The sequence below is a fragment of the Prionailurus viverrinus genome, chromosome C1, assembly GCF_022837055.1.
Source record: "Prionailurus viverrinus isolate Anna chromosome C1, UM_Priviv_1.0, whole genome shotgun sequence".
Taxonomy (NCBI): Eukaryota; Metazoa; Chordata; class Mammalia; order Carnivora; family Felidae; genus Prionailurus; species Prionailurus viverrinus.
The window spans coordinates 193,258,990-193,368,600 of NC_062568.1; the positions used below are offsets into that span (position 1 = coordinate 193,258,990).

Sequence of the window (109,611 nt, forward strand, 5' to 3'; positions counted from 1 at the left end):
ACCTACACTCCCAATGGGGTTGGGGGGCGGGATGAAATGAGGGCCGCAGTGTGGGTTGCCCAAGACGGCATCCATTACGGAGGAATGCAGATGAGTTTTCTAACTCTTCCGTGGAGCTCCCAGCTCCCAAGAAGGTACAGTGGGTAAGAAACTCTTCTTGGGTGTGTTTTAGTTTCTGCAAAGGTCCAACATATTTCCTCGGAAGAAAAAGCCCAGCTGCCAGTTTGTAAATGCTCCTGTAGCACCTCCTGGTTCTCCTTTAAGGTCCTGATCATACTTATAATTTAAGTAATTAGTTGTACTGATTTCCTGATCGGTCTCTCCCACTAGACAATAAATCCCCAAAGGGCAGGAACCAGTCCTGTCTTGTCCACTGTTCTGTGTCCAGTGAATGTACCCAGTAGATGCACATTATGTTAGATGAAATCCGGCCCTCTGCAGCGGGACACCAGGAGAGTTGCTCAAGATGCGAATTTCTCAGCTCTCCCTCCAAACACCGGTCCTCTCAGAGGTTCCAAGGCACAAAAAGTTCGAGAACCACTTCATTCCCCTTGTCCCAGGGCTCTGGTGAATGTTTGCAACCTGCTGGAGGAGACTCACCCGGATCCCGTCTCTACCTACTCTCTCAGTCTTCCAAAGCCAAACAACGAGTCAAGCCATTGGCAACCGTGGACAAACTCCAACCTGGGTAGATGTGCCCAGGTCCTGGATTGCAGGATGTAGAAGTCTAAAACAGATTCATTAGATCCAATCTGGAGCCCAGCGTTTTCAATTGCACATGCAAATTAACTTGAGGATTTAAAAAAATTTTTTTTAATGTTTATTTATTTTGAGTTTTCAATTGCACATGCAAATTAACTTGAGTAGGATTTATTTATTTTTATTTTTTTTTCAACGTTTATTTATTTTTGGGACAGAGACAGAGCATGAACGGGCGAGGGGCAGAGAGAGAGGGAGACACAGAATCGGAAACAGGCTCCAGGCTCTGAGCCATCAGCCCAGAGCCCGACGCGGGGCTCGAACTCACGGACCGTGAGATCGTGACCTGGCTGAAGTCGGACGCTTAACCGACTGCGCCACCCAGGCGCCCCAAGTAGGATTTAAAAAAATTTTTTTTAATGTTTATTTATTTATTTTGAGAGAGAGAGAGAATGGGGGGTAGGGGCAGAGAGAGAAGGAAAGAATCCCAAGCAGGCTCCATGCTGTCAGCACAGAGCCCAACGTGGAGCTTGAGCCCATGAACCATGAAATCATGACCTGAGCAGAAACCAAGAGTTGGACACTTAGCCAACTGAGCCACCCAGGTGCTCCAACTTGAGTAGGGTTTCTCAAAATGCAGATTGAGGGCCTCGGAAGTTTGGGGACAGAGCAATGATCTGGAATCAAAGTGACAACGGTTCAAATCCTAAGTTGGGTGATGTTGGGCAGATATCTAAATACTGAATGGCTCACTAGGGCTGGTTGCCAGGCACCTGAACTGTGCTAGGTATTTTGCATGCATTGTCTGATCCACACCACCCTCCTGTGCCCATAAGGTATTGAGAATTGAATTTGCTTGTGGTTGAGATAGATATTAAATATGAAAGTTGGAACCTGGGTGTAACTGTTGGGTTGGTGTTTCATAGACTCTGACTTGAGGTTCCTTTTCCACATCTGTAAAATGGGAACACCACTCCTTGCTCACAGGGTTGTGAAGCTTGAGATAGTAAATTTGAAAACATTTGACAAAAGTCATTCAATAATGCTACCTGAGAAAGAACTGAAAACGTTTTGCCTGTTTTTAGGGCAGAGAAAACTTGAGGCCCAATGAAATTAATCAACTCTCCCCCAACCTGGGGATGATAAGTGACCAAGTCAAGACCAGAATCCAAGTTTCGTATTCCACATCTGATTTGTTCTCTCACTACCCTCCTAGATGACTTAGAAGGAAGGACAAGTATATAGAATGCCACAAAAATGAAGAGGGTCAAGGGAAAATGAAACACGGAATTAATCAGGAGAGGCTTCTTGGAGGACACCGAGTTTTCATTTTATGACAGCAGTGTTTAGAGGAAGTGGGAGGCCAACAGAAGAGGTGTTAGTTCTTAGTCATGATGTGCTCTCCCTGATAAGCTTACTAGAGTTCCTGGTGCCCAGAGAAGCTAAGAAGCGCGACCAAGATCACACAGCGACTAAACGGCCCTGGCACAATGTGGAGGTCACATCTAACTAACATCTGTTTCTGTCTCCTTGGTGCTGAAGTGAGGAGAAGCAGATAAACATACGGTTGGGCAGGGGACAAGGGGTCCCCAGAGATGCTCACACAACCTCCCTCTTGCTACAGTGGGGAGACCCAGAGTGGGAAAAGCAGCAAGGTGAAATGCTGAGGCCTTAGGGTCAACCAGACTCTGGCTGGAATCCTAGATCCACTATGGACTACCTATGTGGTAGGTACACTTTACCTCTGGGTCTAAATTTTCTCGCAGATTCAGAAAAATGGCCTCCAAGTCCAGGCCAGGGTTAGTGAGAAAAATAACATGGCCATTATTATTCCACAATGCCAGGCCAGCCACAGATGGGAGGCAGGGCTGGGCACCCAAGGGACAGAACAGACTTTTAATGCCAACCACCCCCAACCCTGCAGTCACTGGGCACAAGTGCCGGGCAGCGTAGGGACGAGCAGGTCAGTCCCATGATGCAATCACAGCTCCCTGCTTATGCTGAGATGAACCATGACCCTTGGAAATAGAAAAACAGCCCATTAACAAGAAGTACAAAACAAAACCTCGGTGAACTTTTATTTCTCAGCATACAGAACTGGTAGCAAAGCCAAAGATTTCTGCATTTGAACGCTAGATACCCCTCCCGACCCACCCAGGGGACATTTACAGAGTCATGACGTCCCTTCTAGAAGCCGAACCCCAATGCTGGGGCCTCTTCCCTCCTGCTCAGCTTCATTGCACAGAGGGCCTGAGGCCTGAAGGGGGTGCCAGCCGCTTCCCCATGCCTGCACGGGTATGAAATGTGGCACGCTGAACGGGCTCCTCTTCTGTCCCTCTTCAGAGAGGAGGGTCAGAAGCAGCAGCATCATGACCCTTGCCTTTCTTCAGTCACCAAACTGGTCAGAGAGCAGGCACATCGTGCCAGAAGAAAGGCAAGGGACGTCATAATTCACAGCTTATTTGCTACAGAAAGTGCCTGGGATCGGTCCTTGGCTGCTTCTGCCTCCGAGCAATCCACTTAAATCGAGGAGGGGACAGAAACTGGGATGGGGGGTGGGGTGGGAGGGAGGTGTCCTTGGAAGGTGGCCAGGAGAGACTGACTGCCAGGGCGGGGCGTCCCTAGAGGCCTTTGAGATTCTGCAAGATTTGCAGTTCGCTGCTGGCAGGTTGGCCTGAGAAGCCCAGAGGAGACTCAGACATCACATACAGTCTCAGCCTTCAGTCTGCGACTGTAAAAACGGAGGTCAAAGATGTTTGGCAACATAGCCCTGGTCACCTGACCAGTTTGGGCAGGACCCAAACAAGACCCTAGGGTCTCCTGACTCTCCCCCTGAGCCCATTCCTCCTAAGCTACCTAGGAAGGCTCACTCGTTGGGAAATGTCTGTGGCACAGCCGTGGGAGATAGGAGGGTGGGGTGCTGGCCTCTGTAGGGCAGGTACAGTCCCGGGCAGAACAGATTTCTCCTTGTCCTTCTCCTCAGGCATTGACTGTGGCTAGAGAAGTGAGGCCCCCAAGAACCTCACCCATAAAGAACCAAAAATACAGAAAATTTATAATACTCCCTCCTCTTCAGAAGTCAGAGGGAGCCACAGACACCCCAAGCTCTCTAGAGACAATCTACTTTTTTGACGTGCTTGATCTCTCTTCTGGGGCCTCACACCATCAGGCATGGGAAAAAAAGAGTCAGAGGGTGAAGGAAGTCAAAGGTGCTAAACTAGGATCAGGGCAACTAGGGAACAGGGGGCCTTCAGGCTGCCCAACAGAACAGGCTTCTGGGGAGCCGAACACACAGACCAGCTGTGACACTGACTTTCACATTGATGGGTGAATGGCAGGTGGGAGGTAATGAACTCTGGGAGTGAGGGAGGAGGAGGAGGAGAAAGGGCACAACTGCCTGGAGTGTCAGTCCCTGCAGGTGTCTGCCCCTCTCCTTCAGGGGCAGGCAGGGACTTCCCAGTCCAGGAAGGCCACAGTACTTGTGATGCCTGCGGCTCAGCCTGCTGGCAGGAGAGTCTGAGCTCAGCTCATTTCCTTCCGGTGCCCTCCGCCTCTGGGGTCAGGGGCAGGAAGAGGGGCATGGTCCCTTGCGATCTGCTAGTCCTCCTCTTCCAGCTCCCGAGGGCAGAGCTGAGATCTCTGCAGAGATCTCTGCTGAGGTCAATGCAATGATCCTGTCCGTTCTGGTGAGAAAAAAGGAGGGTACGGCTCAGGGGCTACAAGTCACACACAAGCCCACCTCCGGAGTAGGGGAGGGGGGGCTGGGACAGAAAAGGATCGGGGTCTGTCTCCAGAAAGAGAAGTCCTTGCAGGGAGGAGGATGCCCCCAGGGTCAGCTGCTCCGGGCCCAGATCCTGCTCGCAGTCAGGTCATGTAGCGGGTGATGGCACGGAGGGCGTAGAGAAGGGCAGCCTGCATGCGGGCCTCCAGGAGCAGCAAGTTCACGTGGACCTGGGGCACAGACAAGGGCTTGTTGGCAACTGGTGTCACTCCTCTCCATCCCCATCCCCCCAGACTGCCACTTCCCCTGACCAGTCACCACTCACCTCATCCATCTCTCCCATAAAGATGCCCTGACCTTTCTGAAGGCTCGGAGCAGTTGGGGACAACGACTGCTGAAGAATTTCTAGCACATTTATCCTTATCCCCACTGATCTCTCTATCCTCCAAAGCTAAAAACAAGCGCCACCCCCGGGCATTCACTTTCTCGTTTCATCCCCCCCCCCCCCCCCCCCGCCAGCGACCTTGAAATGTGGGCACATTTGCTCTCACTGTAAAGAGAACAAGCTCAGAGGGGCAAAGTGACTTGCCCAAGGTCACAATGCTGAGTGACAATGTTAGGATTTGAACCTAGGTCCTCCTGGCTGCCACTGAGGACCCCGTGAAGCACGTTCCCATTTTATAGGTGAGTAAATGTGAAAATCACACACTATAGTAGGACTTGAACCCAGGTGTCCCAACTGGCAGAAGACTCCATCTGGGATACCTCGTTGGGTGCTGACTCCCCCTTCCCCCGTGGGCTGTACCTTCTCTGAATGGCGGAAGTGCCTCCAGAAGAGGTTGTACATTCTTCGGGTGGTCTTCTCTGGGTAGCAGGCCACCGTCTTGATATAGACCTTGAGGTTCCGTTCCAGGAGCTGGTTCACCTCCCCGTAGTCATAGTCATCATATCTGGATGGAAAGACCCCAACAGCATCACCCATCCTCTGCTCCCAGAAGTTGACTCTTGTCCCCTAACCCCACCCTTCAGAAGGAGGAACAGCGTGTGGCAAGAAAAGGCAGAATGCAGGAAGCGGGTAGAAGTTTGGTTCCTCTTAGAAAAGTAGCTGATGTCCCACATCTCAGGCCACTGCTAGACTGGCAGGGGACCACTCCAAAGATTGCAGAGAATTAGCCATGAGCTGCATGAACATGTGCTCACGGAATCCTCAAAACTACTATATATGCTGTCTACCGAACTATTACATATAATACGCCAGATTCATCAGCCCCATTTTACAGCTGAAATGGAGATTCAGGCAAGTGAAGTCACTTGTCCTGGGAATGGAATTCAAACCCATCTCTGCCTGGCTCCAAGGTCACTATAGTAAAGGCCATGGAAGAAGGGGCAGGAGGCCTGTACAAATATTTTCCCTGGAGAAGGAAGAGGCAAAGCGAAAAAGAAATGGTATTCTTTTTTACAGATGGGCAAACTAAGCCTGGAGAAGCCAATCAACGTGTTCAAAGAGCAAGTTGGTGACCTGTCTAGAAGCCACTTTGTCACTCCCTAGTCCAGGGAGCCAGTTAGTCATCACAGACTGGTGTGGATGGGGAAGACTGGTTGAGAACCGGAGGACAGACTCAGTAGACAAAGGTATAGGAGCAAGGACCCTGTTGGAGAATGGGGGAGCCCGGATGTGGGAGCTGGACAGGAATTAGTCTGTGCCACACTCAAAGATGTCTGTCTCGGGGCGCCTGGGTGGCTCAGTCGGTTAAGCGGCCGACTTCGGCTCAGGTCATGATCTCACTGTCCGTGAGTTCGAGCCCTGCATCGGGCTCTGTGCTGACAGCTCAGAGCCTGAAGCCTGTTTCGGATTCTGTGTCTCCCTCTCTCTCTGACCCTCCCCTGTTCATGCTCTCTCTCTGTCTCAAAAATAAATAAATGTTAAAAAAAAAAAATTAAAAAAAAAAGATGTCTGTCTCTCCTCTACCTCCCCTGAACTGGAAGTCTGTCAATGACCGGCAAGAGGATGCCCATGTAAGTACAACTCAATCCACTCAATCAAATATGATTTAAACTAGCAACATGCATTTTCTACAGGGAACACGTGCCTTTTTAAAAATTTGGGGATTTTTTTTTTTTGTTGATGTGATGCTTGGAATACACCATTAAATGAGAAAAGCAAGATCGTGTGTTCACTAAAATATGCACACATTTGATTGAGTAAAATCAGTGAAGTGAGTAGGAAGAAAATCTTATGTTTGTAGAATGATATGTTTTGGTTATTTGTGGGTGGGAAGACAGAAAAGAAATACTTGACAATAATAAGAGCAGGTGGGATCGTGGATGATCTTTATTTTCTCCTTTTTGTTATCTCTGTTTTTTTTTTTTTTTTAAATGTTTATTTATTTTTGAGACAGAGAGAGACAGAGCATGAACGGGGGAGGGTCAGAGAGAGGGAGACACAGAATCCGAAACAGGCTCCAGGCTCTGAGCTGTCAGCACAGAGCCCGACGCGGGGCTCGAACTCACGGACCATGAGATCACGACCTGAGCCGAAGTCGGGCGCTTAACCGACTGAGCCACCCAGGCGCCCCTGTTATCTCTGTTTCCTAAATTTACTCTAAATCCAGTTGTTTCTCCTTACAAACATCAAACACATATTTGAAAAAATATAATAACCATTATAATTCCAATTACACAAAAGCAACTATATTAGAAAGAAGAAAAACAATGGAGAAAGAATGTCACAGGATGTGAATGTGGGTTGTGGAGTAGTTGAATTTGGGGAAATTGGTTTTTTTCCCTCAATTCTTTGAATTTCCCACAATGTTATCAGAGTGAGATTAAAAAAAAAAAATTGGGGGCACCTGGGTGGCTCAGTCAGTTAAGCGTCAGACTTCAGCTCAAGTCATGATCTTGTGATTTGTGGGTTTGAGCCCCCATGGGGCTCTTTCTTGTCTGCCTCTTTCTCTGCCCCTCCCCTGCTCACTCTCTCAAAAATAAATACACATTAAAAAAAAATTGATCTGTGTACATCCTTGACAGGTAATTTCATACCTACGGCTCACCCGCAAGGACTTAGGTATAAGGCTAGTCAGTGCACGTGGTGTTTGCAATAGTGAAAAACTGTAACCTATCTACACATCCAACAATAGGGAAATGATTGAATTATGCTACATCCATAACAAAATACCATGCAGTGGTGAAAAAGCATAAATAAAAGACCCATTCATACTGACAAGGAAGGCAGTTAACAATAAATTACTGAGTGAAAAAATATCAAGCATGATTCTATCAATTAAAAAAAAAAAAATCTACTTTTAATCAGAGGGGCGCCTGAGTGGCTCAGTCAGTTAGGCATCTGACTGTGGATTTTGGCTCAGGTCATGATCTCACAGTTCGTGAGTCTGAGCCCCACATTGGGCTCTATACTGACAGCGCAGAGCCTACTTGGAATTCTCTCCCTCTCCCTCTCTCTGCCCCTCCGGTGCTCTCTCTCTCTTTCTCTCTCCCCCAAAATAAATAAACTTAAAATTTTTTTCTTAATCAGAAAATACTTAGGTAACAAGATGAAATGTAATTAATCACATACGATGCAGAGACAACCATTATTAATTCACATTTTAGTGTATAACCTTCCACACACTTCCCATGCATGCACATATTTTTAGTAAAAAAAAAAAAAAAAAAAAAAGAGGGGGCACAAAAAGATTCTGGTTGGTAACCAGCTTTCTCTTTTCTCAATACATTTTGAATAATTTCCCATAGCAATATAAAGAGGTCATTATAATTTGTAATACCTGCAGACTTTTTCACTGGGTGGATATAACGTTATTTAGAGTCCCACACTGATGGGCATTTATGTTGTCCTTATTTATTGCTAAGAGAAGAACTCCTACTTGGAATGGAAATACACACAGTCTCTCTCTATATCTCCATAGTTATCTCTAGGAGGTGGGATTAAAGAGTTTTGTTTATAAGGTTCAAACAGTGAGCATACTATCTTTTATAATCAGCAATGAAATAAATTTGTGTTGAAAAAATAGTATAGGCAGGAAGAAGGGAAAAGAAACAAAGAGAAAAGGAAACAGCTGTGAGCTCAGATTGAGGACTTGTAGTGCACATAGGCCTGGATGAGGGAATATATTGCTCACCTGATACCAAAGACACAGTGGATGTAATTCCAGATGGCCCTCCGGAGCATGGAGGTGTCTACTCCACTGTGCATGGCAATGGTGTTGTAGGTGAGGCTATAAGCTGCCTGGAACTTCTCATCCAACAGCTGCCCACCCTCAGGGTAGAGCCGTTGGATCAGTGAATAGCCATGGTCTTCCCAGGTATAATCCTGAGAAACATGGTAAGGGGTCAGTGAGTAGAATCTTTGGGGCCCAAGACTGGCCATAGGGGCCCCATTCGCTGGAGCACAACTTCACTCTCTATAATGTCTCCTTCCCACCCCACAAATCTAACCTGCTGCTTGGTCTGGGCCTAAGAAGCCAAGGAAGATGCACCTTGGTGATGACCTTCTCCCTAGAATCAGGATCCCCTGAGCTTAGGGCACAGACATGTCCTGTCATGATCTAGGGTCTCCCATTTCCCTCATCAAATCTTGAAGGAGCAGGTGCCCGACTCTCTAAGCACTCACACCATCTACCCCTTGCTTATTTGTAAATCCAGAGCAATGCCAAGAATAGTGTGGAGAGCCTACCTGGGCACGGAAGGTGGGGGGTGCCTGAGCCCCTCGCCGGGTGAAGTCCTCATATCCAAAAGTGGGGTCCTCCACAAAGCACAGCATGTCTGGGTGTGGAGAGGGCTCCAGGATGTCAGCTAAGTACATCAGAAAGAGGTCAAAGTGAGGCCCAGGCACGGAGTACAGGGGCATCTACTGATTCATCAGTAGGTGGCCGGTGAATGCAGAGTGGAGGGCCAGAGAAAGCCCCTCGCTACGGCAGGAGGTGAGTCAGGCCCAGGGACCTGGGGGATAAGGCCCCCAGTAAGAATACTAGCGATCCTAACAATAGTAGTCATTTGTGGAGCCACCCACTCTGTGCTAAGAGCTTTGCTTCTGTTGTCCCATTTACCCTACAAACCAATCCTTCACATGGGAGGAGACTGAGGCCCTGAGACAGGAAGTGACTTCTCAGTGGTCACACTGCCGGAAGGGCTGACAGGTCACGATTCAAATCCAGGTCTGACCCTAAAGTCCACTCTCAGAACCTCTTAGAAGGAGTGGTTGAGATGTGGCCTCCAAACACAAGAGGTGCTATGCAGAGTTGCCTACTCCCCAGGAGAGATGGTGTCAGAAGGGGGCAGCCCCTGGGGCCTGGAGGCCTATGGTCCTCTACCTGAGGGAGCCACCAGAAGGCTCTCTGACTTCTCCAGCTCAAAGCGGCTCTCCATCTCCTCCTGGGATGCTCCCTCATCCCGTAACAGGCTCTCCTGCAGCTGCCTCATGCGCTCCATCAACGCTTCCACGTCTCGGGCAGCCTCGAAGCCCTGGAGGAGGGACCCAGTGGTGACCATTTACTCCCCGGCCCCAGGAAACTCCACACCCCTTTCCCACAAGCCAGGCCTTCCTGAGTGATGGCGAAGGCCTCCCGCGGCGGCTGCGGTGCTGGGCGGCTCGCATGCTCTGTGCTTCCCAAAGTGAAGTTTAAGAAGCTACAGGACAGACATGTCTTCTCTGAGCATCAACTGCCCTCACAGGAAAGGGATGGTTAAAGTATCTGTAATTTTATATTAAAACACACAAGGCCCCCTTCTAAATAAGAAGCAAGCTTTGTGTTTGTAAAGTGCTAACACCCGGGAGGCTTTAAGTCTGTGAGGCTGCATGCTGAGAGACCCCACACGGTTGTTTCATTTAATCCTCACAACTGCCATGAAGTAGAGATATTTAGCCCCATGTCACAGATGAGAAAATGGGAGTTTCAAAGTCAACTAACTTTTCTGAGGCCTCTCGGTGTGAGATAGGGAAGTGGTGGCTTCCATCCAAGGACCGGAGGCCATGACAGCTTCCTCTCCCAGCAAGACCCAGCCGCACGACTTACCCCAGAGTTGTTCATTGGGTCCCTGCTGGGGGGGCTGCTCTGCTCACTGGGAGGTGAAGGTGCCTGGGGGGCAGGGCTGCCCTCTGGGTCCCCCTCAGGGAGGATGCCGCAGCCAAACACAAAGGAGGCCAGCGAGTGGCAGTGGGTGAGCAGGACCAGGGCCTGGATGAGCTCCGCCAGAGACCAGCTGTGCTCGCCCGTCTTCAGCAAGGCCTGGAGAGGAAAGGAGGCCAGACTCGCTCAGTGCCTGACCCCGGGCTGACTGCCTGACATGTCCCGGCCCAGCCCCCGTGCTCCCTCCGGGACCTGCCTCTCTGCCCACCGCACCTGGATGTGCTCCTTGGTGATGAGCCACGGCCGGTGTGCCAGCAACTTGTTGATCTCGCTGAGCTTGCGCAGCTTCTCGGGGGCATGATGGAGACCGAGCAGCCACTCAGGGTCACCACCAGTCTGCAGAAACTCAGCCATGTGGGACCCCACCAGGTAGGAACACTGGTGGCGGGCGGCAGCCTATGGAGGGGGTGGACAGAACCTGGCTTGTGGATGGAGACATCACAGGCCTCACTGTTGCCTGAGAGGCGGGAAACTTAGGTTCTAACCATAGTTCCACTAGTTTGCTGTCCTACCTTAGGCAGGTCACCTGACTCCTTCGTGCCTCAGTTTGCTAGTTCGTAAAGCAGGCACTAAAAATGCCTCTCTTCGGGGCACCTGGGTGGCTTAGTTGGTTGAGCATCCAACTTTGGCTCAGGTCACGATCTCATGGCCTGTGGGCTCGAGCCCTGCACTGTTGGTGTGGAACCTACTTAGGATTCTCGCTCTCTCCTCTGTCTCTCAGACCCTGCCCCAGTCGTGCTTTCTCTCTCTTTCAAAATAAATGAATAAAAAAAAAAATTAAAAAATAAATAAAAATGCCAGTCTTCAAAATCCAAAATTTTGTGGATAATCAGATAAAACTAGGGCTTTCCTCTGCTCAGGGCTGCCTCTCTCCTGTCCCATGAAATGAGTTCAGGAAGCACCCAGCAAAGAAATCAAAAGACCAAGTCCCCCCACGTGGCCACCCGTACAAGAGTTGGGCTCAGACAGGCTCACCATGATGGCAATGTAGTGGCGCCACGAGCTGGCCAGGGGCCCATCTGTGTGCAGCAGGAGGTAGTGTAGACGCCAAAAGCTGCTAAGGTAGTCAGGGTGCAGGCCCATCACCACCGCCAGGTTGTCCACTCGCCCCAAGGACATCAATGCCTCCAGCCTCAGATGTTGCTCCAGGCTCTCTGCTCCCTCCCGAAGGACCTGCCAAGCAAAGGTGACCAGAGGGTGGGTTCCCCTCCTGCCCTCAACACCGAAGAGACCCAACACATTCACTGTGTTGGGACTGAGAAAACTAAAAATGACCACCATGTCCAAAAAAAGGAACACAGGGGAGGAAGAGATAATTCACTAAGTGATTTCCTTTCTCAAGGTTACAGATCTAGTAAATGACAGAACGTGGACTGAAGTCCAGATTAGCAACAAAACCTATTTCTTTTCTCATCATAAAGAAGGACTGGTTATTGGGGCACCTGGCTGGCTCAGTCGGGGGGAGAGTGCAGCTCTTGGGGTTGGGGTTCAAGCCCCACATAGAGTGTAGAGATGACTTACGTAAATAAAACTTAAAAAAATGAAAGAGGACTGGTTATTTACAGATGAAAAAATAAAATACAAGAACAATACTTGAGTTTAAAATTCTGGGCTAGACATAAATAATCAGCAGGTGGCTGTTTGCTTTCCATTTACAAAGGGTGGAGAGGGAAGGGGGGGGGTGGTTAGATATTTGCCAACTTAGGAAAGCAAAGAGGACGACGAAAGAAAACATTTGTTTTGTCCACTGAAGACCAAAGAAATAGGAGGAAACTTATTTTCACATTTTGCTGTGCAAGCGTTTGGAGGATTACCCCACTGCCACCAGCAGCCCCACACCAGAATGTCAGCTACAAGATGGCAAGGATTTTTGTCTGTCTTGGCCTCTGCTGTACCCTCAGCACCTACAACAGTGCCTGACATTTAGTCATTCAATAGATACCTGTTAAAAAAATGAATGAATGAGGAGCACCTGGGTGGTTCAGTCAGTTAAGTGTCCAACTCTTGGTTTCGGCTCAGGTCATAATCTCAGGGTTTGTGAATTTGAGACCCTCGTCTGGCCCTGCACTGGCAGTGTGGATGGAGCCTGCTTGGATCCTCTCTCTGCTCCCCACCTGCTCGTGCACATGCTCTCTTTCTCAATATAAATAAATCGGCTTTTAAAAATAAAAAAAATTAATGAGCGATCTGACTCCGTGGATTAAAGAAGTCTCTGTTGTAGTAAGTGAAAAAAAATAAGGAACGTGACAATAACCTTGCCCCCACACCAAAGGATGTAAAGTATGACCTTGGTTCTATATGGGAAAAAAAAAAAAAAAAAAGGCCCAGAAAACGGTGATAAATGGTTAAGTAACAGTGATTATCTTTTTGGGAGATGGGATTACGGAGACCAAAGCTTTCTGAAACATAAAAAGGCTTTCTGTAAGGAACAAGATAATACTTTTGAAGTTGAAAAAAAAGTAATATATGTGTAGTCAAGGAAGAGCAGTTAGCATAGACAGTTCTAGCTTCTTAAGGCAAAAAGTCCTTTTCCTGGGAATCAAAAGTTTATTACCTAGCAGTGTCATTATCACTTTATCTCTTTGAGCCTGTTTCTTCCTAGCAACATGGGGTTGTGATATGCATGCTCCATAGAGTTCTTTGTGGGTTAAATGAGTCAGGAACCTGAAAGGGTAGTTTCAAAGCTGCTATTTCAAGAGCCTGGCAAAGATACCCCCCTACCCCCCACCCCCACACACAAGGTCCCATGTCCGTTCTTCCCAGGGATCAAGAATTCCCAACCCCTTCCAAACTTACCTCCTCCACTGGGATGAAGGCGCTGGGCCCTCGGGGACCTCGCCGAGTCCGACTTCCCCTCTGCTCCTAGAAGGAAATACATCATGGCTGTTGGAGGTAAAAGAGAGGACTAGGAGCATAGTTCACTCTCCATCTTTTTCTTCCTACCCAAGAAGCCACACTGAGCTTTTCAAACCACCCTTTTGGTGCACCCTACACAGAGGACTCAGGTGGGAGATGCACACCTGTTGGCAGGTGGAGAAAGGGTAAGCAAAAAAGAGGGCTCGCCCCACAGGGTGACTTCTTCAGGAACTGGGCAGGGACCCAGGAGCCCCAGTATTGGCTGGGAGGTGCGTGGGGAATGGAGATATATAGCCACCATGGTGCACATCTCTAGGAGGCCACCTTTTTAGCAGCCTTGGAGATTCCATACAAGAAACCCCCTCATTTGCATCCTGAAGCCGGATCACCAAGTACCTTAGATTCCCTATGATGCAGACTCAGTTATTCTCAAATGCTCCCTTCTCATCCTTCCCACCATCACCACTTCATAGACTACAACCATCTCTTGTCTGGATCACCACCCACAGCCTCACGGATGGTCTCCCTGCCTCTGTGGCCCTGCCCTCTCCTACCCATCCTCTACCAAATTAACAAAGGGAACGAATAAAGAAAACATCTTCCCTGAACTATACCTCTGGAACTAGGAGCACATTGAACGAGTCCACGACATGGTGGTTTCCAGGAGGGCGAACCTTCCGCAGCCAAAGGAAATTTTCCTAAGTGCAAATCTCATCAGTTGGCTTAAAACCCTGACTCCAGCTCCCATTAGCCTTCCAGATAAATTAGTGGTTTAGGTCCCCTGCTCTCCCACTGGTCACTCCTTTTGCACAACCAAGAGTCTTCCAGGTCTGGGAACCTTCTGATGACCCTTATCTGTGACCCCACCATTCCTAGTGCTTTTGGTTCTGAAACCATTGTCTTCTAATTGTCTGATTCAGGTCTCCCTGATACCAGATCACATTCTGCGGAAGGCAGGGCCAGGTCATTCATACTAATCTGTGAAGGAAGAAAACAGAGAAAGCAGAGAGGCATGGAGGGAATCCAGGCAGGGCATAGAAAGCTGACGGTAGCAGCTATTCTGACCTCATGTACTGGAGACTCTTTAGAAACCATAGGAGTCATATACTCACTAAATCTGCTCCTAGTCTGAGAGGTGGGGTTCAGAGAGGATGTTTTATTTACTCATTTGTTTTGATAACTGGGAGGGAGGCTCTTCTCGGTACCGGCCTTGGAAACAGTTTACCCAAACCAGAGTCATGCCCTCACTGGACAGAGAGGGCGTCCCCCTAACTCCCCCTCCTCATTGGAAACCGGACTTAATATCAATCCCCAGGTGTCCAGGGCCTAAAGATTATAATTGAAACTTCCTCCTCAGATGGTCAAAAGCCTCTTGAAGCAGAACTCTGGGGCTCTGAAAGCCCACACAGAAAGAACAGTGGGATCTGGAAGTCCCAGGTCGGAGTACCAGTTCTGTTACTAACTTGCTGTGTGACTCTGAGAAGGTGACTTAGACTCTCTGGGCCTTAATCTTGGACAAAAAAGGTAGTTGGGCTAATGTCTCGGGGCCCTTTCAGCCCACACTTCTGGGAGATACCAGGCGAGGCTGGTCCAAGTCCAGTACAGAAAATCACCACAATCTCCAAGTACTCACTTTTAATCTCCCTCCTCCCTCACCAAAGGAAAAAAGCCTAACAGCTCGGTCTAGGAGATAAGGACTGCTGACTCCACAATCTGGGCCTCCCCCTCAGGGGACCAGAGGGCAGATAGAAAACCATAGGTGGGGGGACCTGGAGGGCTTCCCCCCAGCCTCCCCTGGGGAGGAACAGCCTTAGGAACCCTTTCTCTCTCTAAAATCTGCCCCAGGAGCTGTCAAGGGAAGGAACTGATACCTTTAGGTGATAGGTCTGGACCCACCAATATTTTCATTCCTAATTATGATGATGGTGACACCATGATGATAATTATAGAGTACAGTTAAACGATAGGGGCTCTTGACCCAAACTGCCTGGGATCATATGACAACTCCACCACCTATTATCTATCTGCTAGCAGTGTGAGCCTCAGTTTCCTCACCAAATAATGGAGATAATAGTACCCACTTTCACTGGGTAGTCGTGAGGATTTAATGAGACAATACCTCTACAGCCCTTACCCCTTACCTCAGTAAGTACCTCTATGGCACTAAGCACTTAATAAAAGTCAGCTACCGTTAATCCCATTGTAATTTCAAGCAAGGGCTTCTCAACCCAAGCAGTATAAAATCCCGTTTAAAAAGATGCCAATGTCAAGGTCCCACCTCCGATTCTAATTTAATTGGGTGGGGCCCAGCATAATTTACAGCTGGGGTGGAAGGCCATTGGTTCACACCATTTATTGATCATTTTCTCAAGTATAAGGCACTGTGCTAAATGCTTTCCAGGTGGAATCAGAGTTAATCTGTTCACTCGACAAATATTTCTGATGACTACAATGCAGGCAACAAGAGAACAGGGGTGAAAAGACAGTCTCAGCCTTCACAGAATTCATGATCTAAAGGAGAATGACAAACAGTGAACAGGCTTTCAAATCGCAGATTATACAAAGTAAATGAAAAAGATCAATGAGGGAGTGTATGATGGGGTGGGAGTATGCAATATATTAGTTTAAGGAGACAGGGAGAGCTACTGAAGAGGGAACCTTTGAGTTGCTATCTAAATATCAAATATCTAAATGAGTTGATGAGAAGGCAGCAGGGCCCATAAAGATCTAGGGGATCAGCATTCCATCCAAAGGGAACAGAAAATACAAAGTCCTGAAGGCAAGCCCAAGTAGATTCCAGTCCAGAGCTCCAATACCCTGAAAGTTTCTCTGACCTTGACACCCAGAACTTCAGGGGAAGCAGACAGGGCAGGGTCCTCCTGCCAAGAGATGATGCCTCCAAATCAGCCCTCCCCTATTTCCTGGGGTAGGAAATCAATAAGGATGGTAGTAACACCACTGATTTTACCATCAGCTAAGCGTTTTACGTGCATTTAGGGTAGGATCTACTACTACTCTGAGGGTTCGCATTTTACAGACACGGAAACAGGCTCAGAGAGGTCAAGTCAGGGTTTGCACCCGGGGTTCACCAGAAGCTTCTCCTCCCTGCCCACATTCCGAGGGATCCACTTTTCCCAGTCACAGCACCTGTCACACTGTGTTGTTTCTTACTTTGAGGGCACACACTAGATCCGGCTCCCTGTTACCCCAGTGACACTGAAGTCCCTCTGGGTGGCCCCTGAACAGGCAGGCAAATTGTGAAGAGGATCACCCCGCCCAGCTCAATGGCTGGCTCCTAATTTAAGCACTCACTAAATGTTAATTTTTATAGTAGCTCAGGCATTTGCACACAGGTACTATATAATCTTCATCAGTTTTGGGGGTGGAGGTCTCTACGTTGCCCACAAAGAAAGATCAAGGTTCCAAAGGTTAAGCACCGGCTGACGAGTGGCCAGCCTAGGATGTGTGCTCAGTTCACTTTGGCTTCTAAGGGTTCTGTCCATCACCCACATCAGCCTCTTGGAGTAGGCCCAGCCTTATTCTTGGTCTTCTATCCAGAGCCTGCAACCCCCAGGACTCAGCTACAGATACCTATGAAGTCACTCTACCAGCTGGGAAGGGAAGAGATTCGCCCCCAACAACACCCCATGGGCAGCTGCCTGCAGAACTCGGATCCTTGTCTGGATTTACACATGGGAGGGAGACCAAGAGCTCAAGCAGCTTCTTGCCTCCAGCCTTGGAAGGAGGCTGGTGTGAGTGGCGCCATGGGCTGGGCACTAGGCTAAGTGCTTTATACATCTGATCTGGCTGATTTCTCACCACTACCCTGAGGGAAATAGGTCTTATTATTCCTTCTTCAGAGACAGCTCATTGAGGCTCTTTCTGAGTCCTGTTCCAGACGGGCTCAGATCTGGCTTCAAAGCATGCACAGCTCTCAAGTGTCAGCGGAGCCAACAAGGGGCAAAGAGTTACAAGTGCTTCTCAGGTGCTAAGAACAGTGCTAGGGATGTGACCTACAGAGTGTCTCTAGTCCAGCAAAGTTGACACACAAAACGCCCGATTACAGGACTGTTACATTATGGATAGCATTAAAGCTCCAACAACAGAGAAGCAGGCCTGAAGGAGGGCATGCAGAAGGGACTTATGGGGGGTGGGGGGAGGGAAAGCTTCCCAGAGGAAGTGATGTTTGAGGAAGTGATTCTAGAGCCCAAGAGGGTTCTGAAAACACACTACCAGTCCTAGAGTGAAGTCCTAGAGTCTGTAGACCTTGACCCCTTTAGGTTAAGGGCATGTGGTGAAAAGATGAGCGTCGAGGGGACTGTACATGTGGGTCTTCCCTTGGGCCCAGGGCACCAGGCTCTGTAAGTCCAGCCGCCCTGCTGTCTTCTAAGGATTCTGCTTAAAGTAGACATCTTCCCAAGGTCTTCTTTTCTTGAGAGAGAGAAAAAAAGTGTGTGTGGAAAGGGTTCAGATATCAACATCTTTCTCCTGCTGCTGACAGTGGCTTCCATCTAAAGGCCACTCCCTCAGAGCCTGCCCAGACCACCCGAGGCACTCTCTTCTCCCCAGGCCACTTCCCAGGCACTCAGAGAGGGATGGGCCGGCTCTCACCTCAGGCAGGAGGGACAGGTTCAGGCACCCCATTGTGACACACTCTGGGGAAAGGGAAATGACCACATTCTAACAATACCAAGCATATCTGACTCAGTTCCAGGCACTGTGCTTCAGCCTTTGCTTGTATTCTGTCATTTCTCCCAACAATCCTCAGTGATACTATCAAATTTCCATGGGAAGAAGTTGCAGATCAGAGTTGTGATCACTTGGCTATGGTCACACAGCCAGCAATGGGAACGCCGGGACTGGAACCCAGCACCCCGCTAGTGGCTAGATGCTCTCAATAATAACAAGAAATCCAGCTCCCACCCTCCAAGAAAGAAATGGACCGAGGGTAAAGTAACTCGGCCAAAGCCACTCACAGCAGAGAAGGGACAGGCATGCGTTTCATTCCTGCACATTGGGGCTCCTAAACTCTGGTGGGGAAGGATAAACAAGCCCACAGAAAACCCAGGACGCAAACCATCCACTGCTGGAGGTGGGACCCCTAGAAACCATGCTGCTCAGAGAAGGGCAACGATTTCTCCAGGGTCACACAGGACTGGCACTTGTCAAGACTCCCAGCCCCAGCAATACACTTGCACCACACTCCAGGCCTGGAAATAAAACCAAGCAAAACTATGTAGTGGCAAGCACACTAGGGAATCCTAGAGGCGCCCAGGCCAAAGAATGAGCTACTTGGTGGCGGCGAGTGAAGGGAAGTCTCTCTGTAGCCCTTCCTGGACCTCAATTTCCTCATCCTGGAAAATGGGGCTACAGTGTAGCTCATATTTTGCTAGTTTAGTCCTGAGGACTCGGAGAAAAGGCAAAACCTGGAGACCAGAATCTAGTAGGGGTTTAAGAAATGATTAGATGTCCATTGTCGTCGGGGGTGGTGGTGATGGGTGTGGGGAGGGAGCAGGGGGTGTGTCAGGTTAGGCCCAGGCTATTCCTAGCTTCGCCGCAAAGAGTCCCGGCCAAGCAAACTTCTGGGACCCGAGACCAGTCAGCAGGGCGCAGGCTAATCGCCGCCCGCCTTCGGGAGCCGCGTCCAGGGTTTCTCCCCTTCTCCCCCAGCTTTGGCCGCCGCCGCCGCGTACCCGGCAGCTGGCCAAGGCCCTGGAGCGCCCGCTCTCCCCCGCTTCCTATCGGGGGTGCAGGTGTGGACGGGGGACGAGGTCGACCTCCGTTGGCAAGTCCCAGGTGCCCCAATCCCCGCACTGGGAGACTGGCACTGGGACGTATCCTAGAAAGAGTCCTCCGCCCGTCAGCCCCAGCCCAGAGGAAGGGAATCTGCGGAAGGGGGCGGGGAGGAGGAGTGGTCGGTCGAGCCGCGGCGGCCGGGATTTGCCTGGACTTGAAGATTCTCCGGTCGAGAGCCCAAACCCGAGATAACCTCGAGAAGGCTCCCCTCTCATTGGCCAGGAGTCCTAGGGAGCCAGGGAAGGTTCCACAACCCGGGGGGGAGGGAGCGGAGGGGGCCGAGACTGCCAGTTGATGCAACCCCATTCGTAGGTTACGCGCCTCCACTCCCCCTCCCCGAGCCGGGGCGGGGGGAAGGGGGCAAGCACAGACTCAGCCCGGGACAGCCCGAAGCCCCGCCGCGGCTCAAGGGAAGAGTGGCGTCGCTCGAGCGCTGCTTACCTCTCCGGCCCCGGGGCCGCCGCCGCCGCCGCCGCCCGGGGAGAATGGCAGGTAGCCCTTCAGCTGCGCGCCGCACTCGGAGTCTGCAACGATCATGCTGTGTGCCAGGATCCGGCCACGGCTCGCCGGCGACCGGTGCACCCAAGGGGGTTTTGTACAGACGCACGCAGGAAGCCGGGACTGGGGGCCGCTGGGGAGGTTCTAGAGCCCCGGGATGTCTCTCGGGGTTCCAGAACGCTCCGAAAGCCCAGAATCAGGGAACAGCCGCTGCTCCGCTGGACTCTCGCCCCGGCCGGCTTCAGGAGCGGTGAATGGCCTCAGGAACCTGGGATTGGCAGCGGCCCAGGGGTTTTTACGGCCCGGAGTACCTCGGAAGTCCGCAGTGGCCACGGCTGCTCGCCAGCCCAGCGCTCCTCAGCATCCCCGCCGCGGAACTGCCAACGCTCGCCGGGCTCTGACACCAGCAGCGCCGCTCAGCCTGCTGCGGTCCTCGGGGGAGGGCGGGGACACAAAAGCCCGCGCCGCGGCCAATCAGATGCCTGTTTCCCGGGGAGGCGGGGACGACACCTCCCCTTGGAGCCGACTGCTCGGCCAATCGGCACCGGGAAGCGCCGGGGAACTCTGGGAGCTGTAGTCAACCCGGGATGAATGCTGCAAACTTTCGCAAAAGGGTTTAATCAGATCGTTGGCAATTTCAGACGAGAGTGACTGCCAAGAGAGTCATTAGAGCTGTGTGATGAAACGGGACTTCACCGGGCTGGGCCGGAGAGTCGGGTGTGAAGTCCCTCCCAAGTATGTTCCTTAGTTTTTCAGTTCCTGCAGGGACTGGTTACGGTTAGGAGAGGTGGTGCTAATTACAGAGCCAAACCCCAAATCTTTGGAGATTAGAACAGAGCCCTGTCCCCCTGGCCTCCGGGAGAGCTCCACCGTAAAATGTACCAGGCACGGGAATGCATCGTATTTGTGGGGTCCCTGGAAAAGCCTTCATTCATTGAAAGGTCCTTGGTAACCTCATGTCTAACCTCAGTCCCTATTGCTGCAGTTTCCTCTCTTCTGCTTCCTCGGGGCCTCCAGTCCTGTCTTCCATTCCGGCCACTCCCTTTCTAGAAACTTTGAGGTAAGGTGTTCTACTGGGTCTCTTCTCACATCTCTCTCTCTGGCCACTCCTTCTCTGACTCCTCTTTTTCCTTCCACCCCCTGGAACGTGGGTGTTCCCCGGTTTCTGTTTTTATCCCTCCTCTCTCCAGACACACTCTTTCTGATCTCATCCATTTCCTGGACTGCAATGCTCCATTTGGGAATAAGTTGCTTCTACCAGCACTTCAGCACCTCAAAGGTGAATTCATCTCCTGTTCCTTCCCACAGCCTCTTCCTTGACAGTTTTTCTTTAGAACTCCATTTTTTGTTTCCATCTTGAAGTCATTGTTTATTCTGGATAGAGAATCCTGGCAGGAGCAGGAGCGAGGGTGGACTAAATGACCTCCAAGGTCCCCTCTGAGACCTTATGAGAGTAGGCTTACCACTCCAAGGATGACTCTCTAATTTGGTCTCCTGCCTCCAGCCTCTTGGAATAAGGAAATGAATTTCACCCTCTGCTGAGCAACCAAGGAGGCACTTGGACCGGGGCTCTATTATAACACTTACCCCACTCTACCTTGTATTGTAATTTTCTGTGTACGTGTCTTTTTATTAATGTTTATTTATTTATTTTTGAGACAGAGAAAGAGAGAGAGGGACAGGCAGAGATAGAGGAAAAGAGAGAATCCCAAGCAGGCTCCACGCTGTCAGTGAAGAGCCCCATGAAGGACTCCAACTCACGAACCCTGAGATCATGATCTGAGCTGAAATCTAGAGATGGAGGTTTAAGGACTGAGCCACCCAGGCACCACTACATGCATGTCTTATCTGACCTTTTTGATTATAAACTCTTTGAGGGCAGGGCCCATGTCTTGAAATCTTTGTCTCTGCCTTGTGCCACCTGTCCTGCCAATAATATGCCCTTGGTGACTGAATCTTTCTTTGAATTGAATTCCCCTGTAAATTCCCATATGTCAGATTCAGTTTCATTTTTATTTTTTTAATGTTTGTTTGTTTATGTATTTTGAGAGAGAGAGAGAGAGAGAGAGAGAGAGGCAGAGAGAGAGGGAGAGAAAGAATCCCAAGCAGGCTTCACGCTCAGCTTGCGGAGCCCAATGCAGGGTTCGATCTCACAAACCATGAGATCATGACCTGCCCCAAATCAAGAGTCCTGCACTCAACCAACTGAGCCACCCAGGTGCCCCTCAGCTTTCATTTTTAAATTCTACTCTGTAGTTCGTGTCAGTGTTTAGATCAAAAAATGTTACTGGTATGTCATCAACTAAGAATAAAGGTCAAACCTCTAGACTGACAGTATCTGCCAAGATCTGCCTCATTCTACCTTTCCAGTCTTATCACCTACCACATCCATATTTCTTGTTTGGCCTTCAAACCTTTCTTCCAGTGGTTCTGTCTGCAAATCTCTGCCCACTGAAATCCTACCCAACATGCAATGCTTTCATGTGTGTTTGTGGCCTGAATGAAGCCTTCAAAAATGCCACTTCCTACAGAAAGGGTTGCTTTTTCAGCTCAGCTGAAAATAATCTCTTCCACTCCTCCACTCCTCAACACATTGTTTCTACCTCTTTATACCACTGATCTTTATTTATTTAAAAAAAATTTTTTTTTCAACGTTTATTTATTTTTGGGACAGAGAGAGACAGAGCATGAACGGGGGAGGGGCAGAGAGAGAGGGAGACACAGAATCGGAAACAGGCTCTGAGCCATCAGCCCAGAGCCTGACGCGGGGCTCAAACTCCAGGACCGCGAGATTGTGGCCTGGCTGAAGTCGGACACTTAACCGACTGCGCCACCCAGGCGCCCCTACACCACTGATCTTTAAATGTGATACAGCCTTGTTATCATCTCTGCTTATCTTACCCATTCCTTTCAGCTAACAATGGAATATGTGATTGATCACTTCTGCAAAGTGAGGAAACTTGAGCTCAGAAGGTAAAATTTCATGTCATGGTCATACAGTATCTTCTTTTGACTGCACCAGGCTGTCGAAGAGCTCCTTTGAGGCAGTGTCTAATTGCCTTTGTATCCCCCACCAACATGTAGTAGGTCCTCAGCAAACATTTTTGAATCAATAAATATGAGTTACCCTCCTGTAAAATAATCCCTTAGGATCTTCAAGGAAACGACTAAATTATTCGCAAGGCTTCACTGGCAAAGTTAGTAATTTTGTGAAAAGAAAAAGCAAAAGATACAAATATTCTCAATTTGATGAGCTTTTGTGACTCAGTCTCTGAGGAAGGAAAGCTGAGGAGAGACACAGCTACTGCCATTTACTGAGCTCAAACAATAGTCCAGGATACGTCTATTATTTCATGTAACTCTGACTACAACCTGGTGAGGTATGGATTATGCCCCCATTTGGCAGATGAGGTAACTGAGGCTCAAGAGGTTTGTTGGCCAAGATAGCTTAGTAATGTGTTGAGTAAGGATTTCAAACCCAGGGAGGAATGACTCCAAAGCAGAAACTACATACACCATGGATGAGAGAAGGGCATGAATTGTAAGAAGCAGTCTGGCATAAGGAAGTAATGCGTAGAGTAGAATTATAATATATTAATTGGGAGTGAGGAATATAATTGTCAAGTGGCCTGTAATTGGTGGGCCAGCACATCCCTCTTTATAGGACAGCCTCCGTGAAAAGCCAAGTTGTCATTTGAAGGTGGCTAGGGCAGTTGAAGTCTAAGCAAAAGAAACCAGTGAAAGATGAATTGTTGAACCAGCTCCACTCAGATCAAACCTGCTGGTCAGGGCTCCCACTTCTTCCCTCTCTCTTTTATTTAGTAAATATTTATTAACCATTTAGTGTGTACCAAGCACTATCCTGGGCTCTGAAAAATCCAGCAGTGAAGCCTCTTGCCCAGCACGGCATGGCCTGGTGACACAGGCTGGGCTTATTCCTCCCCACCCCCACACCTTGTATTTTCGGTTCGGTAAAGATCTCCACCTCCTGTTGCCATACTCACTCGACTCTTGCATCAGCTATGTTGAGGCCACTGATTGGCCAAAGCTTTTTTTATTCTTCAATCACATTCCAGCCCTGAAGATACATCTAGATTGGATTTGAAATGTTTTTGAGGTTTCTTTAGCTTCAGACCCTCTCACAGATTTTAACCCTAATGGGATTCTCTTCTGTTCTGTATTCATTCTTTCTGAATTAATTTTCTCATCCCAAATTCTGGAATCACTCTGCTATAACAACCTTGTACCCTGACCATTATCTGGGGCTGTGATTTATCACCCCAGAGGTACTTTTCTGTGCTCTTTTTATTATTTTCATGCACACCCCCTCCCAGCTCAGAATACAATTCCTGCCTTGGGGGAGCTTTTAGGGAAGAAACCTAACTCTAACCGATTTGATAAAACCAAAAGCAGACCCACCCTCCAAGGCTTATTCACACATTCGTCCATTTAATTACTCATTAAGCAGGCATTGTGCTAGGTGCCCGGGAAGAACCTTCTGGCTCACAGGTCGTGAGCTGCCAAGCCTTACAGCAAAATTGAAGTTGTGCCCTGGAGTTGTGCTTTAGGGGCAGGACAACCATAGACTCTAAGAAACAAAGCCAACTATCTCCTAAGACCACTGCCCAGGAGTCAGGCACCTGGATGCTAGCTTTTAGCCATGTGACCCAAAGTGATTTTTTTTTTTTTTTTTTTTTTAGCTTTTAGGATTTGTTTCTTTATCTGTAAAACAAAGGAACTGAAATGAGCTCTAAACCTTCAGAGCCGCCGTATAGGGATTTGGGCAAGGCGTATAGTTCAGTTTCGTCAATTGTATACTGCGGACAGAAACGTCCAGGTTTCAAAAGCCTCACCCCTCTTAGTAAATAAAATACAAAAACTGACCAGCTGGGTTCTTTTGGATAATTCATTAAGAATTTCAGTTTGGTTTTGTCGGCTGAGCGAGCCCTCAGCGCCCCCTGCAGGCAAGACTCTGCTACAGTTCAGAAAGGACGGAGGGAAGAAAGGGTGGATTGAGGGCCACCTCTGAACCATTTTGAGTTTACAGGATTGTCCAGTCCCATGTCACCGCCTGAAGGTCCCGAAAAGAGTCCAGGCAACAGCTAAAGATTGTGTGGTTGCTGAGGATTCTCCGATGCCAGCATGGACCATACTCCCCAAGACCTCCCTACCTGAATGTACTTCCCCCTGTTTTGGCTTACTCTTTCATCTTACAGACAGGAAGCCTGCGGGCCCACAGAAAGTTGGTCACAGAGCAGAGACTAGGACCTTAGTTCAGGCCCCCACTGCAGGGTCACTTGCATCATTGTAGGCTGCCCTGGGCGCCTCACATTTCCAGGAAAACAACTGGCTTTTCTCTGTTCTCTTCCCCCTCCCTCTTTCCACTCCTAGAAGCTCTACACATCCCATTGTCCATTTTCAGTCACCCCGAGGCCTGTGCTTGGAGTAATGTTTCCAGCATCTTGCCACCATCCCGTCCCATCTCTTCCTACTGAAAGAGTCTGTACCCATTCCCTCCCCAAAATCAGTTGGACGTGGACTCAGGATATCGGAGTTCAAGTTTCCAGTTCTAACCCTTTCCAGCTGTGTGAACCTAGGCAAGTCACGTCATTTCTCTGAAACTCAGTTTCCTGCTGTGTAAAATGGGGCAATCAAGTTTACCTCCACAGGGGCTGCTGTGGGGACGTGAGCTAATGCATACAAATTCCTTAACAAGGCTTGATGCGGACCAAGCACTCAACAAACTGTAATTATTATTTATTTTGTTACTGTTCTTATTTTAATATATCTGACTCAGTGACTGACAGATAGTGGGTGTTCAAGAAAGGTGGTTTAACCATTAACATTTAGAATTTTGGAGCACGGAGACTGGCACTTAGCAGGAAGTGAATAAATGTGGTTAGTATCATTGCTTTTTTGACCCAAAGGCACCCAAGACGGTTACAGTCCTAATGTCTCACCCTAGAAAAAGCTACAGCACTTCTTTTCACTCAGCAACAGGCTCCTCTTTCGTAAACCGCGGCAGCCAATGAGCAGGAAGATGGGCGCGGTTATATGGCAGCCAATACCAGCTGCGCAACTGCGCACTGGTTAGGCCCAGGCGGGTTTCCAGGCTGGTTTAGGAAATCAAGCCCGGAGGCGGTTTGTGGGGCGGGGAGTAGCTCCAAATTTCCTGACTCTACCTATCAACCGAGCTCTGATTGGTGCAGGCCCTGCCTGCCCGCCCCTCCCTCCGCCTGGCTCCGCCTTCGCGGAAGGGGGCGGGGACTACTCTGTTGGCTTTCCGTTTCTTTTCCTTTTCTTCTTTTTAATGAACATTTGATTTTGGTTTATGTGTTTCCCGTCCAAGTTATAAATGACATATATTATTGGAGAAAATTTAGAAAATACAGGGAAGTACAAAGGTAAAAAAGAAATAACACGAAATGATATCTATCCCATTTTGTGTTTTCTACTGTTTTTCAGGCTTTCTGCCCTAAGCTGGTATTCCTCCTGTTAGGTGTTCTGTTGTTGCAAAAGTGTCAAAGTGGAAGCGCTCAAAATACCCATCAAAGGCGATTGGTTAAAGTAAGAAACAGATTCACCCACACAATGGAACATCTTGCTGCAAAGAAACGGAGGCAGCTCTGTGTGAAATGAAAAGGTGTGCAGGTTTTAATGTTAAAACAAAAAACAAGTTGCAAATGATATATATAGAATAAGCTCATAGATATCACATGATTACACAGAGGCAACAACTGTCTGGAAAGATAAACAGTTTGAAACAAACTGTTAGCATCCAGTTACCTCTGGCGTGGAGGCAGGATAGAGAAATTATAAGATTCTTTATACAGTTCTTTAAATTTTTTTTAATAATGACAAGATGTATTATGTTTGTAACTAAAAAAAAAAATCCCGTAGAGAGCGGAGGTGCGACTGGTGGCTCTGTTGGTTAAGCATCTGACTCTTGATTTCCTCTCAGGTCATGATCTCATGGTTCATGAGTTCGAGTCCTACATCAGCTCTGCACTGACTGTGGACTCTGCTTGGCATTCTTTTTCCGTGTCTCTTTCCCGCTTCGCCACTCGTGTGCTCACTCTCTCTCTCAAAATAAATAAACATTAAAAAAAATAAAAATTAGGAGATTTAAAAATAATTTTAAAATTTCAGAATAAAAATAAAAAGTAAGAGATTTTATGTAAAATCTCCCAATTTGTGAATTATCTTCGAAAACATGTAAGATGTGTTAACACTGGGCCTGCATTCCTGGTGCTATCAGCAGGTCTAAGTAGCTGGGCATGTCTCTTCCAGTTCTCAGTTTCCATAATAATAACACATAGACCACTTGACTCACATAAGAGGTCTAGCCTCTGTAGGAACCTGCCTTTGAAACCTCTGGACAAGGTCAAGATTCTTTAACATGGTATTCAAAGCCCTATGATGGTTCTGTGCCTTCCCTTTCACCTTCACTTGCTTCTATTCTTGTTCACTCTTGCTCAAACACACCCTTGCTCAAGGTCAAAGTGTAAGGTAGTGGCAGAGTGGGAATTAGAGCCAGGGTTTCTCGTCTTACTCTCCAGGCTCTTGTAACTACCTCATTTAGTTCTGTGCCCATTAACTTTGGGTGTTTGGTTTTTTTAATAAGACCAGGCCAAAGTGAGCCCATTTTTATAAAACCAAATGGAATGTAAGAAACAACAACAACAACAACAACAAATGCTATGTTCAGAGGTGGAAATTTTGCTACCAGATGTGCAATATCACCGGTTTCTCACTCCCCTCACTTAATCTGCTCCAGCTGTACAGCTACTTTGCTTTGACCATGGTTTTTTTTTTTTTTTTTTACATTTATTTATTTTTGAGAAACAGAGTGAGACAAAGCGTGAACGGTGGAGGGGCAGAGAGAGAAGAAGACACAGAATCTGAAGCAGGCTCCAGGCTCTGAGCAAGAGGTCAGCACAGAGTCTGATGCGGGGCTCGAACCCACGAACTGTGAGATCATGACCTGAGCCAAAGTTGGACATTCAACCGACTGAGCCACCCAGGGGTCCCTGCTTTGACCATGTTAAGCCACTATTGTCTCAAAGCCTTTGCCTTTGCTGTTAGACTTCAGCTTTGCTCTGTATCTTCATAGCTTATTTTTTTCATAAATTATTTATTTTTTTAAACATTTTTTAAATGTTTATTTTTGAGAGAGAGAGAGAGGGAGAGAATGAGTGGGGGAGGAGCAGAGAGAGAGGGAGACAGATGATCAGGAGCAGGCTCTGTGCTGACAGGAGAGAGCCTGATGCGGGGCTTGAACCCATGAACTGTGAGATCATGACCTGAGCCAAAGTCAGATGCTCAACCAACTGAGCCACCCAGGCACCCCTATTTATTTTTTTAAGTAATCTCCATGCCCAGTATGGGGCTTGAAATCATTGTGAGGTCAAGAGTTGCAGGCTCTACCAACTAAGCCAGCCAGGTGCCCCTGTTTTTATATTCTTCTTTAGTCCTATCTCTTATCAGGTCACAGGTGACTCCATAAGGTGACAAACTTATCTGATCGCACTATATAAAATAATTAAATTTCAGCCATTTTATATCCCTTTACCCTGCTTTACTTTTCTTCCACTTAACATATGAACTTGTTTAACTTTTGCCTTTCTTACATTATGGCAACTCCATGAAGGCGGACCTTGTCTGGTTTTCTGTTGTATTTTGGCACCTAGCACAGTGCCTGGAACATAGTAAACATTCAGTAAATAATTTGTATACTCCTAGAAGAATCTTACTGTTTCACAGAGCAGGTGATTTTCAATTCATTACATCCGTCTCCCAAGAACTAAATAACTTTTGTTTTTTGGGTGACAGATGTGGAGAATGGAATGAGAAACTTGGAGGCATCAACCAGAGGAACATTTCCGAAATCAGAAAAATGATGGTGGGGCACATGGGTGGCTCAGTCAGTTGAGCGTCCAACTCTTGATTTTGGCTCAGGTCATGATCCCAAGCTGTGGGATTGAGCCCTGTGTTGAGCTCCACCCTGAGGATGGAGCCTGCTTGAGATTCTCTCTCTCACCCTTTCTCTCTCTCTCTCCCTCTGCCCCTCTCCCTTGCTTGTGCTCTCTCTCTCTCTAAAAAAGAAAAAAAGAGGAGTGCCTGGGTGGCTCAGTCGGTTAAGCGTCTGACTTTGGCTCAGGTCATGATCTTGTGGTTCATGAGTTCAAGCCCTGCATCGGGCTCTGTGCTGACAGCTCAGAGCCGGGAGCCTGCTTTGGATTCTGTATCTCCCTCTCTCTGCCCCTCCCCACTCACTCTCTGTCTCTGTCTCTCTCTCAAAAATAAACATTAAAAAAAGAAAACTGTTGACAATGCCAGAATCTTCTGGAGGAAGATACACTAGGCATAAGAGCATAGTGATTAAGTTGACAAAGAAACATTCAGAGTAGATTTCATCAGGGTCTTTGAGTTAATGACTGAAGCAGACAACTCTTGAGATATCTGCCTGGCTCGCAATTCCACCTATGGCAACTATCCCATACACACAACAGTGGGCCATAATCATACTCTCCTGGCCTTGGCCTTTTAGACTAAATGGGATTGTCTGACTCAAGCTGGGTCTGAGTGTTTTCCAAGAATTGGAAATTTGCAAAGTAGACTCTTGTTAGATCTGAGTCATAGCCCAGATCAATAGCTGTGTTAAAATGCAGATTACTGGGGGCGCCCAGGTGGCTCAGTTGGTTAAGCGTCTCTTGGTTTTGGCTCAGGTCATGATCCTCACGTTTCATGAGTTTGAGCCCTGACAGCACGGAGCCTGCTTGGGATTCTCTCTCTCCCTCTCTCTCTCTCTGCCCCTCCCCTGTTCATGTGCTTGCTCTCTCTCAAAATAAATAAATAAACTTTGAAAAAAAATATGCAGATTACTGGACCTTTCCTCAATATTCTAATTCATGATGTCTAGGGTAGAAGTTAGAATTTTTCCATTTTTTAAAAAAGTTTATTTATTTTGAGAGAGAGAGAGAGAGCATGAGCAGGGGAGGGACAGAGAGAGGGGGAGAGAGAGAGTCCCAGGCAGGCTCCTCCACACTGTTAGCACAGAGCGCGATGGGGGGCTTGAACTCACAAATCATGAAATCACAACCTGAGCCACCAAGATACCCCAGAATTATCCATTTTTAAAAAGCATCTCAATGATCAAAAATGGTAGAGTTGGGAGCAAGAGGAATTGTTCTGTCCACTGAAACAGCCACTAAGCTGGCAGAGATGGTCAGAATAAACTTTTTTGGAATGCTGGAATCTAACAAGCCATATACAATAATCAGGGGACTGCTTACCAAAGAAAGAGGCTGTTTAAATTTCAGTGTTTAAAGAAATCTTTGGGGCACCTTCGTGGCTCAGTTTGTTAAGTGTCCAACTCTTGATTTTGGCTCAGGTCGCGTTCTCACAGTTTGTGAGATTGAGCCCTATGTTGGGCTCTGCATTGGCAACATAGAGCCTACTTGGGATTCTCTCTTCCCCTCTTGATGCCCCTCCTCCCCTCAAAATAAATAAATAAACATTAAAAAAAAAAAAGAAATCTTGGGGCACCTGGATGGCTTAGTTAAGCGTCTGACTTTGGCTCAGGTCATGATCTCATGGTTCATGGGTTTAAGCCCCACATCAGGCTCTCTACTGTCAGCACAGAGCCTGCTTCAGATCCTCTGTCCCCACCTCTCTCTGCCCCTTCCCCTCCTCTCAAAAATAAATAAACATTTAAAAAGTAAAAGAAAGAGAAATCTTTGTTAGGTCACTGGCTGATTGCTGAGATAACGGAATAGATATGTCAGGGACCACCATGACAAGGAATGCAGTTATTGCAAAGACAGCTTGGAGAAGTCACCAAACAAGCAGAGCACTACAGGCCGCACAGGCAATTATAGCTTAGCAAGGGAGGTGTGATGGTTAATTTTAGGTTTCAACTTGTCCGGGTGGCTGGACATTTGGTGAAACATTATTCTGGATGTGTCTGTGAAGGTGTTTCTGGATAAGATTAATATTGAATAGGTAGAGCAGTATTGTTGAGGGCCTGAATAAAACAAAATAGTTGATCTTCCCACAAATAAGAGGGCATTTTCTCCTGCCTAGGTGCCTTGAGCTGGAATAGCAGTTTTTCCTGCCTTTGGACTTGGACTGAAACTATACCATCTCGGGTCTCCAGCTTGCGACTGCAGACACTGGGGCTTGCCAGCCTCCATAATTGATCCTATTGGTTCTGTTCCTTTGGAGAACCCTGACTGATACAGATTTTGGTACTGAGAGTGGTTCTAGAAGAACAGAAATGTAAGGAGGAGTTTCAGAATTGATTCTGGGGGCTCTGGAATTGGCTCTTCTACTCTTATTAGACTTAAAAGACACTAATGGCTCTATTTCTGGTAGTAAAGATAGCACTGATAGTCTATGGTATGATCTGGCAATAAAGATATTAAAAATGCCAGTATCAGGTACTTTTTAAAATATTTTATGTTATTTTTTTTAAGTTCATTTATTTATTTTGAGAGAGGGAGAGAGTGTGTGCATGCATGCAAACAGGAGAGAGGCAGAGAGAGAAGGAGACAGAGAATCCCAAGCAGGCTCTACACTGACAGCATGGAGCCCAACGTGGGGATCGAACTCAAACTGTGAGATCATGACCTGAGCCCAAATCAAGAGTTGGACACTTAACTGACTGAACCACCCAGGCACCCCAAGATTTTAAGTATTCTCTACACTCAACACGGGGCTTGAACCCACAACCCTGAGATCAAGAGCTGTGTGCTCCAGCCAGGTGCTCTCACCATCAGATATTCTTAATAAACTACTTGTAAGAAGCAATGATCTAGTGACAGTATGTATGATACTTTTGGACATTCTTGTCAAACTAAGAAATGTAGTGAGCTTGGCTAATTGCTGCTGCTTCTTCTTCTTCTTCTTCTTCTTCTTCTTCTTCTTCGGCTAATTGCTTCTAATGTCACTTTCCCTACAATGTGGGGTAAGAAAAGGATGAACATGGGGATACAAATGAACACATTCCCTGTTATCTGGTATGGAGCTATGGAGCTGGCAAATGCTTTTCTCTTCATACCTGTCGATAAGGACCACAAGAAACAGTTTGCTTTCAGCTGGTGTGGTGGCTAATTTAATGGGTCAATTGGACTGGACCATAGGGCACCCAGATATTTGGCTAAATGTTATTTCCAGGTGAGTCTGTAAGGGTGTTTCTAGAGGAGATTAGCTTTTACTCCGTAGACTGAGTCAAGCAGATTGCCCTTCCCCATGTGGATGGACACCATCTAATCCACTGAGGTCCCAAATAAAACAAAAAGGCAGAGGAAAGGAGAATTTTTTCTCATTGTCCTGACTACTTGAGGTGGGACACAGGTCTTCTGCCCTTGCACTAAAACTTACTCTGTTGGTTTTCTTGATTCTCAGGTCTTTGATCTTGGACGAGAATATACCACTGGCTTTTTCTGGGTCTCCAGTTTGCAGATGGCAGATCATGGGACTTCTCAGCCACCATAATCTCTGAATCACTTCTATATAGCCTATACATGCTGTCGGTCCTGTTTCTCTGGAGAATCCTGAGGCCAGCAATATACCCTCACTGTTCTGCCTCAGGAATATATCCATTCTTCAACTCTATGTCAAAATTTGGTTCACAGGACAATTGATCACTGTCTTAGCCCATTGAGGCTGCTGTAACAAAGTACCATAACTGGGTGGCTTATAAAAAACAGAAATTTATTTCTCACAGTTCTGGGGGCTAGAAGTCCAAGATCAGATTGCCAGCATGAGTAGGTTCTGATGAGATCCCTCTTCTGGGTTGCTGACTGGCAGACTTCTCATAATATCCTCACATGGCAGAGAGTGAAAGATCCGGTCACTTTTTTTTTTTTTTTTTAAATAGGCTTCATGCCCAGTGCAGAGCCCAATGTGGGGCTTGAGCTCACATCTGGGGTCACTTTTATAAGGGCACCAATCCCATTCATGAGGGCTCCATCCTCATGACCTAATCATGTCCCAAAGGCCCCACCACCTAATACCATCACATTAGGGAGTCTGATTTCAACATATGAATTTTGGGGGACACAGACATTCAGACCATTACGATCACCTTTCCCTTCCACAAGACATCACCCTGGTCCATGACATTGATGACATCGTGCTAATGGGCCCTAGTGAGCAAGAAGTAGCAACTACTCTAGACTTATTGGTAAGACATCTGTGTGTCAGAGGGTGGAAAATAATTCTGACAAAAATTCTGGGGCCTTCTATCTTTGTGAAATCTCTAGGGATCCAATGATGTGTGGCATGTTGTGCTATCCCTTCTAAGATGAAGGATAAGTTGTTTCATCTGTCCCCTCCTACGATGAGGAAAGAGGCGTAACACCTAGTGGAACTCTGATGGAGTTTGGAGGCAACACTCCTCATTTGAGTGTATTACTCCAACCCATTTATTGAAAAACCTGAAAAGCTGCTACTTATGTGTGGGGATAAGAGCAAGAGAGAAGGCCAGGCTGCCATGCAGGCTGCTCTGCCACTTGGGTCATATTCGATGGGCAGATTGGGCAGATTCGATTGGGCAGATTCGATGGTGCCCGGGCCAGTGGCATATGGGAGGCTGTTTGGAGTCTTGTCAAAGTGTCCTGACCAGTGTCATTCCTCCAGCATTCTGCACACACTCCCATTAGAACACTTCTCATATTGTTTAACCACTTGTTTTTCCCAACAGGCTGTGGGTTCCATAAAGACAGGAGCTTTGGGGTGTCTGCCTGGCTCAGTCAGCACAACATGTGGCACTTGATCTCCAGGTCAGTGAATTGAGTGCTATGTTGGGCGTACAGCTTATCAAAAAAAAAAAAAAAAAAAAAAAAAAAAAAAGACAGGAGCTGTGATTATTTTGTAGCTGTGTACCCCATGTATGCCAAGTGTCCACCATGTAGCAGATGCTAAATATAATTTTTAATGAATACATTTTTCAAAGGGGTACTTGTTTTTTAATGTTTTATTTTTGAGAGGAAGAGAGAGAGAGAGAGAGAGAGAGAGAGAGAGAGAGAGTGTGAGCACGGGAGGGGCGGAGAGGGAGACACAGAATCTGAAGCAGGCTCCAGGCTCCGAGCTGTCAGCACAGAGCCTGAGACAGGGCTTGAACTCAGAACCCATGAGATCATGACCTGAGCTGAAGTTGGATGTTCAACTGACTGAGCCACCCAGACACTCCTGAATACACTTTTTAAAATCTGAAAATGGCATATGTAGAATATACAGCAATGCACATTCAAGAATAGTGGAATGACCCAGGGTCCTCTTTGTGGGAATTAGTTAAAAGGTGACTCTTTCAGAATAGATGCCACCTGTAACCGAGAGGACACTGCTTGGTGAGCAGGGTGTGGGCTGAATTTTAGTCTTCCTTGGTCCCTTCAGTTAGGTGTCCTTATCCAGTGAACAATCTGCCCAACCATACCACCAGATCTGCAGGATCCTTTATACCAGTGGTTCTTAACTGTGGCCACATATTGGAAAAAAGGGGAATTTTGAAAATATCCAAGCTCACACCCCCATCTCAGATATTTGGATTTAATTGGTTCTGAGACTTTGACTTAATTTTAAAGCTCTCAGGTATTTCAATGTGCTGCCCAGGTTGGGAATTACAACTTTAGACTTACTGATGTGAAAATCTCAAACTAGACTCTATTGCAAACGTGTGTTTGTGTCATATAGGCACGCACTGACATACTGATGGGATTCAAGATACAGCCCAAATGTTAATGTCAATGCCAACGCCAACCACTGGCACTTCTACATTTACTTCCAGGAGCCTTCACCTTAACCAACCATTCCCACATATCCAGGCACTCCCCCAACCTGTCCCACACTGAGGGGGTAACTAACTTAACAGGCAGTTGAACCACCACACTGGGACTACAGCTTAAGTTCATGGGAGCAGGTGCTCTGAAGGAAAGTCCTTGCTCAGCAGAAACCTGGCTGTGTGGCTTGGAGAAACTTCACGATTCCCTGCTTTGGTTACTTTGCTTATAAAAGTAAACTAATGGCATGGGTCTATTTCCCAGAAATATCACAAGATTTAATGAACAAATAATTGTGAAGTGCTCATAAATATAAACTGTTGTGCTATTGTTAAAGAACTTCATTGTACAAAATTCCATAGAAATCTCAAAAAGAAAAAAAGGCACTGACACAGATGGTGAGGAAGCTGCTTCGATAGATCTGCTCCTGCAGTTCTGAGTTTCTCTGGTCCCTGCCTTTCCTGAGTTTCGTTTGTTTAAGGTTTGTTGTGATTCTGAGACAATAGCCCCTGTTCTTTAAAAAAAAAAAAATCACTCTTTTTTTTTCTCCTCCTTAAGCCAGCTTGTGTTGGTTTTCTGTTACTTGTAAACAAAAGTGATTTTATTCCAGGGAGTGCTATGCTCTAAAAATGTCAACATGTTTTGTACAAGAATAATTTTAACATATCTTTATTTTTATCCTGAAACAGGATTCATATGAAGATCTGTATTTGATATATGTAGTTATACTTAGTAATCTGCCTTTATAAAAATGTCCTATGCCCAAGAATGCCAGCAAATATCATGAGAAGCTACTTGTACAGTGGCCCTCAAACTTCAGTGCACATTACAATCACTTGGGAAGCTTGTTGAACAGATTTTTAGGTCCTACCCTCAGTGTAGCAGGTCTGTGAAGGGGCCTGAGAACTTGCATTTCTTATAAGCTCTCAGGTGATGCTGATGCTGGCCTGCAAGCACTTTAAGAACCCCTGCTGGAGTATTTTCCAAATTCTAAGAAACATCTGGGGTACTTCTGGGGAATCTTATGACCTGTGCTACATGTCTATGGTTACTGGTTCATATCATATAAATTATCTGAGGATTTTAACAAAGATATATTTAATTTTTTTAACATTTATTTATTTTTGAGAGAGAGAGAGAGAGAGAGAGAGAGACAGGGTACAAGCAGGGGAGGGGCAGAGAGAGAGGGAGACACAAAATCTGAAGCAGGCTCCAGGCTCTGAGCTGTCAGCACAGAGCCTGATGTGGGGCTCGAACTCGTCAGAGGTGAGATCATGACCGGAGCTGAAGTCGGCCACTTAACCGACTGCGCCACCCAGGCGCCCCAACAAATATATATTTAAACAAATATATTTAAGCTTTCTAAGTTAGTGGTGGAACGTGGAAAAGCTGTGCCTATGAAGCAGTAAACCAGCACCTCTGTTTGCTTGTTTGCTTTGCCCATAGTTCAACCGCTCCAAACCCACACACTAAGGACCCTGAATCTGTCCACCCCCAGCGAAGCGAGACATTCTGGCTGGGTCCCCCCGATTTGGGCCGATTTCGCGCCTCCAAACAACCTTGGCATGATGTCTTATCTTAAGCAACCGCCTTATGCAGTCAACGGACTGAGTCTGATCACTTTGGGCATGTTCTTGCTGCGCCCCTCGGTGAGCTACCCGGGTATGGCTTACGAATCGAAGAGCTAAGTGCCGCCAACAGCAGCAGCAGCAGCAGCAGCAGCAGCAGCAGCAACAGAATGGAGATCAAAACAAAGTGACACCTGCAAAAAAGAAGACCTCTCCAGCTCGGGAGGTAAGTTCAGAGAGTGGAATGAGTGGCCAGTTTGCTCTCCCCTCTAGCACCTCAGTCCCGGCCATTTCCAGCAGCAGTGCTCCCGTGTCTATCTGGAGCCCAGCTTCCATCTCCCCACTGTCAGATCCCTTGTCCACTTCCTCTTCCTGCATGCAGAGGTCCTGTCCCATGACCTATACTCAGGCTTTGGGTTATAGTCAAGGATATGCTGGCTCAGCTTCCTACTTTGGGGACATGGACTGTGGATCTTATTTGACCCCTATATACATCACCAGCTTCCTGGACCAGGGGCCACACTCAACCCCTGGTACCAATGCGGTCAACAGCCATCTCAATCAGTCCCCAGCTTCTCTTTCCACCCAGGAATATGGAGCTTCAAGCTTGGATTTTAACTCAACCACTGATTGTTTGGATCATAAGGACCAAACTGCCTCCTGGAAGCTTAACTTCAATGCTGACTGCTTGGAATATAAAGATCAGACATCCCCGTGGAAATACCAGGTTTTGTAAAGATCCGTAGAACCTTTTTGTGGGCGATTTTTAAATATGCTGGGCTGGACATTCCAGGTTTAGCCAGGCATTGGTTAAAAGAGTTAGATAGGATGATGCTCAGACTCATCTTCTAATCAATGTTCAGGGAGGCCTAGAAGGAAAAATGAAGGGCCTTAGAGGGGCCACCAGCAACCAGCAACCTGAAATGGACAAACCAGTCTACTTAAGATCCTGTCATAGTTTTAGGTCATTTGTTTTCCTGATTTGCAAAGTGACCAAAAGCATTCTAGCCATGTGCAACCAAACACCACCAAAAATAAACAAAACTAAATTGTGAGGGAAAGGAGGGAAGGACATAGCCTTCTTAAGCAGAGGGGTTCCAATGTTTTAGCCAATCCGTGGTTGAATCTTAGGAATGAAGTGTCTCAAGCTCACTCACGTTTCATGACCAATTGGTAGTTGGCACTGAAAAACTTTTCAGGGCTGTGTGAATTGTGCGACTGATTGTCCCAGATGCACTACTTTGTTTTAAAAATAATGTTCATAAGGAGTCAATATGTAGTTTAGGAGACAGTGTGTGTCTTATATAAATGGTGCATCTGTGGTTTTTAATCTGTACTAAACTTCAAAACTGGGATCTCCTGTTATTGTATGCAACCTTGAACTCCACCTCTACAGATGTTCCTCTGTGATTAAGTAGGTTATAATTATAAGCAAATTCAGAGCAATTGAGTACTTACCTAAAAAGATTGCCTTTGGCTGGAGGTGAGCTGCACTGAAACTTTACAACAAAATATCTCTGGACAAGGAGAGTGAGAGAAGAGAAACAGGACATTAATTCATCTGTAATTTACTGCTGGTAAGTCTAGCAGTATGGAGACATTGGTCAATTGCTCTGACCCTGATGAATTTATAGACTGTGATCATTGTCATTTATGCTTGCAGATGTTAACTGGAAAAGTTATATATGCATAAACTTTTTCTTCCTGGATTTGGCAGATATATATAATTACGTTAAAATGGTTCTAGCACAAAAAAAATAAATGTATTCAAAATGTATTTTTTAAATGTATTTTAAACAATATTTATCTTACTTTTTTATAGCATGATAGAAAAATTAACCAAAGATATGTCGCAACAAAAAGACCATGAGTTACCATTTTCATATAGTTCAGGTACTTTTAAATTAAGCTGCTCCAAAAATTATTCATTTTATCTTTCTAAGAATTCGAGCTTGCTTTTCATCTTCACTTCAAAGTTTCAACTTTTTGCTTGTTTTATCCAATCATTAGAGTGACTTTAATTTAAAATAGAAATAAATGTGGAGGCACCTGGGTGGCTCATTTGGTTAAGCATCTGACTCTTAATTTTAGCTCAGGTGATGATCTCACGGTTTTGTGGGTTCGATCCCCATGTTGGGCTCTGAGCTGATGGCGCGGAGCCTGCTTGGGATTCTCTGTCTCCCTCTCTCTCAAAAATAAATAAAAATAAATGTCAAGAGCAGATGGTACACTCACTAAGTGAGTGTAGATGGAACATCACTCCCAATAAGGCAATTATTGATCAGAAGTCACAAAAGCACTATCATCTATGAACTTAGGGGATTTCATAAGCCTGGGCTGGGGGAGAGGGTCATAAAGTGCAAAATGGAAGATGTTACTTTTTCCTCAACTAATTTTTTTTTAACTTTTCAAATTTTGTAGTGTTGTAAAGTTAAAAAAAAAAAGCATGTGACTTATGATCATTTTTTGCACTGCATCTTTGAGGTAATTTTATTGCTGGCCAATTGAATCTCAGCATTCACATCTCAGGAGTGTCTATAAACTTGTCACCAGCAGTAGCAATGGACATGCGTTTTGGAAACAGACATCTAGTGACTTTTCTTCAAGGGCAGGGTCAAGGACTAGTCCAAACTTACCATTCAATGGCTTAAAGCCTTTTTTTGTAATAGAGTCTTGCAACAAAAGACTCATCACAATTCTGGGGCAAATGATCTATTAAACTCGCGAATTGGAAAGGTGTTGATATTGGCTCCAAATGTTATTCTTCTGGCCTGGAAGAGTCGCACCACTCGTTTGTATAATAATTTAAACAAGACTTACAGTCAAATCTGAATCAAGAGCCCACTCAGCAAAGCAAAATATAACCTAAGAAATAATTCTGCTTCTCTGCTATTAACTTGGAAACCTCAACTCCACAATACTGAGCGACTGTAGGCAAAACATAATTTCTAATTCCAGTTATTTCAATTTGTACAAGGCTAATTAGAACAAGAGGTAACTAGCTCATATGAAGAGTTCTCTAATTTTTATTTTTTTTTGAGAGACAGTGCAAGTGAGTGAGGGGCAGAGAGGGGGAGGGAGGAAGGGAAAGAGAGAGAAGTGGGGCTCACCTGAAGCGGGGCTTGAACTCACCTGATGCAGGACTCGAACTCACATGAGATCATGACCTGAGCTGAAGTCAGATGCTTAACCAACCGACCCACTCAGGTGCCTTTTAATTTTTATTTTTAGTAAGCTCTACACCCAACATGGGGGTTGAACTTATGACCCTGAGATCAAGAATAGCACATTCTACCGACTGAGCCAGCGAGGTACCCCTTTCAAATCATTTTATAAATGCAAAATGGACTGATGGTGCCTTGAATGATATCCTATCATTCCTGTTTTCCAGGCTGCTCTTAACCTCAGGTCTTGGATTAGGGTTTGCTTCTCAAGAGGCTTTCTCTGAACACCTCTGACTAGTACCAGAAAGGAAGAGGGAATTTCCTTGTGTCACAGCCCCCTGCCCCATAAATTGCATAGCACTTATCACACTGTGCTCTTTGAGTTCCCTATTGCAGGTACCCTGTCTGATTCATTTTAGCAGTCCAGTAGTATGTCCCTCTTACCCCTTTCCAGACAGTGGAAGAAGGCATTTGACACAATTCACTGATGATAATTTATTATAATCTGTTGGCAGCACACAGATATTTAATAAAACCAGGACTATGTTTACATAGAAGTGAGCAACAATACATAGCCATTCTATGGGAACTGTGTGCATTTAATCATCTTCCTCCTCATCACGTTTGAGATGTTTAATCTTCTTCTTGTGCCGCTCAATTTCTTTCTGCAGACGCTCAATCTCCTTTATATGATGACTGATCTCATCTTCATGGTGTTTCTTCAAGGCTGCTAGTTGTTCTCTAGTGCGTGCTCTACAAGGACACAGTGGCTGTGTTTAATCCCAATCCTTCATCCCGCAGAGATCTCTAAGCATAACCCACAATACCTAAGGCAAAGAACAGCAGTCCCAATCCCATGGGAGTCTGGCTGGTCACCCTCTTCTATCCTAAACCCCACCAGTGATAGAATACTCCATCTCGGGATATATCCATCTTTAGGAGATGACCAAATGATTCCATTATCCTGGTGCCAGTGCCTGAAATTCCATCGTTTGTGAGTTATTCCTTTCAGATTTCTCTTTAACTGATTTAACTGATTTAACTGATTTGGAGATTTCTAAAACTCCAGAGTGGTGTGACATTAAGTCCCCAACACCTTACGACAGGAACCACCCAGAGACCAGAATCCCTTTTTTGTGGAAAAAAAGAGCAAAAGGAGGGATGTATGGACAAAGGGGTATTGTTAAAGGACAAATACCCATGTCTTATCTCAATTTATCTAGGGGGCTTTCTTTGCATAGGGAAACGCATGGCTCACTGAAAAGGCCAAAATGAAGGGTAAAGAAAAAAAAGTATTGGCAGCTCAATTTAGGTCTCAAGAAGGGACATTCAAATGTTGCTTTGGCTACATTTGGGCCTCGGTTTTTCTTCACGTAAAATGTGGAGGCCCAATTAGATGGTCCCTAAGGGCTTTGCCTTGGCTCTCTGGTTTGGCATGGTGATAATTTTTTTTTTTTAACATTTATTCATTTATGAGACACAGAGAGCACAAGCAGGGTAAGGAGAGAGAGAGAGAGAGGGAGATACAGAATTGAAGCAGGCTCCAAGCTCCGAGCTGTCAGCACAGAGCCCAACGCGGGGCTTAAACTTACAAGCCGTGAGATCATGACCTGAGCTGAAGTGGGACGCTTAACCGACTGAGCCACCCAGGTGCCCCGGTGATAATTTTTTTCTAAGTTTATTTATTTTCAGAAAGAGAAAGAGATAGGATCCCAAGCAGGCTCCACACTGTCAGTGCGCAGCCGGATGCCAGGCTTGAACCCACAAACTGGGGGATCATGACCTGAGCCAAAAACCAAGAGTCTGATGCTTACTTAACTGAGCCACCAAGTGCTCCAATGGTGATAATTCTTAAGAGTGAGTAAGAAAGGGCAGAAGTGAAAAGATAGACCAAAGGACAAACAGAAGATTAGTTCCAAGCTGCTCCCCACTGGGGGTAGAAGTCAGAAAAGGATAACTAAGGGGTGGGAAAGACTTGCTAGGTTCAGCCTGTTCTCCACTCTTATGCAGGAGAGAAATCTATCCAGCCCAGACGCTGGGCTGGGCTGGGCTGGGCTAGGCTAGGCAGGGCAAAAGTCTCCAAGAAGTGCGGGAGGAGGATTCCAACCAAAAGCAGCTGCCACCAGCTCCTGTGACCCACTCACTCTGGCCGAAATGGAGACGCATGAGGGTCTAGAAATGGCTGAGGGTCTGAAGAGTCAGGGAGTTCATCCATGTGGAGGAGAAAAATGAATTTAGAGGGGTTAAGGAGTGGGTGAGGACCACGGAAAGCAGGCTCAGAAGGTCTGCAAATATTGGGCAGTGGGATCTAGACACTCTTGGAAGAATCTGGAAGCCACTTCGCACGGCCAGGGGAGAATTCCCTGGGTGGGCATGGTAAATGATTCAGGAAGAGTTGAGCCACGGTTTGAGAATTCTGGAGACACGAGGATGGAAATGGCATTAGGCCCCCAAAAGGGCCTCTGGACTATTTGGCAGGGGAGCGCCCTATATATAAGTGGCGACAGTCGTGACCTCAAGTGTGAGGGGTAACTAAGTACAGGTCCTGCGAGTTCCATTGGGGGATGGGCGCCCCTAGGGCGCCAGGGAGGGAAGGGTAGGGGGACTGGAAGTTTAAGTAGGATCCGAAGGCCCTGAGAGATCTCGGACTGGATTCGGGGTTCCGTGGGCCTCACCGGAAGTATCGTTCCTCTTCAGCTTGTTCTCTCTTTCCGAAGGCCCCACCGGCCTCCCGGATCGAACCCGCGCGGGAGTCCTCTGACTGCGGAGAGAGACGAGAACATCGGTAAAGGTGCGAAGAGATGGGATCCGCGCTCAGGGATGGGACAACGGATACTCCTGCCAGCGTACCCGTTCGGAGCTGAAGCCTCGGGCCTGCAAGGCCCTAACGCCCCACACGCCTAGCCGCACTCGCGCAGCAAAAGCCGTGACAGCCATTGTTGTCAGAACCGCACCTCTCCAAGTCCCTGGCGGCGCAGACTCTCAGCAGGCGCTAACGACGCTGGGAGCCACGCAGCCAATCTTTTCCATGGAGAGGCGGGACTTACCTAGGAGTAGCAAATAATGAGGTGGAGGGGGAGGGGTTCCTGCAGTTCGCGGCGAATCCTGAGCGAGAGGCGGGCCTATTCTTAGCCAATCTCTGGCAAGGGCTTTGGGGCCAAAGGACAAGAATAATAATGGAGGAGGAACTCAGTCAGAAGTCGGATTTTGAGCTCTTGGACCTATCAGACTGAATTGTGGCATCCACCCCATACCGCGATTCCAATCCTGAAGTTATTAAACACACAAAGAAAGCCTTCCCTTTCCTGGGCTACTAGCATCAAAAAGATGGCTAATGTAGGGGTTGGGGGGCTATGTCCAGGATGCTCCGACTTAGGGTTGTGGGGAAAAAATTTTTATAAGTATATGTATATGTGTGTATATATATATGTAGTCTCTTAAGAGATGCCAGTGTTCTTTTCTTGTATTGACATTTCACTCAAGTTGCAGCTTAAATGTCACCTTCTCAGAAACCTTCCCTGACCTCATTAGTCATTTTATTACAGCTCTGTTTTGTTCTTTCTCTCTCTGTCTTTGCACTTGTCATCATTTAAAGTTATCAGGGCCTGATCAAGTAGGCACTGAATTTAATATTTGTAAAATGCATTAATATGCAATCAAATAGGCTTGATAGCTGGACTTTTGGTAATGTGAAGTAATGAAGTGGAAAAGACCATAAGTAGGAGTCTAGGGAAGACTTTGCCTTGACCTTCCTAAAGCCATCTAACAAGTGTGAACAAGACCGTAGTAGTTATAGCCTTTTCCTAAGTCATTTTCTCTCTCTGAGTTCAGTTTTTTTCCTCCTTTTAGAGGAGAGGGTTGGGCCAAATTATCTTGTTCGTAATTATAAAAATACCTTCATTACTTTCCCTGAAGTTGTGGAACTGTTTTATTGATCATCTTTTGGTTGGAGAAATACCAACCCTGGTTTGTATGACTTAAATGAGAGGAAATAACCTGCAGGGCACATTTTCAAATGTTGATAGCATAAAACTTGGAAAAACACAAAAGCAGAAGGATAGAAATAATAATCACTTATAAGATCACTATGTAGTGGTAATAATTTGCTGTGTTTCTAGATGATATTTAAGTGCCATTCTAGTTTCAGAAATTCTGTTTCTAGTTCTCCGATACTGTTGTTTCTTGATTATGTCCTAGGCTGGGCATCCAATGGAGGGTCTTACTGAACTTGTGCAAAGGATAGTCTAGGTACTATGATGGCTGTAATTTAAAAAAAAAAAAGGAAAATAACAAGTGTTGGTGAGGATGTGGAGGAAGGGTAATGCTTGTACATTGCTGGTGGGTTCAGCCACTGGGGGAAATAGCTTGGCAGTTGCTCAAAAAGTTAAATACAGAATTACCATAAGACTCAGCAATTTCATTTCTGGGTGTGTACCCTCCCCCGTTGAAACTGAAAACTAGTATTCAAATACATGTACACACATATTCGTAGAAGCACCATTTCAGTATAGCTAGGAGATGGAAACAATCCAAATGTTTATCCCTTGATGAGTGAAAATAAATTGGTATATTTACACAGCAGAGTATCATTCAGCCATAAAAAGTAATGAAATAGTGATTCATGCTATACCTTGGATGAATCTTGGGAACACTATGCTAAGTGAAGAAGGCAGATACAAAAGGTCACACATTGTATGATTGCATTTATATAAGATGTCCAGGATAGGTAAATCCATAGAGTCAGAACACTGACTGGTTGATGTAAGGGGTTGAATAGAAAAGGGAATGGGGAGGAACTGCTTTATAGGTGCTAAGTATCCTTCTGGGGTGATGAAAGTGTTTTGGGAGTAGATAGAGGTTGGTGGTTGCACAACACTGTGAGTGTAAAGAGGCACTGAACTGTTCATTTTGATTATATGTTATGTGTATCTCACCTCAATTAAAAAGAGTCTATTTAGGTTAGAGGTTTCTGTCTTGGGAGCCAGCCCTTTAAGAGTCACAAGGAAGGGGGCGGAGCTAGGGAGGCGGGCCTGTAAGAATCACAGAAGGCTGCGCCTGCGCGGGAGAGTCACGTGGTTGCTGGGCCGGGGAAATGGCGGCTCCAGGAGAGAGCGGGGCTTCGGCTGGCGGAGGGAGCACTGAGGAAGCATTTATGACCTTCTACAGTGAGGTGAACACCGAGTGAGGAGTAGTGGCACCGGGGCGACCCCACTCGGTCCTACTTTCCCAGCGGGCAAAGGCAGTGGTCTTCCTGGCCTGGACCGTTGGGCGGTTCCTCCTGTCTGGCCTTCGGGCAGGCAGGGGGGCTGGGGGTGTGTGTGCGCATCTCTGCCTTGTAGCTGCTGAGGGAATCCCTTGGGCATCGAAAAAGGGGCCAGGGTCCGACGTCTGCGGGTAGACGACGATTGAGGCCAACGAAGTGCCTGGGCGCGTGCAGAGGGCCCCAAGTCCGCGGAGTCCGAGGCTGACAGGGGCTGGCAGAGTCCGGCCTTCTTGGGGGCGACTTAACTTTGCTGGGCCTCATTTTTATTCTGAACGGAAGCACTGTCTACCCTTAGTCCTCTGTAATGAGTTGTATTACTGGTTATTTCTGCCATTCGTGGGCGCCAGGCACTATGCATCATGCCAGGGAGGCATTATCTTTGTTTTACAGATGACAAACCTGAGGTTTAGGGAAGCGAAATAATTTGTTCTGGGTCTTACAGCAGATATCAGCTTGGTATCATGTTAGGATTGGGGGTCAGTTTGGTGTGAGCCTCACTTATTGTCGCATTTCCAGCACGTACGTCATAGTAATTGCTTGGTAAATATTTGTTGAATAAATGAATGAATAAATGAAAAGCATGCCATTTGGAGTCAGAGGACCTTGGATTGGATTTTTGCAAGGCAGTTGGACTGTGTTTTAATTCTTTCAAAACATTGATTTTGCAGATCTTAGGTTTTTACCTCTGTAAAGCCAGAGTTAATATTAAAACAAGAGTTTTTATGAACGCTAAAGGAGTTAAGATATAAGAAAAGGTGTCATAACATATAAAGCAGAAAGAAGCATCTTTCTAAGAGTTAAAGCTGAATGGCATGGATTTGAGGAATGGAGTTGCTCCTGTCTAGGCTGTGAGCTGCTCAGAGTTCAGCACCATGTCACATTCATCTTTTATCGTTGGTATTTGTAACAGTGCTTGTTACATAGTAGATTCTCCACAGTATTAAATTTGAAAACGGAATTAGCATATCCTTTATAGTCTGTCCTTTTGAAATGCCTAATTCACATGAAAATGTTGATATGCTGGTACCAAAGTTTATTGACCTCTAATGACTACTCATCAGTTACACTGGAAATTGTTTCACTTACCATCTCTTAGTTAGAAATAAAAATAAACTAAAAACAATTCTGGCTTCTCTGAATTGAACGAGGGAAAGTACATAAAGGAGGACCCTTCAGTCATCATTCAACCAGTGTTTCTTGAGCACCTGACACGTACAAATGTACTGTTTAGGTGCTGGAGGTATGGTAGTGAACAATAGAAAAATCCTGTCTTAGAGCTTGCATCCTATAGAGAAAGATAAGCAATAAACAAACACGTAAAATATAGTGTCAGGTAGTGATACGTGCTACGAGGAAACATAAGTCTAGGAAAGAAGATGGGGTGAGGAGTGACATGCTATTTTCAAGAAAGTGAAGAGGAAAGATACTGAGAAGGAATGGCTTTTTATGCTACCGAAATTATTTCCAAACTCCTTTTGGCCATCAGGAATAAAGATGGTATATAACATATAAACATAACATGATTCATTTCAACTAGCATTCCAATTCTGACAGTGGTACCAAGGATGTTTTTCTGGCACTACCTAGTGCCTGTTCTCCTTGGTGGTGTTTTGGGTCCGGGATTTTTCTAACTCTATTCGCGTGATAGGTAGGCAGAATTACTTGTCCCTCCCATATACTTTTTTAATGCTGTTTTTAGTGTATAGTATATTTCAGTGTAATTGTATTTTTCTTAAATAAAAAATTGTAAATTAAGTATGAACAAAACTAGTACATCTTCTGTCATAAAGTGGAAGCTCTTTGAAGGTGGTGGCTGTGACTTATTTATGTTTATTTGTGATTCTTATCTTGGAGTCAGACTGTTGGAGTTAAAATTCTAGTTTACAAGTTGGGTAGCCAGGAACAGATCAGTTAACCTCTCTAAGTCTCAGTTTTCCTATCTGTAAAATGGGAATAGTAGTAGTATCTACTGTATAGGATGGTTGAGAGGAATCAATATATGTAAAGTTTTTACATTGTTAGAATTCAGTGAATGATACCTGTTGTAATTATTCTTCAAATGTTCACATGTAGACAGATTTTGCTCAACATGTCAGTAGCTTGTTAAAATGACAATTCAGAGTTTATTATTGAACTTTAGTAATGAAGTTTTTATCTCCCTTCATTTTAGGTCAAACAAATAGAGAAGAGAGATTCAGTTCTAACATCCAAAAATCAGATTGAAAGATTGACCCGTCCTGGTTCCTCCTACTTCAATTTGAACCCGTTTGAGGTGAGCTGTTTGATGTTGCTATGGCCTTGTGATGGGAGCTTTTCATAGCTGCAGGCAGACTTACATCAGAACATACACCTTTGTCTTATAGTTGGAACTGAGATTGGCTGGTTTTATTGTGAGCAAAGCATGAGAAGGCAGCATGTTAGGAAAAATGAGATGGTCTGTGACCTGTCAAATATTCTCCATCTTTTACCAACCCTAACATACAGGGCTTTATTTTCAGATGTGAAGGGCTAGCTACCCTTGATAAACTTAGGATCTTTGATTTAGTTTGCTTGTTACAACTTTTCTTTTGTACTGCAGTAAAAAATATTGAAAGCCCAGGGTGCCTGGGTGGCTCACTTGGTTAAGCATCTGACTCACTTGGTTTTGGCTCAGGTTATGATCTCATGGTTCCTGAGTTTGAGCCCCATGTTGGCCTGCTTGGTATTCTCTGTCTCCCTGTCTCTGCCCTTCCCATTCTCTCTCTCTCTCTCTCTCTCTCTTCCAAAAATAAGTAAACTTAAAAAAATATATCAAATATCCAACAACCAAAAAATGACCACAGGGTTATGGACAAGCAAATATACTTTCTGGGTCTCCTTTGTTTTATAATTTTAAACTTTTCCTAAATATGAAAGTAAATCATATTTCTTACAAAGATTTGAAATATAATAAAAGCAAGAATAATCAAGTATAATCCCACCTAAGAGAAATAGCTCCATCTTAATTGTTTATACTTGAACTGTTTTAAAAGTTCTGTTTTGCAACAAGGAGGATAATGTACTTCATGCTATTTTATTTTTTAAAATTTTTTAATGTTTATTTTTGAGAGAGAGAGAGTGTGTGCAAGTGGTGGGGAGGGGCAGAGAGAAAGGGAGACACAGAATCCAAAGCAGGCTCCAGGCTCTGAGCTGTCAGCACAAAGCCTGACACGGGGCTCGAACTCATGAACTGGAGATCGTGACCTGAGCCAAAGTCGGATGCTTAACCGACTGAGCCACCCACGCACCCCTACTTCATGCTATTTTAAATGCTGTACTGTGCAGCAACGTGGACAGAACTGGATTATATTATGCTAAGTGAAATAAGTCTATCAGAGAAAGACAAATGTCATATGATTTCCCTCATATGTGGAATTTAAGAAACAAAACAGTTGAACAATGGGAAACAAAAAAAGATAAAAACAGAGGGGCAGGCAGGCCATAAGAGACCCAAATATGGAAAACAAACTGAGGGTTGCTGGAGGGGTAGGGAGGATGGGCTAAATGGGTGATGGGCGTTAAGGAGGGCACTTGGGATGAGTACTGGGTATTATGTGTAAGTGATGAATCACTAAATTGTACTCCTGAAGTCATTATTACACTATATGTTAACTAAATTAGATTGAAATAAATAAAATAAGTGCTATATTTTTATACAAAATATGTGTATACATTTTTTTTTTTAATTTTAATGTTTATTTCTTGAGAGAGACAGAGACAGAGACAGAGCATCAACAGGGGTGGGGCAGAGAGAGAGGGAGACATAGAATCCGAAGCAGGCTCCAGGCTCTGAGCTGTCAGTACAGAGCCCAACGTGGGGCTCGAACCCATGGATCATGAGATCACAACCTCAGCCGGAGTCAGACACTTAACCGACTGAGCCACTCAGGTGTCCCTGTGTATACATTTTTTAAAAAGAAACTTCTACTGTTTTTTTAAAGTTTATTTATTTTTGAGGGTGGAATGGGCAGAGAGAAGGGGACAGGATCTGAAGTGGGCTCTGTGCTGACAGCAGACAGCCCAACTCAGGGCTCGAAGTCACTAACTGAGATCGTGACCTGAGCCGAAGTCGGATGCTTAACTGACTGAGCCACACAGGCACCCTGGTGTACACATTTTTAAATTTTTTTTTTCAACGTTTATTTATTTTTGGGACAGAGAGAGACAGAGCATGAACGGGGGAGGGGCAGAGAGAGAGGGAGACACAGAATCGGAAACAGGCTCCAGGCTCTGAGCCATCAGCCCAGAGCCTGACGCGGGGCTGGAACTCGCGGACCGCGAGATCGTGACCTGGCTGAAGTCGGACGCCTAACCGACTGCGCCACCCAGGCGCCCCTGGTGTACACATTTTTAAAAGTCTTCACAGTTTTTATTTAAAGAATTCCTTTACTGGGATGTTTGGGTGGCTCAGTTAGTTGAGCATCTAACTCTTGATTTCAGCTCAGTTCGTAATCTCAGGATCGTGCGTCAAGCCCCGCGTCGGGCCCCATACTGAGTGTGGAGCCTGCTTAGGATTCTGTCTCTCTCCCCCTGGTGCCCCTTTCCCCTGCTCATATTCTCTGTCTCTGAAAATTAAAAAAAATTATTTAATAATTCCTGTATTTTTCTTTATTATAGGATATTTAAACTAGTTTCTAGTTATTCACAATTATAAATAACTTTGACATGAATGACATGAATATTGTTACATCTTATAAAAATAACACTTATTGAGCACTTGTAAACTTTTTTTGTTCCTACTTTTTTTTTTTTTTTATTGTGGTAAAATATACATAACATCTAATTAACCATTTAACAGTTTTTAGGTGTACATTTCAGGGGCAGTAAGTACATTCAGTGTTGTGCACCCATCATTGTCATCTCTAGAACTTTTTCATCATTCTAGACAGAAACTCCAAACCCATTAAACAATAACTCCCTATTCCTCCTACTCCCAGTCTCTGGTGATTTCTATTCTATTTTCTATCTATCAATTTGCCTATTCTGAGTGCCTCATATAGGTCGAATTGTATAGTATTTGTACTTTTGTGTCTGACTTATTTCATTTAGCATAATGCTTTCAAGGCTCGTCCATTGCTTCTGTTTTTTTGAAGAGTAACAAAAAAATTTTTTTAAGTTTATTGATTTGAGAGAGAGGGTGTGCGTGTGTGCAGAGTGTGTGGGGAGGGGCAGAGAGAGAGGGAGAGAGAGAATCCCAAGCAAGTTCGTCACTGTCAGTGCAGAGTCTGACTTGGGGCTTAATCTCATGAACCGTGAGCTCATGACGTGGACTGAAATCAAGAGTCAGATGCTTAACTGACTGAGCCACCTAGGTGCTCCTGAAGAGTAATTTTTAAAGAATTGTTTCATTTTATTTATCTTTTTTTTTAATGTTTATTTTTGAGGGGGGGGGGGTGGAGAGAGGAAGGGAGGGGCAGAGAGAGAAGCAGAGGATCCAAAGTGGGCTTCGTACTGACAACAGAGACCCTGATGTAGGACTCAAACTCAGGAACCACGAGATCATGAGCTGAGCCAGATGAAGTTGGATGCTTAAGGACTAAGCCACCCAGGCACCCCAAGAACTGTTTCATTTTAAAACAATTTCAGATTGGTAGAAAGGTTACAAGTACATTATGAAGACTTTCTTGGACTGTTTGATACCAAGTTGTTAGTATGATGTTCCTTTGCTCTAGAATACTTCAGTGTGTTTTTCCTACAAATGACACTTTCCTACTGAAGCACAATATAACCATCAAAATCAAGAAAGAAACATTGGTACACTGTTACCATGTAGTTCTCAGACCCCATTCAAATTTGCCAGTTGTCTCAATAATGTCCTCTACAGCAAAAGGATCCAGTCAAGAATCAACTGTTATATTTAGTTGTTGTGTCTGTTTAGTCTTTAGTCTGGAACAGTTTCTCAGCCTTTCCTTGACTTTGACGACCTTACCATTTCTGAAGATTACGGGCCAGTTATTTATTAAAAAAAATTTTTTTTAAATGTTTATTCTTTTTTGAAAGACAGAGACAGAGCACAAGCAGGGGTTGGGCGGAGAAAGAGGGGGACACAGAATCTGAAGCAGGCTCCAGGCTCTGAGCTGTTGGGGCTTGAACCCACGATCTGTGAGATCATGACCTGAGCCGAAGTTGGACGCTTAATTGACTGAGCCACCCAGGCGTACCCAGGCCAGTTATATTGTAGCATCTCTCTCAATTTGAGGTTGTTTGATATTTCTTCAGTTGGATTCAGTTTATGCAATGTTGGAATGCAGGAATATCACAGAAGTGATACTGTATTCTTCTCTTGGCAACTTATAAAGTACATGATATTTCCAATATCCCAGGTTTATCCCATTTCTAATGATGTTAACTTGATCACTTGGAGAGGTGCCTGCTGTGTTCATAAGTTACTTTTTTTCCCTTTTGTAATTAGTAAGTATTTTATGGGGAGGCACTTTGAGACAGTGTAAATATTCTCTTATCAAAGTTTCAGTTTATTCATTTATTAGTCAGTATAGACTTAGGGTTTCCTATTTTATCCAGTGTGTTGTATTTTGGTATTATTTATTTTGTTGCTCAAGTTGTCCCAAATTGGGCCAGTAGGTTATCTTTCAAGCAAGGTCCTGTCTTTCGATATGTTTTCATCATTCTTTGATTACTAGACACTCTTGTAACTTTTCCTGACCCAGCCTAAAGTCATTTCAGTGAGGAGCTCCGATTCCTTTTAGTGAAGAATGGTATTTAGAGATAAAGATTTGGGTGCTAGGTGTACTCATTGCTGTTGGGAATGTCACTACTCCAGACCCTATTGGTAGATAGGGCTAAGAAGTGAGTATATGTGTATGCATGCATATGTGTGTTTGCATGTGTACATACATGTATTTACATCCAATTTCAATCCAACACTACAGGGTTTATTCTAGTTTTTTTTTTCTTTTTTCTTTACATGTTTGTAGTTCCCTTCTCTCATAGTGAGAAATCAGGCTCCCACTATTTTAAATATGTGTATATTTACTTAATCGATCGTCCTGTTTACATCTGATCTCCCAGCTGCCATTCCTCACCGTACCTGAGCTTAAAACTCCCATGCCAGGTTACCCTTCCAGGTGGGTGCATTCCTCACCCACCTCTGGCTCCCTGGGACCTCTCTTCATCCCTTTTGGACTCCAGCATCCTCCCCATCAAACAGGCACGTTTCTACCCTGCTCTGGCTTTGACCCTTACGTCGGGCTACCTTCCTCTGAAAACATCCTCCTCATCTTACTTGGGCTCTAATTCCATTCCATCCACCCCCCCACCCCCCTCCCCCCACCCTTGCATGGAGGCTCTCTTCACCCTGATCAGGCTCCAACTTCTGTGCTTGTCATACTTCCATCCAAGTGCTGTCTACATTCTTTTTTTTTTTTTTTTTTTTTTCAACGTTTTATTTTATTTTTGGGACAGAGAGAGACAGAGCATGAACGGGCGAGGGGCAGAGAGAGAGGGAGACACAGAATCGGAAACAGGCTCCAGGCTCTGAGCCATCAGCCCAGAGCCCGACGTGGGGCTCGAACTCATGGACCTCGAGATCGTGACCTGGCTGAAGTCGGACGCTTAACCGACTGCACCACCCAGGCGCCCCAGTGCTGTCTACATTCTGCTTGGGTTCTGACACCTCTTGTTGGACTGCCTTCCTATGTTGGATGCCCTCCTACATGGGCGCCCACCTCACCAAGTACAAGTTTCCCATGCTAGGCCATCCCTTTGTGGAGATATTTTTGTTTGGGCTCCTATACTCTGTGCCAAGCCACTTCCCTTGTAGACACTTTTCTTACCTTGCCCACTCTCAAATACCCCAGTTACATTCTATTTCCTTTTTTTTAAAGAAATTTTTTAAATGTTTATTTATTTTTGAGAGAGAGGGTATGCATGTTTGCAGGGTAGGGGCAGAGAAAGAGGGAGACAGAGGATCCAAAGCAGGTTCTGTACTGACAGCAGAAAGCCTGACGTGGGGCTTAAACTCACATACTGTGAGATCATGACCTGAGCCGGAGTCAGAAGCTTAACCAACTGAACCACCCAGGCGCCCCGCAACTCTGCTTTCATGTGGATGCTTTCCTTAGCCCTCTTGGGCTCTGATACCCTGCACTTGGCTACCCTCCCATGTTCACAGTCTTACCCTGCTTAGGTTTTAACACCCTATGCCTGGCTGCCTGCCCACTGAGATGCCCTTCTCAACCCACTTTGTACCTCCATGTCAGGGTACCTTTCTATGTGGATGCTCTTCTCACCCCATTTGTGTTCCACCATGGTGTGACTGGCCACTGTTTCCTGTGTGGTCCCCACCATCTTCATCCCAGATGGGCTCTGACCCTGCACTGGGCTATCTTGATGTCCTACCCAGGATAGGTGTCTACTTTGCCTGGCTCCACTTAATGTGTTTGGATTGTATTGCTCAGAAAGGGAAGGGTAAGACAGAAAACTTAAAGAGTACTTTTGAGGGGCATCTGGTTGGGTCAGTTGGAAGAGCATGTGACCCTTGGTCTTGGGATCATGAGTTAAGGGACTTGAACTCATGACCCTAAGATCAAAAGTCGCATGCTCTTCCGATTGAGCCAGCCAGGAGCCCCTGATTGTTTTTCCCCAAGAGTATTCTTGATACAATTTGGGGGAGGAAATGGAGAAGATAATTTTTTTTTTTTCAACGTTTTTTTATTTATTTTTGGGACAGAGAGAGACAGAGCATGAACGGGGTAGGGGCAGAGAGAGAGGGAGACACAGAATCAGAAACAGGCCCCAGGCTCTGAGCCGTCAGCCCAGAGCCTGACGCGGGGCTCGAACTCACGGACCGCGAGATCGTGACCTGGCTGAAGTCGGACGCTTAACCGACTGTGCCACCCAGGCGCCCCAGAAGATAATTTTTTTGAGAAGGATAAAGAATTTGATGATATGTTCTTTGTATTTAACCATACTTTTTTTTTTTTTTTAATGTTTACTTATCTTTGAGAGAGGGAGACACAGAATCTGAAGCAGGCTCTAGGCTCTAAGCTGTCAGCACAGAGCCAGACATGGGGCTCGAACCCATGAGCCTGGAGATCATGATCTGACAGCTGAAGTCAGACGCTCAACTGACTAACCCACCCAGGCACCCCTCTATTTAACCATACTTTTAAATTGTGCAGAGTACCATGAAAAGGGGACATGTGATCATATAACTTACCATTTATTTGTTAGGGTAATTTGTGTTTCCTGTGGTTATCTGATTGAAAAGAAATGACAGATTGTTGGGACTACTATGAAGGCTAGAATTTTAACACCCTACTAGTTAATGTGGTTCTGGAAGTCACTGCCCTGTAGTTCCTGTCCTGACTATATAAAGTATGTTTGAGGGGCTCTGGTGGCTCAGTTGGGTAAGCGTCTGACTTTAGCTCAGGTCATGATCTTGTGGTTCATGGGTTCGAGCCCTGTGTTGGGGCGTGGAACCTGCTTGAGATTTCTCTCTCTCTCTCTCTCTCTCTCTCTCTCTCTCTCTCTCTCTCTGTCAAAATAAACTAAAAAAAAATGTTGGAGTATATGTACACATTATGCATACGTATATATGTGTATATACGATATACACACTCACAATTGACCGTTAAACAATGCAGGGATTAGTCAGTCATACAAACCCTCATGCAGTTAAAAATCTGTGTATGACTTTGACTCACCCCCAAATTTAACTACTAATAAACTACTATTGACTAGAAGCCTTACTGAGACCAAACCATCAATTAACACGTTTGTATATGTATTACATACTGTATTTTTACAGTAAAGTAAGCTAGAAAATATTAAAAAGTCATAAGAGAAAATACATTTCTAGTAGTATACTATATTTATTGAAAAAAAATTCATATGTAAGTTGACCCGTGCAGTTCAAACCTGTGTTCAAGAGTTGACAGTGTGTGTGAATGTATGTGTGAATATATTTACACAAAGATACGGTGAGGTTGACACTTGGGAAGATGAGAGATTGTGTTTGAATGGGCAGGACTCGATGACCATCCATTAGAACTTTTGTCTTTTCTATTTTCTACAGATGTGGTGGCCACTATATAGGGTGGGTGTTATTGTCATTGTCTCCTTATGAAGTTGCTTTTTGAACCTTGAGTCAGAATTAGGTGTTCCTGGTGATATAGGAAATGAGTGACTTTTGTTTTTCACGTAGCAGCTATTGAGACATCTAAATGAATCTGAGTTTTCTACAGAGGTAAGCAGGAGAGGGAGAGAGAGAATCCCAAGCAGACTTCGCACTCAGTGCAGAGTTGGATGTGGGGCTCAATCTAACAAACTGCCAGATTATGATTTGAGCTGAAATCAAGAGACTGAGCCACCCAGGGATCCCTGGTCTTTTTCTAGTAAGGAGAGTAATGCAGGAATAGCTGTCATCCCAGGTGTCAACTGAAATGTGAGTGGTCTGCCTAGACACCATCTCACTGAGTAGCAGGTAGAAAAGGGAGGAGTAAGACTGGGAATCTGAGGGACCTTATTATGGGAATCTTTATCCAGGGCGCATTTTTCTTTTCTCTTCCTGCCCTCTCTCTAGCTCCCTATTTGGCCATGCGTCTAACCTTCAGCTATTATGCAAGGATCTTACGCATTCTGCAATTACTCTTCAGTTGAAGGCCCTTCTCTACTTCTTCCATAAGCGTAGAGGAACCTGTGCCCCTGCTCAGTCCTGTCCTTTTCATGTTCCTTCTTTTGATTTAACTTCAAGGCCCCAGCAAGGAGCTCTACCAACTTTATTTTTTTGTGTATCTTATTAAGTACTTTGGAAGGAAAGGTGTTTATCTTAGTAGAACTCTGGAACTTGTACATAATTATCAGCTCATAGAGTTCACATATGACTTAAGACTGGATTACTTTTTCAAGTGAAAGATTCCAAAGGAGGCTGTTACAATTTGAGTTCAGAAACTTGTATCAGTGTCAGGCATTTTTGTTCATGTGTGATGGTTAATGAACTCTTTGAGGTCTAAGACTGGATTTTTGATTGCAGTATCCCCAAAGCCTGAGACACAGTAGGAGTTCAGAAAACCCTTCCAAGAATCTGAACAGATCTGTGTGCTTCCTAAGAGCCATGTTGGTAATATGGCATTTGTCACGTTTGTAAGAATTGTTTCTTGTCTGTTCCTCCCCTGATGGACCTTCAATTCCGTGAAAATAGTAGTGAGCACAGTAGGAATCATAGGTGCTCCATAAGTTTGTACTGAGTGTGAAGCTGGCTTTAAAGAGGTTTGGGCCGCAGGTATAGGCCCACTGTATTCATTGTATTTCATGGCCACATATGGTACCTCCATCTATTAAGGATAGAAAAGGAGTTGATTAGCTTTGAAGGCACTCAGTGAATTTTTGTTGCCAGTGATCAGTACACATGTGATTAAGTTATTCTTGGAAAAACAAGGCTGGTGTGTGTGTATATATACATACCTTCATTTTTGCCGGATTATCTGAAAGTAAGCTGTAGACATTGTGATGCTTCATGCTTAAATAATTTACCAGGCATCTCTTCAGAATAAGAATATATAGCCATATAACCACAACACCATTATTGCACCTAGGAAAAACAACATTAATTCAATAACATCATCTAATGTAGTCCACACTCAAGTGGCCCCAGTTGTCCCCCAAATCTTAATTATAGCTATTTTATTTAACTTGGGAATCAGTCAAGGTTTATGAATTACATTTGGCATTAGTTCTAGGCTATAGCTTTATTGGAGGCTTTTTTTATATGTGAGGGTGGGAGGTTTTCCATTCTTTCTCATTCATTTTGTACACCTTCTGGGGCTGGTTGGACTTTGGTTTGCTCCAATACGTTTCTTTTCCCCAGAATCAAGGTAAGGTAAAATTCTCTTCTGAATATTTGTGTATGTACAGTTACCTTCCTTTATCTATAAATCTTATATAGCTGCATACTTTTCTTGAGTGACTTTTTCCCAATTCCCTTCTCCCTTGGGAAGGTAGAGGGGACACAATGAATCTTGAAAATGTGTTGCTTTAAAGTTCTTCTGTTCCTTCACCCTTATTGTATGCCTAGCATTGGAGAGTGGGCGTGTTCTTGTCATAACCTTCCAAAGTCTGCCGAATGCAGTGGTCATTCAGCTCCATTGCCTACCACTAACTTTATTACTATAGGTGGGCTGTTGGAATGTTTTGAAAGCTTGCAATAAATCTTGACGTTACTTGTTGCCAGGTTTTTTTTTAAAACACTGCAAGCATCTGACTAAGCTTGGTAGGTTACTTTGCGTTTTTAATTTCTGGTATATGTTTTTCTTTTCAAGGTTTATTTTCATTTTTTTTCTCTTTGCTGTCCATCTCCCCACCACCCCCCACCTGCCCCGTCCTTAGTTCTGCTAACGTTGAACACACTTTTTTCTAACCTACATCATTTCTTACCAGTGTTTCTCAGACTTTAATACGATTCAGATTACTTGGGGATCTTGTTAAGTTTTGATTCTGATTCTGTTGCACTTAAGTGAGGCTTTCTCTTCTGGATTTCTAACAAACTCCTGTCGCCCTCTGGCCTTGAATATCAAGTAAATAAATAGTAATGCTGTGTTGAATCCATGGACTACACTGTGAAATCTTCCCCCCAAAGCACTTATTATATGGTAATTAAAAAATACGTTTTCTCTGCTTATTTATCTTTGCATTTCTGGTACATAGCAGTGTGTTCAGCAGGTAGTAGCTGCTCTATAAATGAGTGAATATATATATTTGTGGCGATGGGCTCAGGATCCATGGTGAAGACTGTCAACACCAGCTTACCTAGGCGTGGAGAATGATTAAATTTATTCTTTAAAACAAATTGCTCTAAAAATACAGCTGATTCTTCCATTTGGCTGTACCTCAGTTCTACTGAGTTGGAACCAGACTTTTCTATAGTAGGCCCATCGCTCACAGGTCTTCACAGGCAATTCTGATGTTCACTCTGGGCTGAGAACCATTGGCCCATGTGAATTAAAGATATAAAGGGGAGCTCCATGGGCCTTTCTGGATTGAAAATCAGGGATCCAGTCTCATATTTTCCTTATTGCGTATTTGTACTTTCTCCACATTTGCAAAGATAAGTAGGGGTGTGTAGGGGGGTGCTTTTTTTAATGAATGAAGGAGAAATGCAACATGGTCCAGAAACCTGTCTCTGGATATAAGATAAATTGTCCTTCTGATGGAGTAAAACATAAATGTATTTTATATTGAGAAATACATATTGAGAAACATAAAATGGTATAACTGTTATTCTGTTACTGGTTTTCTCATTTATGTTTCTTTTTTTTCTTTTTTAAAATATTTTATTTTATTTTTTTAAAGTAATCTCTACACCCAACCTGAGGTTTGAATTTACAACTCCAAGATCAAGAGTTGCACACTCTCCCGACTGAGTCAGCCAGGTGCCCCTCATTTTCCTTCCTCCCTTCCTTCCTCCCTCCCTTCCGTCCTTCCTTCCTTCTTTCCTTCCTTTTTTAAAGTTTATTTATTTTGAGAGAGACAGAGACAATGCAACTGGGGGAGGAGCCAAGAGAGAGGCTGAGAGAGAGAATCCCAAGCAGGCTTTACACTGTCAGCACAGAGCCCATTGGGGGCTCGAACTCATGAAACTGTGAGATCATGACCTGAGCCGAAACTAAGAGTCAGATGCTTAACCAACTGAGCCACCCAGGCACCCCATATTTCTTTTTTTATTTTTTAAGTAATCTTCACCCATACCCAGTGTGGGACTCAAACTTAAAACCCCAAGACCAGGAGTCACGAGCTTTACCAACTAAGCCAGGCAGGTGCCCCTCATTTATGTACCTTGAGCATTTTTTAGAACTGTGTGCCAGGTACTTTTCTAGAATACTGAGTACTGCTCTAGATGTTGATTATAACATGTATAATTACTGGGCACCTGTTAAATTCATAAATTCTTCTAATCTCTTTTACAGTTTTGATTTTGATTCTTCCAGGTTCTTCAGATAGATCCTGAAGTGACAGATGAAGAAATAAAAAAGAGGTTTCGACAGGTACAGTATTATTTCCCTGTAATAGCTGGAGTCTGAACCTTCTGGAAATAGAGTAGCACATGATTCTCTTAAGATTTGCTGTTATGAATATTGGGCCAAAATTTAATTTTTTTTTTAAGCTTAAGATTATGTAACTTTTTTTTTTTTTTTTTTTTTTTACATTTTATTTATTTTTGAGAGAGACAGAGACAGAGCACAAGTGAGGGAGAGTCAGAGAGAGAGGGAGACACAGAATCGGAAGCAGGCTCCAGGCTCTGAGCTGTCAGCACAGAGCCTGACGTGGGGCTCGAACTCACAAACCGCTGGATCATGACCTGAGCTGAAGTTGGACGCTCAACCCATTGAGCCACCCAGACGCCCCAAGATTATGTAACTCTTTAAAAACAAACCTCATAGTGACATAAAATCTTAAATAATTTATTGACCATGGCTTACCTCTTATTCACACAGCCCACCTGCAGCAGTAGTTATTGGTAAGCTATGGAGCTGAATGACCACTGCATTCAGCAGGCTTTTGAAGGTTATTACAGGAGCATACCCACTCTCAAATTTAGGCATACAGTTGGGAGTGAGGGAGAAGGAAGAATAGGATGAATTTGACCTCTGAATAGAATGAATTTTATATCCAAATAGAACCTTTCCAAGCCCTGAAGTAAGCGGGAGAAGTACAAGGTAGAATAGTGGAACTTACATGGAGTCATGCTTATTAAATTCCCTGCCTTCCTGGAGAAAACATGTTAAATGATTTGTAACAGTTTTTTTATTTTTAAGACCCCCTTCCTCAATAATTTTATCTTGTGCAAACTTAAACACTCAAGAGATACCTGGTTTCATGTAAATAGTGCTTTATTGTATAGTCTGTTGTTTAATAACCTTGAGCTACAAAGGTTTATAGTAGCCTTTTTAAAAAACCCTTCCAATTTTGATAGCTGAGTAACCCCCAGCCTTTCTTTCTAGGAGTTGAATAAACACACTCCCTGCCATCTGTCTTTGCAAATTGGATTTTCTGTATACCTAATGTCTTTTTTGTTGGTTTGTTTTTTAAAATTTCCCCAACTTTTATATATCTCTTTGTACTTCATATTGTAATAGGGTCTGACCAGTGCAGAATGTAATTCTCATCTCCTGCATTCCATACTTGTTAATATCCAATATTATGCCTGCTTCCTCAATACAGTAATTGCCTCCACATTGCTGACTCATAATCATGTTCTGATCTACTATTAAGCCAAGATGTTTTTTATCTTTGCCTACTAAGTCATTTTCCATTATATAACATTAAAACATTTTTTTTGGTTTATGTTTTATTTATTTTTGAGAGAGAGATAGAGCATGAGTTGGGGAGGGGCAGAGAGAGAGGGAGACACAGAATCCGAAGTAGGCTTCAGGCTCTGAGCTGTCAGCAGAGAGCCTGACACAGGGCTTGAACTTGCGAACTGTGAGATCATGACCTGAGCCAAAGTCAGATGCTTAACCAACAGAGGCACCCAGCCGCTCCACCCTATCTTATAACTTTTTCTTCCTGAGTTCTACTCTGCACTTAATATTCAGCTTTTATCCCCTTAAAATGTCAAGTTTCCTAATGTAATGCATTAGCAGTCTTTCCCAATTTAATAAGGAAGCATTCAAATCCACAGTCAAAACTTTTTTATGTAAGCTGTATGAAGAACTCAGTGAGAGTTCTTTAGTTATTAATATGATCTAATAGTTAAGAGTATGGGCCTTAGAGCTATATGATTTGAGTTTCAATCTCAGCTGTACCTCTTATGAGCAGTTTGAAGTTGGGCAAGTCCCTTTCAACCTTTCTGTGCCTGTTACCTCATTTATAAAATGCCCATGATGTGTCTACCCAGCAAGATTGTTATGAGGATTTAAATAAGGTAATCGAACAATGCACTTAGAGAAGTATGTCTTTTTCTTGGCATGCAGTATGTCCTCTTTCTGTGCTATCAATGTGTGTTAGACACTATGCTGTTTCTTGCATTATTCCAATGAGCTAGAGGTACCTAGTATTGTTGTATTTACAGAGGAGGAAACTGGAACAGAGATAGGTTAAGTGAATTGCTCAAGGTCTCACAGCTGGTAGGTGATTAAAGTTGGAATTAGAGCCCAGGATTCTGACTCCAGTAATGCTGGATTTAGCATTTCATTCCCACTTGCTGTCATTATCCCCAAAAAGTCCCAATTAGTTCCAATTAATTGGTTTTGGTCTGTCAATAACAGTAGGTCAGTGGTTCTTAACCCTGGCTGTCTGAAAGAATCACCTATGGAGATATTTGCTTTTCACTTTAACTTTTTTATTTTATGTTTCTTTTTGAGAGACAGAGAGAGACAGAGCATGAGCAGGGGAAGGGCAGAGGGAGAGGGAGACACAGAATCTGAAGCAGGCTCCGTGCTCTGAGCTGTCAGCACAGAGCCCAATGTGGGGCTCAAATCGTGAGATGACCTGAGCTTAACTGACTGAGCCACCCAGGTGTGCCCCTGTTATAAAAATTTTTAATTATATTTTAAAAAGAAAGAATAGAGCAGTGAGTACTCATATACTCACCATCTGTAGGCAATAGTTTGCTTCATTAACTGTGTTTTTGGCCGAGTTGTGAAGTAAATTATAGATATCATGGTACTTTACCCCCAATATTTCATCATGTATCCCCCCAAGAAAAAAAAAAGGACATTTTCTTGCATAACTACTTGTCAGACCTAACAAAATTGACACTAATTCCTTACTGTCACCTGTTACCGAGTAGAGGTTAATCCAGTAGAGGCTTAAAAAAGTACAGATTCCAGGGGTGCCTGGGTGTCCCAGTCGGTTAAATGTCTGATTCTTGATGTGGGCTCAGGTCATAATCTTATGGTTTGTGGGATTGAGCCCCATGTTGGGCTCTGCACTGACAGTGAGGAGCCTACTTGGGATTCTGTCTCTCCCTTTCTCTCTGCCCCTCCCCTGCTCCTGTGCACACGTGTGCTCTCTATCTCTCTCAAAAAAAAGTACAGATGTCAGAGACTGATTCAGAGGGTCTGAGAGTAGCAAGTAGACCTATATTTTAAAAAGCTTTACAGGGTTGGAGCATAGCCAGAACTAAGAACTACTACTTAATGGTTTTTTTTTTGTTTTGTTTTGTTTTTAGTTTTTATTTTAGTTCTAGTTAACATACAATGTAATATTAGTTTCAGGCATACAATATAGTGATTCAGCAATTCCGTACATCAGCCGGTGCTCATCACAACAAGTACACTCCTCAGTCCCCATCACCTATTTAACCTATCCCCCGCCCCCCTCCTTAGAGAACCACAACTTTAAAAGTTCTTTTAGGAAAGAGATGATGTCTCATACGTGCTTTAGCCTTCTTAGTGCTTATCAGTATAAGGAACATAATAGGAACGGGGTACTTTTCAGTCTGTCTTCTTCATCCTCACAGCATCCTTGTAATGCTTGGTTTATATTTCTTCTTGACTTTGTGATTAAAATCCTAAATGTTTCCCAGCATTTTACCTTTTGGTGCTTGAATTCTAAGGACCAGTGTTTCTGCACATTTTATGATACTTACTAATTTGTTTTTTTTTTTTTTTTAATTTTTTTTTTTTTCAACGTTTATTTATTTTGGGGACAGAGAGAGACAGAGCATGAACGGGGGAGGGGCAGAGAGAGAGGGAGACACAGAATCGGAAACAGGCTCCAGGCTCTGAGCCATCAGCCCAGAGCCTGACGCGGGGCTCAAACTCCCGGACCGCGAGATCGTGACCTGGCTGAAGTCGGACGCTTACCCGACTGCGCCACCCAGGTGCCCCGATACTTACTAATTTGTAAAAAATGTTTCTGGCTGACAGTCTTTTTTGCTATAATACCTTAGAGCTTTTGGTCGGAAGGAAGCATGATGCAGGTGAAGAGTTACTAAATGTTCCTCGTGTTGACAAACCTAACTTTCCCCTTGTTGTAGTTATCCATATTGGTGCATCCTGACAAAAACCAAGATGATGCTGACAGAGCACAAAAGGCTTTTGAAGGTATTTGTAAATTTACCTGCTCCCGACTAAAACTTTTATCAGTGCTAGAGACTAACTGTTCCTTGTCCTGGATCAAGGAAGGAATGTTACAGTTTTGTCTTCTGGTGATGAAGAAGCTGTGGTTTTCAGTAGAACAGTTGTCATTGCAAAGCAGAATGTTGCTGTTTAAGAAATAGATCTTAACTTTGCCTTGTTAAAACTTTTATGTGCCAACAAAGACTGTTACTGCATAGGATCATTTTTCTTCTTTGAACAACAACAAAAATAATTGGAAGTATTTTGTCACTGAATTAAATCTAGTTGTGGTGTATATAGTCTTGAGGGTATATTTAATTTTTTCCAAGGCTCTCAAGGAAAGTCATTGCTGTAGTTGTATGTTTTAAAATTAGCTTAACAACAATAAATAATTTAACAAAATAGGGAATGCTTTTAGATGGCACAAGTCCATTTACGCTGCCTGAGTATAGTTCAGACTTTCAGAGGGTGTTTGCAGAAACAGTTAATTTCAATGTTTTGCATTAGCTGTGGACAAAGCTTACAAGTTGCTACTGGATCAGGAACAAAAGAAGAGGGCCCTGGATGTAATTCAGGCAGGAAAAGAATACGTGGAACACACTGTAAGTATTTATAGTGCTGCTGTGTTTACAGGAAGTATTAGCAAGCCTTGGGCACCTTGCAGGAGGGTAAATGTTAACCTGGCAATACCTACTGGTGCAATTTGTGACCATTTATGTGGTCTCTGTAACTTTGCTGTGGTGCTCATGAATAGTGTTGTGCCTTAGAGCTCAGGGTGCGGAGTGGCTAGGAGGCTGCTCCCACCTCTTTCCCTTACCAGCTGCATGCTGTGGAGAGAGGGCTTTTCTTTCCCTCTCGTCACGTGTTGTCACGTTACCCACTTCTGAGAGTGGAAGAGTGGAGCAGCCATGGTGATCCTTGACCCTGGATTTTTATTCTTGTCTCAGTGAAGGGGTTGGAACATGGGCTTGAGGAAAGACTGGCAAGGGGATATGAGTAATTTTTTTTTTTTAATAGGAGGAGGTGTATATCTGTATTAATAACAGGGTTGGGAAGGATCAACTAAAATAAATTGAGTTATAGCTGGCTTTATTTTTTTGCATTACCTAAATCTCCTGAGTGGTGGGAAGGGTTAAGATGGCTTGCTTGAGGTAAGAAAGGTTTTTGTTTTTATTTTTTACTTGCTGGGGCAAGAATTGTGAGGCCATTTGTAAGAGCTGTTTCAATTGGGAGTGAATATGGGTGTGATCTTTTCTTTGAAGAGCTTTGGAATCTGAAATAGAACTGTATAACCAGTAATAGTAATAATGAGTCCAATTTAGATGAAGAAAATGGGTAAAAAAGAGACAGATGGCCATAAGTCTATCTTGCTGGTCATGTGTTGGAAGTGGTACCTGTAGGCAAAATTTTGGTAGAAATCAGGAAAGGACCTGACAAGTTCTCCTTAAATCATTGTGGTATATTTACTTTTCCTCTTATTTTGGCCTATAAAGGAGCCATCCTCAGGCTTTCTGGCCACAAGGTGGCAGTAGGGCCATTCTGAGCTTGGAAGACACTGGCTTTTTGCTGGAGCAGTAGTAAATGGTTATTTAATCGAGAAATGACATTCTTATGTGAATGGGTATGTTTATTTTTTTTTATCTCTCAATGGTGGCCAGAGTGATAAAACAAATACAAACAAACAAACAAACAGTTAATGTGGTCTGAAAATTACTGGTTTAAGGGGGTTTCACAGTGAGAATTATCAATAATGCAGTTTTGAAATACCTGGAAACAGTTACACTTAATGCCACAAATTCTGTAGCTTCTTATAAAACTTGACAAATGTAGTTTCTTTGCTATAAACACATAACTACAAACCACAAAAGATTAATGGGTAATCTGTTCAATGTATCAAAGGTTCTGTGGATCTGGCCTAGGATCGGATGAGTTGGGGACAACTTCCTTGCTGGTCCTCTTGCATCCTTCCTGGTGGATTGGATTTTAGATGAGGTTAGAGGAAGGACCCCTGATTCCTAGTTCTCCTTTAACTGCATTGCTGTTTTGGAGGGGAGGGGAAGAGGCTCATTTTTTTTTTTTTTTCCATGCAAACCTTTTATTGTATCTATATCCATTGAAAAGTGCACATGTTATATGTGTGCAGCTTAATGGATATTCTCAACTGATGAAAAATTTTTTTTTAGGTGAAAGAGCGAAAAAAGCAATTAAAGAAGGAAGGAAAACCTACAAATGTGGAGGAGGATGATCCTGAGCTGGTGAGTGAAATATGTGAAAAACCACCTTATCTCATGTGATTGAGCTCATTGATTGGTGGGTTAAAGAGAAGGAAGCCTAAAAAATGGTGCATACATGCTAGAAACATTTGGTTTTAATTTAAAGTATTTAAATGTATGTCCATTCACCTTTCTTTAAGCTTCACTTTTTTTTTTTTTTTTTTAAACCATAGGACTATGGCTTTTTCTTTGAGTGTGTGTCTGCTGATTGGAGTTTGCAGTTGACTTCACTGTATAAAACATACATACCAAGCATTATCCGTAGTTTCTACTTTTTTTTTTAAAATGTTTTATTTGTTTTTGAGAGAGAGAGAGAGTGTGCATGCACATGTGTGTGCACGAGCAGGGAAGGGGCAGAGAGGGAGACACAGAATCTGAAGCAGGCTCCAGGCTCTGAGCTGTCAGCAGAGAGCCCGATGTGGGGCTCACACATACAGTTTCTACTTTTAATGTTTTTTGAAGTATGTTGAAAACTTAGGTATTTGTGAAACAAACCAAGAGGAAAATCCTAGCTATATATGATTTATTGTTTTTTGATTTTGGGGACTTTGGGTTTTTTGGACGGGATAAAGAAGAATAATAGCTTTATTGCTTTGCTGGGTAAGAGAGGCCGCAGCAGGCTAAGGCCTTCAAAACTGCAAGCCCACCCAGAGGATTCATTTTTCAGTCTTTTCCAGATGTCTCTCCTGTATCTAATTCAACAGCAATATTTTTAGGGACTTATTTTTATTGAATGTTTCTAAAGCATTTCACTTAGTTTAAAAAGATACCACAAGCATTTATTTGTATAACCACATTCATCAGTTTCTGTGGTAGGGGTGCCTGGGTGGTTCAGTTGGTTAAGCATTGGACTTTCGCTCAGGTCATGATCTCGTGATCCGTGAGTTCAAGCCCCGCATTGGGCTCTGTGCTGAAAGCTCAGAGTCTGGAGCCTGCTTCAGATTCTGTGTCTCCCTCTCTCTCGGCCATCCCCCACTCACCTCTGTCTCTCTCTTTCTTAAAATAATAAAAAAACATTAAAAAAATTTTTCTGTGATATTTAAATCTCATAAGTATGGTAGTAATTGCAACTGTCATAAACCACTTTGGGAGCAACCACAAGTGACTCTAAACAGCTAGTAAACGGCTTTCCACCAGCTATGAGTGCTCATTGTGCTTCAGGTAATAATTTACAGAGAAACAGCATTGCTTCATCCATTGAGCTCATTAGTGGAGATTAGTTGAGCGAGAGATTCTACTTAGATATTTGTGTCTGATTGCCTTCCTAGCCTGAAAAATTCAAAGTCATCTTAATCTTGCTTCAATTTAGGTCAGTAAGTAAGTCACCATGTACTTATCTTGTTTTTAAAGATTTATAGGGGCTTCTGGGTGGCTCAGTAGGTTAAGCATCTGACTCTTGATTTTGGCTTAGGTCATGATCTCACGGTTCGTGAGTTTGAGTCCCACATTGGGCTCTGTACTGACAGTGTAGAGCCTGCTTGGGATTCTCTCACTCTCTCGCTGCCCCTACCTCATTCTCTCTCTCTCTCAAAATAAATAAATAAGCTTAAAAAAAAAAAAAAAGACTTATACAAGAGATGTCTTGCTACGGAAACTTGCTTACAATTCTTGCTTCAGTGATTTTCCTGACAGTGACTGGCCCCATCTTCTGCTTGAGAACTGTTAAGTCGGTCACCTTTTGCACTAGCCATCTGTTTTGGGTGTACTCTGTCCCTGTATTTTAGTTTTTTCTCTTCATTTCCTCAATCTTCCTTTCTCTTCCTTTCTCTACAGTTATCCTCTTTGGTCTTTTCTTTTTTTCTTTTTCCTTTCCTTTCCTCCTTCTTTTTTTTTTTTTTTTTAATTTTTATTTTTATTAAAAAAAATTTTTTTTTTTAACGTTTATTTATTTTTGGGACAGAGAGAGACAGAGCATGAATGGGGGAGGGGCAGAGAGAGAGGGAGACACAGAATCGGAAACAGGCTCCAGGCTCCGAGCCATCAGCCCAGAGCCCGACGCGGGGCTCGAACTCACGGACCGTGAGATCGTGACCTGAGCTGAAGTCGGACGCTTAACCGACTGAGCCACCCAGGTGCCCCCCCCCCTTTTTTTTTTTAGAGAGAGGAAACATGTGCATGCAGAGGGAGGAGGGGGAGAGAGAATCTTAAGCAGTCTCCACACCCTATATGGAACTCAACTCGGGGCTCTCTCACAACTGTGAGATCATGACCTGAGCCAAAATCCAGAGTCCAGTGCTTAACCAACTGAGCCACCCAGGTGCCCCTCTTTGGTCTTTTCTGAAGACTCTCTTAAAAATACTCCTTGGTCCTTTAAGTTGTTTAGAGCCCTAATTTTGGGGGCACCCGGGTAGCTCAGTTGGTTGAGCATCCAATTTCAGCTCATGTCATGATCTCATTGTTGTGAGTTCAAGCCCCACGTCGGGCTCGCTGCTGTCAGCCTGTCAGCACAAAGCCTGCTTCAGATCCTTTGTACCCCCTCTCTCTGCTCCTACCCTGCGTACGTTCTCCCTCTCAGAAAATAAATAAAACATTAAAAAAAAAAAATTAAAAGGGGTACCTGGGTGGCAAGTTGGTTAAGCGTCCAACTTCAGCTCAGTTCGTGATCTCGCATTTCGTGAGTTTGGGCCCCACATCGGGCTCTGTGCTGACAGCTCAGAGCCTAGAGCCTACTTTGGATTCTGTGTCTCCCTCTCTCTCTGCTCCTTCCCCGCTTGCGCTCTCTCTCGAAAATAAATAAACATTAAAAAAAATAAAGAATGCTGACATTTTCTAAAATAAATTTTATTTATTTAAAGGATTTTTTTTTTAAAGCAAGGGGTTTTTTTTTTTGTTTTATTTTTAAGTTTTATTTATTTATTTTGAGAGAGAGAGAGCACAAGCAGGGGGGAGAGGCAGAGAGAGAAGGGGAGAGAGAGAATCCCAAGCAGGCTCTGTTCTGCCAGGACAGAGCCCAGTGCAGGGCTCGACCTCACAAACTGCGACATCATGGCCTGAGCGGAAACCAAGGAAACCAAGAGTCGGATGCTTAACCAACTGAGCTACCCAGGCACCCTGAGGATTTTTTTTTTTAATGTTTATTTTTTGTGGGGGGGGAGGGCGGGCAAAGAGAGAGGGAGAGAGAGAGAATCCCAATCAGGCTCTGCACTGTCAGCACAGGGCCCAACTTGGGGCTCTTACCTCATGAGCCATGAGATTATGACCTGAGCTGAAATCAAGAGTCAGACGCTTAACCGACTGAGCCACCCAGCTGCCCCAAGAACCCTAATAACTTTTTTAAGTTGTCTTGTTTTTTTCCTGATTATATAAGAACACATACTAATGATAAAAAATTTGGAAAAAGCAAAAGAATATAAAATATTCACAATCAGTAACTGTCCATCCAAGAAAGTTTGGACTTTTTAAGATACTGAAATATTCATTCTGATTGACTGACTCCTTCACTCATTTGATGTTTGTCCTTATCAGGGACTGGGGTTGTCAGTATTGCTTTTATTGAGCAGTGCCTGGCAGATAACAGTATTAGAAAGAAGTGACAGATTTTGGGATTCCTTTACCTCCCTTTTTCTCTGCACATTACTCTTTGCTCCAGTGTCTCTGATTTTAGGATATAGGTTCTATGAAATCTGCATGATGGGTTACTTTCTATTTTTCTTTGTATATTTAAAATACTTTATATTTTGAAGAAAAAACATTTTAAAGATCGAGTTCTGTTTTCTGTCTCACGTTGTGTCTTTTTTTTCTGTCTGCGTATTAAGTAGAATGTAAGTTTAGCTGTGTACAACTGAGACCCAAAACGATGGTGGTTTGAACAAGACCGTGATTTGTTTTCTGTCGTGTCTAATATAGTCTTTGGGAAGATGGCTCCTGGTATGGCAGCCCTGGACCATGTGTTATCCAAGGACTCATTCTCCTCTCTGTGGCTCTGCCAACAAGGATGTTGCCCCCGTCCTCACGGTCCTGGGTGTGTCATCACCTCACCCAAGTACCAAATAGAATAGAGGAAGGTGGCAAGGAGGGACAAGCGTACTCCCTGTAAGAACATTCTGGGAAATTGCTGCATCGTTTCTCCTTACGTTCTGTTGGCTGGAGGCTAAGCTCCATGGCCACACCTAGCTTCAAGGAAGCCTAGGAAGGATGGGCTTTTACAGTGGATGACCAGATACCTAAAGATAAGGGGCTTTACGTGGAAGGAGAACGGATAATGGGGTGGTGGAGGACACACAGCTAATAGCGTCAGTGGCCCTGCCATAGTTAGTAGACTCCTGAGACTGGTCTGCTTGATAGCAACTAATAGTACCTGGCTGGGGGCCTAGCACAGAGTAACGATGAAATATTTGTGAAAAGAAAGAAAGTTATTTTTTCAGAGTTCTTTGGAGGAAAGGGCCCTCCAACATGGTTATGATAAACAAGTCGAATTTTTTTCTTTTTCGTGCTTTTTAGCAGAGCAAGTTTCCTGTGTATCATCTGCATGGTGAAAGTGGAAAATTTTCATGGGTGGTTATGTTATTTATCTCTCAGGAGAGAGCATCATTAAGCAGTTCTCTCTGAAATCTTTCTTCCTTGCTGGTTCACATCTGCTTTTATCTTGACGCCATCTAAAAGTGCTTGATTCAAGTTGCTGGTAAAATGCTTTTATTTTCTTTTTTTCTTAATTTTCTTGTAGTTCAAACAAGCAGTATATAAACAGACCATGAAACTCTTTGCTGAGCTGGAAATTAAAAGGAAAGAGAGAGAAGCCAAAGAGATGCATGAAAGGTATACATCAGAATATTTGTTTAATCCATCTAAATACCTAGATTAACCAAAATTGGTCTTTGGGGATTTTCCTCATGAAGAGTTTTTCGAATCAAGGAATGATGTAGTGTATCGTTTAAGAGACTGTCTAAAATAGTTATCTGAAACAGCCAAACTTTTGAATCTTTAGGGTAAGAAATTCTCTCTGACTTTTGGGAAATTGAATAGACCTATCCTCAGGGAGTTGTTAATCAAGAGTGCTATATGTTTTCTTCCTGATTTCTTGGGGTTAAATAGTCAGAGGCCAGAACCGTTTGTGTGACTAGTGGCTGCAGCTTTGGTGAGTATGTAGTATTTATTGAACAGTGTAATCACTTACAAAATACTTATTGTCCCAAAGTATGATTTCCCTGGCTTTTCAGAAATCTTGAGGTGAATTTACGTATTTTGTAGTGTTTATTAGTGTTTAGCAGTAACTACATTTTGGTAGTTGAGGCTGTGTGAAATGTTCTTGTTTTGGGATTGGGTTTTGTCCAGAGATCCTCTTGTAAGAACCTCTGCTATTATAATCGTCGTTGTACTGAAGTAGGGTCACCTGGGTTCTTGAGATAGCTTTGTCACGGACTGAGCCTGGAACTTTTGGACTGAGCCCGTAACTTACGATTATTGTTGGCTGGGCCTTGGTAACCATATGTGTCCGTCTGTGTAACAGGGATGTTTGTATCTTGCCCTGTAGTTCTTGCCCATGTTCTAATCTGCAATTAGGTTTACTTGATATACTTGGAATTGATTTACTTGATATACTTGTTTCTGTGGGGAGATGACTTAACTTTTATGGTTAATAGAGTCTCTAGGTATCATATCAATACTCTGGTCTGGTTTTCTTCCTAGGAAGCGACAAAGGGAAGAAGAGATTGAAGCTCAAGAAAAAGCCAAACGAGAAAGGGAGTGGCAGAAAAACTTTGAGGTAAGTTTCCAAGGTGGCCAGGGATTCTCATTCCAGAGTAAGAAAACTTCCCCGTGTGGAAACTTGGTTCCTGGGGCATTGCCAGAACTGACTGGGGCAGACAGTCAGGGAAAGGGAATTCGTGGGGAAGAGCAGGAGCTTTGGAGAATGAGGCCTAGCTCAGCTGCCTGTATGCTCTGTAGCCTTGGCGGGAGCAAGGAGGATCCCTGAAGGGTTAGAGATTATGGAAGGCACAGCTGCCAAGTGGGCTCAAGAAAAATGCTTTGCACGTTTAGTTTAGGGGTAATCATGGAGTAGCCCCGTTCTTAGAGGTCTGCTAGCAAAAACTGAGGTTCTTGTGACCCTGATGTCCTGGCTTTTAAACTTGATTCCTCTTTAACACCCTAGTTACATTCTTCAGGTGCTCAGCCAGTTTCCTCAGTTGAGCAACATCTGATGTCTTTTCTTCTGTAACATTTAGGTCTTAGGCTAGGGATTGGCTAACCAGAGTTGATGACTTTGTTTCTGTCTCCCTGCATATATGCAGAGAGAGGAAATGAATAGGGCTCTTGATACGCAGGAGAGAGACCCTGGAGGCCCTCCCGGCATCACTGGCTAGGCCTTGTGCTGGCTTTGAGCCTCCATCCAAGTTTTGCGGGGCAGAAGGAAGGTTCAGTGGAAAGAGCAGCTCTGCTGCTGGCTGTCCATACGGCTTTGAGAAAGTGATCTAACCCCTGAGCCTTGGTGTGTTCAGATGTGAAATGGTGGTGGCACTTTACATACTATGGGCAGCTTTTTGTGAGGGTTAGAAATAGCACGTGCTAAGTATCTAGCCCTGCGATCTCCGGCAAATGTTGTGATGAGTATTACACATTTTGCCCTCCTCTTCCTGCCTATAGCTGATCGTGCCTTCTGGGGGTGGGATGCCACTTTCCGTGGGCTTATGGAAGCGTGAAGAAAGGCTCTGCTCTGTTCTATTTTTGGATTATTCCAGAGGGCTTGAGCAGGGCTGGGCTGCAGGGATGGCAGAGCAGGTTCAGGCCCTTTTCGTCAGCTAGTTTCCTCGCCCCAAACCTCTTTTGTGCTTAGGAAAGTCGAGATGGTCGTGTGGACAGCTGGCGGAACTTCCAAGCAAATACAAAGGGGAAGAAAGAGAAGAAAAATCGGACCTTCCTGAGACCACCGAAAGTAAAAATGGAGCAGCGTGAGTGACCACCTAGGGTCACGGCCACAGAACCTTCCCCCGACTGTCTCCCCTCCTGCTTCGAAGGACTCATTCTCTCTTCCCATTTCCACCCCAACATAGAGTAGTAGTTGCTTTTTAGTCCATTTTGTTTTCAATACAATTTAATATCGATCAGAGTAATTCTTTTGTACATTGAAATGAGGGGCTCAGTTTAAAATGAAACCTTTCCCCACTCCCACCCCTAGACCAACCAGGATTGGAAGGGGCCACCATGGGTGCCGCCTTCTCTTCCCACAGCCCGTAACTTAATGTTTTGTACTTCACTGAATTGTGATGGTTAGAAACCTCGTGTATAGTTTGTGGAAATCATCCAATTAAACATATTGCTTAAAATGGTGTTGCCGTGACTTCAGAGACAAGCCTGGGCCACCTTAGGAATCCCCTCTGCTTCAGTTGCTTGCTTCTGGGCGTGGCATCCTTCGAAGCCCCAGATCAGACAGGGAAGGCGGTGGGCACACAGAACAGTCACTCGATGCCCTGACCTCCCGACAGTGTGTGGCATGTGCTCTCCCTTCTGACTGATCTTTCCGTGTGGCATGAGGCTCCGAGCCACCCAAACCTGTTGCTTTCCAAAGAGCTAGCCATCTTCCACCCACCACCATTCTGTCCTAGCCTGTCTGCATTCGTTAGTGGTAATATTCTGTATATGTAATAAATTTTTATACCCTAACCATCGATGTACTCTTCCTTAGGTATTATTCCAGGGGTGGGTCCGTTGGCCCAACTCTGAAATGCTTTGGAGTTCGACAGACCCGCTCCTCACCTGCTCCCTACCACTTAATTGCTGAACCTTAGTTTCTTCATGTACAGAATGGGAATATAGAATAGCCGTGGCAGCCTTTACGAGGCTTTGCCGTGGCACATATAAGGTAGCTACCACAGTGCTCAGAGGGTGTTGCCAGTATTACTGTTGTGTGTAAAATGAAGATACTGATATTTTAGGGATTGAGTGAAATAACGTGTGAAAGCACCCAGCTCACAGTGTATACTCAAACGTCCTGCAGGTTATGAGAGACAGGATCAGCCCTTGCGAGGGATGTGCGGTGGGAAATAGAGGACACCTAAAATGTGAAGATAGGAGAAACTGGGTGACAACTAGATTTCGCACAGTGTTTCATTTTTAAATTTTATTTTGAAAATTTAAGTTTTATTTAAGTAATTTCTTTTGAAATTTTTAATGTTTATTTATTTTGGAAAGAGAGAGAGAGTGTGAATGAGGGAAGGGCAGAGAGAGAGGGAGACACAGAATCTGAAGCAGGCTGCAGGGTCCGAGCTGTCAGCACAGAGCCCGACGCGGACTGTGAGATCATGACCTGAGCCAAAGTCGGACGCTTAACCGACTGAGCCACCCAGGCGCCCCTATTTTGAGTAATTTATGCATCCCACACGGGACTTGAACTCTAAACCCTGAGATCAAGAGCCTCATCCTCTTCCGACTGAAACAGCCAGGTACGCCTGAGCAATGTTTTATAGACAAGGAAAGAGGTACAATAAACACAAAGGCACACTGTCTTGTAGTATAAAGAGATACCGCACGTTAGATTTACTTCCCTGTGGGAGGGGACAAAAGCCTGGGTGGCTCGCTGCCCTTCCAAGTGCGGCTGAGCAGTCCAAACCACGGACGAATCTGTGCACAGGATGTGGGTGGATGTGGCTCTGGCTGAAAGTGGGCCAAGGCAGAGAGGGAGAAATGTTCCATCATGCCGCAGAGTGATACGTGTCATGAGGTGATGCAGACGGTCCTGTGCAGGGGACAGCAGCCATCTCTTCTACAGGCAAAGTGCTACCCGTCTCTTTCCGGGATGTGTGTGTAAATTCCCACGCCTGCCTTAGAGGTTATGCCGTTGTCACACTTCAACTGTTTTTGCAGGCTTGTGAGGGCCAGGCCCAGTCTTTCGCATTCGACAGATATGCTGGCTTAGGAATAAAATGGTGAACACCGTGGGGCCCTGCTGCCTACCACAGTCTGCTGGGGCACATGGATGAGCGGGCGACTGCAAAGATCATGAGAGGCACAATGCATCCACTGCTCAAGGACGCAGGAGGGGTCCCTTGATCCTGTGCTTGAGCAAAGGCATGTGTCCTAGAGGAAGTGATGTTTTTAAAGTTGGAACCCAGAGGCTGATGCATCAGGAATGTTTTCAGCTGAAAAGAATAACTAGCATAAACAAATAGGGGTATATTTTGCTCACGGAAGTCTGACGGCCGGCAGTTTCAGTACCGGGCTCAAGAGTGCTACCAAGGAACCAGGCTCTTACTATGCTTCCCCTCCATCCTCTCAGCAGGGCTTGTCATCTTATTGTCGCAGAATCTTCATAGAAGAATATGTAGCTCCACGCCTCATTCCAGTTGCCAAGCAGAAAGAAGTCATCCAGGAAGCAAAAATTTCCCTAAAAGATGTCGTTTTCTAGAAGATGGGCCACGAGGCCGCCTCTAACTGTAAATGTGGGAAAACAGCAAGGGAGAATGGGCAGGCCACAGACCAGGTCTTGTCCCTTGGGGCTGAACACCTACTATTTCTAGGAAAGTTTTGTTGGCAAGGAAGGAAGTAAGGGAGATTGACTGTGAGGGACCACTAAGTTTCCATCACAGGTCGGGTGGGACTTGAAAGATGTTTCAGTTGGAGGGAACGGTGTGTGCAAAGACCCAGAGGTAACTGATGCCATGTTTGGAAACAGAAGTGAGGTGAAATGAGACCAGGGACATCAGAAAGTCATATTAAGAAATTTGGGTTTCAGCCATGACATCCTATTTTCCCAGATGGACTAAAGCCTTCCCATTTCCTTTCTGGCACATTGTAGCCACAGACCCACTGGAAGATCTGCCAAGATCCCAGCCCATTCCCATAAGCATGTTCAGAGCAATTGTTTCAGTGATGACCCCCCCACCCACCCAGAGGGGAGTGCTTTGGGCATTGGATAGAGACAGTGTTAGCCAAGATGCCTCCAGGGCAGGGCTGTGGCTGTGACAGCTTCTCCAGCCTCTTCATCTGTGAGCAGGTCAAGAGCGTCTTTGCTCACTGGAGGAGCGGCAGGGCCCGGAGAGAATGAAAGACCGGCTGAGGCACTTCGCTCCTGTGGTTTGCTGTGAAAAAGGGAGCAAAGAGCCACTGCCCCCACCTCCCCCACTGTGCAGGTCACTGCTGCCTGTGGGGCCACCTAGGGCAGAGGGGAAACGGAGGAGCCAGACAGGCACGGTTAGAAATCTGGCATTTGGGGTTCAACTCTGAGCCTCAGCTTCCGGATGCGTAGACTGGGAATAGTCCCTTTTAAGAGGAAGTGTGACCACCTAAAGCGTCAATCATTGCCTTTGGTGGTCCAGTCACCGAAACGCTCCCACCTCACCCCACCGCACCTCACCCCAGTGGCTGTGGCCTCAGCCAGGCCCCGCCTCCTGGCCCCTCTCGCTTCCCTAGGGCCCCAGTGGAGGGAGGAGTAAGAGCCGGGGAGGCCGAGGATGAGTCCGGGCTTGCACTGAGGGTGGAAGTTCAGTGAAGCAGGATTTGCCTCTCTGGTCCCTCCCTCCCCCCCACCCCCTCCCCCATCCATCCTGGCGCAATCTGGTTCATCTACCCCCTTGCTGAAGTTGTCCGTGCTTCTCATGCACCTGAGAAACATGGCGATGTCTGACCCTGAGTGATGAGGCGTGAGCACAGAAAGGGCTTGGAGCCACCTTATCAAGTGTCTGCTCTTCCACTAAGCTTTGTAAATCCTGGCACCCCACTTCCCCCTTCTGGGCTTTAGCTTCCTCCTCTTTGGTAAAAGGAGGGTAAAAATACTTTCTTCATTCCTGTCCTATGAATTCTAGTGAGATTCTGTTTATTGTAAAAAGAACCGAGGTGCCTGGGTGGCTCAGTGGGTTGGGCATCCGACTTCAGCTCAGGTCACGATCTCACAGCTTGTGAGTTCGAGCCCCGATTCGGGCCCTGTGCTGACTGCTCAGAGCCTGGAGCCCGCTTTGGATTCTGTGTCTCCCTCTCTCTCTGCCCCTCGCCTGCTCGTGCTGTGTCACTCCTGTCTCAAAAATAAATAAACATTAAAAAAAAAAAAAAAAAAAAAAAGAACCAACCTTGTAAGTGGAGGCAACAGGCCCGTCCGTATGTGGCATCAGAGACTGTTGCCTTGAACCTTCTCCGAGCCTCTGCTTCCTCTTCTCTTAAACTTGTTGCCCTGAGGGTTAAGGAGGTCAGGGAAAACAGATGCCTGGCACAGGGCTGTGCACAGTGGGTAGTGATCCTTGGCCCTCTTGTCCAATGTGACTGCTCTAAGCCATTCAGTGAAAGAGCAGAGAATTGAGAACACCTGGGAAGCTTGGTGAAAAGACAGTTTCTGGTCTCCCTGAAAACTATGATGGATTCAGGTTGAGGAGAGGCAGCTGGATCTTTTTTTTTTTTTTTTCCTTTTAAGGTTTACGTATTTTTGAGAGAGGGCACGAGTCGGGGAATGGTGGGGGAGGAGCAGAGAGAGAGGGGGACAGGGGATCAGAAGCGGGCCCTGCACTGACAGCAGTGAGCCTGATGTGGGGCTCAAACTCGCGAACCATGAGATCATGACCCGAGCCAGAGATGGATGCTCAGCCCACTGAGCCATCCACGTGCCCCCAGAGCAGTCTTAAAGAGTGATCAGTAGGCAGCCAGGCAGAGAGAGCGAGGGAAGCATGAATAAAGGCATGGAGGTCAGGGGACAGTCAAGGGACCCAATTCCTTCTCTGCCAGCCCAAGCCCAACCCTTACTCCCAGAGGCGCTCCACATTGGATGGACCAGCCCCATGTTGTTGGCTGAGCTGACATACAGAGAGATTCCCTGGCTAGACGTGGGTATTCCCAGTGTCTTTGGGGTTGGGGCCCCACCCAAGGAGTTGTCTTCCTTGCATTATGCCCTGCCCAGCGGAGCCTGCAGGCAGGCCTCCCCTAATTCTTTATTCAGCTGTTGAATGGGGATTGGAGCGTAAAGTGAGTCACGTACTTAGGTCTAGGCCTGCCTTCTGCTTCCTCCCTACTCTCTACCCCACTTCCTGGGTTCTCCGAGAAACCGACCAGGAAACATGCTTTCAGTGCCCTCCATCTTTTCCTCAGCTTTGTTGTCACCCCCTAGACCACCGTTTCTGCTGTTTCTCAGGTAAGAGTCTGGTGACCTGGGTGAGAGGGCCAGGTTTGCCTGCTTTGTCTGGCTGCCCCGTGGAATCTGTGAGGCTGTTCAGGCTCTGGAGGGGTCCGCAGAGCTTGGTTATGCCTGACTTTTCTCCCACCGGCACATCCCCAATAAACACACAACTTTCTTTTGTCACCACACAGCACACATCCTTTCATTCCTCGTAGACATTTAACACCCAATCGTCAACAGATGTAGCATTCACACATATCACACAGAACAGACCCTCATCACCCACAGACCTAGTTCATGGCCCTTCACAAATACGTAACACACAGCAGGCCCTTAACATCATGAAAGAACCCATGACCCTTCACTACGCGCAATATGCAAAGTGTCACAATTGACAGTTGCCCCTCATATGATGTATATTGTTGGCCACAGGATGCAACACACATCTTTGCAGACACACAACAGGGACGTCAGCACTGGCAGACACAACACGTGAATCCTTGCAGGACACAACAAGCCCAGAGACGAAAGACCCCCTGCTCACTTGCTACAAAGAAACCTACTCCACACAGACACACAAACATCCCTCCTACACACACGAACACACACATCAATGCAACCACATGTACATATCACAGAAACTCTCGTCATCCCCAGACAGGTCCCCAGGACGTTTGGGTGTTGCTGCTTAGCTGGAACAGGGGCTGGGACCGTCCCCACTTTTAACTTTCTACCATGGGTCCTGCTTGTGCATCGTGGAGGGGATGAGTGGGGTGGGAAAAAAATGCTAGGGGTCCTGGCCACATCATGGAGCATGATGGGAGAAGCCACTGTCCTAGCTGTCAGAGTGCTGCTTCCTGATGACGCTGGGACTCCGCAGAAGCTGGTATTAAAAAAAAAAAAAAAGAAAAAAAAAAAGCTAGCTAGCATTCATCACATGACCACTGTGGGTCAAAGATCATACCCAATGCTTTTACAAGCATTATTTCATTATGCACTTCCTTTATGAAGTATATACTATTATTCTTGTTTTAAAGCTATGTTTTGATATAAATAGGCTCAGAGAGGTTAAGAAACTTGTCCAATATCCCACAGCCAGGAGAAAACAACGGAATTTAGACATAGGTAAGTCTGACCCCAGAGTCTACTTCTTTTTATTTTTAATGAATTTTTTTCCATACTTTAAAGAGGTAGCAAATAAGCAAGTTCAAGATTCAATAGATTGAACCCTTGAGGGCCCTGGCCACCCGCCCTGAGGCTTCCTTTCAGATCCAGTGCAAGGTGTGTGGTGAGGCGGTGAGGCCGTCCGGGGGAGGGGAGCGGGTGTGCTGTTGCAGGTAGGCCCAGGCTGGAGAGTGAAAGCAGGTGGGACTCAGCCTGACCAGGGAAGGAGAGGACATGGGGAAAGAGGAGGAAGAGGAAAGAGGAGAATGGGGACCAGCTGCCCATACATGTCTGTCCTTAGCAGACCTGATCCCTGTGTGAGCCTAGTGGTGCCGTCCTCACTTTATAGATGAAGAATCTGAGGCTCGGGCGGCCCAGTTGTTGAATGGCAGGGTGGGACTCCAACTCCCAAAGTCTGAGGGAGAATAAGAGATGGCGCACGTGCTCAGGAGCGCCAGAGAGAAGCAGAGAGAGAAACTGAGGTTATAGTGAGGAGGAAGGAGAACTCAGGGCCGCCGGGCATTAGGGCTGGCATCCCAGAAAGGGGTCTCAGCAGGAACATACTGCCCAAGTTACTTTTTGGCTCCCAGAGGTCTCTGGTTTTGTGGTAATCCCTGCCTCCAGAGACTCTTTCTCTAGTCTGTTCATTGGCACTAATTATCTGCCTGTGTGCTTATAACATCTGTCTTAATCGCTGTAACCTTCCGGTAAATCTCCATATATGATGGGGCCTGTTTCTTGACTTGTATGCATAAATATGACAAACACCTTTGCACCTGCCACCAATTAAACAGACCATACAGGTGTAATAGCCCCCTGTGTACCTCACCAGTCCTGCCCTCTCCCTCCCTCGCCAGAGCTAATCATATCCTGAATTTGTTTTTCTGTATCAATGCATATGTATTGTGTCCACCGGCAGTCATAGTTTTAAGAAATAGTATCATGCTCTATTTATCCTCGCTTTATTTGTTTATTGTTCGTGTTGTTATATGTGGCTCTGTTCACTTTAACACATGCACCGGATTGTATCGCGAAAACATGCAAATATACGTTTCCTTGTATACGGGAAATATTAATATTTCTGGTGTATACCTAGGAAGGATGTGCATATTTTCAACTTTATTATAAAGTCAATTTCCAAGATGTAGTGCCTTTTGTACATGAGAGTTTCCGTTGTTCTACATCCTCCCTGATACTTGGAATTGGCAGACTTTAATTTTTTCCAGTCTGGTGGTTGGCTGTTTTAATCTGAACTCCTGATTGCCTGAAATGCTGATCATATATATTTTTTAAGTTTTTTCATCTATTTAGAGAGGGGGGGGGCACTCACATGCATGCCCACGTGCATGGGGGACAGTCAGAAAGAGGGAGAGAGAGAGAGAATCCCACGTGGGCTCCTCACTCTCAGTGCAGAGCCCGATGCAGGGCCCAAAGTCATGAACTATGCGATCGCGAGCGGAGCCGAAGTCAGACGCTTAATTGACTGAGCCACCCAGTTACTCCTGCTGATTATCTTTTATGTTTCGTAGTCATTCAGGCCTTTTCTTCTGTCTATTGCCTCCTCCTTTCTTGACCCATTTTTCTATTGGTCTTGTCTCTAAGTTACTGATTTGAAGGAATTTATATTATATTATGCTTGAAAATCCTTTGTTACGTGTATTGCAAATATTTTCTACGGGTCTGTGACTTGTGTCTTCCTCTTTTTGTCTTATTTTTTGATGTACACAGTTTTGTTTTGTTTTGATGTACACAGTTTTAAACTTTATGTGGTCAGATTTATCCAACTTTTCTTTGTTATTTATAATTTCTGTCTTAATTAAAAAAATTTTTCCTTGGGGCGCCTGGGTGGCGCAGTCGGTTAAGCGTCCGACTTCAGCCAGGTCACGATCTCGCGGTCCGTGAGTTCGAGCCCCGCGTCAGGCTCTGGGCTGATGGCTCGGAGCCTGGAGCCTCTTTCCGATTCTGTGTCTCCCTCTCTCTCTGTCCCTCCACCGTTCATGCTCTGTCTCTCTCTGTCCCAAAAATAAATAAAAAACGTTGAAAGAAAAATTAAAAAAAAATTTTTTTTCCTTGACCCTTATATCATAAAGATATTTTCCTCTACTTTTTTCCCCCAAAACTCTTTGTATTTTGCTTTTCATAATTAGGTCTTTATGCCAGTTGGAATTTAATTCTGGGCATAGTGTGAGATAAGGATCTAATTTTATTATTTTTTCCCTAATGAATTGCCGATGATTTGCATCAGTATCTACAAATAAATTCCTGCTCTCAAGGAACTTACAATTTAGTTGAGAGTCAGATAATGAGCAAAGTAAACAACTAAAATATATAGTGTGTTAGATAAGCGCTGTGGAGGAAAAGAAAGCAGGGTAGGGGCCTAGGGCATGCTGGGGGATGGCTGCAATTTATTGGGGTTATCAGGAAAGTCCTCACTGAGAAAGTGGCATTTGAATAACTCTGAGTGTCTGGGGAAGAATGTTCTAGGCAGAGAGCACAGGAGGTGCAAAAGCTCCAAGCAGGAATGTGCCCAGTGTGTTGAGGTGGAGGAGAAGGGCCAGTGTGACTAAAAGGTGGGGAGAAAGAAGTAGGAGATGAGGTCAAGCCTTACAGGGCCCTTTCTCCTTGAGCGGAGAAAGGATGTGATCTGACTGATGTATAAAGGTTCAACTGCACAGCCGTATTGAGAACAGATTAAAGGGGGTGCAAGGGTGGAAGGGAGACCAGTGAGGGGCTCCATCTAGTGAGGGATGATGGTGGCTTGGACCAGGGCCGAAGCACTGGAGATGGTTCAAAGTGGTCAGATTTTGGATCCATCCATCCATCTATATACGTCTGTCTATCATTTATCTATCTATCTATCTATCTATCCTCTATCATCTATCTATTTATCATTTAAAGTTTAAATTAAATGTATTTAGGGCTGCCTGGGTGGCTTAGTCGGTTAGGTGTCTGACTCTTGATTTCAGCTCAGCTCATGATCTCACAGTTCGTGAGTTTGAGCCCCGCATTGGGCGTTGCTGACAGTGCGGAGCCTGCTTGGGATCCTCTCTCTCCCTTTCTCTCTGCCCCTCCCCTGATCATTCTCTCTCTCAAAATAAATAAATAAAATTAAAAATATGTATTTGTTGAGGAGGCCAGGTCGTTTACATTTTCTCTTGTCTGAGTTTGCTGAGTGTATCCCTATGATCTGGTCCTTTTCTGTATTTCCGGTAAACTGGTGGTTGAACTTGCTGATTCTATTTCCTTGGCAACACTACTTCATAGGTAGCGTTATGATTTGGCTGTGTGCCACACCAACTTTATTAGAAAGGTTTTTAAACAGACACAAAAAGAGAGGGAAGTGTAAGTCTCTATATACCTGTATTCATTTCCTATAGCTGCTGTCACAAATGACCGCAATAAACACACGTTTATTCTCTTAACAGTTCTAGAGGCCAGAAGTCCAAAATCAGTATCAACGGGTAGGGAGTCAGCAGGGCTGTGTGTTCCCTGCAGAGGCTCTAGGACTGAATCTGTTTTCCAGTGCCTGGTGGCTACCAGCATTCCTGGCTTGTGGCCATGTCACCCCGCCTCTGTGGCCGCATTGTCTTCTCTTCAGCCTGTAATCAAATTTCCCTTAGCTTCTTTCTTATACAGATACTTGTGATTGTATTAAGGCTCATTTGGATTATTCAGGATGATCTCCCCATCTCAGGAGCATTAATTTAACAACACCTGAAAAATCTTTGGCATATAAGGTAACAGTTACATGTTCCAAGGATTAGGACCTGATACCTTTGAGGGTCATTATTCAGCCCGCTTCAACACCCATTACCTAGATTCAATATTTTGCCGCATTATTTTCCTCCCTCCCTCCCTCCTTCCCTTTTTCCATCCTTCCTTCTCCTCTCTCTTTCCCCCATTCCATCCTTCTCATTCCCCTTCCTTCCTCTCTTCTTATTTTGCTGTAATATTTTAAAGCAATTCCCTGCAACTTCATTTCCAAATATTTCCACATATATGAATAGTTTCTTATATAACCACACCACTATTATCACTTAATAAAATTAACAATAATTCCTTAGAATCATCTAAAATTCTGTCCATGTTAAATTCTCCCTGATTTTCTCAAATCTGTCTGTCCTGGATATCTTCTGTTTTGCCCTCTAGATCTTGCTTCTCCGCCCCACTCTGTGCCTCCGGAGGCTGATTTGTATGGACTACGTTACCCTTATCCCTTGCTTCTGGTTGGACTCCGGGGGAGTCCAAGGGGAGGCACTGGCAAGAGATCAGTCATCGGGGGATTACCGCAACTTCTTACCCAAGGCCACAGCTCCTGCCTGGCAGCCCTCTCCAAATAGCTACCCTTGGGTTCCAGAACTTCTCCCTCTCCAGCCTTTCGGATGGTGAAGGCACCCACTCTTGGGAGCCTTGGAGTACTACAGGGTTCCTTTTGGTTCTCTAGCCCTGCCCTCACCTCTTTAAGTGGTCCCTTTTCCCTCAGATTGCCCATTTGAGTGTGCATCTCTTTTCAGTACCCTGATATATGGTTTTATTTTATTCTTAACATTTTTTTTTTTCTGGTCCCCATTTATTCACACTTCAGCACGGTGGTTAAGATCTAGAATGGGCTCCGAGGCCAGATTATCTAGGTTCAAATTCTAGTTCTGCCACATATAAGCTGGGTGACTTTGGCAAGCTACTCAGCTTCTGTTTGCCTCAATTTCCTTGTCTCTAAATTGGAGATAATGATGAATGCACCTACTTCAGAGGAATATGGTAAGGACATACACAATAGCATGTATAAAGCAATTACATAGGGTACAACTGCCTGAAACACAGTAAATGCCCACCATGTGTTAAATAGCATTGGATCATTATTGTTAGCACTTTTATTATTCCTTAAGCACGCTCCTCTTGAGTCCCTTTCCACTGTGTTCTTTTGTGTGGATTTTTAGTTATTATTTTTAACCCTTTATTTGGAAATAATCGTAGATTTGGGGTGCCTGGGTGGCTCAGTCGGTTGAGCGTCCAGCTTTGGCTCAGGTCATGATCTCATGGTTCATGAGTTCGAGCCCCGCGTCGGGCTCCATGCTAACAGCTCAGAGCCTGGAGCCTTCTTCGGATTCTGTGTCTCCCTCTCTCTCGGACCCTCCCTTTCTCACACTCTGTCTCTCTCTCCCTCAAAATAAATAAACATTAAAAAAAATTGAAATAATCGTAGATTCATGGGAAGTTGCAAAGATAGTACACAGAGGGGGTATAAGGCTGGCTCGGTCGGTGGAGTGTGCAGCTATTGCTCTCGGGGTTGTGAGTTTGAGCCCCGCGTTGGGTGTAGAGGTTACTTTAAAAACAAAAAACAAAAAACGATAGTACACACAGGTCCCAAATACCCTTACCTAGTGTTCCCCAAGGCTTGATTAGATTCAGGTTTATATGTAGAACCGACCAAATTTGCTAACACAATGGATGTGGGTGTGAGAAAAAATGAGGAATAAAATGTTACCTACCTACCTGCCTACCTACCCTGCTTATTGATCATGTCAAAAGAGGTCCTGAAACATCTATCACAAGAACACGAATAAAGGACTGTTGAAAAACACGGCCGAGCCAAATAGTTCTGGATTTGACACAAGTCCAGAGTCAAATCCAATTTGACACAAATTGGAGTCTGTGGTCAGATGGTGGGAGGGGTGGGGCTGGTTGATCCTGGAGGTCCTTCCGGGCTGATGTCTCTCATGGCGTGTGGGGCATGGAGGATGGCTGAGAAGGTGAAGCCACTTCAGGGAAAGAGGATCTGAGTTGGGGAGCAGAGCTAGGGCCTTGGCAATGCAGTGAGCAGACCATGGTCTCTTGTGTCTCAGGGCACTCAAGACTCAAGATGCCTCTATGGGAGCTGGGGAGGGATGGCCAAATGGGGCCGCTTCAAAGTTCCTAACAGGAGGCCCGGACTGCATGCTGGGATGTGAGGCGAGTGAGTGTGGCGGGTGAATGTGAAGCGTACGTGAATGGGCATGAGGAAAGACGTAACCGGGCAGGTATGAGTGAGGGGTGACAGACCTAGGCACCTGAGTGTCTGAGTGCACATGGGAGTGGAGGGATGTGATTGTAAGTTGGCGTCTGCACGAGTGTGCATTGAGGGTACGCGAGCGTGCAAGGCTGATATATGGGAGAGGTGTGAACGTGTCTGCCTGTGTGTGATGGGGGTGGAGCTGGGGCAGGGGCAGACTTTTGGCTCTAGTTCTTCAGGGCTGAGGCACACGTTAAAAGCGATTTGTCCTTTGAGATGCATTTGTGGCTTTGATAAGGTACAGTTGCAGGGTCCCAGTCGGCAGGAGGAAGCTAGCCCAGTCACGCAGTGCGGAGCTGAGGCTGGATCCTGAATGGCGAGGCAGGAGCCTCTGCTGGCTCTGCTTTGCACCTGCCTCGCTTTGGGACCCTAGTCCCGTCTAGGCCTGCTTCCCTCTCTGGGTAGGAGGGTGTTTGGTTTGGCTGATACGTGAGCACCTTGCTTTTGTAGGTAGGGTCTTCTACAGTGCCTGGTGCCTGGGCGTACTTAGTAATTTCCTGATTGAATGAATGAGTGGGTAAATGGACTGGAAACTGAGGCAGGGAGCGCTGGCTCATCTCTCACTCACGTCCACACAAAGCTTCCACCCAACTGACTTTCTCACGCACACAGGTACACGAGCACGCACGCACTCACGTTCACAAACTCATCTGCGTTCCCCCAGTCTGTTGCCCACACCTATTCACCCTCACTCACTCCCATGAACTGGCACGGTGCCAAACTCCTGCTCAGGGTCTTGGGGCGCCTGCTCCCTCCTACTGCCCCTCAGCACGCTGTCCCCGTGGGTGCCTCGGGCTTGGCGCTTCTTGGTGACCAGCGATGCCCAGCCCAGTCACGCCACTGACCACGGCAGCGCTCATGAGCTCCTCCCTTCTCCCTCTTCGTGTTCTAGCTGTCTCTCCCTCTCCGCCTTTCTTTCATTTTTTCCCTCACACCCATCCACAGACACGCAGATGTGCACGCATGGGCACCAGGAACGCGCTCACCGTCTGTCTCATCACGTTCTCCTTTAATTCCCTTGGTTCCTGCCCTCGTGTCTCCTCATTCGTCTCACGCTCTCAGTCTGTGTTTACATCCGTCTGCCTTTCTCTGTGTGCCTCTCTCCTCCCATCTCTCACTTCTTTCCTGATTGTCCCCCTCTCTCCCTCTCCCGTTTGCTTGGCCACTCACTTCTCTCTTCCTCGCTCTCATGCTGTTTCTCTCTCTCCTAAGAATATGCTCTCTCACTTTCTGTTTTCTCTCTCTTATCCCAGCTGCCTGGCATGCTGGTCACTGCCCATGCCCCACCCTGCCCCTGGCTCTGTGACCACCCTCTGAGCAGTGGCCGGGGCCCAGTGACCCCGCGTGGAGGTTCCTATACCATCTGTTGGAGGAGCCCCAGGGTCACAGTATTTCCTCCGGGGGGTGACTTGGCAATGGTGTGTTCTGTTTCCTCACTTCTGCAATTTCCAGATAGCACAGAGGCTGGGTCTACAGACAGACGCTCAGATTCCGCTGCTGCAGCCACTGTTCCTGATACAGGTAAGGGGGGTGGGGTCCCCGCTGTGGCTGAGCAAGGGGGAGGCACGTGAAAATGTACTCGGGAGACTGAGGTCCTGCCCCTAGCCTGCGCCTAAGCAAACGGGTGTTTCGGCATCTTCCTCGGGCCCAGAGTCTTGGTCGTGTTTAGAAAGGATTCTTCGTGACCAAACTTGCCAGGAGATCCAGCTCCCTTCTTTGGTTGTCTGAGGCCAAGGCAGTGCTGAAGTGACCTCAGAGACCTCACTGGGAGCTGATAATGGTGATGACAGGGAGCTGTCTAGGTCTCAGAGAGCCGGATGCCATCTACTCGACTAGCTGTGTGACCTTGGGCAAGCGGTGCTGCCTCCCTGCATTTTCCTGCCTTGTCGAATGGGGATGATGCTGTCTCCCCAGTGGGAATGTCTGGAGACGCAGAGGGCATGTTACAGGGCTGGGCATTTAGGAACTCACGCGCTGCTAGGCATTCCTGGGGGATGATGAAGAGACCCAGGTTATTTGTACAGAGGGCCTGGCTCACAACCGGTTTCCCACAACAGGTCCCAGGTGGTAGGGACAGGGCACAAGCCGGTCTCCCCTTGTCCTTTGCTGGCGGGAGGTCCAGAGATGGGCTTGGTAGAACCGGGGTTGTTGTCCAGACACTTGCTCATCTGTGAAGGATGAGGGAACCAGTAGAATCTCTCTGTAAGCATTCAGGCAGCTCTGAATTTGCTCTGATTGAATATGCAGCTCTGTTCCAGATACTTGGCGTGTGTGTGTGTGTGTGTGTGTGTGTGTGTAAAGAGAAAGATGTCCCTGCCTTTAGGTGCCCAGCCAAAGAAAGAAGTCTGCTCCGGCCATGAAGCAGATGGCCCTGGGCCTGGGGTGGGCAGCCAGGATTTTGACTTTAGCTGTTGTTTACAGATTGGGAGCTTGGGCAACTGAGGAGCGTCACTTTCCTCCTTTGTAGGTTGGGGTCCAAAGTACTGACCTTTGGGCTTGTGGAGGAGGATAAAGTAAGAGGCTGGGTGGGAAAATGCTTTGTCAGTCGTAACACGCTGCACAAAAATGAACCAGTGTGTTACTGCCGACACCGTAATCCTTACTCTAAATGCCTTTACAGATGAGGAATTTTTGTTCATTGTCTTATCCTTACCCTTCGCCCAGAGTTTGGTGAGTAGTATAATCTCAGAATATGAATGAATAGATGAGTGATAAAGTACCATGTCGTACTTAGGAAGGACAGCAAGCCGGAGGCCCGGCATCTGGCCCCAGTTCTGCCCCCGATCCTGTTGTCACCTAGGGCAAATCTTTTCTCTTCTCTGGGCCTCAGTTTCCCCATCTGTCCAATGAAGGTTTGGGCAAGGAATTATAGCCTATGGCATTAGGTGACAAAATGAGCCTCCAGGATGGAGTTTCTGCTCCTGATTGGTATTGGGGTGGGAAGGGGTGTGATGAAAGGCTGGGAGCCTGTCTGACTGTCCTTTTATAGTCAGACTCCCAACTCTGCACCCGAGGCCTGTGAGGAGAAGGGGGTTCTCCTCTTTGTCCGTAGCAGCCCCTCCTACTCCCTATCTCCCCCAGCCCCGTGAGGGTTGGCTCAGGAGGGGCCACCAGCTGAGCCATGCCGTGGGAGCACTCCCTGACTGGTCCCGTGGCCGTGTGTCAGGGTTAGGGATGGAGCCCATTCCCAGGAGGGCAAATGCTGGGTCCGCAGGCCAGCCACCTCTCTGACCAGTCACCACTGGGTTCCTTGGCAGCATGGTGGGAGGGGAGAGAAGTCTCTGGTGAATCTTTGTGTGTGCACGTGTGCCTGTGGCTGTGTGATGTGGCCTGGGGAGTTGGCCCTGGCTACAGTCGCATGTGTCTGCAGCATGAGCAACCTGCAGGGGGGTCTGGTACAGCCCAGCAGTTCCCAGAAGCAGAATCGCTAAGCAAACCAGCGGCAAGGTCGGTGTACCTTTCTTCCTTTGTGTCTTCAGCCAAAGAGGATCCAGAGAGAGAGAGAGAGAGAGTGAGAGAGAGAGAGCATATATGAGGGGAAGACTACCATTCGCAACCCCTCCCCACCTCCTCAGTCCTGCAGGAGGGGGACCCTTACTTAGGGCCTGCTTTCGGTGCTAAGCTCAGTTGGCTGATGGGAGAAGCACATCAAACATCTGTGCGGGCCCCTTTATAGTTCATAAAGTCCATTTTAATTTATCAAGTGCTTTACTGTTTCTGAACCCTTTATCACTCCTAACCATCTTACTTTCTTTTTACAACAATGCTTGAGGTTGTCCCTGCCCCCACCACTTTTTAGATACATATCACAAGGCTCAGAGCAGGGAAGAGACTCACTCGCTCAAGGTGGTGGGAGGCGTGGCCGAGGCCAGAGTCCAGGGTCCAGATCCAAGTCCTGCGATCTCTCTTCAGCTACCCCTGGTTGCTGCTGGTTTGGTGCATGGCTGCTTTGTTCACTCATTCATTCATTCATTCATTCATTCAATAAGCATTTTCTGAGGGCTGGGGAGGAGCTCATGGTTACTGAGCAATCACCACTTGTGTAGATTGCTTCATTCTGTTCTTATAACGACCTGCTGAGGAAGGCTTTATTATCACCCTTTGGCAAATGAAGAAAGGGAGGAGGCCCTGAGAGCCAAACCACAACTAGGAAAGAACAGACCCCGTGACGATCCTGGTCTGTGTGACCTTGAGGCCTATGCCCTGTACCCTATGTTTTCCCTTGGGCCAGGCCCCGGGTACCCACGAGGGCACCAGCAGGACTCAGGAGCGCCCAGGCTGGGAGGCGTAGTCCTTTGGTGGGATTCCTGGTATAACGGAAGCCCTGGGGAAGCCCACAGGAGAAGTACATCTCACTCCCTCCTCCCTGCCCTGGCCTACTTCCCAGAAGCGAGGAGGAAGGAGGGGGACTTGCATATACCCCCTGGGCATTTGGGAGTCAGAAAGGAAGAACCAGGCCAGGTTCAGGGTCCCTCAACTCCACAAGGATGTCTTAGACCAGCTGAGCAGAGACTGAGTCTCACCAGCACGATATATATTCCTGGGGTCAGGGAAGGGCCCTCTGTAAGAAGGACAGTTGGGAAAATCTTGCACCCAGACCAGCCCCGCCTCTAGGGCCCTATACCCTGTCCCTGACCTCTTCTGGACAAAGAATTCCATTCATTCATCCATAAATGTACCCAGCATGGTGCTGGACTCCTTGAATTAAAAACTGTGGGGAGCCCAGCGCAGAATTCACGAGAGGTCAGGACACTTGCTCCCTTAATTTCCCCTTCAAATCCTCTGCTTCTTGGAGAAATGGTAGTGAAACCACTCCACAAGGGGACTCTTTAAAGAGTATGGCAGCATGGCCAGGCCAGGGCCCAAATGTCAAGCAACAGGGGAGGTCAGAATAGAAGTAACTTACTTACTGAGCACTTACTATATGCCAAGCACGTTCGTTAGAGGTTTATCTGCCTTCAACCTCAGGGCTATCCTGTGAGGTCAGTGTTGGTATTATTGTCATTTTCTACATGAGAAAAGTAGGACTCACAGAAGGGAAACGATTAAACTATCTTGTTTTAGAGACCCCAGGGAATCTAAGGGCTGGTAGTGATTGAGGCTGGTAGGTGTGGTTTTGGAAGTGAAAGGTGAAGGACAAAATGTGACTCTGTGTGTGTGTGTGTGTGTGTGTGTGTATTAGCAGATGTTCCTTGAATGTTCGCTGTGGAGGAGACCCTACCGTACATACTGGTGAAATGTCAGAGGTCTTGAACCCAGGGAATTCCCAACCCAAAGGAAAAAGAAACCAACATCCATTATAATGCAGTCTGATGTGTTGTGTCATGGAACCTCTATGGACCCTCTAACTCTGTGGGGAGGGGGGAGGGAGCGGATCGAGAAGTAAGACTGACAATAGCCAACATTCCTTGAGCTTTTATCATGAATCAGGCATTTTCTGTTTAATCCTTATAACAACACTATGAACTAGGCATTCTTCTTCTGCCACTTATTTTTATTTTGACAGATGAGTAAAGAGAGGCCCATTGGAGGTTAAATTAATTATCTTGAGTAAGAATCAGCTGACGGCATTTTGCCAACTGCCACCAGCTGCCTTAACGAGATGTGACTGGTTCCCAGTCACAACAGAAAAGCCGTTGACGGTGAATACCGTGAATGGTGCCAAGCACGTTACACATATTATTCATCGAATATTCACACCACTCTGGGAAGATATGTGCTTGGAATATCGTCAGCTCCATTTACAGGGGAAGGACCTGAGGCTCAGAGGGTGATGTGCTTGACGATGGTCACAAGCTGAGACAAGACACAGGCAGAATTCGAACCCAGGATTGTCTGATCAGAGTCTGTAGTCTTTTTTTTTTTTTAATTTTTTTTAACGTTTATTTATTTTTGAGACCGAGAGAGACAGAGCATGAACAGGGGAGGGGCAGAGAGAGAGGGAGACACAGAATCCAAAACAGGCTCTAGGCTCTGAGCTGTCGGCACAGAGCCCGACGCGGGGCTCGAACTCACGGACCGAGAGATCCGTGCCGAATCGACTTCCTGAGCCGAAGTCGGACGCTTAACCAACTGACACTCAGGCGCCTTAGGATTTAGGCTGCATAGTAGTACATTGTACATACAGATTACATTTTGTTTACCCATTCATCTGTCGATGAACATTCGGGTGGCTTCCACCTGTTGGTATTGTGAGTAGTACTGCTATGAACGTGGGTGTGCAAATATTTCTTCAAGATCTTGTTTTCTTCTTTTTTTTAAGTGTTTGTTTTAATTTTGTTTTTAATTTTATTTTTTATTAAAATTTTTTTTAATGTTTATTTGTTTTTGAGAGAGAGAGACAGAGTATGAGCAGGGAAAGGGCAGAGAGAGCCGGAGACACAGTATCCAAAGCAGGTTCCAGGCTCTGAGCTGTCAGCACAGAGCCTGACGTGGGGATTGAACTCACAAACCACGAGATCATGACCTGAGCCAAAGTTGGACGCTTAACAGACTGAGCCACCCAGGCGCCCCTTTGTTTTTTATTTTTGAGAGAAAGAGTGAGAGCTTGGGGGAGAGGGACAGAGAGAGAGAGAGAGAGAGAGAGAGAGAGAGTCTTAAGCAGGCTCACAACGTGGGGCTCGATCTCACAACCGTAAGATCACGACCTGAGCTGAAATCAAGTGTTGGACACCTGACTGAGCCCAAGATCTTGTTTTCAGTTCTTTTGAAAGCATACCCAAGTGAGATTTCTGAGTCATATGGTAGTTCTATTTTTAATTTTCTGAGGAAACTTGTACTGTTTTCCATAGTGGTTGTATCATTCTATATTCCCACCAACAGTACGCAAGCATTCCAATGTCTCCAAATCCTTACTAACACTTGTTATTTTCTGCCGTTTTGATAGTGGCCATCTGCCAAGTGTGAGGCGATAATGTCGTTGAGGTTCTCGTTTGCGTTTCCCTGATGATTAGTGGCGTTGAGCATATTTTCATGTGCTTGTTTGCCGTTTGCATATTTGGAGAAACTCTACTGAAGTCCTTGGCTCCATTTTAAAATCAGTTATTATTATTTTGTTGTTGTTATTGAGTTGTAAGAGTTCTTTCTATATTCTGAATATTAACCCCTTATCCAACGTAAGGTTTGCAAATATTTCCTCCCATTCTGTAGGCTGCCTTTTTCTTTGTTGACTGTTTCCTTTGCTATAGACATTTTGAAAGTTTGATGTAGCCCCATGTGTCTATTTTTGCTTTTGTTTCTTGTGGTCCTGGTGCCATATGCAAGTAATTGGTGCTCATTCCAGTGTTATGAAGATTTCTCCTTACGTTTTCTTCTAGGAGTTTTGCATTTAATATATATATTTTTAACGTTTATTTGCTTTTTTTTATTAAAAATTTTTTTAATGTTTATTTATTATTGAGAGACAGAGAGACACAGAGCGTGAGTGGGCGGGGGGGCGGGGCGGGTTGCAGAAAGCAGGGGGAGACACAGAATGAAGCAGGCTCCAGGCTCTGAGCTGTCAACCCAGAGCCCGATGCGGGGTTCGAACTCACAAACCGCGAGATCATGACCTGAGCCCAAGTCGACGCAGGGCAGGCCGACTGCAGATCCCCTCCTGTCAGGCCCTCCCGACAAGGCAAGGAGATTTTGGATTCATGTGTAAATGCCCACTTGGAGCCTGTGTCCCTCCCACACCCCACTTCCCCCAGGCTTGCAGTGCTGTGAGGAGCTGCTGATGCATGAGATGTGCGTGAACTTGGGTATGAGTGATTTATAGCTTATAAATATTTAGACTTTTGTACTTTTGACCCCAAATGACCCCAAAATGTTAGGAGCCAGTCTGGCTGGTAAACCCAGCTTCCCAGCCCAGTTTCGGGGGAAGTAACTAGCACATACTTTCTTCTGCCCAGATCTGGGTGGTCCCTCCCCTCTGTTTGTTCAGCTGAGGATGGGAGTCCTTTCTCCAGGTTCCCGGGGGGCTGATGATGTTCCCAGACAGAAGGGGAATGGTAGGGTGTTGGGGCTGAATGCTCTGTAAGGTAGAGGGTGGGAGATTCAGATGGCAGAATTCTTCTGTCTCCATGAGTATTTATGGCTCCCCTCGCCTACCCCCAGCTGAGAGCTGGGCCTCGGCTGCTGCCATCAGGGAGCTGTGCCTGTGTGTAAAATTGATTGGTCTGACCTGCAGCCTTCTTTCCCTCTAAATGCTCCTTCCCTTCCTGACCTGTTGAAAGCTTTGTTGGCATTAGCCTAAGGACCTGTCTAGAGGAGACAGGAAAGCCAGTATGTGGGTTAGAGCCCCTGGGACAGCGGTGACCGTAGTCCCCTTCCCTGGCTTCATGCGGCTGAGCCAATGGGGAGAGGGGAGCCTGCTGGTCATTGTGACCACTTTGCACGCTCAGTTTTGGAACCATTGTTAAAATTGCAAAATTTTGCAGTTGAAGAAACTGAGGCTCAGAGAGGTGAAGTCACTTGCCCAAGGTCACACAGCACGCAAATGGCAGAGCACGTATAGAACCCAGGTCTTTCTGATTCTAGAAAGGGGTTGTTCTCCCCATCCTACGATGCCTTCCCCAGAGAGACTGGACACATTTCCTTCCTGCCGGTTTCCTCTGTATAATCATCAGGGGCGTGGCCATTCATTCAGTCCCCGGTGTCTGACATTGAAAATAAAGAGATGAAAAAGACCTAGTCCTTGCCCTCCAGAAGGTCCAGACTGATGAGGAAATGGCCATAGAAATCAATATGTAACAACCCATTGTGCCAGGTGCTGTACCAAGGAACATTGCCCAGGACCATGGTGACCTGGAGAAGAAGCCTACTTATTCTGCCGGGGGCAGTCAGGGAGGGTGTCTTAGAGGAAGCACTCTTTGGGTCTTAAAAGATAAGCAAGATTCTGCTAGGTAAACCAATAGGCAAAAGGCACTCTCAACAGGGGCCCAACAGCATGTGCAAAGGCACCGAGGTCTGAGAAGAAATGGAGTTTTTAGAGAAGCAGCAAAGCGTTCAGTGTGGCTAGAATACAGGGCAAGTTGTAAAAAAATACTGGTGGGAGGTAAAGTGGGAAAGGAGCCTGGACTCGGTCCTGGGCACTGGGGACCCATGGAAGGTGATAGATTAGTCGAGTATGTGGCTGGAAGCGTGTTGAAGCACAGCACGTCTCAAACTTCAGGGTACACACGAATCCCCTGGGAATCTTGTTAAAATACAGATTCTGACACAGCAGGTCTGGGGTGGAGTGTGAGATTCTGTATTTGTAACAAACTCATGTGTGATGCTGATGCTACTGGTCCAAGGACCACAATTTGAGGTAGGGAGGTTGTAGCCCTGTGTGGAGGCTGCTCTGGGGAGCGGGCAGCTACTGGGACCCTTCTTTTCTTTTCTTTTCTTTTCTTTTCTTCTTTCTTTTCTTTTCTTTTCTTTTTTTTCTTTTCTTTTAAGTTTATTTATTTATTTTGAGAGAGGGGGAGAGAGCACAAGTGGGGAAGGGACAGAGAGAGGGAGAGAGAGTCCCAAGCCGGCTCCGCACTGTCAGCACAGAACCCAACGCAGGGCTTGATCTCACAAACCACGAGGTCGTGACCTAAGCCAAAATCAAGAGTCGGACGGTTAACCGACTAAGCCACCCACGCGCCTCTACTGGTACTCTTCTGTCAGGGGACAGATCAGGCCTCGACCATCTTCTCGAGTCAGTCCTCTTGCAGCTCTCGCAAAGAGATCAAAATTGTTGGTTGCTAGGTATTTGTTCACTCAACAAATGTTTACCAGCCCCAGCTCTGACCCAGCTTGTGTTGGCGCTGGAGATGGAGAGAGGAATAAGAAACACCCTTTGTGGTCCACATCACTGCCGTCTCTTGCCTCCCAAATGGTCTCTCTGCTTCCACTTTGTCCCCTATCATCTATTCTCTGTCTTGCAGTCGGGGACTCAGATCATGTTACTCACCTGCTTGACATACTCCAGGGGCCCTCCAGTGCTCATCAAATACAATGCAAACTCCTTACCACCGCTTAGGAACCATTTGGGTCTGTTGCCCTCTGATCTCACCCAGATCCTCCCATTTCTCACTCCCCTAGGTCCACACTGACTTTTCAGTTCCTTGAACATGACACCTTTATTCCTATCTTGGAATATGATGAACTTACTCCTGCTGCAGGCCCTTTGCACACGATATACTTTGCCTAGAATACTCTTCTAGATTTTCTCTTGACTTGTTCCTTCTCATTTTTTAGATTTCAGCCAGGGGAAGATCTGGGTTTTTGCAGGATCCTAAAGGTTATACAATTTGGGAGGCCCTCTTGAAGAAAAGCTACCAAATTGCAAATACACAGTTACATACAAGACCTAGGGAGGGGCCTTGAAGTTTACACTTCATTGGCCTCTTGGTAAATCTTCCTCTGGTTTTGTTTATAGGTCACCTCCTCTGAGAAGCCTTCCCTGGTCACTCTATTTAAAGCAGCCCCTTACCCAATCTTCATCATGTCACTTTTTATTTCTTTTATTGAACTCATCACAATTTGAAATTATTGTGTGCTTTTATCTCTCTCCTTGTTTTTGTCTGTTTTTTTTTTTTAATTTTTTTTTCAACGTTTATTTATTTTTGGGACAGAGAGAGACAGAGCATGAACGGGGGAGGGGCAGAGAGAGAGGGAGACACAGAATCAGAAACAGGCTCCAGGCTCTGAGCCATCAGCCCAGAGCCCGACGCGGGGCTCGAACTCACCGACCGCGAGATCGTGACCTGGCTGAAGTCGGACGCTTAACCGACTGCGCCACCCAGGTGCCCCTTGTTTTTGTCTGTTTTACCTGACTAGAGAGTAAACTCTTCGAGAGCAGGGGGCTTGCCTGTTTTATTCCTGCAGTATCCCCAACAAAGTGCCCAGCACCCAACAGGATATCAGCAACTGTTGGGTGAATGAATGGACATTTTCTCTGCCCTCCAGGAGCTACTGTTTAGGGTGGCAGGAGGACAAACAGGCAATTTTGATGATATAAGAAGCTGTGAGCGATGGGAACTCAGAGGACGCGCACTTAACCAGGTCTAGGGGCAGAAAGCAGGGCATGAAAGAGGCAGGGAGGCTTAGGAGAAACTAGCTGGAGGAAACGGGGTCAGGGCAGTCTTCTTCTTCTTTTTTAAAAATGTTTATTTTTGACGGAGAGAGAGAGACCAGGGGAGGGGACAGAGGATCTGAAGCCGGCTCCACACTGACAGCAGTGAGCCCGATGTGGGGTTCGAACTCACGAGCCATGAGATCATGACCTGAGCCGGAGCCAGACTGAGCCACCCAGGCGCTCCCAGAGCAATCTTAAAGAGTGATTAGTAGGCAGCCGAGAGTGAGGGAAGCGTGAATAAAAGCACAGAGGTCTGAGCCCCCAAGACCCAGAAAAGACTCAGCAGTTACATTTTGGGTGATGTCAAAGGGTTCCATTGCTTCAAAGGGAGAGCTGGGTCCTAAGTTTGGGATGAAGGCTAAGACAGTAGGAGTCACAGGATCTGAGAAGGCAGCAGAAGTAGGAAGAGCCAGGGTGATGAGTACTGGAGTCACCGGGGGCAAAGCTTTAGGCAGAGACAGGAGTTCAGCCCAAGACCCACCCCGCATCCCTCCACACACACACTGATTCTGGCCCTATATCTAGAAGGAAGAGGCCTCTGCTGGGCTTCCTATAGGGGCCATGTGGACTGGGGAGCCTCTCGAGCCAGACAGACCTGATTACATCTTGTTACAGATTGGGTTCCAGGGAAGGTAACTGCGAAATGGAGATTAGCATGCAGGAATGTTTTTCCTGGAATATTTTAATGCAAAATTGAGATCCTATATAATTCTACCTATAAATACTTCACTATGTATACCTAATAAGGGATTAAAAATATAGAACCATAATATCATTATCACACCTAATAAAATTACCATTAATTGCTGAATTCCATCTGATACTTAGTCTGTGCTTGAGTTCTTCCAATTGTCTAAGAGATATTTTTTACAGTTACTTTGTTTTTTTCTTTTTTTGAACGTTTATTTTTGAGAGAGAGACAGTGAGCGAGTGGCAGAGGGGCAGGAAGAGGGAGTCACAGAACTGGAAGCAGGCTCCAGGCTCTGAACTGTCAGCACAGAGCCCAATGCAGGGCTCGAACTCACGAGCTGTGAGATTACGACCTGGGCCGAAGTTGGACGCATAACTGACTGAGCCACCCAGGAGCCCCTTTTTATAGGATACAAATAAGTTTCCCACAGCATTTAGTTGCTCAACTAAGCTTCTTATCTTTTTTCTTTTTAGAGGGGGTGGGGTGGGATGGGTCGGGGCAGAGAGAGAGAGAGAGAGATTCAGAGAGACAGAGAGAGAGAGAGAATCCCAAGCAGGCTCCATGCCCAGTGGAGAGCCAGACTTGGGGTTCTATCTCATGACCCTCAGATCATGATCTGAGCCTAAATCAAGAGTCAGATGCTTAACTGACGATGCCCCTTAAGATCCTTCTTAAGTTGACTGGTACTTACTTTGTAGGCCCCTCTCTCCTCACCAGTCCCCCCACCCCTTTAAGCTTTAACTAAATAAACTAAGCATCTCAAGTTCCCTGAGAACAAGGTCCATCCTCTGCTAATCTTCTGGGCCTCTGCACACGCTGTCCCTCTGCCTGGGGCTCCTCGTCGGGCTAACTCCTTCTCGTCCTTCAGCATAGGGAGGGGGTCACTCCTGACCCTCAAATCTGGGTACGGGCACCATTTCGGAATTACCCCAACTTCTGGAACCTCCACCATTCTAACATTTGTCACTTTGCTTCTGAATCTCTCTTTTGCAACATGACCCGTGAGCCACTTAAGGGTGGAGACTGGGTCTGTTCTCTGAGGCCTCAGCACTCTGACCAGGGCCTGGAGCCAGTGAGTGCTTTGCTCAGTGACTACATGAGTGAGTGACTGAATGGGTGAGTTGGGCTAACCTGTGTGTGTGTTCCATTCACATGGTGAGAAAATCTTTAAAAAAAATCAATGAATGAAAAAAATTTTGTGATGAACAAAATACCAAAATTTTCTTTTTTTTTTATTAAGTTTTTAATGTTTTTATTTATTTCTGAGACAGAGAGAGACAGAGCATGAGCAGGGGAGGAGCAGAGAGAGAGGGTGACACAGAATCCAAAGCAGGCTCCAGGCTCCGAGCTGTCAGCACAGAGCCTGACGCAGGGCTTGAACTCACGGACTGTGAGCTCATGCCCTGAGCCGAAGTCAGACGTTCAACCGACTGAGCCATCCAGGCGCCCCATCAAAATACCAAAATTTTCAATGAAGATACAAGATCAGAACTGTGCCAGGCAGAGCCATATCAGAACCGGAGGCAAAAGGAACACTCCGTAATACTGATTTTGAGTTTTCAAAAGATATTGCATTAAACATTATTTATCTTGATCAGTGAGGTTTTCAGCGTCTGCTTCAGATCTGCACTCAACGTGAGTGCCTCGCAAGCCTTACCCCAGTCCTGGTCCTGGTGGGAAGACTTTCTCAACAGGCCTGGGCAGGCGTGGCACAGGGGACTGGGCCTGAGGTGATATCCTGGATTGGATTCTTTGGCTGCAGAAAGACAGTTTCCAGTGGAGAGTTGCCCCCACCCCACTCAGCTGGAGCCTAAACCCAAGAAGAGAAAAGGACTTACTTATGAGTGGGGTAGATGGTGGGGGTGAGTAGGGACATGACTTCCTCAGAGACCCAGAGCGAGCACACGCATTGCTCAGCCGTGGGGCTGCCTCCTCGCCTTTCTGAAGGCCCAGGAACAGGGTGCCCCAAGACATGAAGGTCCAGCAGGGGAAAGAAACAAGGCCAGTCTCAGATGGATGGGCATCTTGGGCTCAAAGGAAAGGTGGTGGGGGGAGGGAGGGGAGTGTGGGCTGAGATTGTAGAGCAGCGATCGTTTTTAATTCAAGTCTAAAATTTTAATTCTCGTATAGTTAACATCCAGTGTTATGTGAGTTTCAGGCGTACAATACAGAGACTCAACAAGTCTACATTACTTGGTGCTCATCACAATAGGTGCACTCTGTAATCCCCAACCCCCCTTCCCCATAGTAACCACCAGCTTGTGTCTTTCTCTTTCTTTCTTTGTCTTGTGGAGCAGCGATTTAAAAATCTTCTGGTCTCAGGGCACCTGGGTGGCTCAGACGGTTAAGCATCCTACTTCGGCTCAGGTCACGATCTTGCAGTTCCTGAGTTCAAGCCCTGTGTCAGGCTCTGTGCTGACAGCTCAGAGCCTGAAGCCTACTTCGGATCCTGTGTCTCCCTCTCTCTCTGCCCCTCCCCCATTCACGTTCTGTCTCTCTCTCTCTCTCAAAAATAGTTAAAACATTAAAAAAATGTAAAATCTTCCAGTCTCAGGATGTCTTTCTATCTTTAAAAATTATTGAGGGCCCCAGAGAGCTTTTGTTTACATGGGCCGTATCCATCAATATTTCCCATATTCAAAATTAAAACTAAGACATTGGAAAAGTTTTTGTTTTTAGGTATAAAAGCCAATAATGAACTCATTCCATGTTAGCACAAATAACATTTGTAGCAAAAAATAGCAACAATTTCAAAACATAAATAATTAAAAAAAAAATTTTTTTTTCAACGTTTATTTATTTTGGGGACAGAGAGAGACAGAGCATGAACGGGGGAGGGGCAGAGAGAGAGGGAGACACAGAATCGGAAACCGGCTCCAGGCTCTGAGCCATCAGCCCAGAGCCCGACGCGGGGCTCGAACTCCCGGACCGCGAGATCGTCACCTGGCTGAAGTCGGACGCTTAACCGACTGCGCCACCCAGGCACCCCAAAACATAAATAATTTAAAGTAGCCTTGATTTAAATTTCTTTGCAAATCTCTTTTTTTTTTTTTTTTTTTTTAAAATTTTTTTTTCAACGTTTATTTATTTTTGGGACAGAGAGAGACAGAGCATGAATGGGGGAGGGGCAGAGAGAGAGGGAGACAGAGAATCGGAAACAGGCTCCAGGCTCTGAGCCATCAGCCCAGAGCCTGACGCGGGGCTCGAACTCACGGACCGTGAGATCGTGACCTGGCTGAAGTCGGACGCTTAACCGACTGCGCCACCCAGGCGCCCCATTTGCAAATCTCTTTAAACATGCATTTACTAGAAGACAGCTGGATTGTCCTGTCTGCTTCTGCATTCAGTCCAGCATGGTATGTGTAAGAAAATCTGCCCTTGCACAGATATGTGTTTGTACAGGGAGGGATCTTTTGATGTCTTTTTCAGATAATTGATGATATCTTGATACTACATCAAAGCTCCACAAATGGTAGTTTCTTAAAAGTTAGTTGCAATGTGGAACCCCCGAATCATATCAATGAACTTTCTGTAATCTGTTACACGGCAGTGTATTGATTTGTTTTGGCCTTTGATTCTTTTTTTTCCTTAAATTTTTCTAATGTTTATTTATTTTTGAGAGAGAGACAGAGCACAAGTGGGGAAAGGGCAGAGAGAGAGAGAGAGAGAGAGAGAGACAGAATCTGAAGCAGGCTCCAGGCTCTGAGCTGTCAGCACAGAGCCTGACGTGGGGCTCGAACTCACGAACCGCGAGATCATGACCTGAGCTGAAGCCGGACGCTTAACCAACGGAGCCACCCAGGTGCCCCATTATTTATTTATTTATTTATTTTAAAGTTTATTTATTTATTTTGAGAGAGAGAGCATGCATGCACAAGTGTGTGCGCACCAGCGGGGAAGGGGCAGAAAGAGAGGGAGAGAGAGAATCCCAAGCAGGCCTCGAGCTGTCAGTGTAGAGCCCAGTGCGGGGCTTGAACTTACAAACTGTAAGATCATGACCTGAGCTGAAGAGTCTGATGCCTAACTGAGCCACCCAGGTGCCCCCAAGGGGATATTTCATCTATCTATCTATTTATCTAATATCTATCATCTATTTAGAGAGACAGAGCACAAGCAGGGGAGGGGCAGAGAAAGAGAGGGAGACACAGAATCTGAAGCAGGCTCCAGGCTCCGAGCTGTCAGCACAGAGCCTGATCGATGCGGGGCTTGAACTCACAAACCGTGAAATCATGACTCGAGCTGAAGCTGAAGTTGGACGTTCAACTGACTGAGCCACCCAGGCGCCCCTCTTTTTTTCTTTTTTAATTTGAAGTATAGTTGATACACAATGTTCCACTAGTTTGGGGCATCCAACACAGTGACTTGACAACTGTCTAAGGTTATGCTATGCTCACCACAAGGGTAGCCACCATCAGTCACCATACAACACTATTAAAGTACCATTGACTATATTCCCTATACTGTACCTTTTATTCCTGTGACTTGTTCATTCCGTAGCTGGAAGCCTGCATTCCCCCACTCCCCTTCACCTATTTTGCCCATCCCTCCACCCCCACCCCACTGGCAATCATGGCTTGTTCTCTCTATGTATGGATCTGTTTCTGCTTTTATTTTTTTTTTCAACGTTTATTTATTTTTGGGACAGAGAGAGACAGAGCATGAATGGGGAAGGGGCAGAGAGAGAGGGAGACACAGAATCGGAAACAGGCTCCAGGCTCCGAGCCATCAGCCCAGAGCCTGACGCGGGGCTCGAACTCCTGGACCGCGAGATCGTGACCTGGCTGAAGTCCGACGCTTAACCGACTGCACCACCCAGGCGCCCCAATTCATTTCCTTTTTTTTTTCTTTTTTTTTTTTAAAGAAAGTGCTTAGTTACAGAATTTCATGACGTTTCATATATTCCCTATCCTGATTTTAATTTTTTTTCGACGTTTTTTATTTATTTTTGGGACAGAGAGAGACAGGGCATGAATGGGGGAGGGGCAGAGAGAGAGGGAGACACAGAATTGGAAGCAGGCTCCAGGCTCGGAGCCATCAGCCCAGAGCCCAACGCGGGGCTCGAACTCACAGACCGCGAGATCGTGACCTGAGCTGACGTCGGACGCTTAACCGACTGAGCCACCCAGGCGCCCCGCTAGTTGTTTCTTTAAACTCGCCTATAAGTATCTTTCAAGCTTCTTCTTCAAGTGTTTCCACTGCTCCAGAGCTCCCAGAGAGATGGTTGTAATCAACTAGCCTTATCGCCCATTCTTTTATTTGTTGGTTCATGCTGCTGGGAATAGTGCTGAATAGACAGACAAGTTCCTTGTTCTCCTGGTGCTCAAGGTCAGACGGGAGAGTGTTATGAATCACACAAACACGAAGTGATCACAACGGCTCTAGGATTTACAAAGAAGTACAGGGAGCTTTGAGGCAGGACCGGACTCGGCCCCGTGAAGACCCCTCTGAAGAAGTGAGATTCAGTTAGGGTCTGAAGCATGAGCTAGAATGGCCAGGCGGAGGTGGTGCATGGTTAGGGAAGAGGGTTCAAGGCATCGGCATGGGTGTATGCTTGCAGGCTGACTTAGGAAAGGTCTGAGCACGTTTGAAGACCCACCAGGGAAGTCCCGTTTGACTGGAACCTGGTGGGAAGACGGCAGGAGATAAGGATGGAGTGTGGCAGCTAGAGATCAGGGTTTGGGCCATCACGTGCCCCTCTTTTCAGTTCCTATAACCTACTCGGCTCTTTCCTGCCTCAGTCCTGGACCGATGCAGATCCCTCTGCCTGAAACACTCTTCCTCATTCTGGTCTTAAAGGAAACATCACCTCTTTTCGGAGTATATCCGTGTTCCATAACAGCACCCCATTTTCTTTGTCTGGCAACTATGTTTGTTTACGCGGCTTTTGTCCATCTCCCCCATGAGACCCTTAGTTCTCTGAGTGCAGTTCAGCCACATTCACCCGGCCTCCCCTGTGCTTAGCTGCAGGCCCGACGCGCAGTTAGTGCGCAGCAGTATTTGGTGGAGGAATGGGTGAGTGAACAAAGGAGCACAGAGCTGGATCCTGGCTCTATCCCTTGACAGCCGTGTGACCTTGAACAAGTCACATAAGCACCCTATACTGTTTCCTACGCTGTGAAATGGGAATTTTACTTCCTATCTCAAAGGACTTTTTTGAGACTCAAGCGAGGCAGTGCATGCAGACGCCTAGCAGGGTGTCTGGCTCCGAGGGAGTGTCTTACTCCCAATTTTGTGCTCTCCTCACTGTTCCCTGATGGATGATGAGCCTTGGGCCTTGCTTAACCCCCTCCTCCACCCCTCACCCCCGCAGTCTCCATTCCACCCACAGTTGCAACACAAATATCAGAGAGACTTCCGGACTCATGTGACAACACCGTGGGAGAAGCAAGAGAGGAGGTAGCAACTAGTTGTGATGGAGAGTGGATGGTGGCGAAGAGGGTGTTGGAAACAGACCAGACTTTGGGTAGTGGGATTATGCTTAGTTTAATCTTCCTTCTTTTGTTTTTTGGTTTTTTTTTTTTTGTTTTTGTTTACTTTGTTTGAGAGAGAAAGAGCATGCACATGCAAGTGGAGGAGGGGCAGAGGGAGAGGGGGAGAGAGAGAATCCCAAGCAGGCTACACACCTAGCACTCAGCCCGACTTGGGGCTCGAGCTCACCAACTGTGAGATCATGACCTGAGCCAAAATCAAGAGTCAGACGCTTAACCGACTGAGCCACCCAGGCACCCCAAACCTTCTACTTTTAAAGGCTTTGTGTTTTCGGGCGCCTGGGTGGCTCAGTCGGTTCAGCGTCCAACTTCGGCTCAGGTCACGATCTCACGGTTCGTGGGTTCAAGCCCCGCATCGGGCTCTGTGCTGACAGCTCAGAGCCTGGAGCCTGCTTCAGATTCTGTGTCTCTCTTTCCTTCTGCCCCTCCCCCGCTCATGCTCTGTCTTTCGCTCTCTCTAAGATAAATTAAACATCAAAAAAAAAAAAAAAGACTTTTTGTTTTGAAATAATTTTAGGCCTTCGAAAAAGCTGCAAAATATACAAAGAATGCATGTGTGCCCTTTGCTCAACATTCCCTAATGTTAACAATTTATAAAACCATTTATAAGACCAGTTTTTCCATTAATGGTCTTTTTCTGTTCTTGGATACAATACACGATCCCACAGTGTCCTTAGTTATCATATGTCTCCTTAGTATCCTCTGTCCTATGGCAGCTCCATAGTCTTTCCTTATCTCTCATGACCTTCACCCTTCTGATCATTTTATACAATGTGTCACAATTGGTGTCTGTCTGTAGTTTTCTCATGACTAGGTTGAGATTACGCAGTTTTGACAAGAAAACCACAGAAATGATGTTATATCTTTTATCACATCAAGGGTACCTGATGTTGATGTGTCTTACTAATGATGAGTTAATCTTAATCATTTCATTGAAGTATTGTCTACTGGGTTTCTCCACTATATATTTATCTTTTTTTTTTTTTTAAGATTTTATTTTTATGCATTCTCTGCATCCAACATGGGACTCAAACTTACAACCCTGAGATCAAGAGTTGCATGCTCCACTGACTGGGCTAGCCAGGCACTCCTATAGTTTTCTTTAAAAAAAAAAAATTCTTTTTTTCAACGTTTATTTATTTTTGAGAGACAGAGACAGAGCACAAGCAGGGGAGGGGCAGACAGAGAGGGAGACACAGAATCCAAGGCAGGCTGCAGGCTCTGAGCTGTCAGAACAGAGCCCAATGTGGGCTTGAACTCACGAACCGTGAGATCATGACCTGAGCCAAATTTGGATGCGTAACCAACTGAGTCACCCAGGCTCCCCCAGTTTTCTTTTCCATTAAACGTTTTTTAAAATTACTATAGCAATAAATGCTCCTAAAAAGTTCAAACAGAAGAAGCATAAAATAAACTTTGCACCAAGCCCATCTCATCTTCCCAAAGGTTATTTAATCACTGTCAACTCCTAAAGGTATATCCTTCTAGATCATTTCCTAGCTGTCATATACATATATATAATGGGGTCACACCAATTTTTAAAAATTTGTTTTACTTAATTTTATCCAGGGACAACTTTCCATGCCAGTACAATTAGATGTAACTCATTCTTTCTAATGATTGGCTAATATTTCATCTGTGAGTCACCCAAATAGAATTCTCTGTACTTTCCAGATTTTGTATGAACACATAAATTATTATTATCATTATGATTTTTAAAAGTTATTTATTTTGAGAGAGAGAGAGTGTGTGTGGGAGGGGCAGAGAGAGGGGGAGAGAGAGAGAGAGAGAGAGAGAGAATGAATCTTAAGCAGACTCCGCTAGAACTCACAAACCGTGAGATCATGACCTTAGCTGAAACCAAGAGCCCGATGCTTAACTGCTGAGCCACCTAGGTGCCCCCATCATTGTGATTTTTTATGGAAACTCTACCCCTAACATGGGGCTCAAACTCACTGATCTCGAGATCAAGAGTCACATGTTTTATCGACCGAGCCAGCCAGGCGACCCCATAGATTATTTTTTAATACAGAGAACATTTACCACCCAATTTTGTGTTTCAAATTTCATCAAGAGAAAAATATTCAGAAGCTGTTAGAAAAATAAACATTTTATAATATACATTTTCATATAGTTTATCATCAGAAATAGATGATCTAAAACTTTAAGTCAAAATAAGTCGAAGAATAAGAAGGTATGCTTTAAAATGGAGCGCGGGGCGCCTGGGTGGCGCAGTCGGTTAAGCATCCGACTTCAGCCAGGTCACGATCTCGCGGTCCGGGAGTTCGAGCCCCGCGTCGGGCTCTGGGCTGATGGCTCAGAGCCTGGAGCCTGTTTCTGATTCTGTGTCTCCCTCTCTCTCTGCCCCTCCCCTGTTCATGCTCTGTCTCTCTCTGTCCCAAAAATAAATAAACGTTGAAAAAAAAAATTAAAAAAAATAAAATGGAGCGCGAATCGTTGCCATTCTTGCCATTAATTGCCATTGATTTCATTGAATCTCAGATGCTGTTTATTTTATTTTATTTTATTTATTTATTTAAAAAACTTTTTTAATGTTTATTTGTTTCTGAGACAGAGAGAGACAGAGCATGAGTGGGGGAGGGACAGAGAGAGAAGGAGACACAGAATCTGAAGCAGGCTCCAGGCTCGGAGCTGTTGGCACAGAGCCCGACGCGGGGCTCGACCTCACCAACCGCAAGATCATGACCCGAGCCAAAGTCGGTCGCTCAACCGACTGAGCCACCCAGGCACCCCTCAGATGCTGTTCATTTTAAAAACACACCATTATTTGCTTCAGAAAAAAAAAAATACTGACAATTAATTAGAAGATACCGCCGATCTTAGAGCTTTTCGAATGTGCAAAGTAAGAGTGTTGGAACTGATTAAATGAGAAAGTTCCCTTTTGATCCTTCATTAACCAAAATTTCTGTGTGATCTTCCAGGCCAGGGCAGGATTCTATGACCAGCTGTCCCTTCCACACGTAGTGATGGAGCCAAGCGATTCTTCTCGTGTGGACTCTGAGTTCCGATACACCCTCTTCCCGATTGTTTACAGCATCATCTTTGTGCTGGGGGTGATCGCCAACAGCTACGTGCTGTGGGTTTTTGCCTGCCTGTACCCTTCTAAGAAACTCAACGAGATAAAGATCTTCATGGTGAACCTCACCATGGCTGACCTGCTTTTCTTGGTCACTCTGCCCCTGTGGATCATCTACTACTACAACCAGGGCAACTGGATTCTCCCCAGATTCCTGTGCAACCTGGCCGGCTGCTTCTTCTTCATCAACACCTACTGCTCCGTGGCCTTCCTGGCTGTCATCACGTACAACCGTTTCCAGGCGGTGACACGGCCCATCAAGACCGCCCAGGCCACCACCCGCAAGCGTGGCTTCTCCGTGTCCCTGGTTATCTGGGTGGCCATCGTGGCCGCCGCCTCCTACTTCTTCGTCTTGGACTCCACCAACGTGGTGCCGAACCAGACCGGCTCGGGCAACATCACGCGCTGCTTTGAGCATTATGAGAAGGGCAGCGTGCCTGTCCTCGTCGTTCACATCTTCCTCGTGATCAGCTTCTTCCTCGTCTTCTTCCTCATCCTCTTCTGCAACCTGGTCATCATCCGCAGGCTGCTCACGCAGCCGGTGCAGCTGCAGCGGAACGCGGAAGTCAAGCGCCGGGCCCTGTGGATGGTCTGCACGGTCTTGGCCGTGTTCATCATCTGCTTCGTGCCCCACCACATCGTGCAGCTGCCCTGGACCCTGGCTGAGCTGGACATCCAGAGGGGCGACTTCCACCAGTCTGTTAACGATGCCCATCAGGTCACCCTCTGCCTTCTTAGCACCAACTGCGTCTTAGACCCCATCATCTACTGTTTCCTCACCAAGAAGTTTCGCAAGCACCTCACTGAGAAGTTCTACAACATGCGCAGCACCCGGAAGTGCTCCCGGGCTACCTCGGAGACCGGAACCGAAGTGGTCATGCCGCTCAGCCAGAACCCTGCCAATTGTCTCAAAAATTAGTCCCTGATTGTTGGGGCCAGGCCCAGAGGCTTATCTTCCACGGACATCAACTGACCCGGGGGACAAAAGGGTCTCTGCCGTGGTCTGGGCACCTCCTCTCTGGGCACTAGCGACCCTTTAAGTGTGGAGGCTACCTCACCAAGGTGGGGATGACGGCAGGCCCAGACTGCTGGGAAATCCAGAATTTCAATGTGCCCCGCCAGCCACCTTTGGGCACGTGCCATAATCACCTTGGCTGATGACCTCACCTTGAGTACCTGAGTCTGATAGCTCTGTGGGGAGAGTCAGGGCCAGAGGCAGACCTTGGGGGCAGACTCTGAGCCACCCTGTTCACCCTACCAGGGCAGCAGCCCCGAGCCAGTGTGACCTGAACTTTTTGGCAACCACATCCTTTACCACTATAATGGCAGAGAAGGCGGGGGGGTGGTTGGGGAAAGGGGGTACTCCCCTGGCCGTGTGGCAGTATCTCTGGGAAAAACTTGGAGCCAGGAGACTGCCACCTTGTCTCATTCAGAGGCACAAGGTCTTTGGGATGCTTCTTAGGGGAAGTGGCACAGTGGCACCTTTTCCAACTCATCCAACGACCCATCCTGAAAGGTGCCAGAGATGATAAGACGTGCATGGATCAAAGGCTAAGGTGGGGAGCTCGCCTCCTCTGTACGGGCCTCACTTCAGGCTTGGGTCGGCTCTGTGGGAGTGCGAGAGACACGAGAGCCGCATCCATCTGTCTGTCTCAACAGTGAACCTTGATGAAGTACCTCCCGTGGGGCAGCTACCCACTGGGGGTGGGCAAAGACCCCTCAAAGCCAAGTCTGGGGCATCCAGGGCACCGTGCTGCTCAGAGGCTCCCACGAGAAAGGGGACTTAGGCTGAGAAGTACCTGTGTGCGGGTGAGGCCTCCGCAGTGGGAGAGGCCTGTCGGGTCTCCTCCACCACCTTGCTTTCTGAGGGGGGGCCCGCCTCCTAATTTAGCTTCCAGAAGGTGAGAGGAGTAGCTATAGTCCCAAAGCCCGGCAGGCACTTTGTATTCTGGGTGCAGAAGAGAGGTGTCAGCTTCTCTTGAAGGTCTCTAGATGCCTGCTCATGATTTTCGGTGAATAGTTTCAAATGAGTCTCTTCTCACAGCCTGAACACCTGTGGCGTGAATATGGCAGCCACAGACCCAGAGGCTTGGACGAGCCTCCCCTGGTCTCCAGAGCTCAGTGATTCTCCTGAGACGTCTTCCTCCCTTCCAGCCATAGTCCTCTCATAAAGTGAAATCCTTATTTCCTGTCTATCGGGCTGAGTGTGATAAATGCCTCACACTGGGCCAGTAACCTGCTGGGGTCTGGGATGGCAGCTGTGGGCTGAACTTCGCTGATGGTGACGCAGTGGGTAGCGCCCCAGAGTCGAGCTCTGTGTCACACAGACCCAGTTTCAAGTCTTGGCTCTGTCACTTCCTGCCGCGGAACTGTAAGCTACATTTCCTACCTCATAGGGTTGTTCTGAACCACGGATCCCGAGCTGGATACCTCTTGGTCAGGATGACTGCTCATCCCAGATGCCTCCTTTTTCTGAGAAGGTGTTCTCCTTGATCCTCTGATAGGAGCTGAATGGATGAGAGAGACGTGGGCGTCTGGCTCCAGAGGGGGCCAGTCAGGTTCTCTCCCAGGAATAGGCAGTCAGCTTCAGGGGTGCTAGTTCGGGCCACTTACCTGAAGACATACAAGTCTGGAGCAGTGCGTGTGCGTGCGTGTCTACACGCGTGTGGCTGTGGGTATGAGGTGGGGCGGGGGAGGGTGGGTGACGGCCGGAACATAATGGACAAACCGACCCCGCACGGAGAGAAGATGGAAACGCACAGAGCAAAGCGGAGACCAGAGGGAGCCCAGAAGCCTAGAGCGAGGAGGGGCCGGTGCCTCTCGGCCTGCCAGGCCCTTCTCCAGGCCCAACAACATCTGCATTCCTTCTTCTGGGTCCCATGAGAGTCCCTTGTCAGGACACATTCTTTTATTTTGCTCAAGCCTATTCGAATGGGTGTCTGCGACTTGCAACTCCTCTCCGAGAGGGATAAATGCTTGGATGTTAAAGCACCGTGTTTCTTGCGTTTCAGTCATTTGTGTACCCGCCTCACAACTTTTCAATATCCATGTACCATCTGTCTGTATGTTTGCTTCATAAATAGTTTTCTCTGCATTGAGTCGCTTTTTGATTTTTTTTTTTTAAGAGAGAGAGAGTGCGCTCGGGCACAGGGGAGGGGCAGACGGAGAGGGAGAGAGAATCCTAAGCGGGCTCCACCCTCAGTGCAGAGCCCAGCAGGCTCGATCCCAGGACCTGGGATCATGACCCGAGCCAAAATCAAGAGTCAGACACTCAACCGACCGAGCCACCCAGGCGCTCCTGAATTGAGTCACTTTTTAAAACTTAAATCTATTGAAAAGCATGTTTTATAACTAAATTATGTGAGAATGAATGCCACCTGCCACACATAGAAGATGAACATAAAACATAACCATTTATTTATTTATCTTAAATTGTTTTTAATGTTTATTTATTATTTTTGAGAGAGAGACAGAGTACGAGTGGGAGAGGGACAGAGAGAGAGGGAGACACAGAATAGGAAGCAGGCTCCAGGCTCCGAGCTGTCAGCATAGAGCCCGACGCGGGGCTCGAACTCATGAACCGTGAGGTCATGACCTGAACCAAAGTCAGACGCTTAACCGACTGAGCCACCCAGGCGCCCCTTAAAACATAACTATTTTATTTATTTATTTATTTATTTAAAATGTTTTTTTTTTAAATTTATTTTTGAGAGAGAGAGACAGAGCGAGTGGGAGAGGGGCAGAGAGAGAGAGAGAGAGAGGGAGACACAGAAACTGAAGCAGCCTCTAGGCTCCAAGCTGTCAGCACACAGCTTGACGCGGGGCTCGAACTCATGAGCGTGAGATCATGACCTGAGCCAAAGTTGGACGCTCAACCGACTGAGCCACCCAGGCGCCCTTTAAAACATAACTATTAAAAAAACTTTTTTAAATGTTTGTTTATTTTTGAGAGGGAGACACAGCGCAAGCAGGGGAGGGGTAGAGAGAGAGGGAGACAGAATCCGAAGCAGGCTCCAGGCTCCAAGCTGTCAGCACAGAACCCGACACGGGGCTCGAACTCATGAACCGTGAGATCATGACCTGAGCCGAAGTCGGACACCTAACCGACTGAGCCACCCAGGCGCCCCAAAATGTAACTATTAAGATAAAAATGTTCTTGGTGTCCTGCCTCCAGTCCCCTCCTATGCCCTGCTGGCTGGCCTG

The 109,611-nt window shown here is 45.9% G+C and overlaps 4 protein-coding genes and 1 pseudogene across 5 annotated transcripts; 3 read left to right on the forward strand and 2 right to left on the reverse strand.

Moving 5' to 3' along the window:
- Positions 1-3,248: 3,248 nt before the first annotated feature.
- SESN2 (sestrin 2) lies at positions 3,249-20,155 on the reverse strand. Its single transcript, XM_047870793.1, has 10 exons — positions 19,657-20,155; positions 13,360-13,425; positions 11,539-11,736; positions 10,777-10,959; positions 10,450-10,662; positions 9,748-9,898; positions 9,111-9,229; positions 8,557-8,747; positions 5,226-5,370; positions 3,249-4,650 (listed from the first exon to the last, which is right to left on the reverse strand). The coding sequence occupies exons 1-10, from the start codon at positions 19,750-19,752 to the stop codon at positions 4,564-4,566; spliced, it is 1,449 nt and encodes a 482-aa protein (XP_047726749.1). The 5' UTR covers positions 19,753-20,155; the 3' UTR covers positions 3,249-4,563.
- Positions 20,156-36,061: 15,906 nt separating this feature from the next.
- Positions 36,062-36,800, forward strand: LOC125172554 (homeobox protein OTX2-like; annotated as a pseudogene).
- Positions 36,801-39,708: 2,908 nt separating this feature from the next.
- On the reverse strand, positions 39,709-42,237 carry ATP5IF1 (ATP synthase inhibitory factor subunit 1). The gene is made up of 3 exons (XM_047870796.1): positions 42,079-42,237; positions 41,904-41,989; positions 39,709-39,981 (listed from the first exon to the last, which is right to left on the reverse strand). Exons 1-3 carry the CDS (start codon positions 42,163-42,165, stop codon positions 39,828-39,830), a joined length of 327 nt encoding a protein of 108 aa, XP_047726752.1. The 5' UTR covers positions 42,166-42,237; the 3' UTR covers positions 39,709-39,827.
- A 2,044-nt stretch (positions 42,238-44,281) lies between these two features.
- DNAJC8 (DnaJ heat shock protein family (Hsp40) member C8) lies at positions 44,282-72,398 on the forward strand. The gene is made up of 9 exons (XM_047870794.1): positions 44,282-44,398; positions 46,662-46,763; positions 58,453-58,509; positions 62,448-62,514; positions 63,037-63,131; positions 64,713-64,784; positions 69,466-69,557; positions 70,428-70,503; positions 71,572-72,398. The coding sequence occupies exons 1-9, from the start codon at positions 44,321-44,323 to the stop codon at positions 71,692-71,694; spliced, it is 762 nt and encodes a 253-aa protein (XP_047726750.1). The 5' UTR covers positions 44,282-44,320; the 3' UTR covers positions 71,695-72,398.
- Positions 72,399-76,770: 4,372 nt separating this feature from the next.
- Positions 76,771-108,502, forward strand: PTAFR (platelet activating factor receptor). Of its 2 annotated transcripts, none has more exons than XM_047873598.1 (2): positions 76,771-76,845; positions 105,254-108,502. In XM_047873598.1, the coding sequence occupies exon 2, from the start codon at positions 105,299-105,301 to the stop codon at positions 106,325-106,327; it is 1,029 nt and encodes a 342-aa protein (XP_047729554.1). In that variant the 5' UTR covers positions 76,771-76,845; positions 105,254-105,298; the 3' UTR covers positions 106,328-108,502. The 2 variants fall into 2 exon arrangements, with proteins under 2 accessions (XP_047729554.1, XP_047729553.1); XM_047873597.1 differs by lacking the exon at positions 76,771-76,845 and adding an exon at positions 84,929-85,564.
- Positions 108,503-109,611: the final 1,109 nt, after the last annotated feature.

What these genes read in the sequence shown, in the direction of transcription:
- ATP5IF1 (XM_047870796.1), bottom strand. Translation starts at nt 42,165, where the DNA reads ATGGCTGTCACGGCTTTTGCTGCGCGAGTGCGGCTAGGCGTGTGGGGC. An exon ending in GAGGCTTCAGCTCCGAACGG is followed by an intron (nt 41,990 to 42,078) that starts GTACGCTGGCAG and finishes CTCTCTCCGCAG; the next exon opens with TCAGAGGACTCCCGCGCGGG. An exon ending in GAAGAGGAACGATACTTCCG is followed by an intron (nt 39,982 to 41,903) that starts GTGAGGCCCACG and finishes GTGTCCTTGTAG; the next exon opens with AGCACGCACTAGAGAACAAC.
- DNAJC8 (XM_047870794.1), top strand. Translation starts at nt 44,321, where the DNA reads ATGGCGGCTCCAGGAGAGAGCGGGGCTTCGGCTGGCGGAGGGAGCACT. An exon ending in AAGAATACGTGGAACACACT is followed by an intron (nt 63,132 to 64,712) that starts GTAAGTATTTAT and finishes ATTTTTTTTTAG; the next exon opens with GTGAAAGAGCGAAAAAAGCA. An exon ending in GCCAAAGAGATGCATGAAAG is followed by an intron (nt 69,558 to 70,427) that starts GTATACATCAGA and finishes TTTTCTTCCTAG; the next exon opens with GAAGCGACAAAGGGAAGAAG.
- PTAFR (XM_047873598.1), top strand. Translation starts at nt 105,299, where the DNA reads ATGGAGCCAAGCGATTCTTCTCGTGTGGACTCTGAGTTCCGATACACC.
- SESN2 (XM_047870793.1), bottom strand. Translation starts at nt 19,752, where the DNA reads ATGATCGTTGCAGACTCCGAGTGCGGCGCGCAGCTGAAGGGCTACCTG. An exon ending in CCCCCACCTTCCGTGCCCAG is followed by an intron (nt 8,748 to 9,110) that starts GTAGGCTCTCCA and finishes CATGTTTCTCAG; the next exon opens with GATTATACCTGGGAAGACCA. An exon ending in CACTGTGTCTTTGGTATCAG is followed by an intron (nt 5,371 to 8,556) that starts GTGAGCAATATA and finishes CTTTCCATCCAG; the next exon opens with ATATGATGACTATGACTACG.